At 41.8% G+C, this 106,470-nt stretch overlaps 6 protein-coding genes across 8 annotated transcripts; 1 reads left to right on the top strand and 5 right to left on the bottom strand.

The window, feature by feature from the left end:
- Window positions 1-7,780: 7,780 nt before the first annotated feature.
- On the bottom strand, window positions 7,781-17,146 carry lin28aa (lin-28 homolog Aa). Of its 2 annotated transcripts, none has more exons than XM_061081949.1 (4): window positions 17,137-17,146; window positions 16,104-16,276; window positions 11,653-11,837; window positions 7,781-8,000 (listed from the first exon to the last, which is right to left on the bottom strand). In XM_061081949.1, the coding sequence occupies exons 1-4, from the start codon at window positions 17,144-17,146 to the stop codon at window positions 7,781-7,783; spliced, it is 588 nt and encodes a 195-aa protein (XP_060937932.1). The 2 variants fall into 2 exon arrangements, with proteins under 2 accessions (XP_060937932.1, XP_060937931.1); XM_061081948.1 differs by lacking the exon at window positions 17,137-17,146 and adding an exon at window positions 16,732-16,762.
- Window positions 17,147-20,552: 3,406 nt separating this feature from the next.
- On the top strand, window positions 20,553-30,547 carry LOC133014723 (glycoprotein endo-alpha-1,2-mannosidase-like protein). The gene is made up of 4 exons (XM_061081987.1): window positions 20,553-21,066; window positions 23,159-23,268; window positions 29,041-29,117; window positions 29,911-30,547. Exons 1-4 carry the CDS (start codon window positions 20,553-20,555, stop codon window positions 30,545-30,547), a joined length of 1,338 nt encoding a protein of 445 aa, XP_060937970.1.
- A 1,966-nt stretch (window positions 30,548-32,513) lies between these two features.
- On the bottom strand, window positions 32,514-36,856 carry yrdc (yrdC N(6)-threonylcarbamoyltransferase domain containing). Its single transcript, XM_061081372.1, has 6 exons — window positions 36,623-36,856; window positions 35,420-35,615; window positions 34,407-34,521; window positions 34,208-34,327; window positions 33,908-34,038; window positions 32,514-32,899 (listed from the first exon to the last, which is right to left on the bottom strand). Exons 1-6 carry the CDS (start codon window positions 36,768-36,770, stop codon window positions 32,833-32,835), a joined length of 777 nt encoding a protein of 258 aa, XP_060937355.1. The 5' UTR covers window positions 36,771-36,856; the 3' UTR covers window positions 32,514-32,832.
- Window positions 36,857-37,996: 1,140 nt separating this feature from the next.
- Window positions 37,997-51,998, bottom strand: mtf1 (metal-regulatory transcription factor 1). Its single transcript, XM_061081973.1, has 11 exons — window positions 51,933-51,998; window positions 50,042-50,540; window positions 47,038-47,276; window positions 45,680-45,811; window positions 44,829-44,902; window positions 44,064-44,185; window positions 43,579-43,656; window positions 43,268-43,370; window positions 42,553-43,187; window positions 42,177-42,246; window positions 37,997-41,580 (listed from the first exon to the last, which is right to left on the bottom strand). Exons 2-11 carry the CDS (start codon window positions 50,480-50,482, stop codon window positions 41,120-41,122), a joined length of 2,355 nt encoding a protein of 784 aa, XP_060937956.1. The 5' UTR covers window positions 50,483-50,540; window positions 51,933-51,998; the 3' UTR covers window positions 37,997-41,119.
- A 527-nt stretch (window positions 51,999-52,525) lies between these two features.
- Window positions 52,526-70,479, bottom strand: inpp5b (inositol polyphosphate-5-phosphatase B). Of its 2 annotated transcripts, XM_061081329.1 has the most exons (23): window positions 70,293-70,479; window positions 69,499-69,578; window positions 69,164-69,261; window positions 68,892-68,921; window positions 68,667-68,777; window positions 67,351-67,485; window positions 62,408-62,495; window positions 61,041-61,199; window positions 59,295-59,396; window positions 58,905-59,019; window positions 57,919-58,035; window positions 57,113-57,300; window positions 56,893-57,004; window positions 56,699-56,808; window positions 56,141-56,276; window positions 55,835-55,945; window positions 55,417-55,582; window positions 54,931-55,166; window positions 54,670-54,777; window positions 54,143-54,227; window positions 53,643-53,770; window positions 53,421-53,532; window positions 52,526-52,988 (listed from the first exon to the last, which is right to left on the bottom strand). In XM_061081329.1, the coding sequence occupies exons 1-23, from the start codon at window positions 70,347-70,349 to the stop codon at window positions 52,879-52,881; spliced, it is 2,694 nt and encodes an 897-aa protein (XP_060937312.1). In that variant the 5' UTR covers window positions 70,350-70,479; the 3' UTR covers window positions 52,526-52,878. The 2 variants fall into 2 exon arrangements, with proteins under 2 accessions (XP_060937312.1, XP_060937311.1); XM_061081328.1 differs by lacking the exons at window positions 67,351-67,485; window positions 68,667-68,777; window positions 68,892-68,921; ... (1 more) ...; window positions 69,499-69,578; window positions 70,293-70,479 and adding an exon at window positions 65,730-65,803 and having other exon boundaries at window positions 52,527-52,988.
- Window positions 70,480-89,195: 18,716 nt separating this feature from the next.
- On the bottom strand, window positions 89,196-94,515 carry LOC133014046 (endoribonuclease ZC3H12A). Its single transcript, XM_061081167.1, has 5 exons — window positions 94,005-94,515; window positions 93,313-93,452; window positions 91,410-91,644; window positions 91,186-91,292; window positions 89,196-91,056 (listed from the first exon to the last, which is right to left on the bottom strand). Exons 1-5 carry the CDS (start codon window positions 94,376-94,378, stop codon window positions 90,095-90,097), a joined length of 1,818 nt encoding a protein of 605 aa, XP_060937150.1. The 5' UTR covers window positions 94,379-94,515; the 3' UTR covers window positions 89,196-90,094.
- Between the last annotated feature and the right edge of the window lie 11,955 nt (window positions 94,516-106,470).

Genomic DNA, 106,470 nt, shown 5'->3' with positions numbered 1-106,470 from the left:
TTGGTTGGCCGTGTCTACTTAGTCTAAACGTCCACGTAAACAAAACAAACAGATTTAAAACAAGTCGAGATGGAAAAACAAACAACACAACCAATTATATAAGCAAACGCAAAAACAACTTTCAGCCAACACAACCAAAAACAAACACTGTGTCATGGACTACTACTACTGCATATTTACGCACACAATTCAGGTTTTTTAATGGACCTCGCCAAATGGAACCCTGGGTAATCAGGCCCAGTTTTCCACTCACTATAATGCCAATATAATTTTTGCAAAGATATTATATTATATCTATATATTGCCAATTCCAATCCTTAGTCGCCCTTTGTGCTGACTCAACACAACTTAGAAGCTGTTGAGTCTTTATATATATATTGTACAAACTGGCTAATGTGTACAGCTTCAAGCAGGGTTGTGTCTTCACTTTGTCGTCCCTACAGGCAAGATACCCTACAGGTGTATTGTCACCCTGCTGGAAACAAATGCAAACACAACCGCAGGCCCATTCAGTGAAGATAGTCTAATGATAAATAAACAGGCTTACATGTAGATCTGTGGACAAGCTGGCGGGCAGGATTACAGGCAGGTAAACATCCAGGCAGTACAGCTAATAGACACAAAAGGTTAATTTGGTCTATTAGTGGCAGGTCTAGTGTTCTTAGGTAGAATCAAGAGGTACTTGTTTATTCTGTTGTGTTGATTCTTTGTTGTTTCTAGAAGTTCAGATGCACTTGTCCAATACTTTTTTAACCTCAACATCTCGGGTTCAAAATTTGTAAAATTATACAATATATATATAGTGTTATATTTTTTCAGTCAATTGAAATAAATCCTGAACTGAACAATTTTGGGTTGTTTTGTGTCTGTATAGGCCTACTATAAAAAGCACTTAGCATTTTTAATTTTGGTACTTGTACTTTTACTTTTGATACTTAAGTACATTTCAACACCAGATACTTTTGATACTTAAGTACATTTAATATGAGCAACTCTAAGACTTTTACTCAAGTCATTTTCTGACAGGTGACTTTTACTTTTACCGGAGTCACTTTCAAGTAAGATATCTGTACTTTTACTCAAGTATGGCTTTCAAGTACTTTATACACCACTGTTTGTTTGATACAAACGTCCTGAATAACAGAGTTGCACAGATCACCTTTTAATATTATTAATAATATATGTGAAGAGACTGTCTGATCAAGTTAATGTTAATTATTCCTCGAAATAATTATTAACAATGATTTCCACAACAATGATTGTAGGAAACAGATATATTAATACATGCAACATTTATTTCTGTTAAACTGTTCCAACTTTGCTTAAATTCAACTTAATTGAAGTACTTTTGGTGACATTTATCACTACATGCCTCCATCAGTCTGTTCTTTTTCAAAAGTAGATAAAAAATAACCAAATAACCACTTTTAAGCACTTTGTTACAAGATGATAAAGCTCAACCAAAAATAACACATTCATATGACTGGGGTGTAATGTTTCTAAGTGTCTTCTTCATTTTTTGGGTCTCATACTGTCAGCTGCCAGAGTTTTCAGACCTAAAATCCACACAAGTCTCTCCTCATGTTCTCCTTCATTCACTGTGAACCCAAGAGCAAGACAGGCTTCATCTTACTTTCTTTTCAACTTGGTGACATTTATCACTACATTCCTCCATCAGTCTGTACTTTTTAAAAAATAGAGAAAAAATTAATTCAATAAAAATCACTTTGTCACAAAGATGATAAAGCTCAACCAAAAAGAACGCAGGCATGTAACAGGGTGTAATGTTTCTTAGTGTCTTCTTAATTTGTTTGGTCTCATAGAGTTTTCAGACATTAAATACACACTGGTCTCTCCTCATGTCATACCACATTTACTGTGAACCCAAGAGCAAGACAGGTTTCATCGTACTTTCTTTTCAACTTGGTTTTTGAACACTGTCTCTTATTTGTCCCTGACCGGCTGCTTCACGTGAGCGATGCTCTCCACTGTGTGTGTCTCTGAGCGAGTGGGTGGGGGCGGGGCGGAGCCCCGGGGCCTGAGTGTGTGCGCGACGTGCACGTCACTGCACAGGGAGCCGCTGACGAGGGGCTGAAGCCGCGGGCTGCCGACCACTGGCTCCGGCGAAAGAGCGATTTGTTTACTGCTCCGCCGTTAAAGAGATGCAGACGTCAAAACATGAGTTCATCTCTAATATTAGTTCCGCCTCGCATTTCCTCCTAACGTCGCGCGCCCCACACAGTTTGAGAATCACTGCTCTGAGCGAATGATTAGGGGCGGAGCCCCGGGGCCTGTGTGTGTGTGTGCTGTCTGGACACACACACACACACACGTGTCCCCCTCCCGGTCGCGCGCCCTAGCTGTTTGAGTATCACTGGCATAGAGTGAGATGGCGGTTTGACTATTTTTTTAATTTCAAATGTAATTAGTTTTTCGTTTTTTTTAAATTATTTTTTTTATTTATTTATTTATTTTTTTAATTTAGAGCATGCCTTGCGGGCGACTCGCGGGGTCCCTGCGGGCGACCAGGTGCCCGCGGGCACCGTGTTGGTGACCCCTGAGCTATAGTAATACAGGATGATTTTTGTAAAGCGCGTATCGAGGCTTGTGTTGATGACGTATGTGATGACGTTCAACTTGCGGTATCTTTTCTTTGTACCCCAGCTTCATCTGTGTCCTGTGAAGGGATCTTTTCTAAAGCAGGCGAAATTATTTCAAAAAAAGAAACCGCCTGAAACCCAGCACTGTTGAGAAGCTGTTTTTAAATAAAAATAAATAAACTGTTATCTCTATTGTACGTGTTACATTTTGTCCCCCCACACACATAAGTACAGTCACAAACCCAGTAACACAAGCACATTCACATAACAACCCACTCACTAATTTGTTTCCACTTTCACTTTTGACCACGCCATTGTATCATAAAGACAGACCCCATATTAATAATAATCGTTTATGTATTGGCATCACAAATATCATTCATTCATTTATTCAATTCAAAGCTTCACACACCAAATCCATGGTGTCATTATAATTACATTTACATTTAATGTCCACTTGATGGCGCAGTAGAGCAAATGAAGCCCCGTGAGCGAACCAATTGGATGGAAAGCTTCAACGCTTCATGAAGCTTCATCTCGCCATCACTAAGAAACGGGGTACTGCACCACTATGAGCTTTTGGCTGTAAACGGGTGAAAAAAAAAAAGGAATTGATTTTATCTTTCACATCATGTTATGAATATTTGTGTCATGTTCACATTTCTGTTTGAGTCAAATGGAAACAGAAACAGAAAATAAACATACAGTTAATATGTATTGAGACTAAAATATAGAAAAAGAATCCACTTTGTTGGCCAAAAAAGTTTGACAAAGACTTTACTTTACTCGCTCCCGGTGTCCTGACACAAGAACACAACAATAAAAATATGAAGTGCATCAATGAACATCATCATTACTTTCTTAATAAAGATAATTTCTTTTTTGAATGCCAAGCACGAATATAAATAGTCTTAACAATGCTGGGATAATTGCTACATATACATAAAGTGGGTGTGAAGTCACATTCACTCATCTATTTATGTTCACATACAGTTTACTTAAATGTATATTTTTGTCATATCTTTGTGAATGTATATCCCACTGTGTATTTAAGCTGTAAAATGTATATTTTTTTCTCTGGTAGGTGCAACTAACACTAAATGACCATTTCCATGCATCAACAGAGTGATTGTGTGTACATATACTGAAGTACTACATATGTAATGTAAAATAAATTTAGCTTATAATACCTCTGTGCTTGTACTTCGGCAAAACATTTGAATGCAAGTGTCTTACTTGGTGGAGTATTTACCTGTTTTTGTGTTATTGTAAGTTAAAGATCCCCAAGTATTTCTTCAATGACGAGATGTAATAGTCAGTGGGATGTAAACAAAAATGAACCATGACACACATACGTGGTTATTGACCTTTATTAGGAAATGGAGCAGATCTTTACACATAGAAACATGTTCACAGTAAATACTTTGAAAAGCCTACATGCTGCTCATCATTGAAAAACTAGCCATTTAATTGCCTGAGGTCAAGGTCATTGTAGGTTTTATGGCAGTAAACATTGATACATTCATCCGTAATAAATGCACGTTTTTTTTGGAAGTAGCTCAAGCCACTTTACTGATAAAATACAACACCACAAATTAAATGGCTGATGGTCACAAACAAGATGTACTACGAAAATCATGATGTACTGCAAACGATACCCTGAGCAGTCTTAGTTTTTTTTTTTTTTTTTTAAAAGGTATATCTAACCCATCTAACACCCGACAATCAAATCACAATAACACACCAATGAGGGGTCAAACAGGCTTGTAGCAATCAGAGCGTCTTTCGTGGACTTTCGTTTTCAAATGATACATTGAAAACATCTACGTACGGCAGAATATTGCAAACATTACAATTAAACACTTTCAGTCGATCTTAATCTAAATAGTGAGTTTTGTGATCACCGATTAAGAGTTTGAGGAATAAGGTATTGAGTAGATTTTAAAAGGAAAAATTTAAATCAAAAACGGATAAAGGAAGTCATCTGTTTTTACCCATAATGCAGAGAAAAGAAGGTACAATGTAAAATTGCAGGAAAATTGGACTATTCCAAACAATAGAAACACTTGATTTAACAATCTTTCTGTCCTTTTATATCCTGAGTAGAATTATCAAAACCATGTTTCCTTATGCAACCTTCTAAAAATTGGAAAACATATATAAACACAAACTAGAAGCGGAGTATGAAACAAGATCTGAGTGTTAATTTGTCCATGACACATTCTTTTTGTCGAAAGCACTGATAGTCTGAAACACCAAGTATCGGCCGTGTGTTGAGATGAGACAAACCCGGGTTATATACTACTAGCCCCAATCCCTTTAACAATATTCTACTACATCCCCATCTACGACGATTATAGAGGAAAAAATACTAATAGTGGAACATTTTCTTCATATCATATATCATATCATGGCATGTCAAAGAGGAGAAAATATAAAGATCATCATCATCATGTCTCGTTCAGAAAAGGTGAGTCTAAATAGTTTTCTAGATCTCAATCTGAACTGTTTTCCTTTTGTTTGTTAACTTTTTGTGGATAAAAAGAGAAGCGGTGGCTCCTTTGTCCTGTGTTTCACATCATGAGCAATAAATCGTGATTCTGTCTTTAATAAACACACCGACTCTTTCTAAGCAATCTGAAGCATTCCCTGAGTTTTCAGATCGGCATTTCCTGAGATAAAACAAAGAGCGGAGGATATATTTTTCCCAACCAGCAACGGACTGTGTGAGGTATATAAAAAAATCTAAATAATAAAGTCAAAAAAATGTATATATATATATATATATATATTCAAAAGACTTTTTACTGAATATATATAAAAAATGAAAAATGCATCTTACACATGATTAGTGCAGAGTAACATTGCATTGGCTTTGGCATAGATAGGAGTAACAACGCGTCTCTCTTCTGAAAGACTCACAAAAATAAAAATAATAAAATCATACAAGGCAAAGGAAATAAAAGAAACTCACAGTTTAAGTCAGCCCTCATAATAATATGTACCTGTACAGTGTGCTGCATATTGTAACTCTTGTATTGCAATATTACTGTTTCACTGTGTTCATACTGCATTGGATAATTAAGGACATTGATTTATTAGCACACGTGTACAAAATAATACGAGTACCATGATGTTAAAAAGATATTTGAAGCTTTGACATTTGGCAGTTTTCTGATGTCTAATCAAACATTCATTGCTGAGAGGCTTCGATAGGAGGAGGAGAAGCTACAGCACTCATGGATGAAAATAAATTAGTATGGTTTTTTTTTCTTAAAAAAAAAGCTTTAGAATAATTTTACATATATATTAATTGGGTGTAAAAGTCTCTTCAGCTTCTCCTGTAAAATTGGAGTAAAATGCTGATTAGCTAGCTATCTCTACATGCTCCTCCACGCAGGCTCTGTGTTCCTGAACTATCACCCTACTAAGGGTCATAGGGAGGTAAGGTCTTAAATAACTACCTAGAAATGGATCACATAGGATATAAACAAAAACACCAGCCATCCCACTGGCAACGTCATGTCTGATTCTGCCTCATTTTATTCAAGTATCAAGAGGAGAGCTAGTTCGACATCTCACTAACTCAGTCCAGGTCAGGTATCTTATTAGAAGTTATGTTGTGCATGTATGGATTTTAGTGTACAGGTGGAATTCTATCAAATCCAAATTGAGGTAATAAATCAGCAGCCCTTAACACAGAAGCCATTAATTCAGAATATACTATTTTTAGAAAGTTCATCATCGTAATGCTTCCAGCTCCCTGAAAGGTTGAAGAGCCATTTAACACCAGATTGAAAAGCAGCATTTGCCTTCTCTGGTTGGAACTTCAACTGCACCCAGTCTAATAATCTTGCTTGCTCAACAAAAAAGTGTCGACAACATGTTTTCCTACGATGTAGCATGGAGCTATAGCACCACACAACATCATGCTCCCCAGGACAACAGACAACACCCAACCACACTTTTAAGTGGTCAGTATACTCTGTCCAAACGGCCTGTTGGATTGTCGAAAACACCCGTATCTGCACACCTTTCCAACGTCAGAGTTGGATGTCCGTGTTTGACAACAGAGCAGCGGAACTACATGATAAAGTTCGCTACAATTGGGTCTGGACTTTCTTCCGACTTTCTTTTTGTCTCAGACATTTGCAGAGAATATCCTGAGTTCAGAACATGTCCGACCACTAGATTTCCGCAAGAGCAAGGTTTTCAGGAAGTTCTAAATCACTCTAAAATGAGATATATTACAACCAATGACAATCCTGTGTAAATACTGTAGTGCAAAAGGATTTGATTTAATTCCAATTCACATCTCAAACATCCCAAGCTGTGTACTGAGGATATTTGGTTTGCCATCAGTGGTTAGGAGGACACTTTTAGTAGCAGACCAAATATGCGTCAATGAGGTAGACAGTGCACCTTTTAGACAGCCAGCAGAACGCTGGACTCAAATAATGAAATGACAAAACAAAAGTGACCAGGAGCTGAAATCCACTTCTGGTCCGACATTCATTTGGCCCCAGCAAAACTGGATGGTCAACTGCAATATTGGCAGATGCCAATACATTGCCTGTAGCTAAACCCTAAAACCCATCCCATGTGTTTTCACAAACCCTCCCCGTTTCCCATGCGATATGCAAGCTAACATTCATTACAGAGGTACCATCTGTCACGTCTCTGCCTTGTCGGATAGTGAGGTGTAACAGCCAGGAAGAAGACTAAAGGGTAAGGCAGCAAAAGTGTAGCTCCATAGCTAACACACTGACTGAGTATTACGCAAAAAACAAGGAGGTATAATGCCCACAGGAGAGGCACAATATAACATAAAACAATGAAGGTTCTACAAAAACTCAGTAAGATAGTCTGTTATATGGCATAACTCACTACAATCTCAAAGCCCTAAAAAAACAAAAACAAAAACAGCAATGATTCATACATTTAGAAAGCGTCCTGAGTGCAATAATACAGCAGTATTCCTGAGTGTTACACCAAATGAAATAAAAAACAAAACAAAAAAACTTCAGCAACATTTTCCATGAGTATTTTTTTTAACCTGAGGTAGTTCCCAAAAGCAGCCTCGACAGGTGGAAAGGGGGTCATGTGATTCCCTGTCCCTCCATCAAGGCAGTTTGATTGGCCTCTGTGCTTCCCCGGCGTCAGTGATGCCCGCCCGCCCTTTAATCGGAGGTCTCCGGGGGCAGTGGCGAGTGGCTGTGCTCCTCCTCGTCTCCTTGCAAGGAGGAGGGTTTTCCCTGAGAACCTGGCGAGGACTGTTGTGCTTTGATTGGGCAGTTGGCAACCATGTGGTCGATGCTCTGGCAGAAATGGCACTTCTTGGGCTGCGGTGGCAGCTTGCACTCTTTGGCATGGTGGTCCAGGCCTCCGCAGTTGTAGCACCTACAGGGGCAGATAGAATTTAGTCAGATATCATGTGTGCCTTAACCTTCAATTATATTTTAAGCACTTGGGGAAAGTAAGCTTCAATCACCACTATGTCATATCATCAACATTTGAGTGGATATGAAACCAACAGTTTCTACTTGCAAGTCTAGTACTTTAAAATAAACTTTAGCATTCATTTGGAGAACTCTCCGTTAAACGTTCTCTGTTTTTGGTCTCCTCTTAAACCTGAGGGAGATATCTGGCTACAACCAAACCACAGTGTCACAGAGTTAAGATTGAACCAAAAAAGTAAATGTTCTGGTCAGAAAACCGAACTAATGAGCTGAAAGACCCAATAAATATCAAAGAGCTGAGCTATCACTGACTGCCTCGTGATAAATGTGAAAAATTAGCCTTCTGGTGTCAAACTTAACTTTTACTTCATCCTCATGTTCAGCAAAGCTATGATATCTAAATGAAGTAAACATTAAGTTGCACTTCTTTGCCACTAGATGGCGTCCTTCCATACAGGAATTACTTGAGTTTACATATGGTCATAAATCTTGTGAGGGCATTCCAGGTCACACCACATCAGTCTATGAGCAGCATTCCAGGTTGAACTTCCACAAACTGTCATTATTTTATTAAATGGTCAAAAATCTAAAGCAAAAGTTACTTTATTTTCCTATTAGCAGCCTTTAGGGAAAGAAGGAGATTTTGAAAGGGTCGAATATTTAAGCAAACTACAGACTTAAAAGAATTAAGTGGCAGCATTCTGTTTCTTTCCATGCACCTGGTATGGTTACCATGGCACGTTATCTAAGATATTGTGAACAGCTTGTCCTATTTGTCAGTTTGTCACTGCCAAAAGCTTCCCATTGGACTCTATTGTGAAGGACATCCGTTTCATCAGCATTGAACTTTAGAAATCAACGCAATGAGGGGTCAGCGGGAGCCATCGGGGGTGCCTTGGCCACCTCTGTTCGGACATATTCTATAGAATGGCCACGCGTGCAGGGGCGGGAGACAGATGGGTGGTGGGCGTTGGATGGTCAGTGTGTGCCACCGATTGAGGACCCCCCCACCCCCCGCAGACCCTACCACCGTTTCCTCAGCAGATGAGGTTTGGACGGGGAGGGAGTCGAGCACCTCTGTAGCTGCAGCCTACGGGCTGGTGTCAAGGTCCGTGCTGTTCACAGAAGCTCCAAACATCAGCATCCATCAGGAGGCAAGTGGAGGTAAAGGGAAGTGGCCCCTTTGTCTAAAAAAGCTGCAGTAATGACCTCTGAACCCTGACCCCCCTGCCTTCCTCAATACACACACACACACTCCTCAGTCCTCTAACCCCCAATCCCATCCCAGCCCCCAGCCCTCTTGCATTTACTCATACACTGTTGCCATGACAACAGTGACCTTTCACCCCCTCGCCCAGGCTCTTGCATCTGTTATCAATTAAATGGACAGGAGGTTTCTTTCCCCTCCCTCCGTCATATAACTGACTCCAGTGGACAAACCTGAGTTCAAAACCAAGAACTGGATTCAAACATGAAAATCTTCTCTCCTATCGCCAATATATCCAACTATAAACAAACGTGATTGACCAATCGAACATTAAACACACGAAACACCATCCTGTGTTGCGTAATGAAAAATTGCTGGAGGGGGAACGACATCTTATCCATGGATCAGTGTGGTCTTGAGAGAGTTATTGAACCACAGCGGGCCTCCCAGGACTCTTTGAGGCAGTAGTGATCTCTGTTCTCACACTGACTACTCTCTGGCTCTAATCACAACTGACAGGGGGGTGAAGTTGATACACCTCTAACCCCGTGCTATACTGATATTCAAAGAATGAACCCCCCTCCCAAAAAATCAAGGCCCCCGTAGTTCTCCCCCCCCCCACCCTTTAACCCAGAGGTACATTTTGTCTTTGCACGAATCCTTTTTGGGAGACATGCATGCAGATTATAGATACTATATATCTGCAGATGTTTTGCTTTTGCAACTTTCACGGCACCTGGACCCGGGAAGTTATTTCCTAATTTTAAAGAACCTTGGAAATGTCTTCTTTCAATAAAAAAATCACGGCCTAAAATATCAATGTTTTTTATTAACAAACTATCAAAGTGGCATGGATTCAAGTTTTGCTGGACTCAGATAAATCATTAGTTTTGGAGTTACAAATCACATTGCTAGAAGAGGTTTAGGAAAAGAGAGAGTGTCGTTGGGTGTGAATTCACTTGGGGCCCAGCAGATTTAAACAGTTATTGATCCAGGTCACACATCAAGCCTGCTGGTGTGACCCTTGCTGGGGTTGGGGATGGGGGTTGAGGAAGAGGAAGGAAAATGGGGAGAAATGAAAACACCATTGTATATCTGATCCAAAATGGGAACAACAATGGCTGTTTGTTGACTGTTGAGCTTTAAGAAAAGGTCCATAATGTAAAGGTGCATGATTTGTTGCTGTCCAATGAAAACAGTGCATCTTCGAATTTGGTGAATTTGGAAATAAATTCCCTATACCGAACAGTAGCTATTTATAATATATATAATATTAGCCTTGCCTAGTTTACGATTAATGCATTTATACACTGGTCAGCCACAACATCAAAATAAAACATTGTAATTCAACAGAAGGTTGTAAATTCCAGAGGGAACCTGGAGGGAAGTGTTTAATTAACCAATATTATGAAAAGCAACCTTGAGTTTTGGATAACAATATTTCAGAGATCTCCTTTATTTTTCACAAATGGCTTTTGGTGATTCGTCTGGATTTAAACACAATTGTTTATATTCATGGTAGTTCCTACTCTAGCAATTTTAAACTTGCCTGCAAAAGGGGGGGAAATCAAAACAAAGTTCAATTCAATAAATGAGTCAAACCGGACACAGTTTTTTAGGTTAAAGTTTAAAACAATGAAGACTGTGGTTTTAACACATAGCTTTTTGTTAGATAACTCAAATTAGGTTTTCTTCATTTAGTTGTGGGATACATTTAAAAAGGTAAAACAAAGTTACATAGTTTTGCTGCATATTTAGCAATAATCATTGTTTGTTGCTTCTTCAGTGCAATGCACAAACCACTGTCAGATGATGGATCCAGTCCTGTCTTTGGAACCAATTGATCCACCTCTGTCTTCTACTACCAATCTGAGTTAAACACAACTTGGAGCTTTTTATCTGTAGTAAGGGGGAGCCGTATGAGAGAGGAGGAGATGCAAATCGCAAAAGCAAGTCTCATGTTTCTATTCATGATGCAGTCTTTGCTATGTCCCAAACAGAACAAGCCAGAATACATTTACGAGTATTTGAGGTGTCGCCTACATCTCGTCTAAACGAGCGTATAAAAAGATATCCTCTCATTGTGTGTGACCCATGTGTGACACATTCTAACAAACTCTCCCATAGTTGTTGACTTGGGTTTAGGTCATGAACGAAGGATGGATAAAGCCTTGTTGAAGCTTTGACACCTTCAAGCTGACTATGATGAAGATCTTCAGTTATGCTAAATATATACATGGTCTCCACAAGCTCTTCCATAACTGACATGAACATAAAAATTGAAATATTTCCATTCTGAAGGAGACAAGAATGGCTCCGTCCAATAAGTCAACAAGCAGAAATAAAGAGGCCCTTTCCTATTTTCTACCAGTTCATCATGGCTTACCTGTCTCCCTTTGAACGTCGCTTCTGGAGCTTCTTGCCCTTGGGTCGCCGTTCGCTGCCCACACAGTGGATACCTTCTGGTCCCGTGACCTGCTGAGACTCCAGGCCCTTGGATGACTTCTTGAAGGTAAACTCCACGTCCTCGCCCTCCTTCAGGCTGCGGAAGCCTTCCATGTGCAACTTGCTCTGAAAGAGAAAACAGGACCAGGGTTCAGCATTGAAGTAATCTTCCGGGAAACATGTGAAAGCCCGTACTTAATGATAGGTGAGACCGAAAATTGTCTTATCACAAATGGGTGAATGGCTATTTGAATAGTGTTCATACTGCAGATATACCCCATATAGTGATGAGTATATTATCAGTGAGGAAATCACCTCCACATTGAGCCAGTGGAGACTTTGACCCTAGAGAACAAACCCTCACCCATTCTTCACTGTCTGATAGCTCTTATCAGGTGCCTGGTATTTAAGGTGATGAATAGACAAACACTACAAAGCTTGCTGTTCCCAGCTTGAGTTCACTCAGCCCTGTGCCATCGCCTTAATGCTGCTTTGTCTTTTTTTTTTGCTGTGTTTGAGAGGTAAAGCTGATGAGGATAACCTTCAACCCATCCCCCCCTCCGGAGGAACAGCATTCCACACGGCCTCCCCCACCCCCATCCCTCTTCCCACCCGCATCACATAGCTCGACTAACACACTGACCATCGCCACTAACCCTAAACTGCAGGATGCAGGGGTTAGCGGCGGGGGTTGGGGGTGGGGTGAGAAGGCAGCAGGGCTTCTCTGGGAGGTTGGAGGGGGTCAGGGAGACATTCCTTGGATAGTTGTTTGGCAAAGAGACATTAAAGGTAAAAGTGGAGGGAAAAAACAGAATGATTGATGCTCCCCTGTGATAAGAGTGTGTTTGGATAAGCATCATCTTCTTTTTAAATAAACTGGTTTTGAGACAGAATGCAACAACAATGGAAGTGGTGGTTGGAACAAATTGAGAGCAGACGATAACCTAGCCTCCTGCTTATTCATTCAATGTTCACCTGAAGTTACCTTTCAAAGGGTTCCACTCGACACATGCATCTTTTCTGATTTCCAAAGAAAGGGAAGGGCGGTGATGGAAATGAGGGTGAGGTGTGGTTTTGAGGATAAACTAGCTGAACATGGGAAATCCCTCTCTAAAATCCCCTTGGTGGGGCGGAGATTAAATTATCACAGCCATAGCAGGTTTGTTTCGATAGAAATGAATCCCTGTTCTTAACTGTCTGCCAAAACCACCAGGAATCAAACGCAGGTTCTCAAAGCACATGGTGCGTTGTGAGGAGAGTCTGTGATCTGTTTAAACCAAAGGCAAACAGGTGAAGCGTTAAGGACAGCTTGCCATTTAGAAATATAATAGACTTCAATCTCCCAAGATTCAAATTCGGATTAATCAAATAATAAGAAGACGTCAGAACTCAACGTTTATCTTGGAATCATTACACACAAAGCTTCTCCTGGAGAATTAAAACCCTAACAACGCCTTCTGCAATGAAACCAAAATGCATATACTCCATCACTCTCTGGAGCAACATTCACTCAAGCTGCTTTTAGTCATTCATGCACTCCAGCCCTGAACTTTTCTTCACACCAGCAGAGGAGCTTTACGTGAGAACGCAAATTACCGAACCAGTTCGACCTGACTTTGCTTTACTAGCCGTCTGGTAAGAGCCCATGTGTGATTAAAGCCGGTCATTGTCTTGGAAATTTACACTGAACGAGCGAGTGGATGATCATTTCTCCTGAACTTGTTCTAACCAGGCACCGACCCTTGCCTAAACCTAACTGAGTGCTTCCAGTTCGGGGGAAAGCGTCGCACACGAGATATCTCTGGTTGTGTGATGGTGGAACTCCAGTGAATGATGTGATCACTGTCAGGCCTCATATCTGAAAACCGATTCATAGTTCCTGCTTCTCCTGATCACTGAGGGAAAACAACTGGTGAGCCGTGACATTAGAGTGGCAGCATGGACATCCACAGAGCACCAGTACAATCAGGCCTCTCTGCCCTGATGACCGTTAACCCACTTCCTCTCCCATGTGTGACCTTTCCCCACCCCCATAACGGACTCTCACTAGCCACATGCCCACATTAGGTTATAGCACACACACACACACACGCAGGTACTGGATCAGAGTGAGGCTTTTCAACTCGGGCATACAACATGATGTTGAGACGTTGTTAGTGGGGTCTACTGTAACCTCTGTCCAGAAAGTGTTGGGGAAGCACAGCGAGGCAAAGAAAGACATCAAATCAGGGGGGGACAATAGCAGGGGTGCTGCCTCCACAAAGAGGGGCTCGGTCACGGCCGAGGGGGGCTTCATTTGGATGCGTGGCTCCATTGTCCACCTGCACAAAGGCTGGCGGACCTTGGGAGTTAATTTTCCCTGACACGCGGCCACTAATTTCAGGGTTGAGGCCTCTTACGTTGCCATAACCTCTTTACATCCATCATTGACACGCGCGTCTAACGTTTCCAGTGACAGAGAGGGAAGTTAAGTTGTTGGTTACCTCGAGAACAATCGCGGTGAGGCTGTTGCTTAAGCAAAGCAGTGATGCAACTTTTCCTGGAGCAGTAATCATTTTGTTTACATGACACGCACGGTTTTGCACACTTGATTTGAGTTTTTAAGCAGCACGTGATTAAACCTCAAGTTACACCAAACAATTCATCTCTAATTGCCACCAAACTAAGTTTCCAACCCCAGGTGCAGTAATATTTAAGTTGGCAAAACGACTAATCAAGGGTGTTTAGTAACAACTGTTCCTCGGAGCAATGAAGTCTCTAAAAGAAAACACATGGGATGTGTGGGAACATGCAAACCAATGGGACTAAACTCATCAGTCTAAAAGAGCTTCTTTAAGTGGATATTTAGCAACTAAAGTTAAATCTATAAAAAGTAAAATGTCCCCACAGTCGGTGGTCTGGGAGGGCGTTGACATGCTGGTGAGTGGACATGGAAATTCACCTCAAGTCAAAGCCTGAGATCCCCCCCCCTGTGCTCTTTCAAGCTTTTATAACACGCAACCACACACAGCAAAGAGCCCTTAATCACTTTATGACAGGAACCTTGAGGTGAATGAGCAGCTAGTGGAGTCTCCTCTCATTCACATGCAAAGCCTTTATCTTATCAGACAGCGATGGAGGCGCTCACACACATGGGAAGGAGGGGGGGGGGGCTCTAAACACCTCCCTCTCCACCATCACTGTTCTAAAAAGAAAATCTGGTGGAGGTTTTTAGTTTAAATCTTGAAGAAGTGAGGGGAATAAAAACTCAAGAAGTTTGCTGACTCTACAGCTACATTTTTTTTTACAAGCCCTCAATAAAAACAGACTTGTATAAATATCGTTGGTCAATTGTTTTGTTTTAGGCCCAAAGCATTGATTATGAGATCAAGTTGTGTAAGATGAATATTTTCACTTAAAAAATGAGCTCAATTGCCCTAATTATGTTGTAAAATCTGCATTAAGGCAAATCTATAAACCCCAACTAATGAGAAGATTTAAATATTGTTTATCAGAAGATAGCAGACTCTTGCTACATATCAAGTAATTTATCCAAAAGCATGACATTTTTCTTTTTTTTACAGCCCCTTAGTAAAAGCAGATCAATACATGTAAAGCCCTTGTTTTTTATTAAGCCTAAATAACACATAAAGCATTGATTATGAAATGTGGCTGTGTTTAAAATGCATATTCTAACCTTTTAAATGCTGGAATTACACTGGTTATATGATGAACTTTTCACTGAGGTGAATCTATAAGTCCCAAATATTTCAATTATGAACTTAGATTGAATTTTAAAAGGCTTTTTGTGCAACACCCATATTGATAAGTGACTGAATCCACTCATCACACTCTACAGTGAGTATTGACGGGTCCCATCTTCAGTACAGGATCAATCTCACGGCTCCTCTGGTTTAAAGGAGCAGATTCCATGCAGCTCACACAGGACGCGCTAGGATCCATCTGATCCATGGACGCATCGATTCCGCTTGTGAAAGTGTGCGAGCTCTCACATGCACAATCCGCAATTCACTGCATTGCACGAAAACCCACGAGGGAGGCACGCTGCCCCCCCCTGAGGGGAAAAACACCCACATTGCACGCTGCTGCATCTGAAACCCCCAATCTCAAACTGTTAAATACAGGTATCGATTATTGTCTTAACTTTAAAAGGACGCATATCAAAACTCCTGGGTGCATTTTTTATTGTCTAGTGTTTATGCTCAGGTCAATGAGTCTCTGCAGCTTGTTGGGAAAAATGGAATAAATTCAGCTGCATTGGAAACAGGTGATGATGATCACATGCTGGGAAGGAATTTATTTCACCTGCAGCGACACGTTTTTAGCAGTGTTGGTTTGTAGCTGGGTTTAATGTCGGGAAACAACTTCCAGCCCAGATCCGGCTCAACCTACCTGATGGACGAAGACATCGACCGGCTCCTCCAGGGGCTCTCCCTCCCGGGCGGTCATGGACAGGAACCCGAAGCCCATGCGGACATTGAACCACTTGCACACGCCGACGCCGTGGAAGGACTGTGAGTCTTCCTCGGTGCTCGGTCCCTCATCTTCCTCGGTCTTACAAACTCCTGCAGAGGGAAAGTGAGCGTAAAGTTACACCGATTCAACTGTGAAGGAGAGGATGCGTGAAAAGCATGTGGTCTGTAACAGAAACCGAACTCTTTGAGTTTCAAAAGGCCAGAAAAGTTCCCTGTGATTTTTTTTTTTCCCGTTGTTGCATCACTGATCGATACAGATCGATTGAATTAAGAAACATATAAGAATCGAACCGGGCTTAAATTCGATTAAAGTGGTTCAGAAAAGCAGCAACAGAGCAAATATCCCCTTTTCAAGTTTGTGGAAAATAAGACATCTTGATTTTTACATGATGCCAGATTCCCATAAAGAGCATTTTAAGCTTTGACCGTGAATTGCAGATCACGCGTGTGAACAAAACGAGAGGAGAGAAAGAAACTGTAGCATCAAAGAAAACAGCTGAATTAACTTCTTTCTCTTTTTAAAGCAGCTTCTTTCGTTACTCCACCTGGGAATTCCTGGTTCGAAACGGAGCCCATGTCTTCACCTCGGCCTCGAGTCAGAATTAGCACCCGAGAGACAGTATCCTTTTTCTTTCTTTTTTTTTTTAAATCGGACCCCGGAGCTGGGTAATCCTCACAGTTGCCACTTTCATGCAAAATGCGGTGGAGAGCAGAAGCTGCGCCGGGAGAGGGAAAGCGGGAGAGGGGGTAAACAAAAGAGGGCTGGCAACCTATTCCCCCTAAACAATGAGGGGTGGGGGGTCAGATTTTTTTTTTCTTTTTTTCCTGAAGATCCCCCCCTTCCAAAAAAAAAAAGATCTTAAAGACAATGCAAGGAAACCCAGCCCCTCACAGAAACCACTTCAACCATTCCCCCCCTCCCCAAAAATAAAAGAAGGCTCCCAGCATACCTTCTGCCATGTTGCAGGGCCAGTCTGCTCCCAGTGTGCACCGCTGCTGGTTCCCTCTTCGTGGACTGATTCTCTCTCCTGCAGTGGTCAAGAGCTGCTGGTCAGTAAAAATGACCATTTCCAATCCAACAAACCCCCCACACCCGATCCCCTCGGTCACGTCCACGTGATTCACAATTACACAGTCCCCAAGGGAATCGGATTGCATCACGGAAAGGGCCTCGAATGCGAGAAGTCACCAATCACCTCCGAGGAAATCTCCTCAAAGATACGTAGAATCACGTTTAAAGCAGGAAATTTGTTAAAATAAAATGAAAACGTGTGTCTGTATATGATGTAATGTGTGTGGGGTGTGAGGTGTTTTACCTGCAGGACTGGACACTGAGGTTATTCCTGCATAAAACACGATAAACCTGCTTTTTCTGTTTTCCTCAAACCACCAGTGACCTGATCAAATATTTAGTTTTACCTTGTGAATGATCCAGTAGATCTAATGTAAATCAAGGTAGGTGGGGTCATGATAGATCATATATTAGAGTAAGAGGGCCTGGTTTAAAACATCAAATTCAGCCATTTATTTTATAAACTGGAATTCGATTGATGATTATATATTTTAAGAGGCTGCATGTTATTTTTATTTGTTCTTGTGGTGGGTGCCTTCTTCTCCTTGTGGTCAGTGTGTTGGTTAGCTGCTGTCCTAACACGCCAGAGAAAGGTTTGTAATGGTAATCCACGTGAAGCACAGAGGGGGAAGGGTATTTTAGTCTTCTTCTTCTTTCCAGAGAAGGGAAGAGCAGCTAAACTCCGACTCATACCAACATGGTGATGAGCTGAAAATAGTTAAGGAGGAAAACAACACAGAAAAACCACTGGAGCTAAACTATGACGAGAAAGATGTTTAGAGAAGAGAGAAGAGAGAAAAACAATATGGCAGCATGAAAACAAGCCTGGTCAAACGAATTCACGGATCGATAGTGATTGATTACGTCATGTTAAAATGTGGACTCGTGTCCTTGTGGGATGATGGATGGATCGAAGACACAGGAAAGTGATCTTATAACCGTCTACTTCAAAAGTATAAAAAAATATTATATAATAGTCCAATTAATTTAATAATAATGATACTGCAGAATTTAAGAAACATAGCAGCATAAAACAACAAATCTGAAAACAAAGCAAAGCCTGAATATCAAATAGTCTTTATATATATTTATAAATATTTTTGATATGCACGTTTAACAAATTATAGAAAAGTTAAAGGTTGTATAGGCCATAGGCAGCAGAATAACTTGGAAATGATCTGAACGATTTACTGGTTTGTGCGAGTGGAGGCTGCAGCTCCACCTCCTCCAACTGATGTCAGAGGTGACCTGTCGATTCTTGCCCCACTTCTACAACGACCCCTTGTGGACCCCAGACCTGACAGACCCAGAGAAATAATTACATCACACATTAGAGAAAGACACAAAGAGAAAGTGCTTCACATTGGTACGTTCAAGAAATAAAACAAAAACCTGCACCCAAACAGATGTTGTTTCTAAATAGTTTTGACTTGGTTATGATTTCTTTTATTGATTTGATTGGAAAATTAGAAATAATGATGAGATGCAGATATGGATGATGAAATTACAGATTGGAGAATATTTTTGGCCCCTGTTATATTGATCTAAAAGTAATATTCCTGTTTATTTGGGGATTTTTTTAAGCTTTAAAATAAGTATATCCTTAATTTATTTAGATTAGAATTCCTTCATGAAATTATCTAACGTTCGTTGAAAGAAAGTACGAAAGAAAGAAGGAAATAAAGAAATCAGAATAGTCGACATGGATAGTTCCTTAAACACATCTTTTTATTTATGTCCCACATGTCCTTGTTCTTTTTATTGGAAAATAAAAGAAGTTCTCATTTAGTTTCAATATGGCCATAAAAATGTGCCAGATTTTCTTTGGCTGAGACAAGACTAAATCAGTTTTGCTGTAATAAGAAAGTACATTTTCTTGAACTAATAAACAAAAAACTGAGATGTTGTAGATGAATTCAAAACAGGATGGTGACAGTTTAGAACCCAGGCTGCAACGGGCAGGTGGCCACCAGTCCTCTGCTCAGAAACAAACCTGTTATTGGAAGAAGAAAAAATCTAGTGAGGTGTAAGCAGTCACATCGTTTCCTGTGGAGAAGGTCAGAGCCTCAAGGGCTGCCTCATATTATCTTGGCCGGAAGCCAAGGTGTTTGGATATCAAAATGGCTTACAATGATGTCCGCCTCTTATTCTGACTTTACTGAAAAGTGCAATGTGTCAAACGTGACTTGTGCTGAAACGGTTGTGGTGAACTGTTGCTCTCAAACTAAACCTGTAGCTCATGCACTTTATTCAAAGTTGGAAGTAATAAATAGCCTGAAATTTTAATCAGATTTTTGGATCAAAAATTAATAATCAACAAATTATTATCGATACAAGTCATAGTTACCAGTAAAGACTACTAGTACTACTACACCTGCTGGTACTCAACTGCTGCTTTTGGTTCCCAGGGGACAACAGAAGGTGATTGAGCTTTTGCTGTGAGGGCTCCATGTGGGATCAGCTTCCACTGGGAATCAAACAGGATACCTCTGTGTCCTCTTTGAAAGACCAAGTTCTATAAAATGGCTTTTACCGAGATTTCTTATTTATTTGCGTATTCAGTTTTTCTGTTTGTGAAACACTTTGTCATTTCCGGCAGTACCTGAAAGCAGCAAGTAAAGTTGCCGTGTGTTCTATAAGTTAACCACTAGATGTCAGTATATCACTGAATTCATCGCTCAAAGCGACTCAGACGGTGGAGTTCAGCTTTACAAAACATTCTTACCTAAATGGGAATATTAGATAATGATGTGACTTCTGGTATAAATACATAATGATATCCTACAGCCCAAATCAATGTTTGTTGTTGTATTTTGTTGATTGAAAGTTACTCTTGTTTTTTGGGTCACGATATTGCAGCCACTCTGAAATCCAAAATACGTTTTGAGAAGGAGAAAGAACCATCCAACTAACGGAGGCTGTAAAACCCTTCACTCTGCATGTGGACGCCGGTCATGTGCCCAGTAGGTGGATGGATCAGATCCTGGGCGGGACAAGCAACCAGCTGAAGGAGCAGGACACTCCGGAGAGTCGGTGCAGATCAGTGCTGGATCAGGACATTTCCAGCTGAGCAGAGGACGCACAGAGCTCATGTTCCACAATGAGGCTGCAGAGCAAAGTTAAAAACCCCACTGCGAACTGCGTCAAGTAGTCCGCTGCTCCACGACTGTAACCATGTAGGCACCTTGTGTCGAACTCAGAGGGACGTGCGTGTGAGGAGAAGCTCGCAGGGTTGCCTGGTGAACTCCCGGTGCAGGACAAACTCAGAGGTCTATTTGTGCTCTTGGAACGAACATGGCTCGACTCCGGAGGAAAGCGTGCATCGCTCTGTTCCTCTTCACGCTTTTCATCTTTGGCACCATGATGGGACTGAGGACCCTGAAGCCGCCCAGCGACGGGTTCTCGGATCTGGCTCCGGGCTTGGAGCTCCTGCCGATGTTCGCTGGAAAGGTGGACCGGCGCTCCGTGTCCCGTGGCACCACCGCGTCCCCGGGACAAGCCCGCCCGGCCGGCAGCATCTCCAAAGCGGTTCTGTCCAACTCCGGCCCCGAGGGAACTATATTCTACGATGTTCACATTTTCTACTACAGCTGGTACGGCAACCCGCAAATGGACGGCAAGTACATCCACTGGGACCACCTCCTGGTTCCGCACTGGGACCCCAAAATCGCATCCAGCTACCCGAGAGGGAGACACATGCCGCCCGAAGACATCGGCGCCAGCTTCTACCCCGATATCAACCCGTACAGCTCCAGGGACCCGGACGTGCTGGAGTCCCACATGGAGCAGATCGGAGCGTCTGCGGCAGGTACAGCTCACAGATGCACGTAGGGACAAGCTGACCATGCAGAGAGGAGATCCGAGTGTTTCGGCTCTCCTCTCTGTGCTTTTCCCTGTTCAGCAGCTGCACAGAAATCTGGATCCTAAATAAGTTGCCTCTTGTCAGCCGGAGAGGAAACCTTTTCAGCACCACACATTCAGTGGACAGCTCCTGAAACACAGACTGAGAATCTGAGCAGAAACACAGCACTGACTTTATCCCTATGACAGAAGATCATATAGTGAGTCTCAAATCAAGTGTTGGTATGAATTAAGATGGGTTATTAATAAAGGTTCAGATACCATACGATTAGAGATAATACTTTATAATGCCAAAGGACATTGTTGTGGCAGCTTGCTCTAAGATTACAATACAAAAGTGATTAAAGAGTTCAGAGAATAAAACAGTAGAGTGTCACGTCTTAAAATAAAACTGTATTCGCTTATAAGTGAAAGCAAGCATGGAAAGTGTAGATGGAGTTAATGCAGAATCAGGACCTTATTGAAATAACAATAGAAATGGATGACAGTGAAATAAGTAAGTTAGGTGAAACAGTAAACTACTAAAGTAATGGGGAAGTAAGTAGGAATGATAATGGTAAGTAGGAATGATAATGGTAATATAGACATTTATAGTATTTCATTTATAAAGCTTTAATATTTCTAAGGCGAATGGAAGTCATTTTAAGTACATATAATAAATTAGATGCTGTTTGCAAGGTCAGCCAGACTTAATGTTCCACATCTCAATTCCAGGCTTAGATCAGTTATTAGTATGTATCATGAAATCTTAATAGGTACAGTGTGTTCTTAGGGTTTTTTTAAGTAAAAAAGACACTTGTGGCTTCCCTCAAAGACTCAGAGTCCTGTGGTCTGGTGTCGAGTGACAGCCGTGTGTGTCCAGCCATCAGCATCCAACACTTGATAGGCCCTGATGTTTCTGTCCAGCAGCGCAGTAGGATATTGTATACACCATCCGGAACAATGACCAGATCAGCCAGCCCTCTGAAAACCTTACCCGCCCCTGACAGATGGACCATGGAAGGACTCACAATGCTTAGTTAAAGTAATCCATTTAATTAGAAACCACAGCTGGCCCCAGGTTTAATGGCACCTCTTCCACTTCAGAAGCACGTAAACAAAATGAACCGCAGCGGACATTTTTTTATTATATAATTCAGCATCGTAATCTAATTGTCTCCACAGCTCCAGAGCAAGCAGATGTGTTTAATGAGTTAACTCTGAGTGTATGGCCAATGTGCCAGATCTCCTCTGGAGCCCGGAACCCCTGTGGCCGATATGAAGTCATTTCTGAACCTGCATGAACAAGCATTTTCCCTGCTGGAATTTATGAGCTGTCACAAACTCGAGCTGTGCAGAGAGATCGCAACTAACACATTGATTAATCAATCAAATGCAGTATATGGGTGATGGGCGGGTCAGCATTCAAACAACCAACTCTCCTCCGCACAGCCATGGTTGAGTTAATTAAGAGATGAAGCACTTCAAAGAAACACATAATGATGATTAAATGTACAGAATAACCACAAAGTGATGCCAAATAACCCTGAATAGAAGCGTAAATCGGAAATAAAGAGGCACAAATCAACACAAAGATGCAAAACGTCAAGAGATGCAAAACGTTGTTTAAAGTAGTTTTTATGTGTCTCATCCAGTAATGATCAGGGGCCCTTTCTCTTATCTGTGCCAAAGGACCCATTGTCTCTTGCCGCAAACCTAATCAGTATCAGTCTCAGTCCAATAAAATTACCCTAATTGATAAGAGCTTTAAATAAAAGCAAAACTAACTGTGTTCGTAAACTGCTCTCAACTGAGTTTGTAAAACCGTGTGAAAGGCTGCGTGGAAATCTCACTGCAGATTAATGGAGGCGAAAGTTTTTCACCGTGCTCTTCTCCCTGCAGGATTGTCAGCATTTCTTGGAAACTGCACCAAATCTTTACATCACAGCAACAATGCATGAGCTAACATTTTGGATTTAGTTTCTCAGCAGATAACAGAGCTCTCTGAGGTATTCACCAGTGGTTTTGGCCTCTGAGTCGTGTTTTTTGTGCATCTCCAGGGGTTCTGGTCCTGTCCTGGTATCCTCCCGGCCTGGCTGACGACAATGGGGAGCCCGCTGAGGATTTGGTACCAGCTCTACTGGATGCTGCATATAGACACAACCTCAAGGTAAAAAGGCATCAATGCACTTTGTGTGAGTGTGTGAGACCAGAAACAATGCGGGGAAAGAGTTCAGGGCTAAGAGCAATGAATCTCCTCTGAGGCGTGATCCTCAGCTCACTTTTCACTGCATCCACAAAGCTGTCAGTGGAAACTGAGTGATGATTCTTCAATGACCTGTCCGTTTTAATGTCAGCAGCTGATGGAAGAGTTGGTTTTCAATAGTGCTGATATAAACTTTTATTTATTGATTTAACCTTTATTCAACCAAGTAAATTCCAGTAAACAAGCCACCTATACGAGACATATACACGGCCACGACAGCAGCATAAGAGGTTGCAGACAAAACAATACAAAATCTCACAGCAGATGAACAAACAGATAGAACATAACTAAAACACAATACAACTAAAATAACTAAGTGAAAGACTAAAAGTCAGCTAAGGACACATACATTTTAGATTTTAGCATCACATTTACTTTTGGAGACTGTTCTAAATAGAAATTATGACTAAGTTTGTAATGGGTAAGTGCAGGACAATATCATCTGCATAGCATCACATTTGATCCACTTAAAATGTTCACACAAAGAGAAAATAAATGCGGGGCCTAGCACAGAACCTTGAGGTACTCCAATAACATATTAAATATGCATGGTCCCATCTGTTGGATGCTTTGGCCTCAGTACTTTCAGATATACACGTGTTTTGGTCCAAACTGGGCTCAATTTCCAGGCAACTAAACAAATATTATATATAAATTATTTTAAATATCTAAGGCTCTCAATTCTATCTGTACGAGGCATTTAGGATCCCTACATCCCTGCAACAGCTTTTTCTTGGTTGTTCCACTGTTTCTATTGTCTCCTGAACACTACTGAATCTACAGAGACGCTACAACACGGCTGACATATAGACAAATATTTAAGTTGCCTATTTGTGTAAAACATCCAGTTTGTTGACCTCAAATGTCTAAGCCTGCAGAGATACCGATTATTTTATTTCTGAATGGTTGCCAGAATGTGAATGAGGCTGAGGGTCAATGAGTAAATGTCTGTCCATTTTCCCTCCATCCATTTATCTCATTATAAAGTATTTCAATGCTTCACACAGCTGAGGATGTTAGTTTGAAAGCTGGAGTTTCCTTTTGCCACCGGAGAGTAAGAGCGAGAGCTGCTGAAGCTCAGCTGGTTCTGCTCTGTCTCATATGAAGCTCTCTCTGTCACTCGTGGATTTGACTCTTGATGTTTGTGGTGATGTCCCCTAAACTAAACATGGGGCAAAGAGCTGCTGCTGCAGCTGGATCAGTGGTTCTGAGAGGGCTGACTGAGCTCAGGAGCACATCAGCGGGGTGGAGAGGTGGGGGAGTAGCAGTACCACATGACCACATGACCTATTGCCAATTAGGTCGGAAAATGGTGCTATGGAGAAAACAACTATGTCGGTCCTTCTGCCTCCTGTCACTGTATCGCAGGCTTATTAAACTTGTACGGGTGATGCCTGCTCGTAATGCGATACAATTCATGTCGGATGGTCTTCAGATACAGATGGAGTAAGGGAAGACAGTGTCCAGGTCCTTTTGAAAGACGTCCCCTGCAAAATGTCTCTAAAAGTTGAAGGGAGATTGGTCATGTGAGCATGTGCTGACACAGCTGCCATTCTTCTGTATGAATGCGTTTGAAATTACATGGTGTATAACAGAGGCTGGCTTGTAAGAGGTTTCTTGTGTCAAAGCATGTTATTAATAATGCACCAACAGTGTCGGCACAGCACACTACACATTTGAAGTAAAGAAATGTAAGGCAGACAAGATGCTAAGGACCAGGAACAGGATAAACCCTTTAGCAGTCCTCGATGAAACGTAAAAAAACATCACAGAGTTTGTATGAATTTTTTAAAGCGGAAGCAATCGATTAGTTGATTAAGCGGAAAAGTCATTTAAAATGCCAAACATTCTTCAGTTTCTCTCTAAATTTGAGGATTGACGTTGTTTTAAGTAGAGCCCCACCATTATATTGGTCAATAATATGGGCCGATATGAGTCTTTTGCAGATATATCATTTTTTTCCCCTGTTATAAAAATGTTTACCTCATAGAATAAACAATGCAGAGAATATTTGCTGGGTTTTCGTTTGAAGATGTCATTTGGGAATAAAATGGCACTAAACTATTTTAAAGAAATTGAAGAGACAGATTATAATTGTCGTGAAAAAAATAAAATAGTAAACTTGAAGGAAAAAGCACCTGCCTGTGTTTTCCACAGCTACTTTTTATTTATTATAAAGAATAATAACTCTTTCGTCACTTCTGTATCTGTGCTTAAATTAGCATAATAGCTCCACTGAGGCATATGTATGGAACCGAAAATACCTACAAAGCCTTTAAAGAAACATGTAGACTTTACATCTGCCTAAATTTATCACCAAGAGTCAATTTCAGATAAAGTAATTTAAAGGATCCTCATCGTAACATTTTCCTTATCATTCCTGCGTTTGTATCCAGATGAAGATGATTAATTCTCCAGCAGCAACGTGACACATATTGACCTCTCGCTCTCTGAACCAATGGGACGACAGGCAGTAGGTTTGTTAGGCCAGCTTGTCAGATTTGATATCACATTTTTTTTCACTCTGTTGTTCGGCTCCAGGCAAAGAAATAATGTATCTGTGCAAGGGCACGACAAGAAGGACCGGATTAGACACACAACGCTGAGCTGACGAGGTTTTACACATGGTGCTTTCGGGGGGGAGACGCTAATAGATTGAGCTTAATGCAACGATTTACTGTCTTCGCTGACCCAGCTCGCGTGACATCATTATATAAAAAGCATATTTGTATATATTCTACAAATCCACTGTAAATGTTTGCAATGAGAAGAAGCTTCATGCCTTTGTGTCTTTAGAGCAGCTTTTGAACTACAGTGCATGAACAGCATCCTGTTTGTGTGGAGCTCCTCCCACTGCACAGAGGGACATTTATCTTAGAACTGCTTCTTCTTGCCTAATTTCAGCAAAAAACGCTGACAAGGTAAGGAGCTTTGGCTCCGATCATTTGCAACTACTTATGCAAATTTTAAAATGGTCTGTATTAATATAGCGTACTTTTATAAGTACATGTTCCAAAAAAAATCTGATAGTGGGCTTCTGTCATTTGTGGTTGTTCTTATCACACTTTCTGTACAGTCTGTTCTTTGAACCTTGAGTCTTGACTCTATCCAAATACAAGAATTTGCTGCTTGGCATCGAGTGACCTCAGATATTATTAGAAGTATATATACATAGGCGTTATGTTGTAAAATCTTCATGTTTGTTTGATTTTCTTTACAAATAGTTACAAAGATATTAGAACCAGGGGACATCTGGTGCTTTTAACGTTGTCTTTGCTTGAAATACAACTGGAAGGATTAATGGAAACAAGAGCGGAGCTAAAAACAAACCCAACACACTGTCGATCCCTGAGCTCACTGCTGAAAACACACAGATCCCTCTCTGTGCACCACCACAAAATAAAGCGATGTACTTTTTTGGATCATTATATAAGTTGAGCAGGTTTTCAGCAACACCCACACACGGCTCGTGGATGGTGCGGCGTGTACGACTGTTGGGATGGAGAGCAGATCACATGGAGCCTCCACAGCGGTGCCGCTGCTCGACCTCAACTTGAAGAGCAGCTGAAATAGTCTTTCTACCCAGGGGAGGGTGGGGGCGGTTTGATGGGGACAGAGGGGGGGTTGGAAGCTAGGTGCAGGAGGGAAGGAGCAGAGGGGAAATGTGCATCACGAGTCCCATGACTCTGTTTGTGCCTCTGAACAATCTGCCCCCCGAGGGGCTGTAGAGTTTCCATCTAGTAAGTAGGCCATGTAGTGGCATGTTCACGGGGAAATATGGCCTGTGGGTTCCCAGTGATGGCATCAGCGATACTTCCTTGTTTCCAGAAGCACCGAGTTCAGTCCTTTGTGACCTTACATTGTTTTTTGCATCCACGGGCCAAAGAGTGAAACTGACAATCTGGAATTAAAAAACGCTCAGTTGAAATTGATCTAATTGTCTGGACCTTTTTTTTCAGCGATGGCTCACATCCCCTGCTTCAGAGCTTTCTGCATGACATGGCATTAAATTCCATTGTGCTCAGCATAAATCATGCTGGGCTGGTTCCAGGCTCCTGCTGTCAATGTTTATGAGGTATTAAAATACGATTCCTGTCTCATTTACCTCAAAATTACCGCAGAGTAATGAGCCGAGTTTTCTGGTAGCCGACCCTCTGCTGCAATGAACAGGAGAGCAGAACGTCAGCCACCATGCGAACATCAAGAGGATTTTGGGAGCTGTCATGTCTTTATCTTTAAACACAGTTTAGGATTTTACCTGACACCACAGCTTACAAAGATTAAATACATATCATAAAAAAGTTGCCTTTTCGTTTATCAATTGCTGTATAATGTTTAAAGCTAAATATCGGACTATATGCAGGTTTACATCAGGTTTGAAACAGGAGTTATATGTCCTAGGCTCAGTCAACCCTGTGTCAGTTCTGCTGATGACAACTCACATCCATTTACTTGCTGTCGGCCTCCATTATATTAAAAAAGCCATTTTCCTTCACATTGTTCCCCCTGGGTGTCCGCTGCTGGAGAGGGAAAGTGTTTCGCTTCGATCATACATTATTCAAAGTCACTGAATTCTCAGGGTGTGCCCTTAAAATATGCAACTTCCCTTGTACATGTCACTCTGGGTCCCTTGTTCTTCTGCTGCTTTTGTTCATCAATCGCATTAATGGTTTCTTACAGATACAGATTCTGAACATACAGAAGTTTCCACTTAGGGAGAAAAACACAGTTTGACGTTATTAGGAAAATGGGGAAGATGTGGTTCTTTGCAGCCAGATCCTATAGGAAAGGTTCTGTGTAGGAGGACGACTGCAACTAAATCTCCACTAAGACGGCACTAAACTGAATTCATTGGACAAACATAAAGAACCTCGGCCATGATACATACTTGTGTTGCGACATTGGAGCTTTCTTGAATTACAGTATTACCTTTTAATAGCTGATGCAGATACTACAGATTTTGAAAGGGGTAAAATGTTTCTGATATCGATATATATACATTTTTGAGATGTCATTATCAAACCCTTACAAAAAATGAATTTAAATATACATTAGGATTGATAGTTTATATCGGTATATTTATATGTACACTTCATATAAACTTCTTATAAATACTATCAATAGAAAGGAAACAAACTCAACCAATTATCTACAACATAAATAAAAAATAAAAGACTGTAAATATGAATGCACATCTTTTCTGCATCGTTCATTGCAAAAGTTTTCGTGTCAGCAAACATAAGCGCAGATACAGATGTGTCAGAGAAAAGCTCAAATCGACCGATTCTATTGATCAACCAAAACATGTCGGGCTGTGGCCTGGTGTCATTTTTCGCTTCAGGGGCAAATTGGTGAATTGGTAACTTGTTTATCAGAATTAAAATGGTATGTAAGTTTTATTTTTAATTTTCTGTGTGCTATGAGGAGCAAGTGATCCAAGCAGCTATATTTATTATTATTATTATTTATTCAAGGAACCATAATAAACATATTGAGCTGTCGTCTCTCTGCCTCCTTGGATTTTCAACCTGCCACGAGGCCTCATCTCCTGTTGACTTGTTGTCAATACTTACAAAGGTCATGTGTAAGTGCTGACTGCAGCATTATTGTTTTCTAATGACACTAATATGATGAATGGAAACCAACAAGCTGTCTCTGTCTGCGTCTTTTACCCAGGTCGCATTTCACCTCCAGCCGTACCGAGGCCGGAACGACCAGAGCGTGCACGACAACATCAAGTATATCATTGACAGGTAGGTGCTCGCCTGGATGCACTTCTCCATCATCATGTCAGCTCAAATAGGAGAACATTAAGATTTCATGCAAGAGAAATACCTGAAGTCAGCTTTTCTGATGATATAAGACCAGACTCATGACTTATGAATGAGTTGTTTGAAGCCAAAGCTATTTTCTAACCTTTAGTTCCGGGGCTACTTTGAAAAGTAACAAAACAAATTAATAAATGTGAAAAAAAAGTAAAAAGTAAAAAAGGTAATTTAACAAGCAAAATCTTTATATTTTGCCTCGATAATGAACCTTTGAGCAAGCTAACCAGTCACTGAGTCAGTCTATCTAACCCTAGGTCTACATTATGTTACACCCATGTTTTATAAGACATGTTACATTTCTTCCATTATGTTAAACACACTTCCTCAAAATTTGGTCATGAAAATTTGGTATCTTTACAAATGTTTGTATCTCCAGGAACATTTATTATGAAGCTCTGGGGTTTTGAATGATATGTTTGTTATAACTGGTGAATGCTGGCCAATGGTTTGTTACGAGTTTTTAACGTGCAATCAGGCCAGAATATAAACTTGTTCCCCAAAAAATATCTAGAAAATTGTCAAGAAAGAAACGATTTGTGCTCCTCTGAGGATAAACCATCATCTCTTGTGTCGCCTCATGTCCCACTGTCAGCTTGATACACACCATGTCTAACAAGTGAATGTCTAACAGTACTGGTCTTCAGTGGAAAACAAATCTATTTAACTCATTTTAATTACCCTTAGATTTGATTAACTGACTGTGTTTCTGTCTTTACAGGTACGGTGACCACGGAGCCTTCTACAAGTTCACCACCAGCACCGGGAAGAGTCTTCCTCTGTTTTACGTCTACGACTCCTACCTAACGCCTCCAGAGGCCTGGTCTGAGTTCCTGACTCCCACCGGCTCCCACAGCGTCCGCGACTCGGCCTACGACTCCATCTTCATCGCCCTGATCGTGGAGGAGCGCCACAAGCACGACATTCTCGCCAGTGGCTTCGACGGCATGTACACGTACTTCGCCTCCAATGGCTTCTCGTTCGGCTCCTCCCACCAGAACTGGAAAGCGGTCAAATCCTTCTGTGACGGCAACAACCTCCTCTTCATCCCCAGCGTGGGGCCCGGCTACATCGACACTAGCATCCGGCCGTGGAACAATCACAACACGCGCAACAGGGTGAACGGTCGCTACTACGAGACGGCCCTGCAGGCGGCGCTCAACGTGCGGCCGGAGATCGTCACCATCACGTCTTTTAACGAGTGGCACGAGGGGACGCAGATAGAGAGAGCGATGCCCAAAAAAACAGTGACCCGCGTGTACTTGGACTACCAGCCACATGGACCCGACCACTACCTGGAGCTGACGCGCCGCTGGGCGGAGCAGTTCAACAAAGAGAAGGAGCAGTGGCTCATGTGAGCTCATGTGAAACAGCATCTTCCAGTGGAGGGGAAAAAAATGAGATGAGACAGAATGTAAAGACTGATTCGTAAGTAAAGATGGACGACGTGACAGCTCCCAAAAACTGAAGCCAAATTACCTGGATCTCCCCCTAGTGGCTGATTGCAGTACAGGTCATAAACCTGCCTCAGATGGTGTTCAACATGTTCTCACACTAATAAGATGTGTTCATTTTTCAGGTAACTTTGGTTTTAATGAGTTATTTGATGCTTTAAAAGCAGAGTGAAACGTCATGATTGACAGCTGACACTGACTCAGGATTGGTTTGGCAAGATTATGGGTTGGACCCTGGTAACCGTGGCTCCACTCCATGATCGCTACTGAGGGAGGAGGGGGAGACACGTCCGCCATCTTTATTTACAGTCTACAGTGTGAATGTAGAGATTGATCAGTATACATGAGTTTTAAAGGTCATGCTTTTAATTTTGAATTAAACCGGGTATGAGAGTTCTTGTTAATGTATTTTGTGGTCACTTGCTGATCCTCAAGAACAAGACGGGTTAAAGCTCCATTAAAGAGTCAGTCGGGGGTTTGTTCTACGAGAATGTAAAACTGTCTGATGTTTTTACAGATTTCAAAATGAGCTCAAACACTCCAACTGTCAAAACTACTGCCTGAAATACTACGTGTCACCATGCAACGTCCTCATTTTCCCTCTCTAGAGTTAAATGGATCACATTAGCAATAGTGGGACACTTATGGTTTAAACCGGAATGAGACCTTAACGTTGATCTTTCCTTTACTCGGGTTCAGAGAACTTGTTTAAATGATGAGTACATGGTGTTTTAAAAGCAGTGGGCGGGGGTTAAGTATGAAAGAGAAGAGTTTTATTCGCATTAAAACTAGGAACATGAAAAAGCTGTTACCGTGATTCTGTCCAGCTGCTACTCAGTCTACCCACCAACACCTCTAAAGACGAATAAATGAACTATTGATATCTTGTTTGTTCAATCCACATATAAGCTGAAATATAAAAATGACAAGTCAGAGTTGAAAAATGTGTAATGTACTGGAATATTTCTCTCCCAGGTAAAGTGACCCCCAAAAAACTGATTTTTAATTAATGACAAAGACTGAGTTTGTAAAAACTGAGAATTTATTGTGGCACTTTCATCCAAAAAGTCAACACGAGGATGAATTTAAAAGATCTTTGTTTTTAAACATGCACGTGGGCGGATGAATCTCCTACTGTACATTCACCGGCTCTGTGTGTTCAACAGCACAACTGATGTGTTTACAGCAGCAGTTTCAGACTTGTATTCTAAGCTACAACATGAAAACAGTTACTGTGACCGTAGCTGGCGACCAACTGTAAACATGGGATTCATAACTTATTTAAAAAACAGTTCTGGACTCATTAAACTTTGATGCATAGTCAGTGCATTTTAAATAACCATCTGTTTATCTTGTCAACAAGATTCATCCCGGCCACATGTTGGGCGCCCGTCACATCCATACACTGTAAATGAAGATGGATGACATGACAGCTCCCAAAAGTGAAGCCGAAGCACCTTCATCGCCCCCTGGTGGCTGGCTGCAATATAGGTCCTAAACCACACCTCCTCCATTTTAGTGGATGGGCCGAAATATTATAATTAAAACAAATTTTTCTTTAAGAAGGATTCTGTCCTTTTCGGCTCTTATCACACTGATGTAAATAAAAACAAAATGATATGTGATGCTGTAAAACTGGGGTCAACATTTGATTGACAGCTGAGACTTGATATCACTACTGCTCAGACTCCAAATGATGTATAGTGTGAGATGGCAGCTTCAGCTCCAGGATATTTTGGCTTCATTTCTCGACAGTGGGAGGAAGCGGAGACGTGTCAAACATCTTTAAATACAATCGAAGATCACACTTCTGACCGTTATCAAAATAAATATATAATATTGATTCAAACCACTGTATTCTAAGCGTTGCCACGACAGTACAAAAAGATGACATTGTATATTTATGCATAGAAATTCCCAAACGTAGCTGACCTGCATTCTTCTAAATAAATGATTGATAACTTAGACACATAATGTGATAGTCGGCACATGGTAAAGCATCAAAAGAAAAACCCCAGACCTTAAATCCGCCACCAGAACAACTTCGGCCGTCCGTCTTTTAAGACTCGACTCGTTCCTGAGTATTAGTCTCTCGTTCTTCTGTGTGAACACAAAAATACAAGGAAGCCCCGAGGTCAGAGCTAATTGTGCGTCTCAGCCCGTGTTGTGGAGTGTTGAGAGTTCAGAGGTCATTTGTCCGAGTCCGCTGACAGTCCGTGTTTGCGCTCCAGCACATCAAGCGTAGACGAAAGGGCGCTGAAAAACACAATTAGACATGTCCTGTTTAATGTAGCGAGGCTCCCTCCGATTAAGTGAGGGGGGATTTTAAGGGAAAGCTGAGTCACGACATAGAGAACAAACACGAAACGTTACACTGACTCCCTGTGACACTTCATCACTCATTTGTGTCGTAAACTGCAGCCACGTTTTAATAAATCATCCCCGGGGGAACCTTCAGTGGTCAGAGAATTTACATCTTCTGTCTCTGCTCAGACTCTTGAAAACAATGTTTTGTTTGCAAGTTTCCAGGAGATTCATGGGAGGCTCGTCCTCATTGTGATGATTTATAGACAGTTTCTTCTAAGTCTCTATTCAGGAGAATAAGCTTCCACCTTGAGAGCGACGGTAATCATGCAAAGCAACCAGAGTGAATTTAACAGCCAGTGAACTGACGATGAAGAGGTTTGTTGGCCATTTTTGCTTTGACGTAAATTAAATCCCACTTTTAATACACACTTGAATTTTCTTCCCGAGGGGTTTGAAACCTTTTTGTGATGGAAAAAAATTCACCCTGTAAATAAAACTGCACCATCAGCCAATAGTAACGCAGCCGCTGTGAGTGTGTAAATGGAGAACTCCCTCTACTGATGAGCCATCACATACAGTATGCATCATTGGTCTGGTGCACTTTTAAATTTAGCAATCGCTCTGCTGTTTTTCAAAACTGAAATCTGAATCTTCACATCACATCCTCATGTGCAATTTAGCTGCAGCGGAATGTAACTTGACCGTTTAGTTTTCACGTTAAATCCATTTACTTTGCATTAAGGGTCACCTGGTTGCAGAGGTCAAACTATTAAAGGGAAAGTGTGTAATAATTAATACGTAATTAAGTGGTTTTCCTTTGCTCAACTTTTACTTATGTTTAAATAATCTTGTGGGTATCGTCACTTGGTTGGATATGATTCTGAGATGTGAAAATTAAAGTCTTGTGTCACTGCAGGTTGTGAAAACTTGACATGTAGGGTGGCAGCATGAACTCACCAGCCAGGCCTGATGATGTGATATTTGCCGAGCACCGACAGGTCGACCACCGTTGATCCCAGGCGGCTCTGGTCTGTGATTGGTCCACCATCCACCACAACTGCGAGTTTGGGCCAAAGCTCCTGGAACTCCTTCAGAAGCAAAACATGGCAGCAGTCAAGATAAAGACAGAATAAAACTGAAGAGAAGCGTACTTCCAACCTGAAGTTTGATGCTGGGAAACATTGAAACTTGTTATGAACGTAAAAGCATCTCCCTTCTTACTTACTAATGTTTCCTTCCTGCATCGGTTCCACTTACTTGTACTTCCAGAGTGCTGCTGTGTGCGCTGATGTTGGCACTGGTGAGCGCCAGTGGTTCCCCACACATCTGGCAGAGACGCCTCATGAAGGAGTGGTCTGGGATACGCACGCCAACAAGCTGAGGGATAATAGATATTTATTAATTCATAATTTGGTGACTTATTTTCCCAAGGATCCACTTCGGGGAGTGAACCTACTGAGGTGAAGGGGTTGAGATCCGTGTTGAGTAGGTCCGACCTTTCGAACACCAGAGTGACGGGACCGGGCAGCAGGTCACCTAACAGCTCCTCCTTCACGTTCACCTTACAGTACCTGATAACACATGAAAACACGATCACGCTGAGCTGTGGATTCAACTCTTGTGATGCTCTGAGTCAGGAGCTGAAATAACCTCCACTGATTTTTGGAATAGCAAAGACAGATCTCAGTGTTGACTAGTGGTGGGGGAAAAAAATCGATTCTGTTCAGTATCGTGATAATTTGCGCCCGCGATTATATCGATACTGTAGCACAAAGTATTGCAATATTTAAAAAAAATAAATATTTTTTAATATTTATTTACAATTATATACGTAACAGCCCCTGGCTGGCAAAGCATGACGAGGAGAGTTTCAGAGTTTAAAAGATACCTAGTGTGTATGCGGAAAGGATGTTCTCCACTGCAGGAGATATAGTAACGGCCCAGAGGAACTTTAACATCTGAGCATGTTGACCAACTCCTTTTTCTGAACAAAAATGCCGATATTCCCAAATTAATTTAACATTTTGGGTCATGACATTGAAGCTCTAGGTTACTCTTATTTATATGATTGAGCTCAGTGTTCATGTGAGAGGTCTCCTATTCAGAAAATAATTACAAAGGTCCTGTGTCCTGAATGTTCAAGGACAAAGTTTTTGCACTTCAGCTAATGTGTAGAAGACAATGTTGTTCACAGAATTAAATGTGACATTTGAAGTGAGTTGAGCAGTCTTATTTTCCTCATTTTTTGTAATGCCTTTGAATAATATGGGGGACATGAATCGCAATATATCTCAGAATCGAATCGCAATACTTGCAGTATCTCAGAATCACAATACTATTGAATCGTGGCCCAAATATCGCAATACTATTGAATTGTCACATTTTTGCCAATTCCCACCCCTAGTGTTGACTCTCCCCCATCCATCAAACAACACAATGGACCCAGACCAGCGTCTTCCTCTCACTCACTTGTAGATGTCCTGGATTTCTCCCACGCAGATGGCCAGCGGCTTGTGTCCGTTCCTCCCCTTCACGTCGTACGTTTTCCGGACAGCGTCGGAGTTTTGAGCCAGACACGCCAGGCCATAGATGGTGTCTGTGGGCACGCCGACAACGTGACCCTCCTTCAGGGCCTCCGCCGTGCACCTCAGGATGTCGGCACCATCTGCAGGTCAGAGGTAACGAGGGTCAACGAGGCCCCACCCACAGCGGAGAGAAGTATGATGACGCAGAGTGGAACTGGAAACACAGCACTGCAGTTGTAAACCTCCCCCAGTCAGTACAGTGTCTGGAAACATGATTTAATTTCCAGATTCATATGAGATCACCGCGACCTTCAGCCACCGGAATCTAATCAGTGCATCCTTGAGACCGAGTGGATGTTTGTACCAAACGTGAAGAGAGAGAACAGGATGGACGGTCCCTTAATGGCTCCATCCACCGGCTAGAATAAAGAGGCAGTTACTGATGTTTGTTCATATATTAAACATCTAAATATAAGTTGGTCTGTAATGACACACGAGTCCCTTATCTGGCCATGACAAACTGTTTGGAAAAGTATAATCAACCCTAAATCTGGTTTATTAATCCACTTTATTCTTTTTCTCTTAACCGAAATACACTTATTAAAGATCAACTGTGGATGAATCTAATTACTGAACACTGAACATAAAGTGACACCTAATACTATAAATCCAGTGTAGTAACCTTGATGCCCATAGTGTCAGCTGTGTTTACCAAGTATACATATTCTGATAACCTCTATTTTAATCATCTTACCTATGTTTTATCTTATCTTGTTTTGGGACTTCTCTCACCTGTAAATTGTTTCCATTTGTGTCTGAGCTCTTTTGCTGTGTGATGCTTTCACATAGTTTCTTATTGTTTGTCTTTCATTGTCATTTTTAACTTGTAAAGTCCCTTGTGACTAATCTAAAATGTATCACGTTGATTGTTGTAATTATTATGATGTGACCTTTACTGTCATAATAGACTCTGACGTTATATGAGTGGATGACACTTTTAAATGAACACTGGGCAGGTCCACATCACAACAGGAAAAGCAGGAATCTGATGCAACACCCTGTAATGCTGACTCCAGCAGATGTACACACAGAGGGAGCCACGTGTTCTCTATGGTTCTCCAAGGTTCTCCAGCTGTGACCCACTCACCTGCCTGGTCCTGGTGGACCGTGGGCCCGCTGGGGGTCGGCGGAAGGAACCGCAGCACTTTGGTCCTCAGCTCTTTGCACATGTCCGCTCCGAGGCGACGAGCTCCGGGTCCGATCAGATCCACAGCGACGCTACACACACTCTTCATGAAACACACACTTCATGAAACACACTCTTCATAACACACACACACACCTACAGGGAGGATGAGTCGCTTCATGCACCAGCAGCGTGTTGACCGATCAAATGACGAAGACTTCCGGGTTACGCCCCCAAAGTAATGACGACACGTTTCTTAAAGGGCCAGCAGCACACCGGGGAAAAGAGCGAAAAATCAATTAATTAATTATGACAAATGATAAATACTAACAATAATAGAAGACGAAGAAGACTTCTGCTACTAATACGAATACTACAAGTTATTATAATAACAATACGAATTATACTCAGACTACTGCTACTTCTGCTAATACGACCACTATTAACAATAACAATAATATGAATTAAAAACTATTTTAGATCAACTCCAGAAGAATCTATAAGCCTTGTCACCTTCAGTCTCTTGGATATATTCAAACAGTTTTCTTGGATTTCATTGATGGAGTAATCTGAACCAGAGATCTCTGTGTTTAATAAAGGTGTGGGACTTAAATATACTCTCCTTAGCGACTCTGTGTTGTTCTTGAAAGATGATGTATTATCTCTAAAAGCATGCTCTGATATTCGTTCAACACCTCCTGTAGACATTTTGTGCACATTGACATAAATGTAGTGACCCGCCCTCATTCATTAGACAGACTGACTTCACCTGTGAGCGCCTGCTTAAAGACACACACAGTGAGGAAACGTGTTTACTGAACCAACATGTCTGTTGTCATGGTGTCTGACACAGGTAACAAATAATACATTTATCAGTATACTTCTGACATTTTTCAACGTTACTGGAAGTGTCTGTGTGAAACATTTACAGACTCTGGAGGAGAGAAACCCACTGTGAGGCCTGAAGATGACGAATCAACTGTCAAACAGGTCAGTTTCACTCTGAAGCTTTAATCTTTGCATTGATGACCAAAGTAACTGGTGACTTCTCCTCTTCAGCAGCGGGAGGAGGTCAACAACAGACTGGGGGCTTTGTCTGAGGGGATAACCATGTGTGAGAGGGTCCTGAACGACCTGAAGGATCTCAGTGAGGTTCTCGTGGTGAGGGCTTGTTTTTCACCCTGAAAACCACTTTACTCACACATCATGCAGATTTTGTATATTAACCAGTTATTTCCCACAGAGGAAATCTCTCCAGGATGTGACCTTGCCATCGCAGAAGTGACCAGAAGAGGAAAAGCATGCTTCTGATGTAATTATAATAAACTGAAAAAGTACAGTGACAAGGATAAGGTTTTATTAGTATTATATTGCTCTCAATTCAGAAAGTTATCATATTACTTTATACGAAACAAGCATAAGCAAACATTTTCACATTATACATTCTTTTAAAAAAATACAAATCCTTCCCGATTCTTCACTCTTTGGGTGTCAAGACATTCCTTTGGAAGCATATCGTTTCCTCTCTCCCGTTTTGTAAATATTGCCATTTGTTAAGTTGGATCAGTTTCCAAAAAAAGAAAAACGACAAACATACTGGCTTTACATTTGTGAACAAACTATCTGCTTCCAAACAAATGTCATCATCAGCGGTTTGCTGACATCAACCTCGTCTACAGCTGCAAGTTTGACTTTTCTCTGTGAGGATGAGCCAACAGTCAACGTTGAAACGTGTGAAAGGCTGAGATGATTCCATAAAAATGGAGTGAGCCTGAAAGAAACATGTACCCATAAAGTGTGAAAGTAAAACGAGGAAAAGCTGCTTACATTTGACCCCCAAAAAACCAAAACAATTCTTAAAACAGAATCATTCCTACACGAGGAGCTCCATCAAACAAATCCAGTTTGGTTTTTAAACCAGATACATAAGAGGAAAAAACGGCACAAGAAGGTTTTAACTGTGTCAACTTGAACTACACAAGTTACAAAGTCCATATTCATACCACTCCAAAGGTGAAATGAAGTATAATGGAGTAGCATGCGTCAATATGTCAACATTGGAAAGACAACTTTTGCCACTGAATTCTTCATATCAGGTTTGAGCCGAATATGCCGTGGTGGGGGGAATATATCAACTTTAGGAGTCGGTGATTAAACTTGCGAATGCCACTTAGTTTGCATAGTTGTGTTCACTGACAGTATGCATGGTTAAGGATGTGTTGATGGTATGAGCTGAACTCTTGGCAGTAATGTCATTAAGTGCCTTGACGGGGAGAATGGTGTGTAAACTATAACATTTCATTATCTAACGGAGCAAACTTCAGATTTTGACGCTCCTGATATCAAATACTGCATATTTGGAATGGTTCAGAGCACATGATCTTTTAAGAAACACATTTAACAGATGAATCAGGGGAAAGCTCCTCTCCTGCAAATTACAGGGAAGCAACAAAAAAGCCAGGTATAAATAACATGTCGGTTTTGATCTTACAACCTGGAACTAAAACGTAGAATCACATCACCTGCACCTGTTGTGTAGCCGTGTGTGTGTGTATATAATCTTTTTTAAATGCTGCATATCCACAACATTACAACTGGAACACGATACGAATCACAAGTTTTCTGTCTCAGGGTTTTTGCCTTCGTGGAATCTCCCGGTGGATGCAAGGCCCCTGAGACCTGGTGAAGATGAGCGTGTCTTATCAATGTCAGACTGTCAAGGCAAAGAGAACGGTTAATGTTGTAAGGCCAAGTAGCTCTACACTCAGTATACAGGGCACAATGCCTTTGCTCTATCATCATTGCATTATGTCCCATGTGAAGCAATACTGTTAAATTATACTCTAAGCAGGGGGCTGTGTTACATATATAGTCTTGTTACAATGGGGACTGTACAGAAACCCAGCTGCTTGTAAAACTACAGCAAACACAATGTTCTGCGTGAATGTGAATGAGGGGGGATTGGGGGGGCAACGTTAGAGGGAATACATTAGTAATTCAAAAGTCTATACAAAAATACAAATTCTAGAATAATCTACAAGTTTCTCAAAGATGTTTACACTAAAATGTACCATATATACACTGTCGCCAGGACACCATCTTTTCAAATGCTACTTTACAGCAGCTGTGTACAAAAAAAGTCTGTAGTGGTGCTGCACCTCAGCTCACGAGAGCTGTCGGATAACTCACTTTACAAGTCAGTGTGCAATAAACAGGGAAGAGTGCAGCAAAAAACGTTGGGCCACTGCAAGCGTGTGTGTGTGTGTGTGTGTGTGGTGGGGGGGGCATCAGGTAAAGAGAAACGCACGTTTGAGCGACAAATCAAGGGAACTAGGATCAGTTATGACTTGATGCATCCCTGAGAGGGCCACAGCCCTTTAAAACACGGGATGTCGACAGTAGACTGTTACTGTTTTCATTGTGGACAACTTCTGCAAACAAGCAGATCCTAGAGGATTCATTTGCTTCGCTCTGCATCGACCGTCGCTGCCTCTTTCCTCGACAACTTGCTTTTAGCGAAACCCATTACGTTCATCAAAAGGAAAAGACAATTCAGTAACAAACATTTTCAACTTAAAAACACAACAAATGATTGAAATAAATTAATAGATTTTTCTGCTATCTTGAAAACAATGGTATTACATGTATCATGAAAGAATCAAGCATTTAAATAAATTAACATGTACAAATTTAAATTAATTTTAAGTTATAGGCGACTTATTGACGTGTTGATTTCACTCAAAGAGACTGATCACAGGTTCTTACCTCAGTTAGTGAACATCTGTCAGAACAAGAAGGAAAGAATCAACACATTTTTCTGGACTACACTGGTCTGCCTAGAAAACCAAAATACTGAGGAAATCACTTCATCTCGTTTGACGGCCATATGTGGGACCGCGTGGGCGACCCCTTCAAATTCCTGCTGGGAGCAATGCTTGATAAAATTATAGCAATCTCTTCTAACATACAGTGCATTCTGGTCAGTTGCAAACCAGCTTTAAGCGTTTGTTAGGGACCTGTAGTACAGTACAAGGATATACAGACACGTTTGTTTTCCTGCTCAGGCGTGAGACCTTGGAGCCAGAAAACTGGAACTCTTCAGTTATCAGTGCTTGGACAACACTCAGGGTTATTATATACAGTTTGATTATGTCTTTTAAACAAAGGATCTACTGCTTTTTCCCTGCATTAATTAGCAATAACGTTGCTAAATCTCAATAAGCAAACTAATCCTGTTTCTAAAAACGCAACTACTGCAATGTCTCAGGTCGTCAGAGTTTGTGTATACATGTTGCACAATGCCACACAGAACAGAATGCACTGCAGGTACAGGGGCTCCAAGCACACGCTGTATCAGGAGAACGACAAGGCGTCACCGAGGTGTGGGTGGAATCGGTGGCTGTGGATAAGTGGGTGAAACAGACAAACACATGGTGCCAGACTCAGAAGGCAGCTCTTTTAAGGATTGCCCTCAGTGGCCATGTTGAATTCATCCGTGACCAGCAGCAGAGCCTCAATGTTGGCAGTTGTCCCAGGGCTCTGCAGGGAGAGGAAGTCCGAGACGTCCATGCTGCTCAGACCTTCAGCCGAGGGAGGGTTGGACGTGGAGAAAGTCTGAGCTGAGGACGACGGAGAAGAAGAAGAAGGGGCGGCCTCCAGGCTCAGCTCACCTGCCGTGGAGGAAGACGTGGGGAGACAGGACGACGGAGATGGAAGGCTGGGAGGCTCTGGGGGCTGTGGTAGTGGGGGAGGAGGGGGCTCTGGTGCTTGCTGCGGCGCTGGGGCTGAAACGATGGAGGAGGCACTCTTTGAACTCTTCTCTTTAGCAGCGTCCCTGCAGGCACATTGGCACTGGCAGGATTCCTCCTGTTTGATGATGATGACGGGCAGGCTGAGGCCGATCTGTTGGACTGAGTTACCTGAGACAGATGAAGAGAAACGTTCACAGATGGTTGATGACAATTCATTTACCTTCCAAATCTACTGCAAAAGAAAATATTTAGATTCATAAAAAGTTTAGGTCAAAATCCGGAGGTGATAACTGATTAGTAGGAGAAATCAGTTGTTGGCTAATTGCCACATGTACTCTGACAGTTGGTCACTTTTTGTGAAGATACACTTCTCATGCATAACTCTTTATGAAGAAGACATTAAGGACAAAAAAACAAAACAATAAGTTGATTAATTGATTTGTTGATCAGTCGGAATTACATTTAGTTAATCAGTTAGAAAATTTCAAACATTCTCAGAGTTCAACTTTTTCTGATGTGTGAGCTTTTTTATATTTTAAAATTTTTAAATTTAATATTACTGGATGTTTGACAACATTGAAAGACTCTTGACATGTGGGAAATTCAGATTCCTCCTGATCATTTATGATTTTTTTTTTAAATAAATCATTAATAGAAAATATTCACTAACCAATCATTAACCTAAATGCTAAAACAAATGTTAGATTTAGCTTGTATGAAAGTTATACATAAAAGTCAGTATCTTAATAGTTCACTGCACTTACCAGCACTTCCTCCAACTGGTATGGCTGTAGTGAAGAAAACCTTTTCCACTTTTGGAGCTCCTTTTTGTGACTGTGAACAAACATAAATTCAAGCAGATTAAAAAAAGCTGGGGAAACATTACAGATTCATGAAGTTGTTTCCGGCTGTATCAAAGGAATGTGACTAGGAATATTATGCTAAATTAATCATTTGCTTAATTACTGACGGTAGTTTGGTAATCCTCAAACAAATTTAGATCAGAAATCAGATTTCAAAATATCTGTAATATTCACTCCAATGCAAAAAAGAGTGTTTCTTAACTGGATAATGCATCACAAAATGAAGACTTGGACAGATCAAGTCACCACACGTAAACAGTGTGGGAGCATTACTCACAGATTCTGGGTTCTGCTGGCTACTGGCAGCACTGCTCAGGATCCACTGGAGGTTCTCGTCAGACATGACCAAGCTGGGCTGCAGCAGGTTCTGCGTGGGTGCTATGGTGATGGTGGCTGGGGCGGGAGCGAGACTAGGGACCGAGCTGGGGACAGGGTTGTTGGCCAAAGGCACAGGTTGAGCCACAGGTGCTAAAGCGTCTGTTGTGGTGGCTGCAACAACAGACGCAGCAGCAGTGCCTGGTATAGTGGTGGTGGTCAGTGCTGGAGCTGCTGCAGGCGGAGCAGGGTCGGGCGGTGGTTGGGGAGTGGTCTGGGTGGCGCTGTCCGTCTGCAGGAATGTGGGTTGCAGTGTCATGAAGTGCTGCGAGGGGGCCGGGCTTGGTGCTGGGCCAGAAGCCTGAGCGGGCACGTCTGAGACCTGCTGAGGCCCGGTTAGTTGCATGAAAGGTTTGGTGGAGGCGACAGAAGCGGTGACAGATGCAGAGGTGGAGGCGTGAGAGAAAGTGCTCTTGCTGAGCAGGGAAAAAGCGTCCATGTCACAAGCTGTGTGGGAACAGGACGATGAGGACGTAGGAGTGATAGTGAAAGAGATGAGAGTGGAGGCATCGTTCCCTCCCGTTTCGCCAAGGCTCTCTGAGGAAGGAAATAAAAACTCCATCAGAACAAGCACCTTTGATGTCATTTTAACTGACAGGATTTTTAAATGCTCTTACCATTGTGATGGGCATCGTCTTGGCTGACACTATTTTCAGGACTCTGGAACATGAGCTCAAAGATTTTCACGGGTGTCACATTGTTAAGGTCCAAATTTTGAGCCTGTAAAAACATTAAAATTAGGAAAAGATTGAATAAATACATTAAAAAACTACAGAGTATTATAACAGCCAGAAACTTGTTTTTCTAATTGCACAAAATGAAAGCTGAGTTAAGATGACAAAAAACATTCACACAATTGACATCTGTGAACATCTCTATCTTGACAGTTGCTGTACATCTTCAATCCTGAAGCAAAGGCCACACTTACATTATGGATGTTCTCTCGTAGATCAGAGTCTGTAGAGATGAGGCTCAAGTCACTGAGGCACAGCGAGTGATTTGCATCCTGTAATTAAAGAGATGAAAAGTTCCTAATTAAAGTTGCCACTGCTGCACTCAAGTGCTGAGTCATGCAAACAAGCCAGGAGTGAAACTGCAACACTTACTGTAAGTCGCTATAAAAGACTAGATTAAAAATCACCAGTTTAGCAAACAAGGTAAACTATTTGATTAATGACGACAAAAGAAACCGATAAGGATAATAACTTAATCCAGTGTAGTGCGAACCCCTCTAACTTTTGACTGACATGCTCCATGTCATGTGAATGAGAGCTCATGTGACTGAGAGCTAAATATTATTCAAGAATGATAGTGTCATGTTGCTCTCAGGCTGCAAACGGAGAACAAGAGCAATGTGGCAAAATCAAGAGATGAAATTGTGCGATGATGACAAGTTGCGGTGCAGTGACTCACTTCAGAGAGGGTGACGCTGAAGGTCTGTCCTTTGTCGTGGACCCGGACGTGACTCTTCAGGCTGTACTGGCTGCTAAAAGTCTTCTCACAGCCGTCGGTGGGACAGTTGAATGGCTTCTCCCCTACAGAGACAGCGGGGAGGAATGCACAATGAGAAGGAAACGTACACGCTGATCTTCACTGTCAGGCAGAAAAAATGAGCCAGGGGTAAAACTTGAGACACTTTCTCTGCATCAGTCAATCGATATCCATTGACTAGTTTATGACTTGTTTCTTTGTAATTTTATTGATTTACGGCATCTACATGACTGAGCACGGGATCTATTGTTTCACTTTTGTTTTGACATGAGTTTCCATTTCATGTGTAGTATTTAAAACAAAGGTCAACTCTCCCTCATTTGAACATAACAAACAAAACACATATTTGACACCGCCCTAACAGATATGAGAAGCCGGTTATCTGCTCCGTAGGACATTGAGACGGCCGCTCCTGTCCCTGAACAAGCACTTGAGCAAAGAACTGGACCTCAGCTGTAACAAACTTTTGGGGAAGTCATTTGTCCAAGTACACATGAACACACCCTTTTATGTTTCTGCTCTTTTATCTACATGTATAAACAGACTAGTGAATAGAATACCAAAAATCTATTTGCTTAGCAACTTTAACTCTGTGTTGGTGACGATTCAAAACAAGAATAGCTTAAAAATAAACTGTTCAATCTACTTAAGACAAACCAAGATTACATAATAAACCCTGAACTGTACCTGTGTGAGTCCGTACATGAGTTCTTAGGTGATGACTTGCAGCAAAAGCTTTGCCACAACCGTCATGGTCACACCTGAGGACACAAATGGTAAAAACACACATTAAGACCTAAGGCAAAGAGCCAGTGATGATTTAAAAGACAGAGAATTTGATTCTTCATTTACACTGAAGCCATGCTCCTATTAGAACAGTGACTCATCACATACATACAGATTAATAAATATTTTAATCGAAGATGGGACAAATTGGCTCATCTCTTAAGTTTTAATATGTAAAAAAACTGTATTCATGTGGACAAACAAGTTACATTAGGGCTGGGCGATATGGAAAAGGATCTTATCACGATATTGTTGTGGTGTCTCCTTAGGTAATGCTGTCTCTTGAGTTTTCATGAACCTTTCCTGTTGTAATTTTCTCTTTTATCTCGCTCCCACTCCTGACGTACTTGTGTGCACGGCTGCAGTTTCCCAAACATTAGTATGTGTGCTGCTGCCGGCTGCTACTCCTACGCTCTGTGCGGTGTGCGTCCACCTAACCTAACGTGGCTGTATCTCTATTCCAGCCACATGATTGGTTTGGTGCGAGGCAATTCTCCTCATCATTGGCTGTTTGTGTTGTCTATCAAACATTGAAGGAATGAGTTCTATTGATGTTGTATCGACCATGTCTTATATTCCCATCGAGGAAATGTTATCATGCAAAAATTATCTTTATGGTTTTATCGCCAAGCCCCACTTACAACTACAAACAACTGAGCTGCCTGTGAACATTTACTACATTATAAAAATCACTGCTTCGTCATCTTCCACTCGGAGTGAGTTAATCCTGTTGTGATAATGGAAATACTCACCGGAATGGCTTCTCCCCAGTGTGCGTTCGAATGTGCTTCCTCAGGTCGCTGAGTGTGGTAAAGTACTTTGTGCATCCCTCTGAATCACAGTTGAAAGTCTTGCCTGTGTGAAGTCTCTGGTGTGCTTTTAGTCTGCGGAGACAATCAAGGTTGTTTCATTTAGCCACGATGCGAAAACACAGTGGATTTAAGCAGCATGTGTTTATTGCTGCTGTACTTAATTTAATATGTCGACAAGGCATAAAAAAAAGAGATAGTTGAGTGCACATTAAGATGACGACGGAATCAATTCAGACGGGGGAGACGCCTGGGCAAAGAACACACTCTCTAGGTGGTGGTTGTATAAGAGGATCTGTGGGCATGGAGGGGGCACGGGGAAAGTAATGTTATTGAAAAGACAATCCACCCATGTGTGCCACTGCTCTGCTGACCTAAGTAACAACCTTTGACAAGGACTTGATGCCAGTGGCACGGCTCTGCCAAGCCCCAGACATGTCGTCATGGCAACGGACCACAGGGCACTGACGTGAACTCGGAGCAAAATCTAAAAAGGTGAAGATCCTCTGTACGGAGAACAGATCTGGCACTGAGCAAAAGAGAGATACAGCAAAATGATCGTTTTTGTTTTGACGATGGCGACAGCTTTGAGGGGGCTATCAGAGTCAACGTGGTCATTGTTTGCTGCTGTCATACTCCATCAAGAAATCAACTGTGTCACATGTTGCCTTTTCTCTGTCTCTTGAGCCTAGTGTAGTCCAGAACATGTTTTATACTCATTATCCGCTGCACGAATGTCACATCATTCAGCCAGTAGATTTAACAGATTTTTAAATAAGATATAGAATGTATTAGATGACCAAACAAATCCCTTTGACAAAAAAAAAAAATTAAACCTGATTGCAATGTAAAATAAAAAATGCAGCATTTAGAGAAATGCAGAGTGACTTGTGCAATGTTCTCACACTGTTTGTAGATCACATGGATGATTAGAGAGCAGTTTCCTGAAATAATTCTGTTTGTTCTTCGTATTGTTCTTTTGACTCATAGTTTGTATTCTACTTTTGTGCTATGACTCTGTGTATCTTGCACCTCTGACCAAATAGATTTCCTTCTTATAATAACATGAGGGATTTTAAGCTGATCGAAAACAGTGCCTGGGGTCTGAATAAACCTTCCACCACATAAAACTATCATATATAAAACTGTGAAATACAATGAGAAATGGATATTTCTGTCTAGCAGCATAACTTGTTGTGGCACCCACTTTATGGCGGAGCTTTAAAGTGTTGTGACTTTATATCGCCATAAAAACAACACCAAGAGGAGAAATAAAACAACAAAGCTGCAGGTAGACTCACCTGTACAGTGTGTTGAAGGCTTTCTCACAGCCTTGCACGTCACACTCAAAGGGCTTCTCCTTGGTGTGAACGCGGACGTGGATCTTGAGACTGTAAGAGGTGAGGAAGGCCTTTCCACAGCCCTGTTGATTACACACAAATGTGTACTCGCCCCTGTGAGTCTTCTGGTGTGTCCGCAGGTTTCCCGCCGTACTGTACGTCCTTGTGCAGCCCTCAAACATGCACTGGTAGCGCTTCACCTGAAGGAAGAGGTCAAGGTCATTATTTAAACAATGTGAACTGAATGCAGTGGTACTGTAAGAGATCACAATAAAGATAAGGAAGTAAACTAGTGCCTCATTTTGAAAAGCCAAGAAGAAAGTCATTTGATAATTCAGCTCAGCAAAACCCAACATCGCCATACAATGAAGTGACAGTCTGAGTGGATGTGACCTTTCAGAGGGGACCTCAACTCAATGACTCAGCCACCCGTCAGCACATGAAGCGGGTGAGCACAAAGGACAGCGATGATGCCTAACCCCCAGTGCAATACATCCCGGCCAATTGTGTTTCACAGCACCGATCTCATCTGCAGTATGGCAGTCTCCTGCTCTCCTCTCACACTGAACCCCCGGGGCAACGTGAATAAATGCAGTCCATTCTGTTCTTCGAAAACGCAACTCAGTGCTGAACACAAAGCAAGAGGGAGAGAGCTTGTCGACAGGACAAGCTACATTCTCAGCTGACACTACTCCTGTGACTCAATGTCTTAATCTTCTTATCAATCAATCAATCAAGTTTTATTTGTATAGCCCACAATCACTTAGGTCTTAGGTATAATAATAATTACAATTTCCAACTGTAACATTTCCCATTCAGATGACTTCCATATTAAAAGACCACAGTTTAGACCGAGACAAACTTTGGCAGCATAGTTTACTTAAGAAAGGCATAGAGACCACCAAAACAAAAGATCTTTTGATAATTTATTTGATAACTTTATTCTCTGTGGTTTAATTTACTCCATTTGTAGCATTTTATTATTTTATCTTTAGAATATATTGATCATTTTCACATCTTTTTGGCATTTTATCTAATGCTCAACGCTTTCTATTTATAATGGAAAACAGCATCCTAATCTGCCACAATTTACTACATATTACGAATTTATATGAATGTACCACAAAAAGCAAATAATATGTACGTGCGACTTCAAAATTTGTCAAAATCACAAGATGGACTTTAACTTTGCTTATGTGTTTTCTAGTTTCTAGGGTGTGCACTTCTGAGTAGAAATACTACAATATCTGGTCTACTTTATTGACCCCATGGAAATTCCTAAAGCATTACCAACCAGTAATGCAGGCACAATAACAGTGATCCAGACAATCCAACAGAACGTACCAAGACGAAGCAAACACAGTGTTTGATGTTCAGCAGTAGCACTAAAAACCGGCATTTTACTTTTTAGTGATACTTTGGCTGGTGGGTTAAGACCCAGGCACAATACTCTACTAAGACCGAACACTGTGACCTCAATCTCAAGTAAACAAATCATGTTCACTCAAAAGAAGGAATATGACACATCACGATGAATCTGGCCCTTTCCTTATGACTCAGAACCAACTGAGCAGTGTTGGGCAATTTCGTCGATGATGCAGTCTTGATGAAAATATAAACCATTTGTGAAGGTTGTTATTGGCGACAGATAAGAAAAGGGACTGCAAACGTTGGCACCCTGCCTCATATTTGGCTTTACCAGTGCACACTTACTGTGAGATGGTTTTGCTGACCATTTCTGCTAATAAGGCTAGGATAGGTTTCATAATATGGCAAATTCACCACAGAAAGATCACTGTGGGTTGTGAGTAGGGCAAATGCAGTTCACCGTCTACCAAGCAAAAATAATAATACTAACCATCTACAGTTCCATTGAGCTGTAATGACTAAACAATCTTACACATATCACACAAAACATAGCCTGAGGATGTGTCAGAGTAGCACAGGGTTATGGAGAGAACCACCTCCAGCTCAACATCAGCAAAACAAAGGAAGTGTTGTGGGAATTCAGGAGATCCAGGACTCCCACTACTCCTCTTTCCACGAAGGGAAATGAGGGAGAATGTGCAGGAGTAGTAATATCCGGGTTGTGTACTTTAACAGCAAACTGGACTGAACCAAGGACTCAAGAGTTCTAAGCAGGAAGGGTAACAGTTGCATCTTTTTTCTGAACAGGCTCCAGTACACCAACATCTGTGACACCATGCAGGCAACAATGTTTTATTAGTCTATGGTGGCCAGCACTTTCTTCAATGCTGTGGTCTGCTGGGGCATTATCCTGAGGGTGACAGACATTAACAGTCTCAACAAAATGATTCAGAGGGCTGGCTCAGTCCTGGGGGTGGGAGCTGGACCCTTTGCATTTACGAGCTAAGAGGAGGATGTTGTCAAATCTCCTCTCCATCATGGACAACATCTTCCATCCTTCACACAGTGTTCTGGTTAGCCAGAGGAACAAGTTCAGCCAGAGGCTCAAACCTACTGAGTTTTCCAGTGCAGGCCACAGGGGGAACTTCTGTGACTGTACAATTCCTCCCTTCACTGCCCAGCGCCATCAGTGCTCTAAGGTTAATTTACTGTGGAGCCATTTAACACATTTCATCAGGTTACCTTCATACATCATGGCTCATTTTATTGCTAGATTACTCTTTATCTACTTAGTTTGCACATGTCCATACTCGAAATCTCTTAAATTGTTCACATTTCTCTACTCACTTCCTGTTAATTATCATATTGATTTCTATGTAAAAGCAGTTTAGATTTTTTCACTTATTTACCTCCTTTTTCCAGACTGTGTTGAGCAATCCTAACGGAACAGTGTCCCTGTGCAGATCGTTCAATTCATGCACATCTTACTATGCATTCAAGGAGTAAGGTATCTTGTCAATGGAACACTCAAATGTCATCAATATGAGGGAGTTCCACATATTTTACATTTGGAATAGAGGTACTTATTTAGTCTTACCTCTCTCTGCTTTGTCTCTGGGCACTCAGAGTGCAGGGTGAGAGTGGCCCCCTCTATATTGCGTGGCATGGGCGTCGAGCCGGGATTTATCGTGAACTGGATCTGGTCGGCAGAAATGGTGTGGTGCACATAACCCTGTGACATGGCATCAGGGTCCGTCATGAATACCATAGAGCCATCCTCGTCAGCTTCCCCCTCTGTTAAGAAGATGACATTATCTTCATCCCCTGCACAGTGAAGCTCCTCTTCCCCCTCTTCATCCAGCCGGATGGGGTCCCGCTCTATGAGCACTGTGGTGCGGTCGTACACGCGTCCAGATGACGACGAAGGCTCAGCGATCTTGTCGTCTTCTTCTTCTTCGTCGTCGTCGTCCCGCTCCAGGTGATCCACCTCCACCTCAAAGTACATGGACGCCCCCGTTTGAGGGCCATTCTCACTCATGGTCCTTGGTGCCTCTCCTTCCTGGGCGAGGAGGACTGCACACTTAAAAGGTTACAGCCTGAAGGAAAAGAAAAATCAATGATTAAAAGGACTTTTTTTGTTCTTAATTTGGATTAGCTATATTTTGTTTATTCTAATTAAGATAGGCTTTTTGTGGAGCGCTTTTCAAGGACAAACCAATTCACATCAGACATAAAAAGGCAGAGAGATGGGATATAATATGCATATGAACATATTCAGAGTATTTATGTATTTAGGGCTGGGCAACATAATATAAATTACTATCGCAATAAAATTGTCATCAATGGCGATATATAACCAAGATTCAATGTATATATTGATACATTGCTTTCGCATTGTGCAAACACAGGGAGGTGTCGCACATGACTGATCAAGTGTTTGTCATTCTCTGCACATAAAGAAATATCCTACACACAGGAGCAGAAGTCACATGACATGTATTGCTGATAATCATCTGCATCGACTGATGTGAACAATTTGATCTTGAAATCATTTGAAGCCAGTGTGTTTCTATATCTTCAAACCTATCTGGAGCAAATCTGTGAGTTTATCATAACACAACACCTGACATGTTTCTACAACAAGCTGTCATCTCACTAATGACTGGAAGTAAATGCATGTACATTCCTCCAGTCTACTCGTTAACAACCCTAATAATTGTCAAGCACTTAAAAACACAATGCTTCTTCTCGATGAACCACACTAGTCTCGTTCGGAGGGGAAACAAAATCCGGAGCTAGAAGTTTCTGAATCCAGTGTCAGAAAGTCATGGGTCAGCGGCGGCGGCTACAGTCTGTGAAACAAAAATCACCACGATCGATGATTTCCTGTTGATTAAATCTCCTCGTATCACGAAATCCAACATGAGCAACTTGTGAAAGATGTCACATTACATGGAGGACAACGTCAGACAACTTCTCTGTACCTGTCCCTGCTCGTTAACAGCAGGACAAACACACACACAGACACACACAGACACACACACAGAACCGGGCAACTTTACCGGAACCGTCTGACTCAATGTTACTGTTAGCTGAGCTCGTTATTTCACAGAATACATCTTGGTTACCCACAGCTAGCTAGCGGCTAATAGCACATACACCAACCCGGTCGCTGTACCTCGTCTGTTAAACAACACGTCCTCCGTTATTCGCATTTTAAAAAAGCTACTGAGGAGCTCACGTATCAGTCACGTTTCTGTCGTTAGCCCCGGATAGATAAGCTCAATACACGTTAGCATGCCGGCTAACTCGACTAGCAGCGGTTGTAGCTCAACGTTAGCTTTACGCTAGGGGAAGCTAGCCCCGTTAGCCGGGCTCCCAGTCGACAGCTGATGATGGTGTGACCCGGTCTCCTCTGCGGAGGCACCGAGTTATCCCGGGTTAAGGAGTCGTGCTAGCAGGAGGAGCAGACGTGGAGGAACGTTTACCTGAGCTGGGATGTAAAGCTCGTCCCTGTGCGGAGGATGTTTCGCTCACTCTCGTATCCCCCTCCCTGTTCCACCTCTCCGCGGCAGGAACTCACAGCGATTCCAGATGAATTATGGGAAATTAAATATCAAGCATTTTCTACACATTGTTTGTACATTTCAATGAAACGCATGGGAGTTCAGTGATGCAGATAAACTTAACATATTCATTTATCGTGGAGGTGCTATACGCTGCAGTTCAGGCAGATCGTGAAGTGGAGAGATTTTGTTCGAATAGAAAGAAGTGTATTTGAACGCATCTGGAAGTTGAGTCGCAGGGCAGATGGGGACAGATGTTCAAGTTCACCTCCTCCGACTTAAAGATGGCAGCACACACACACATGTGAAGACTAAACATTAAAGACATTCCTGCCATCAGCAAGTTAAACCTGTTCATGTCAATTTGTGTCATGATATGAGATCTTTGTTATTGGATTCACCGTTAAATAAATTGCATCATTTCCATCTGGAAATAAAAACCATGTCTTTGTTTGCCATCCAACACACTTTGAGTGAGAAAAGTTTGACTTCACCAGTGACACACTTTCGTTTCCAACTGTTTTTATACATAAAAAAAACAATGTGCTGTTGAGATCAGAAACATCAAAATACAAATTATCTTTTTTTTTTTTTTTTAAATAAAATATAGATACATTAAAAATTATTAGGTCTCTACAGATGCTCCACGGAATACAATAAACTCTTTCCATCAACAGACCACAAACAAACTAATATCAGGTAAGAACTGTGGCTTTAAAGTGATTCTACTATATCTACACAAAGAGCCATCCGCGAAGATAATAATTCATTAGTTCATTTCATGTACGGTTCATTACAAATACTAAACTGTACATTGTATTTTAGTGTTGCGCATCAGCATGAAGGACAAGATGAAGGAGTCCTCCCTCTACGAGGAGCCCTGGGTCAGGAAGTGCTGAAAGAACTCCTGGGTCTTCCTCTTTTCGGCCAGATCCTGTTTCTTAGGCGACTTCAGGAGCAAGGATGCAAAAATGGTGGCTATACAGGGATAAAATTAATTATTCATATTGCAAAGTATAACAAAGGGTTCCCTTTCTTAGGCCTAATGTCCTATCTTTATCAGCTGTTTCAGTTATTGAAATGTTTTAAGTAATGATAGACACGACGAGCAAATCAATGTCAAGAACAAAGAATTTTCATATTGCAATAATAATTTAGTCTCTATTCAAACTTTATTCAAACGGGGCAAGTTGGGTAAGCATACTTTTTTTTTACACAGAGCCAGACTGCTCCGAGTAATGGAAAAATTACTGAAAACAATCACAGTCATAAACAGAGCTGAATAATAAAACATGAATTTCATTTTGATTTTTCCTGGCTTGATTCCTTACTTTCTCTTCTCTTATTCAACATGTTGACTAAATCAAAAAAGCAAAATTCACAAATGAGCAAACTGCTTGGTTTTCTTACCGAGGATGCTGACATCTAATCGATTGTTGGCAGAATTCTTCATCAGCTCACGCAGAAAGGCAGATAAATAGTTGAACACATTTTGATGGCACCGAGGTAGCATGGAAATAACCTGCAGAGTAAATAAATTAACATTGTATGAAAAAACAAACAAACAGAGATTGTCTTTTATAATTCAAGAAATCTTGGAGAGGATAAATCGTGATTCTCTGTCTCGCTCACTTTCTCACACTGACTGGCATTGGAACAGCTTTCTAGGCACAGCTGGTAAAAGGAGTAGGGGACCACAGGCTGGGGGAGGGCATCCAGAAAGAGAAGCAAGGCCTCTGCCACTGAGTGGTTGCTGCCCGCTGGAGGTCAACACAGAGTTAAGGTGGTAATCGGAGAGGACTCGCCACGTATTGAAATGAAGTGGGAGCAAAATAAACAAATCACGAAAGGAATCATTCAAAATCAAGCTGCACCATACTTTCACACACTCATAGATATCAGTCATCATCAAGATTCCTGAATTATTCCTTTGGAAAACCGTGAAAATTCCCAGACCCCCAATATCCTTCCAACAAGTTTCCTGAAATCCATTCAGTTGATTTTGTGTATTTTCTAAAAAATTAACCAACCAACAAAATACTGACAGGGGCAAAAACATAACCTCCTTTGCGGAGGTAACTAAACTGTGATGCTTTCTGAATAATTCTGATGAGAATTGTTTTGAAGGATACGAAGAGAATCCGGCATGCCAGTGTCGAGGCAATCCCTTATTTCTGCAAATTCACTCCGGAGACCAGGTTGCTGAAATATGTCTTCCTGCAAATGGAAGATATAACACATGAGTCTTGGTGTTTTTAGAAGCAAATTAGAAACTTATAAACAGGTTGCGGAACTGAAATAGACTTTGTTTAGAATGAGATTTAGCATACAATCCCATGTTTACGCTACCTAAATCAAGTAAATAAATCACTGCTAATTCCCTTCAGCGAATCAATGCAGAGACTCCACAAAGCTACTTGGCTGGCAGGAAAAACTAATAACACATACTTTGTGTCCAGAGTAAAACTCTAGCTTAATTCCTTTGTCCTTTAAAATATACAACACAAAAAACAGGAAGGAGGCCAAGAGTCACATAAATCACCCTAACATTACAAATCTGTCCAGAAGAAATGTGCCAAACATAAACTAAGTAGAAGTACAGTGTTCTTTTATTTTATTACAGCAGCAAAACAGAAACATTGGCATCTGATTGTCTGACCTGTTTGATTGCATTACGGAACAAGTGATCCACCATCATCCAGAGCTCCTTAGGAATGTCTAGAGGCTTTTCAGGGGTTACTGCATTCTCATCTCCAGACCTCTCTGCCTAATGTTAGGAACAAACACAGCAAAGAAAAGTTAAGATATAACAGACAAATCTGTGCGAAATTGTAAATCTGCAAAGTTATGAAAAAGATATTCTGTGTCTTGTGAGGTCTTTCAAGGACACTGTACTTGTTCTGCACATGGGAGCACTCACAAGATCACGAAGCGTCTCTTGCGGCATGTCCTGGATGGGCTCCCTCAGCTGACACAACGAACGGATGGAGGAGCCGTAGCAGCTGGGCAGGTAGTTTCCTGTCAGAGGGATGAAGTAGTCCTTGCCACGCTCCAGGTGAAGCACCAGGATGTCTTCGATCTGCTCCTTGCCAGAGTTTAGTTCAGGCGCCGTCGAGCGGTTTACAAAAACCTCAAGGTCAATGTCCACAGAGCCACCTGGACGTTGAGAGGTGCACAAATAAAGTAACGTGTGACTCAACTATTTTTGAATTATGTCGTACAGGGGTTTCTACAAATGCTGAGGTAGTGCTCTTTGAGGATTTATAAAGCAACATGACGTCCATAATCTGCAACAATATGTCGTCTTGCACTATAAAAAAGGAAAATGCACCTCAAGGGACGACATTGATGCTTTATTAAAATGAAATGTGGCTCCTGGAGGAAACGGGGACTATGTGTAACTCACCCTGAGCGATGAAGCCTTTGGGGGGGTTTGCTGTGAGCCAGGGCTTGCAGTATGTAGACTCATTCGGCTTCTGGATAAACTCAAATTGACACGGGACCTGCCCATCATTCAAGAGGCTCAACGTCTCCGCCTGGTGCTGCATGAACTTCACGTCCTTAAAGTGGAACTGAAGGAAGAGAGAAGGATTCATGTGGTGAGATTAAAATAATAAGTCGACTCTATGGTTTGCAACTGTATCCTTAAATACCTGCAATAGGCCCCAAGCCTGAGATCAATACACGGCTTCATTAGTTGTGGTTTACTTACTGAAGTCATTAAAGGGTATAATGAGAAGGCATTTTGTTTTACTAAGTGCATCAGAGAGATAAAACTGCTCCCATTACACTATAATAGGACTGAAAGTGATTGGAACTTTTACCTCCTGCTTGGACAGGGTTACAGACGGAATGCACTCATTCTCCATTTTGTCGATATTGCGCACAATCTCTTCAAATGTCTTCTTATAGGCTTCACTATTTACTCTCTTGATCTGTAGGAACATATAGGAGGAGGTCACAGGCAAATAAACAATCAGTTATACTGCAGTGACATATGCAGATAAGCAGATAAAGTCAAATATTAATGTAATTTTCACTGATTTACCATTTGGTTATGTATTTTCTAATTTATGTGTATGTTTTTTACCACATGGAAAAGAAAAATGGATAAAATCTGAGTCACTTACCCCAATTTCAAGCATGGAACTGACTGGTTTGTGGTCACTGGCCTTCAGAGCCATGTGACTCTGGTAATGTTGTTGCTTGATGTTTTTCCCTCTCCACAGGACACGGTCACACCAGGCAGGCACGCGACATTTTTCACTAAATGCAGAAGTAATAAAATGTTAATTATCAAGCACGTTTGTTACATCTCTAATTAGATTAAGTATTGAAGGCAGAAATGACAACTGTATGACAGTGTATATGCACAGGGTAGACTAGAAGGTTGGCAGCTCGAAACTGAACCTATGCCAAAGTGTCCTTGGGCAGAATGATGAACCCCAAAAATGTCCCCTTATAGATATTAAATGCAGTGTGTGTGTCATTTTGATAAAAGTGTCAACTAAATGACATGTAATGTACAGTAATGTAATGGATGGGACTGAAGTATCTTAACAGTGAAACATATCCGGGAGGAGCTGGAATACGACAAACTTCTTTCTTGTTGCAATTATGTTAATTTTAATCGTGTTACTGAAGAATGATCTCCTTACTAACTGCTATTTGCAGCTATACAAGATTACCTTGTGTCCCATTTGTCAGAGCCGGTGTCATATTTGTAGGTGGGCTGGAAATCAATCTCGCCCTCCACAAAACCAACAAACACAGCCTCCTCATCGATCTGCCTCTTGAGCTGAGGACAAAATGCAGCTCGTAAGAATCAGCTCTCACAAAGACAATACAAAGACAGAAAAGAGATTAAGACCATTCCAAATACCTGATCATAACTGTGCAGAGTTTCAAAGTCCTTCTTGCTGATTAGCTCCTTCACATTGGAAACATCAAGCTCACTGATTCTGTAGTTGAGGTCTCCAATCCATAAAACCACACTAATGAATCAAAGAGAAAATTTCAAATGAGAATTTGCAATACACAGCAAATACTATGGTTTTTATATGAATCATATTATAACTTTTAACTGTATTAATGGTCCGTACTCATGCTTCATGATCGTGAGTGGAGTCTGTGTAGGCTCAAGCTGCCGAAACTGGAGACGGCTGCAAATATCCTTATAGTCTTGATTGCGTCTCTCATATTCTTCTATGTGGGCAGCTAAGTGAGAGTTGACCACACAGATGCTGGAGTTGTGGAAGTGAAATCGGATTGCCACAGCACCCTTGTTTCCCTGTGAGCCAGTGAGAGATTGAAAAAGACGAGAGAAAGTCAGTCAAGATTAATGCCAATCGAGCATCTACAAAGATTCAAAAGATAAATGAGGTTATATGCAGTTATACAAGCTCCCTCTGTTTGAAAGTGATCCAGTGTGGCGCAGAGAATAAGATACTTGGCAGGTTTCAGTTGTTTCTGGGTGCAGACTATTAGCCAGCGTCTCATTACTGCAGGAGAGGAGCCCCTACTGGTCACCCGCCTGCCATCTGCTCGACACTGCAGAGGCTGCTAAGTCAGCATATCTGCATACGAGACGAGAATAATCTATTCTGCAACAGTGTGTGAGGAACAAAGTTGGAGGTGCTGGATGAACAAGCTCTCAAGTGAAGAGTTATAAACAGAGAGGGTTGGAGGGACAACACTGGTTTCACTTGTTAAAGTATTTGTCTATCCCACAGTTTCTATCACATTCATTCACTGGTGGCAGCACATCTGGATTTTCATCATCACAGATAAACCAATGAACAGTCATTGCATGAGATTTCTGCTTCGAAAATGGAACAACTTAACATAAAACCAGCAAACCTACAGGATGCACATCTATAATAAAATAAGCCTGTAAAACCAGTCTTACCATTCTTCCCATGATGCCAGTGCCCACAGACTCTGCCTCCACTTCAGATATGAACTCTGCATGCTCTTTCTTCACATAGAAGATCAGCATGATGCCCACCAGACGCACCAACTTCACCTGGAGCAGAGCACGAATAAAAAAAGAAACATCAGTTAATACAGTAAAGGAAGAATAATTTAAAATGCGAATTTCCTGCATATTTTAAATTCATGGGTAGTTTGACTCTGTAGCCCTGAGATACAGCCTAACACGTTTTTGCTGCTCAGAGTTTTTTCACTTGCAGCTGCTTAGAACAAAAACAATGTGTATTTCAGAACATTAAGTAGAACCCACTGTCTTATCTGAAGGAAAACAGATGTGACCACCCCAGAATATTAAGCAGGGGGAAGCAAAACAGTTTGATAAGCCTCCTCTGTCAATCCTACAGGAAACAACATTCAGATACTAATGTAAAAACTTTTATTTTTCAAGCTGCCAGGCTTTTAAAGTGTCGGTTACAGAACAGTAAGTGTGCTTTAGTCACAGCACTGACACTTGATGAGGAAATGTCATTATTCAAGGTCTGTCGCTGACAGACTTCCTGTACACCCTATGAGGTCTCAAGGAAAGCAGCCAAGCAGATAAAAAAAAAGTAACATGATAAGCAAAAGTCAGCACTCTGAGAAAAGAGAAGTCGATGATAGTGAATAAGAGGAAGAGGAAGAGAAAGATAGAAGATATCTTCAAACATTAAAGTCTGAAAAATCTTACCTAACTGGTAGGGTTATCATAACTATTCTTTATGATATGGTAAAAATCCATTGACCACACTTACCATTCCATAAAACACAGGAAACTCAGAATAACAGTGAATCTGCTACTAGTTTCTATGTAAAAAAAAAAGAAAAGAAGCTTAACCCTGTAAAGACAGAATACAATTGGCCGGGCTTTAACATATACAGGTCCAGGAAGACAACTTTAAAGAAGAAAAAAATGGATTTTCTTACTAAGGCATACTTGGCATCTGGATGCAAGCCCTTGGACACAGCCTTCGTCCACTCCAGCTCTTTGGGGGTGTCATTAAAGAAGAAAGCCTCTTTGCTGAGATCCAGCTCCTGGAAACTATAAGGAAGAACAAAGGGGAGTTTGAGTTTTGATTCCCACATCACCCACAGCTTGTGAGGTCTTTACCAAACTTTTTTCTAGTCTTTCAATCAAAGTAGTGAAGTGAAACGTAGGCAGTATCAGTGGGCGCACGCTGCCGAATCTGTGGGACAGCATGTTCTCCTACTGAAAACGTGATCAATGCCTGCATGTATATGTCAGAGGTTTGAGGACTGCATGTCTGTATGTGTGATAGGATTAAGTGGAGAATTGCACTGCTGTTCTTGACTTACCCCACGCAGTACATGTCAGGAGGGTCCAGAGTGCAGCTCAGCCAAGGACTGAGGCTTTCCTTCGGCGTCTGTCCATTCACATTGTATGTGCCGAGGAAAAGGCTGCGACAGAATGGGGGAGAGATGAGGAGAATACAGAGTTTACTTAAAAAAAGCATTTCGTCTTGCTTTTAACCTGCTGACAAGCTTATTCAGAGTCGCTTCTGTGATTTGCAGTTTAAATCAGGGGACATTAATCTACCTCGATGTATATTAAGCTGATTTACTACAGCACTCTCTCATCTTGAAATTGTGTTTTATGTAATTTATAAAATCAGCCATCCTGGAACTTCAGTGCCTTGCTGAAGGAAACCTACTGTGAGAAACGGTGAGGGCGCAAACCCTTCACAACCCCACTGAAATTTATCTTGCAGGTCCAGATCAAAATACCAACATCCTTCTATTCAACCGGCCTCCTCTCTTGACCTTCAGGCAGCAGCCACTCCACTCACGCACAGGAAAAGCACAGAACTCTTTATTTTGTGCTGACCACCATCACACCTTACTGCACAAAACTCTCTGTCCTAATGGCCCCAGTCTCAGCTACCTGGAAAAATGCTGAAGCTGTTTTTATACAAAAATCATGGACTGCTGCTTTCTTAAGCTTTTTTTTCTTCTTAACTGTACATTCTCAGTACTGTGGAGAGTAACATGAAAATGAAGCAGACAATTCAGGTCTCCGAGCACAATGCAAAATGTTCTGTATGATTGCTGTTTCTCATCAAGACAATAATTAAGGCACACATCTACCAACAGGAGGCAGTGTAGTTAAAGTGAAGTCAATAAAGGAAATGCTTTTTTTTCATTTATTTCTCAGAAAGCCCCAAACCTAAAAATGTCTCGGTGTTTACCGGTATATCAACATCCACAATCAATGAGATTAGACTAAAGTGCAGTTACCTTCTACACTGGTGCAATTCTAGAAAGCATCTGAGACAGTAGTGCTTAAAATAGCAAAAAGCTAAGTACACAGAACTACAAAACCACAGATGTTGACTCAATGCTTTTACATAATACTTATTGGTTCCAAGCTGTTCTCACAGCTAAACTGTGTGCTCAACACAAGTGTAACATTATGTGTATAAAATATCTTGACATGCGTCCAAAATTCAAACCTGCAAAATATTAATTCTGCAAGTTTGCATAATTATGTAGAAGTAGGACTTTAGGTAACAGCTACTGTACATCAGATTAAATAGTGTATGAAACCCCCGTAGCACTCTCACTCTCCTGCCAGAACAAGATCAGGACCTCCTAGATTGGGACAGGCACATGTCTAATTGGACCCAGCACCTCCTTTATCACAATCAAATCTTTAAATCAATTTTGTGAAATATTTAATGTTATCTGTTGTGACATTTTTATTTCCCTTTGAAGTTATATTAAATCTGGTTTGGAGTCACTTTAAACCTAATTAAAAAAAACTGAGAGAGAGTCATTAATCCCTTCCTCCTAATTCAATTTTCCACCATTTGTAGCAAACCAAACAAAGAGAGGGATTCAGCTCTAAGCCGTAAACAGCTGTTTCTATCTACCTCCCTGATAACTCAGAGTCTATGACTAAGATTATTGAATGTAATTTACATACAATGTTCTTTTTTGTGATGTTCAATTTTCTCCAGACACTCGAGTCAGACTGATCAACGGAACAGATCCCCTCTCTGGCCTCCTATTGTATAAATGAAGCACTGGTCGACAGCAACATACCTGAAGTTCTCCAGGTAAGTGTAAATGTCTTCATTCTTCAGCAGCTCACATCTGATGAGGTTGTCACGCAGGTTGAACTGAGGCATGGTCAGTATCTGAGCTTTGTTTGACGTGGTGTGGCTGGAGGCGTAAACCAGGTCATCCCTGGAGATGGCTTGACTGCACAACGAGAGGAGAAGTAAGAGTTAGACGCTGAGGTGAGTAGAGACAGACCAAAATAGAAACAAGATCATTCTGTCACTCTGGTGTGAGGTCAGAGGGGCAACAAGTGTCTGGATGATCGTAAACTGGGTGTTTGGTCTAAGTTGTTTGACTTTTCTGTTCACCGACCAAAGTGCAGTTATCAGTTTGCACCAACAATACCATTCGACCTACTTGCATCAGTTAATACCGCTTCTAAAAGCTAGAAATTAAATGACATAACACTCTGCTCCAGACCAACAGTGAGATAAACAGTAGATCAACACATGCTCAGTAGAAACCAAGACTATGGGGCAACACGTCATTTCCCTGGTAACAATACACAATGAGACAAAGAAAAGAGGAAGAAATGTGATATGCCGGTCTCTCAGAAATCTTTCAGAAACAAACCATAACTAAACACCATCTTAGAAAATACAGTTGGTTCATTCAAGGCAGCCGTCACTTTCAGGTAAAACAAATGAACATAGCAAATTAGCATTGTTTTATTTAACAACTTTAGTAAATTAAGAGGTTTGAATTTAAATGATACATGCCTCATAGGCTGCTGTCGGGTATGTAAACAGTACCTGTACAATTCTCAAGTTATATGCTTTTTATACTTTTAAATATTACTATTTTTTTAGGTCACGCTGCAGCAAGTAGGCAATCTGGTTTTTCTGTTTCAGCTCTCAAATGTATTGCATTTAACATTGTGTTAAGTGAACCTATTTATTAATGTGATGTAACTTTCAAGCGATACAGTAAAGTCATTGGTGCCTTGTTGTTTGAATATCTTCCTTAAACACTTGGGTTACAGCTACAATTAGCTCTTTACAGTTGTACTTATCCATCAAACAGTCAAGTTAGAAATATAGTCGAGGCAGCAATGAACCACAGACACGGAAAAGAGAAGACGACCACACGCGAGCAAACATGAAAAAAAATAAAGAAAAAAGGAAGGCTCTGTAAAAGGAAGGAAATGTATTCTACATGTTAAGTCAGCGTAAAGAAAACAAAACAGTCTTTACATTGAGTGACACACACTGAATATTAGCATAAACTCACAAAACGCCGCATCACACTTTTATGTAAGTAGTTATAGTTTACTGTATGGAATCTTTCTACACCTGTATAAGAACACAAAGTTTGAAAGCTTCCACGTGTGAATAATAAAAAGGCCTCACCTCTCCGGGCCTGGACACACTCTGGACTTCTGTGCGCCGCTGTTGGAAACGATTTCCTTTTCTGAACTTCCCTTTTGGTCCGATTTCTCTGTTTGGAGAAGGCAGATTAAAGGAAGGTTATACAAAACAGTCTTTGTTCACTTGACAAAACATAAGATCATGAAGGTAAATACTAACATTATAGTACAAATCCAAAATGCCTAAGTAAATATATTCTCAGTTAAGACTGTGTGGTGCAAGCTACTTAAGCTTATCTCCTGGTGGAAAAATTGGTGTCATATACCCAGAAGACACTGATGAAAATGTCGAGAGTTTGTGGTGATAAGAGCTGATAGTAGTGTCTGTGTGTTGTCAAGAAAACCACTTTATCTCTGCAGCAGAATTGTTGCTGTTGTGAAAGCGTCTGTGCAGAAAACCTCACGATGTGTTGTGCATGTGTGAAAGGCAAACTCTGGGTAAACTCCGTAGACAATTCGCCACATTTTACCCGCAGGTCACGTCTGAAAACGGTTTTAGTGTTGTTCCCAGCAACATTATCTTAAAATGCCCTAAGTATCATATGAGAAAGAACCCAGCCCTGTGCAAACCCATTTCAACACTTTAATAATGACTAGGTTGAATAAATTAAAGCTACCATGCCCAAGAACAAAAACAAACTCCCACAGTAACATGGAAGTCAATCATAAAAAAAGTGCCAAGTAAGGGTTCGGCTGTGGTCAATCGACAGAGCCGGTCTTTTGCAGTCGGTAGCAGTTAGTGCATCCCAAGTAGCTGGCTTTCACTGAAGTGTGAGGTATGAGACAGCATGGCCCCTGTCTCCTGCAGCTTGGCAGGGAACACAGCTGGCTGCTCTGAAAGGGAAGGCCAGGTTCTTTGAGCAGGAAATTAAACTCTACTAAAGTTTCGGTATAGGCTACTTTTAAGAATGCACCTGACCAACATGGCAGTGCCAGCACACAAAAGTTTTTTCTACTGCATTTGTTTTCTGATCTCTGCTGTTTTTTGGTTTCAGCATTCAACACAAGAACGTTGTGGCCAGAATGCACTTCTAGACATGGATATCAAGAGTGCTGTGACTATAACATCATACAACTAAAACATTGTCACAGGGGTAAGAAAGTTGTCAATATATGCCTAAAGAAAAGTGATCACAAAAATCCCAACAATGCAGTGACAAAGTGTATGATTTTAGTTACATCTGTGGCTAATGCAGAACATTTGAGACAGCGTTAAAACCACAGTTGTCATACAACATAACTTTTTCTGCATCTTTGTTGTAAAGAAATGTTCTCATCTCTCAGACTTTCTAAGAAAACAGGTTGTGACATGTGCAACTCCAAGAAAAGGTCATCATATCAGAAATGTTTGTGCCAGTTGTCTCATTTTGTATATTTAGTACAATAATCTACAATGTAACAAACACAATCTGAACTGTCCCCATGTAAGTTATGACTGAAAAAGAGTGGCGTTTGTGTGAAATGGAAAATAAGAAGATGGGCCATTATGTGTCTGAGAAAACTTCCAGCAAACTGTGAAATTACATTAGAAGGGTGTAACTTAATAAACGCTCAGGGTTAAGACGTTGCAAATCTTGTGCACACAAAGAAAAACCACATGTAACTGTGAAATTGATGAAGTGCTTCATGAGTTGCAGAAACCTAACCCCAAGATTTCAAGGACATGCATGTTAGACTTTAGCCCTTTAGAGACTGGTTCATCCCCATTTCATTTGTTGGATTGTTTACCAATGGTAAGAGTTTGTTCTCGCTTTGAACACCAGTTTCTCTCGGTGAAATAAACCATGTCATGGTAAAAGCTGAACAATAAAGAAGGTATAAAGACGACAGTGCACAAAAAGGTAGTTAGTTACTATCACAAAATGTTAACCTTCAAATCCTCAACTATTCTGAAAACTGAATAATAAATTAGGACAAATTTTAAGCATATACAATATTAGTCATCCTCACATTACAGCTGCTAAAATGCATTAACATCTACTTTACCTCTCCTTGTATGATAGTGACCTCGATGTTATCAGGTTTTGGACGTCTGATCAGTCAAATTTAAGCAAATACAGGGCATGGATGTGGACAATGGGGACTTGTTAATGAGGTGATTAACCTATAATAATCGTTAGCAGCTCATCAACATGAGACAAAGTGTTAGTCTCAGTGGAAACTGCTGCAGAGAGCTTCTTCTTCCTGGGAGAGGATCCCTCACATGCGTCTCTCTCTGAGGTTTCTACGTGGTTTTTAGTGGGTATTCCTTACTCTTGTTGAGGGTGAATAACAGAGGATGTCGCGTGAATATTGGCAATGCACGAATAAAATGTTATTGCTTCATTCATTCATTTTAATAAGCTATTAAACACTTTGTCGACTAAAACCAACAACGCTGCTGCTGCTTATTTGACAACCAGCCCCCCCAGTGAGGCCCTGACCCCATGAGGGTCCTGTGTGTGACCACCAGCTCAGCATGTTTCACATTCCTGCTCATTGCTTGAGTATCATTAACCAGCTAATGAGCTTAATAACCATGGAGGCTGAACTACACACGTCTGCGCCTCTTTATCTGCAGCTGACCACAAGTCAGTCTCTTCCGTATTAATGCACCCGCAGCTTTTTATCTGCAGCTGCACAAAGTTCACTGTTTCATAACTTCCTTTTCATTTTGTCAGCTCCAAGTAATCAGCTGCAAGAGGAATGAATCTAAAGCTGCAGATAAACACGACATCGCTTCTTCCTGCTTTAACAACACACACTTGGATCACACTTGCATTGATTTAGAGAAACTCTCTCCTCCCAAGTCGGTGCAGAGCAGCTTCATCTCTGGGAAAGTTTGCAGAGTAGTGATTTGAAGCTAACAGGCTAAGCTAGCTGAGAGGATGAGCTAGCGAGAGTGTCTCTTTGGAAACAGACGACGGTGTGACACAATGTGTGTGACACAAATCTGTGTGTGTGTGTGTCAAAACACTGACTCTTACCACAGCGGGTGTGTCACGGTCTGTCACACAGCGACGACCACTAACTTCATGTAGCCCCGTTAGCCTTTAGCATCGCTCGGCTACACAGGCTAACCTGACGTACACCTTCACATTCTGAGCCATAACAACCACTGAGATTCAACACAAACAAATTGTTTCACCCAGCGAACCCTGGCCCCTGCAAGCTAACCTGGCTAAAGATAGCCTCGATGAACCAACTACTTCTACTACTGGCTAGCTGGAGTTAGCTGGGGAGCTAGCCAGCTAAACGGGACACACTTTTTTGGTTGTTACAGCACCTGAAGACAAGACAGTAAATGTTTTGAATATTTGTCATACCCGAGTCTTTCACCGGCTGAGACATCTCCCCGCACCGCTGCCACTCATTCTGTGCAGGAGGAGACGAGCTCCAGTGAGACCTGCCCATGCAAAGTGAGGTGGGAGGAGTTAACCTGCTGCTGCTGCAGAGACACACGAGCTGAACCACACACTGTTCACACACTGTTTACATGCTGCACACAATGTTACACCGGTGCAACATGAAGTTAGGCTCATGCATTTCAAGAGGATAAAATAAAATAAAATATCAGCAGGGTTTCCCAGCAGTCCCCTAAAGAAACCACATTTAAATCAACTAGATTCAGGTTTTCATTTGGATCTGCAGCAAGTTGCAAACACTCATAAATATCAGACCCTTAAAATATGCCTTCAAATTTAAGATCCTCGAATTATTCTGTGTGAAATCAAGAAAAAAAAATCCTAAATCCGACCCCTGATCCGCACCGTAAATCTTCCTTGGGTCAGGTCCCACCCCTCCACAGAATAGAATAGAAATCAGTCGGGTAGTTTAGTGTTATTCTACTAACAAACATACAAAGACAGTGGAAAACACACAAAGTGCACAGTAGAGTGTTTCCTTCCGCCAAGGCACCAAAACCTAAGTCTGTCATAAACATAGACTGTATATAAGGATAAATATGTGTATTTTTATACAGTCTACAGTCATGAGCAGCTTGGCTCCCAGCATGCACAAACATAATGTGTGAAATCTTTAAGGGAACATATCCTGTCATGTGACTGCAACTACACAAACATTTGTTTCTTCATAAACAAAGTAAATGTTTCATTGTGACCTTCAAAGATCACACATGGATTATTGTATTGAAATACTAAATATATAGTAGGTCTCTTGATTGTCAACCCCTTCATTGTTAAGTCCACTGAGGAGTTTATGTTTTCACTCGTGTTTGTTGGTGTATTTGTTCAGGAGGATTCAAAAACCTCTGGGAAAGAAGATGCTGACACAGGATTCCCCCCCCTCCCTTCACTTTCTTTCTCTATATTCAAAGACAAATAAATCAATAACGTTATCAGACAACTCCCTTTACTTTTATATTTGTACTATAAACAGTCACGTGTAGGACTGTTCGGCCTAGGCATAGGAACGCTCTCTACTGAGGGCTGTTCTCATTTGGCTCTGTTTTATGCTTTTGAAAACCCGTCAGAGTCAGATCAGCCAGGACATTTAAAAAAAAAAAGCTTTTTGAATTAACTCTCTATTTTTGACTAATCCCTGTCGTCAAGCCGACTGGTGAGCATGTTTTAAGGTGCTGTAGAGATAAAGTCTGGACAGTCATTTCCACATCACAGCAGGAAAAGTGGTGTTATTCATGATAATGAAATTAATAACGACTGTCCTTCCTGTAGCTCTGGCAGGACTATGGCTCTGTTTTAATGCTGGCTCAGCTTCCTGGCTCACTGGGACACTGGTATTAGAAATATTCCAACATTTACTGCTTCAATCATACACATGCCGGGACATTTGCATTCGTCCCCTGTTCTTCCAGCGACCTGTCACCAACTGCATGAATGAACCTATCATGGTTGTCATCTAGAGTGTTACTAGACGGAAGCACAGGCTGGGAACAAATACAAAGAAAACAGATATTAGACGACAAACCTGTTTTCCGGTGCTGGTTGAGTTTAGTGAAAGTTGTGCCGAGAGCCTGTTTGACAACTCCTGGCCCTTTACTGGCTTTCTGGTACTTGTTGATCCACTCGAAAGTTGGCACGTGCGTGGGAGACTTACAAGCATCTGAAGAGAAACCGGAGAGAGAGAGGAAGAGGATCAGAATAAGTTTGGACGATAACAATTACGTGTGACTGAGGAATACGGAAACAGCTTGAATTTGTTATCAGGCACCTGTGGAGGAGGTAAGATTCATGGTGTAAATACAGTGTTGAAGAAGAAGTGATCTAATTTCCGAAGCATTTTTAAGCCTCAGGTTTCGATTTCTGGGACACCACCTTCAAATTTGCCCTTCTTGAAATGTATATTTAGGAAATCGAATTGAGGATCTCATTAAATTTCGCTTACCTTTACCATTTTTAAAATTCCTCCTTGTAACAACTACCGGAGCCGGGTCCTTTAATCTTTCCATCTCCAGGTTAAAAGTCCCAGCGGCTCATTGAGCGTACAACGAAAAATGTAACACACGCGACACACAGGTCCTCGTCCATGCTGACAACTGGCTTCCACTGTGAAGAATAGAGAGCCAGTGGCGAGAGTGACACATCCCTGAAAAATGTCTGTCACCCCATCAACCGAGCTGCTCTATTCAGATGACAAGTTAAAAAGAAGTTCTGGAGAAACATCGAGGAGGAAGTGACACGTCCTTTTTGAACCGTTTGAGTCTCGTCCTTTTGTAAAAGCTGGTGACAGAAATAAACTAAACACACAGTACAGACTCCTCCCCTTGTCTCTGTCTGTCTGTCTGTCTGAGTAACTCCTCTTTTTTTGTCCTCAGTGGAAGCTGTGGAACATCTCACAAATGCATTTGTGTTTTCATTTCAGATTTTTGAATATGTATTTAACAGTAATCTCTTATCAAAATATGATAATATAATGAATTTTAGGCTGCAGACATAATTTAACCCCACGGCAATTGAAGACTGGTTCGGCAGGTTTTATCAAAACATGCGTTAGAGAAGGTTATTTGTACTTAACACAAAGTGACTCCAACTTTGCTCAAAAATATATATATATATATAAATATGAACTTCTGAAGCAAAAAATGATCAGTTGTCTACAACAGATGTTTGTAGTTTTCACACTTGTTGCCTTTCATCACTGCCAATGTCATGTACGTCAAACAGGAAACTACTCTTTTACTACTTTTCAGGGTTTTTCAGAGGCTGCAGAAGCCCTGAACAAAAAGGGATGACTTGCTGGATGTTACGTAAAGGCTTGGCCTCAGTGTGTGAGTGCTGACCTACCACTCCACGCTCTGTTGACCTCACTGAGAAAGAGGCGCGAGTGAGACCCGAAAGGAAGTCTGAGCTCCAGCGCTTCCTCCTGGAAGCTTACTCTCACTCTGGTATCAGCACCTTGAATCAGATGAAGAACATTGTGAGCAAAGAAAACATGTGATATTCAGTTTTACTTGGTATTTGTAATGTATTTGAGAATATTTGTAATTAAGAAAAAAAGGGCAAACACACCCACAACTGCCAGCTCCTCTGGCGAGGAAACTAAAAAAAGTGCAGAATGAAAGACAACAGTAGCATCAGGACATTTTTCACAAGCAACAAGTTATTCTCCTCTATCTAATTTTATTTGTATCGCCCATGTTCACAATGCTCTATTTGCCTCAAAGCTTAACAAAGTGCAGCAGCCTCTTAACCCTGGACAAGGGTGAGGACAAACTACCAGAAAAGAGAAGATTAACAGAATAATAACTCATTATGATGGTAAACATATTGAAGCTGCTCACTCTCCACAACAGCAAAGTCAAGGGAGACGGGTACGATGTCCTCCAGGGACACGTCATCAGCGGTGATGGCCATCCTTCGATGAGTATAAATAAAGATTCTACAAAGGAAAAAAGATTCAAATCAGATGGGTAACAGGGTGTGGTTGAACTCAAACTACTGTAGATCTCCTGCACAACACAGTGAAATCTAGCATTTCAGTTTGTGGTGCTGCTATCGGTTATGCAACTAAGTAAATTCCTCTTCTGAACGAATGACATGTGAACCTTTGAATACAAGCATAATGTTCCGCAACACACAGAAGTCATGTTTTTGCCAATTATTGTTAAAAACTCACGCATGTTCTTTGGAAGACTCCACCAGTCCCAGCAGTATGCTCTCTGTGATGCTGTGAGAGACGACCTCACACTGGACGGCATGTTCACAGTTAAGGGTATAATGAAAATTATTAAGTATTTCTTAATTATTATATGACTTGAAGAGCTGGGCAATAAAACAATATGATCACAACTTAATTTTCATCAGTAGCAATATAACCAAAAGAACAATGTATATCTGTTTATATGTGAATCCTTGAGTTCAATTAATCCAATATAACAACAAAATAAAACCCATTGGTGAAACTCTGCTGCATCAGAACTACTTTTGTTTTCAGACTTCCTGTCACATCAACATCCTCACTTTCTGACAAATACAGGACATCTGCTTGTAATGGAGCATTTTTTACAATCCTGTCATTTGTGACACATCTTCAGGCCAAGTCTCTTCACGCTGCCTGTAACTTCAAACGTCAGCTGGTGACACAAAGCTGCCCCCGTGTGGACGAAAGCTCCAACTACAGGACTTGGACTGGATCCGTGGGAAGTTCCACCCAAACCAAACCTGCTCGTGAAAACAACAACGTGTCAAATACATTGATCTGATATAACCCACAGAAACAGATTTTTTTCATTCTGAGACACGTAAACCACGTAACAGAGCTTTAATCCAAGCTCTATAATCTATTTAATCTATATAATCTGTGGACTGTGATACACTCCAACTCGAGTGGTGCTGGTTTGAACTTAGCTTGAGTCGTGGTATCTCCCATGTAAAGCCCATGAGGAAGCTCAGGCAGGGTGTGAAGGATACTATGAGGCAGTTCTCCTCCCTCTCCAAAGTTTCCTGAATAGCGACGGACTGATCCATAGCGACGCGTCTCTCTCTCCAGCTCGTAAACACAATCCTCAGGGATCCTCCGAGTGAATCTCGATCAGACTTTGATTTCTTTCCCTCTCACACATCTGCAGCAGAGACACGCGAGCAGCGACATTACTCCCTCTTCTGATCCAGATGTTTCCCCCCCCCACACACCCCACTCCTTCCTTCCTTCTTCCTTGGCCCCGCCCGACCCACTCGGGCCTGTCTCTGCCACGCACTGACTCAGAACCCACAGTGACGTCACAGCCGGGGGGTGTCATTAGCTCGGTTTGGATCGGTTTGGATTAACAGGCCTCTTTGGCAGCAGCGCGACTGAGCCAAAGAGGATGATGTCCCACAATAGATCTGGATCCCTTCTTTTACTGAGTTGTACCGAGGAGTTCTGATGATCCACCAGGTCAATGGACCTCCTGGGGTGTTTGGTTAGAGGGGGAACAAACCAGTTAAAGCCCATAGCCCCCAGTACCTCAGCTAACGGTCCCCTAATAAATAGATAGATAGAAAGAAAGATAGATAGATGGATAGATGGATAGATGGATAGATAGATAGATAGATAGATAGATAGATAGATAGATAGATAGATAGATAGATAGATAGATAGATAGATAGATAGATAGATAGATAGATAGATAGATAGATAGATAGATAGATAGATAGATAGACAGACAGACAGACAGACAGACAGACAGACAGACAGACAGACAGACAGACAGACAGACAGACAGACAGACAGACAGACAGACAGACAGACAGACAGACAGACAGACAGACAGACAGACAGACAGACAGACAGACAGACAGACAGACAGACAGACAGACAGACAGACAGACAGACAGACAGATAGATGGATGTGTACTCTATTGAACCCACAGGGAACAGATTGTGTTACAGCAGCATGTCAAGGTCTCTGCACATACAGCGAAAACAAGAGACTAAATACAAGAGCTGACAAATAAGGGACAGGCGTGAAGAATTTCAGTAGTTGTTTGCAAAGGTAAAGGTCGGAATACGACTAAAATAAATGTGAATATAACATGAGCAAAGTTATTGCTGGAGTAAGTTTTGCTCTGGACAGAAACTCTCGGGCTCAGGGTTTTGAGAGTTCACCTTTTGACAGAGGTGAGGAGTTGAACAGTGTTATTGCTGTGGGCAGGAAAATTAAACCGCCTTTACTTTTACCAGAACCACATTTTTATGATCTGCAGATTCTGCACCAAATTGCACACCCTCATAAATACCAGTTCCCCAAATCTGTCTGATTTTGTTTTATTAAGGGCCATGAATTATTCGGAGAAATCAATGAAAATGTCAATAACGCTCTCAATGTTAAATCCGCCCAAATTTGGAATGGGCTCCAGCCTGACCCCAAACTCCTTCCACCAAGTTTCATTGTTATCCGTCCTGCAGTCCTGTGTGATTCTGCTAGAACTCCTCACTTCGGTCAAAAGGTGAACTCTCAGTTTCTGTCCAAACCCTCTGCTTCCTCCTGCAATAGCTGGGAATTTGAACATCTTATATACATATTATATTTCATGTCATATTCCTACATACCTCATTACATTGTCTTTAAATGCTAACAACTACTGCAACTTTCCAAACTTGTCTTTTGTTTGTAGTTTGTCTTCTTTTGTATTTACTCTCATCCTATAGGCTTAATTATTGTTCTCTTATATTTAGTACTTTACTGTGTACTGTAGTACTTTATTGTGTATCATTTACATCGGGAGAATGTACAGTTTTAAAATCTATGTTTATTACATTCTATTTTGAGCAATTGTAGTTCTTCTTATATGCTTTATTGCTGCTTTGCTCTATGTGCAATGCCCTGTAACACGATAGCTTCTCAATTTGAGATCAATAAAGTACATCTATCTATCTATCTATCTATCTATCTATCTATCTATCTATCTATCTATCTATCTATCTATCTATCTATCTATCTATCTATCTATCTATCTATCTATCTATCTATCTATCTATCTATCTATCTATCTATCTATCTATCTATCTATCTATCTATCTATCTATCTATCTATCTATCTATCTATCTATCTATCTATCTATCTATCTATCTATGAAAACCTCCCTGATGAGAGAAAAAGTCCTAATAGAATTGATGTGGGCCCATTGCATCTGTGAGCCCCAAGAAATATCTTCCCCTTTCAACCCATTGGAGGATGTCGTCAAATCAAGATTCACCAATCATATAGTTTATTAGATATATTTCTTCAGGCACTATCATCATACTGTGCAGAAACACAAAACTAGAATAACCTGACACCATTCTGATTTCATTGAGCATTTACATGACACTATTATACCAAAAAATATATACTTTGTAAACCACGTATACATCACAGTCACGATTCACCACAAAACATTTCTTTGACAAGAAGTAGCCAAAATGTCCTGAATTGCACATTTCATTGAGATTACATTGACAGCCGTTGTTCAGCGAACCTTCACAACACCCTGTGACAGCTCAGAGTTTGAGTTTCATAAAGTGCATAACTCTTGCAATGGCTTCAAAAGTTGATCATCTGAAGGGAAATTGTTTTGTAATGACATGATAAAAAATTGCTCACAACCACTAAAACCTAGTGTTTTTGGCTCACTCACCCATCAAAATATCTGTTTATAATCAGTTGAAAGTGGAAATCGTTTTTTAAAAAGGACATGAATTTAATCATGGGCAAGGTCAATGCTAAAACAAGGAGTCTAGATTCAAAATGCTTTCTTTAATCTAAACTTCACTCCAATAAAATGTTTTTGATTTTTTTTAAATGTGTTATTTTGTTTATTTATAAAGATGATAAAGATTTGTTATTTATTTCCTGAAGTTGAATCTTCGCATTTAGAAATACTGTTCAAAGCCATTTGCTACTGGTCTTGAAACAGAGATAAAAATGTGATCGTGAATCTTCAATAAAAAAAGAAAGAAAATCAACATTATAGCTTTACATTTATATTATCCCACATTTATATATACAGCACAATCACATATGAATATCACTGAGATATATGAAGTAGTGTAAACCGTAACCTGCTTTATTTCTGGAAGGACTGGGAGTTATACAAAGCTCTGGATACCTAACATGACCCTACACAACAGCTGAGGCTGCTCACAGGCACTCACAGCATCAGGGTGATGGCGAGCAGGCAGAGTAGGCCGGTCATCAGTTCTGTGTGAAGAGACGGGCCTCTTGTGGCGAACGAGAAGACATTCATGGTGCCGTTCAGCCATAGGCAGGAGGTGGTGGTGGCGTTGCAGCACTCCAGATGACAGGGAGGTGGAGTGGAGGCCTCACACGTGGTTTTGGCAGAACAGTTGGAAGAGCAACCTGCCGTCCACTTAGGTGAGGAGGCCACCGTCTCCTTCATCAGCTGCAAACACGACAGTGAGTGAATAGAACTGTCCAGGATATGAGAGGTCAAAGGTCTCAATGTGAGGCCGAGATATTTCGGTATTGCTCAGAACCCTCTGGAGTTTGCGTGTAAAAGCACTGTGAAGTTTTCATTTACACTGATATAACTTTAGTCATAGTCATGTAAAGATAAGCTGATGAAGGCAGTTGAAGATGTTAATGTTAATGTGAATAGCTAAGTTTTGGAAAAATACTTCAGTTGGTAGCATACAAACGAATTAAGTTTTTTCCAATCAAAGTTCTCAATTGTGTTAATATAACTTAATTCATTCACATGTTATCATTCATGTTATTCATTTGTGTGTTAAAGTACTTTCCTAAGTTGGTAAACTATTTTTCATTTTTGACATTCTGTTGAATCTTACATGTAGAAATTAAGTATTTAACATTCCTGGAGCTTCATTATATTAACATTATGGTTGTGGGTGAAGTACACTGTTACATGTTCTCTGCATATTCTCACCTGACAGTGTGGCTGTGAGGACGAGCAGGTTTTGACATCTTTAAAAGCTTTGTAGCAATCCGCGCCACTACACACACCTTGATTACACTTGTTTCCCTGAAAAAATAGAGAAACACAAACACATTTAGATTGTTCGACTTTAGCATATCAAATTACTGGGTAATGTAAATGTAATATAATGGGGTAAAAAGTCAAGAAGTCAAGCTAAGCTTTCTGCTCACACACACACACACACACACACGCATGCACGCACACATCCACACACACACACGCACGCACGCACGCATCCACACACACACACACACACACACACACACACACTCTCACACACACACACGCACGCACGCACACACACAGACACACACACACGCTGTACCCAGCATACACTCACACATGCAGCAGTCAGTCCCTTACCTTGATTACTGGACTGGTTGTAGTAGGTGTAGTGACTGTTGTGGAGGTCGGTGTCATTGTTGTTGTGTTTCCACTTCCTACAACAATGTAAAGAACAGAGTCAAAACTGTTTGAATATGAAATAAAGACTTAAAGTGCACATCTATAAACACGCAAACGGTTCTCACGAGATGTAATAAATAGAATAATTTATCATGTGAAGAAGATAAAGACAGATGTAACAATTCTGAGTTGTGGATTAGGAAGAGTAAAGGTGGGAGGGTTACCTGTGGTCATGTTCATCATGGAAGCAAAAGTGCTGTTGAGGCAGCCAGTAGAGTTGCAGCAGTTCTCATTGCAGTCGATCTGAGAGGCGTTGACGCAGCTGTTGGCACATGAGGCAGTGCAGCTAACGGTGTAGCACATGTTCATCTGCCTCATCAGCTGAGACAACACAGAACGACACACAAGTAGAGATTACTTACTTTGCCTTTTCTTTTTTATATGAATGACACTGACCATTATAATTGCACGAACCCTAGAGCCAGACCCAAATATAGGTTGGTCGATAACAATCGGTAAAAGACATTAGCCTTTCACAGAAATACTGAATCAGTATCTGTGTTTTCTGATGTGTGCCAATAACAAAACTTTTATTTTACAAAATAAATATGCAGAAAATGAATTATTCAAGTCCAATACATCTGGTTGTATTTCAGTTTTTCTTTATGGGTATTGAAAATAAAGGTTACGGTTAAACTGTAAAAAATTCAAGCCTCAAATACATTTCTTTGTCTTAAGGGTTTGATAACTACATCCTAAGAATCCTCACAAAGTGTTTTTTAATACATATAATTATATTAAAGTTTAAGTCAATGCAATGTAGCAGTTTGTGAGATGGTTCAAAAGAGTCATTTGCCTCCGTACCTGACAAACGGACTCAGCAGGACACCAGGTGGCATTCTGACTGCTGTACATACTGTAGCACTCCGACTTGTTACAGCTGAATGAGGGACATTCGAACTGCGTTTGAGAGAGATGAGAGATTCACGATGAAGGTGAGACAGACAGAATCAATGATGAAGAAGAAGGCATGACAAAGGAGAGACACAATTACGAAAAAACACTTCTCTCTCAAGAGGTGGACTTGCCCTACTCACAGTGGTTCCATTGGTACCATTCATTCCACCTGAGGCAAAAAGATGGATGTCAATAATAGTTAAAAACAGCAAATAAGAAAAGATTTTCTTTTCTTTGAATGGGAAAACAAATACTGCAAAGTTAATTGAGCTTGGTGACTGGTTGGTGGAAATTCTTGAGGTTAGAGAAGCAACACCAGAAGTTACAGAGATAATTAAACTGGTCCCACCTGAGGCCATCGTGGTGAGGTTGGACTGGTTCATAGCTGTCGTAGAAGCAAAAGAAAAAGAAGAGAATTAGAAGTGATATTGAAGGTGCAGAATTGGCAGTGATTGTTGAGTTGGTGGATGTGGGGGACTGGTTAGTAGCAGTCAGCCTCTGGGGGTGCTAGTGGTGATGGGATGTCAGGTGGTGGTGGCTGCAATACCTCCAGATGGGTTAGATGTTGTGATGGACTGAGTGCTGGTGATTGCGGTACTTCCAGAGGTGGCAGTGGTAGTGGGTGACTGGGTGTTGGTTGTTGTCTTGCCTCCACGTGTGGTAGAAGCTGTGGAGGACTGAGCTGTGTTGGATGCTAAGCCTCCTGAGGCGGCTGTAGTTGTGAGAGACTGGGTGGTCGTGATGGATGCTCCTGGTGAGGTGTTGGAGGGTGTCTGAGTGTTGGTGGTGCTGACTGCAGTGCCTCCTGAGGCGACTGTAGTTGTGAGAGACTGGGATGTCGTGATGGATGCTCCTGGTGAGGTGTTGGAGGGTGTCTGAGTGTTGGTGGTGCTGACTGCAGTGCCTCCTGAGGCGACTGTAGTTGTGAGAGACTGGGATGTCGTGATGGATGCTCCTGGTGAGGTGTTGGAGGGTGTCTGAGTGTTGGTGGTGCTGACTGCAGTGCCTCCTGAGGCGGCTGTAGTTGTGAGAGACTGGGTGGTCGTGATGGATGCTCCTGGTGCGGTGCTGGAGGGTGTCTGAGTGTTGGTGGTGCTGACTGCAGTGCCTGCTGAGGCGGCTGTAGTTGTGAGAGACTGGGTGGTCGTGATGGATGCTCCTGGTGTGGTGCTGGAGGGTGTCTGAGTGTTGGTGGTGGTGCTGACTGCAGTGCCTCCTGAGGCGGCTGTAGTTGTGAGAGACTGGGTGGTCGTGATGGATGCTCCTGGTGAGGTGTTGGAGGTTGTCTGAGTGTCGGTGGTGCTGACTGCAGTGCCTCCTGAGGCGGCTGTAGTTGTGGGAGACTGGGTGGTCGTGATGGATGCTCCTGGTGAGGTGTTGGAGGATGTCTGAGTGTTGGTGGTGGTGCTGACTGCAGTGCCTCCTGAAGCGGCTGTAGTTGTGGGAGACTGGGTGGTCGTGATGGATGCTCCTGGTGCGGTGCTGGAGGGTGTCTGAATGTTGGTGGTGGTGACTGCAGTGCCTCCTGAGGCGGCTGTAGTAGTGAGAGACTGGGTGGTCGTGATGGATGCTCCTGGTGCGGTGCTGGAGGGTGCCTGAGTGTTGGTGGTGCTGACTGCAGTGCCTCCTGAGGCGGCTGTAGTTGTGGGAGACTGGGTGGTCGTGATGGATGCTCCTGGTGCGGTGCTGGAGGGTGTCTGAGTGTTGGTGGTGGTGCTGACTGCAGTGCCTCCTGAGGCGGCTGTAGTTGTGGGAGACTGGGTGGTCGTGATGGATGCTCCTGGTGCGGTGCTGGAGGGTGTCTGAGTGTTGGAGGTGGTGACTGCAGTGCCTCCTGAGGCGGCTGTAGTAGTGAGAGACTGGGTGGTTGTGATGGATGCTCCTGGTGAGGTGTTGGAGGGTGTCTGAGTGTCGGTGGTGCTGACTGCAGTGCCTCCTGAGGCGGCTGTAGTTGTGGGAGACTGGGTGGTCGTGATGGATGCTCCTGGTGAGGTGTTGGAGGATGTCTGAGTGTTGGTGGTGGTGCTGACTGCAGTGCCTCCTGAGGCGGCTGTAGTTGTGAGAGACTGGGTGGTCGTGATGGATGCTCCTGATGAGGTGTCTGAGGATGTCTGAGTGTTGGTGGTGGTGCTGACTGCAGTGCCTCCTGAGGCGGCTGTAGTTGTGGGAGACTGGGTGGTTGTGATGGATGCTCCTGGTGAGGTGTTGGAGGATGTCTGAGTGTTGGTGGTGGTGCTGACTGCAGTGCCTCCTGAGCCGGCCGTAGTTGTGAGAGACTGGGTGGTCGTGATGGATGCTCCTGGTGCGGTGCTGGAGGGTGTCTGAGTGTTGGTGGTGCTGACTGCAGTGCCTCCTGAGGCGACTGTAGTTGTGAGAGACTGGGTGGTTGTGATGGATGCTCCTGGTGAGGTGTTGGAGGGTGTCTGAGTGTTGGTGGTGGTGACTGCAGTGCCTCCTGAGGCGGCTGTAGTAGTGAGAGACTGGGTGGTTGTGATGGATGCTCCTGGTGCGGTGTTGGAGGGTGTCTGAGTGTTGGTGGTGGTGCTGACTGCAGTGCCTCCTGAGGCGGCTGTAGTTGTGAGAGACTGGGTGGTCGTGATGGATGCTCCTGGTGAGGTGTTGGAGGTTGTCTGAGTGTCGGTGGTGCTGACTGCAGTGCCTCCTGAGGCGGCTGTAGTTGTGAGAGTCTGGGTTGTTGTGTTGGATGCTGAGCCGCCTCCTGGTGCGGTGTTGGAGAATGTCTGAGTGTTGGTGGTGGTGACTGCAAGAAAAATGAGTTGAAACAAATATCAAAAAAAATTGCTTTAAGAAGTGTACCCTCAAGTTCGGCTTGTATCATTGTATCATTGTATCATTAATTACATGGCAAAAACCCCTGATGACGCTAAGGAGCAAAGGGAATTTATGACACATGAAACACGGAGCTTCTCTTTCCAGTTTCTCCTTCCTCTTCTCCATCCTTATCACATCAAAGTAATTCTTATCTCATCAGTACATGTTACTAACTTGACCCCTTCCCCGGAGTTTCTGTGCCTTATCGCCCGCAGATGCAGGGCCACAGCTGTGGCTGCACCATGGAGTACGATTTGTGGATCGCTCATCAGAGGTCGCAATGGTGGATCCAGTATGGCGGATTCTATATCGTGCGGGCTGATCGTAGTGGTAATGGAGGGTCCTTTGTCTTGTTGGCATCGGAAGGTGATGGTGGACCACGACCGAGGCAGCGGCTGATGATGGATCCTAACTGGCGGCAGTGGACAATGACTGTGGACTATAGTGGCATCCGATCTTGATGCTGGATCATGACCTTGCTGGCTGCTGACCAGAGAAGTTGAAGTTTGAAGTTATCCTTTAAATGTTGACCCTCATCAATGCTGCTAAAAACTTTAATCCCGATGATGTTTTCCTACACTTGACATCTATTGAACTTCTGTCCGTCCTGGGAGAGGGATCCCTCACATGTGTCTCTCTGAGGTTTCTACGTATTTTTACTTGTTAAAAGGGTTTTTAGTAGTTTTTCCTTGCTCTTGCTGAGGGTTAAGGACAGAGGATGTCACACCATGTTAAAGCCCTATGAGACGAATTGTGATTTGTGAATATGGGCTATACAAATAAAATTTGATTGATTGATTGATTGATTGATTGATTGATTGATTGATTGATTGCAGTGCCTCCTGAGGCGGCTCTAGTTGTGAGAGACTGGGTGGTTGTGTTGGATGCAGAGCCTGTAGACGTGTTGTTGATGGAGGATGAATGGGTGGTGGAGTTATGTGCTGTGCCCCCAGAGGCTGCTGTGGCTGTGGATGGTTGGGTGGTGGTGTTGAATGCTATACCTCCTGAAGTGGTGGAGTTTGCAGACTGGCTGGTGCTGATGATGTTGGTCGTAGCGGACTGTGTGGTCATTGTTGTGGCCCCAGAGGTGGTGCTTGGGGACTGGGAGGTGGTGGCTCCTGTGGTGGTGGTGGTCGGAGTTGTGGTTGTAGAGGTGGGGGCCTGGGTGGTGCTGCTGGTTGAACCCGATGTAGTGCTTGTCGGCTGGGAGGTTGCGCTGTTCGTTGTCATGCTTGCAGTGGTGGTAGGTGTGGTACTTTGACCCGACACTAATACTGCTGGCAGGAGTAGTCCTAACAGGAGGAGGTGCATGGCACCTGTGAAACCTGGCAAATTGGGAGACATTGTAGCAAAATACATATTTATTTTCAGTATACATTTTTTCATAATGTCAGGGGAAATGCATTGGTAAGACCATCATTTCTCAAAATGGCTTATTAGAGATCTTTGCTAACAGGGTGTCTCATGGTACATGTTCATTGGTCAAGGCTTAGATCAGCTGCCACGGCATTATGCACCAATATTTATTGTCCCACTTGTGAACCTTTCCTGGTGGACAAATCTAGTTTTTGGTTCAATGGATTGTCATCATACTTGATGCAGATTATTATGGTGCCCAGAGGAAGAACCTCCAATACGTTGGAGCTTATATCCAGTAAAATATATCAACAACTGTAGTTTATTTCCAGGATTTATTTCAGTCTTTACTTTATTTTCAAAATTTGGGTTACGACATGCAGTGAAATGCTTTTTTTACGACTCTCCTTGACATAAATATAAGATAAAAAATGATTAACTATTTTACGGAGAAAATAAAGCATGAGGAAGGAAGGAAGTATAGAAATTTATTTAAAATGCAGGAATGTGTAGTCAGACTGAGGTAGTTATGTTAGTTTAGCCATGTGAGCAATGTGTACCTCAGCATTGGAGTTTCATCTGTCACAGACTTAAATAGTTCAGAAACTACCATTAAGTGACCAAACTAACTTTGGTGAAAGTTTGTCTCTTTAGCAGCAGAGCAGGTAATTTTTAGCTTCACTTTAACTTCTTGAAAAGGACAAATGAGAAGAGAGAAAAATCTGAAGACGTCCAAATTGTAGCATGGCCGCCAGGGCCGAGCTGCAGATGTTAGCCACCAGACATGCTAAAGTCAATTTACATCTGCTTAAAAACATAATTGACACAGTGAAATGAATTGATTTGGATATTCCTTTACTTTGGGCAAATTATTACTGATATATTTTTGTTTTTTGGAGGGGAGATTTTCCATATATAAATTTTGGGTCTGAGGTCATGAATTTGGTTTATTGCACATATTTCAATATACTTTTGAGACATATTCATGATACACAAACAAAACTGATGTAACTTGACAGACAAGGTTTGTGCAGATTAGGTAACGTGTGTGTGACCACTGTCAATGATTTTAAAAGCCTGAGCAAACACACACTCATACCTGAGTCTTTAGCAGGAGTGGAGGCCATTGTCACACGGAGAGAAAACGAGGGAGCGCTTTGTTCAGCCTGTAATAAAATCATATTAGAATCCTGGTGAATGGAGAGGTAAGACACACAATGAACATGAATGGACAGCTGCAGGATGCTCTTCTATTAAAGTACACAAGGTTTTTGTTGCAGACGCAATGACAAATCTCTGCTTGCAGAACAAACTGAAGGACAATAAATTTAATTTGTGCGCAGACAATGGATCTTTATGATTAATGGTAATGTGGGCACAATTCAAACTGTTTACCCAGGCTAATTGGACTCACTGAATTACTGTCGCGCTCAGTGGGCAGCTCTTTAGATCTGTGGGAGTCACCTGTGGTCTCTTCCCTTCACAATCCTCTAATTGTTCGGCTGAAACTGATCCTGTAATTGTTTGGCTGAGCCGAAACTGCTAAATGTGAGATTTAATGCTTCATTTTTCTATTCCCGAACATCAGTAGCTCCTGGAATACAACATTTTAGGTTTAAGCCCGATGAGCAGTTTTTAGTAATATTCACCCGCTCATGAGGTCATGCAGTCACCGGCAATTATATGATATAAGTGTCTCTGTTCGCAAATCAGCGAACACAATTAAAATGTGTTTGTTCCTCAATCAGTTCCCTCGGGAGAAACGTCAGGCGGCTTGTTTTTTCCCCTCTCCCTTGGATCCCAGCATGGCCTCCTCAGGGCTCTACACCCTGGAAACTGAGCGACAACACAAGCCATCGTCCAGGTCGAAATGCTGAGTTTAATTGGGAACAGTGTTCTGTGCACGATGAAGTGTGCAGGTGCTGAATAGTTCATGTTTTAAACCGCCTCCTAATGGTTGTCCTGACTTGAACTTACATTTTCATCATGCTCCATCGGTGAAACATGAAGTGTACTCCAAGGACCAGTTCAAATGACAGTATCACCAGTTTCAGGAAAGGGATTAACTTCATAAGAATACACATTTTTACTGACTATGATGTGAATAAATGACGTCTGTGTGAGGAGACGCTACAAACACAAAAACTGAACATGTTTTTGTTGTGAGTAATTTCATTATCGACCAAAATCAGTTCATTTTAAGGTATTTAAAACAACTAAATTACAAGCTGGAGTTATTCGGAAACATATACTCTCAATTTAGTATATATATATGAATCCATATATATTTAAATACTTGCTTGTCATTAACAAACTTCACACATCAAATATATGGTTTCTAACAGAAATGTCACATCATAAGAGATCGAACAACCTCCCCCTGCTGCGTCATCCACATTGGCAACACCACCTTGGAATTCCCCGTACACAAATATCTAAACTGCATTTAGTTACATTTAAAACACACAAAAACCATCATTTAAAATCGTTGGAGGCGACTCACCTGGGGCGCACTGTGCAGGTTTTGGTGTCAGCTGTGGTTGAAGTGAATGAGCTCTCTCTCTCTCTCTTTCTCTCTCTCACTGGTGTTCCTTCTCTCTCACCTCCCCCTTTCGCTTCCTGCTGACAGCACTGGAGTGGGAATATAAGAAGTGGAAACTCTCACCTGCACGTCTATACCAGTGTGAGAGGAGGAGACTACCAGCCTCCTGTTGCTGGGCGGGTCTGAAGATGCCTGAGAATCGACGGGGTGATGAACTTTTGGAGGTGGGGAAAAAAATTGGGATAGTTTGATATTGATCAATTTGAGAAATGTATTTAAAAACAGAAACTGCTTATTTCATAACTTTCCCCCAAATGGATGCTTTAATTACCCTGTTTACCTCCAGCTTTCCCGTAAATGTCTTTAAATCCACTGTTCCTGTGTGTCGATTCAACATAAAAGACGATATTACATTACAATGCCCTGTAGTGTACGGTTGCTTTGATAAAGTTTAATTAAAACTGTGCACCCTGCAATTAAAGATTTACTAAAATAACTCAGTGGCTTAAGCCTTTGCTGGCCTATAAGAGTCCAGGTGAGATTGCAGTGCCCTGTGGGCTGTTGTATAGGGAACCCTCTGGTTTCTGTTCAACACAATGTGAAATCAGACCCTGCTCCCTGCCCACCAGCCCCCTCACACCACAATTACCTCTTTGTGGCCCAAAGAACGTTGAATTCTTGGACACGACACAAAAGGCACTTGCACAATTCGGGTGACAGAAATCCTTCCCTTCTTCATCACAGCTGCAGGAAACACACAAAATGTGTCTGTGGTGTTTGGATGATTATTAGAAGGATAAGGGTGATAGTTTGAAATATTCCCAATCCGTGAATAACATTAATTTGAGCTTTGAATTTTATTATAAAATCGTTTTCTGCTGATTAATTGACTTATCCAGAGGCAGGGAGTGGCTGTTAATACCACACACTGTATTACAGTCAATGAAATAATGACTCTGTATCCTAAAGGCTCAGTCACCTTCATCTGGGTTCATTAAAGGGTAGTTTCACATTTTCAAAGTCCGTCTTAAATAGTTCAGACTCATCCACATGTACATCGACAGAGTTAGGTGTAAATTTTCCTTTTGTCCTGGCTGCGAAACGTTCCCTTCATTACAAACTCTACAAAAATATCAGACTCACAATGGACGGTAAAATCGATGCAGCAGAACAGGAAGTATCATCTTTATTATTTTTCTTTCTCGTCAAAACCAGGTGTCTTCATTAGCCTCACTGTAACCTGACATGTCTTAGATTCTGGAGTGTGATGCTTTTAGTTGCTAATGTGGCCTCCAGCTTTACAAAGAAGCCTCAGAGGTCTAATGAGCTCACATCTTACTCCATCCACATTTATTTTTCTCTATAGCTCTGACCCACGCTGCCCCCAATGGTTGTTACATGACGTCATCATTAATGAGTTAACAGAGGGGGAAATAACCTGCAGTCACTCAGCTTTGCTATCTTTTTTCCCCCTATGGGTCACTCCCGGTACTGCAGCAAATAAAACATCTCTGTGGCCTAAAAAGTGTATAGTTTATACTGACAGAAAAGTAGTATCTTAGTTTATTTTGCGGATAATTTCCCTAAGTTCAGATATACCTACATCTAAATATAAAAAATCTAAAGGATTCCAAGAATTACATTGCAAAATATTGCAGGATGCCAAACCAATTACCAAACGACAGAAAAAAATATGACATAGCTGATGAAACGGTGTGAATCGAGCTTCCCTGTTTGGTTGTTTGATTACACGTGTGAACGATGCGTGTGCTTGTGTAAGGACGTGAACCTGGATGTGTGTTTTTCTTACTTTCGTAGAAGCAAAACAGCAACAAAGAAGGTGTTTGGACTAATTTCACACCACACAGATGGAAACTGTGGGCTCACGTTTCATTTGAACGCCCAGTTTTCACTCTGAAACCCAAAACTCTTTGTACTGTGAGTAATCGACTGGGAACAAATACTGCCCCTTGATTTCCTAACAGTGACAAACAACATATTTTTAACACTGTCGCTGAACAGCACCCTCCACTGAAGAGCAATGAGCACTGATCTCTGGAGAGGAAATCATATTATTCTGGGACATAATCGCACACTGTAATTGTATTATAAATTGTAGAAATAGTGGGAATAGAATTTTTGTTTTGTTTCAGTTGCTTTGAGCTTTCTGTCGATGTCCACGTCATGAAAAATACAGATTTGCATCCCCATGAGGAAAACTTGATAAGATGGAAATAAATGGAGAAATCTCTCTCTGTCCATCGACAACCGCTCATCAAAAAACGTCCAGATCTCTGGGTCTTTGGATCATAAAGTTCAAGTTCTCAATGAAAATGTGATATTGTCACATTGGGAATTCAATCGTCAGAAAGTGTCACTTTAAACTTGTAATCATTGTTCCATTTTAAAAATAAATGTAGTCTTTGTGGGAGTCTGTTAAAAAATAAATGAAAACACATTTTGGCTTTACGTGTGTTAAATTCTTCCTCAGTTCTTCCGATTCACTTTATCAGAAGGCAGTCTGATTCCAACAGGATAACATGTGGACTCTTATTGTTTACAGCTGAGGCTCAGCAGACCAAATTAGGCAGCCTGGATACAACTACACTCTGTAACTGCATGCCTAAGAAGATTAGAGAAGATTTACCTTCCCAGCAGTCGTCAGCAGCAGCGTTCACACAGACCTGATATGTAGCAACCGGCCTCTGAGCTCTGTGCGCGCCACATTAGCAGGACTACACACACTGAGATCCATTGAGCAGAAATGGGAGCCACTACTTTCATATGACCTCACATGGGACGGTTTCCTCCCAGTCCACAGGTGAGATTCTGGCCAAGGTCAGTGTCCACCTCTGTCTCTGTCTGTGTTTTGTGTTTGTGTGAGTTTGCAGCATCTGCCCACAGGAGTTACTTTCTTTAGCAGCCTACACCTGATCCTCTGGACTCAGTAGACCCCAGTGTAGTAAAACCACAGTCATGAGTACACGTCAATGTAGAGATGGAATACTATTTCACCCCAGGTACGTTCATATCATTGGTTCTCCAGTCAGAAAATGCTCCAACATGACGGCTTATATCCTGAGGACTGTGTTTACATGGACATTTAAAGGGATACTGTGCACCTGCAGGTTCCTGTGGGTGAGTGCATGAGTCATTTGTGTTGTTGCATAAGTGTAGATGGGGTTGTTATTTATTTATAGTTATTTAATCTTGCAGATTTGCCCATATAATGCAATCAAATTCTTGCCAAGGGAACAACACGTTACAGAGGAGACGAGACGACAGATGAAACAACTTGTGGGTAAGAGTCAGCGATAAAACATAATGAATAAAATTGTAAATTTTGATTATAACAGATTTTATTTTACTGGTTTCATTCTATTCAGAGTAGCTGATAATAAGAATAAGAATAAGAATAAGAAGACAACTTTTTGTTCTATGATTATAAACTCATTAAATGAAACAATATCTTATCTGCTTCATAAAAAAAAAAATCTTATCTGCATCCTGCTGTAAATAAACTTTTCTCCTCACACGTGCAACTGCACATGTGTCACGTTGACCATTCGACTCCTGTTGTCAGGTTTTGAAAGTAAAGGGATCGCAGCCATACCGGGGAGCCCTGACCGAACCACTGGCCTGAACCAGAGACTGACCAAGGCTGAGAGAGACATCCTGTCCCTGAAGACCAGGGTCGCCTGTGAGAGGGTGTCCTGGGAGAGGAGGTTTTCAGAGCTGCAGAGGAAACAGGAAGAGCTGCGTGGTCAGGTGTGTTTGTGAACATGTGAGTGAGTGTGTTTGTGTGTGTGTGTGTGTGTGTGAGTGTGTGTGCGTGCGTGTTTATGACTCGGTTAATGATAAGTCCCCTCTGTCTCCTCAGCTGCACTCTGAGGCTGAGGTGTTGGTGAGAGTGGCCACTTGTGATGATCAGGCAGAGTCAGGAGAGGACAATGGACAAGTGTTTGAGGAGAGCTCAAGTAAAATGAAAGAAATATGAGTGAAGAGTTTTTCATACATGCAAGAGTTTAAAGTTGACCAAAGACTTAAAGTGCTGTTTTCTAATGTACAGGTCTCTCAAGACACATGTTTTTACACAGAGGAAGTGAGATGTCATCAATAAATGACGGCTGCAGAAGCAGCTTGTCAGACAGTCGCTTATCTTCATCAACAGCGCTGAGCTCCAGACTCGCGTCCTCCTCATCCTCAGTCACCAGGTACAGGACGTCTGTGTGGCAAATGTGAAACTACAATCACAAACTTCACTGAATATATAGACAGGAGACAGGGAACAAATGTCAGTCTGGCTCTGTCCAGATTATATCTCATTATATTCCTACCAAATAAAATAGTTTTATTTTGCATAAATTAACTTGCTTTAAACATAAAATATAAAAGATATTGTGTGTATTAGTGAGAAAAACCTTAGAGCAGAGCAGCTGCCACCCCCTGTCAAAGAAAAGTAGGTCATATTTATAACTGACATGACATTGAGATGTGGGGGTTGCAAGATAGAAATCAAATATAATTAAAAAACAATTAAGAATAGTGCTTTTTAGCCCTCATTTTTACAGAGGCATTTTTTTTATTTGTTTACTTTATAAAAACATGAAAATAAACACAAATCCTCAGCAATCAGATTTTAATTTTGCCCAACTGTAATATATAATATGCAATATTTTCCCCTCAGGTGCTGATGACAGACAAGCGACAGCATCAGTTGCATTAGTTTAATTTATGACATAATTCATTGCAACATGTAGGTAATTTTTTTGGGGAAACTAAATCAAATCGATATCATGCATATGCTTCAATCATGCACCACAGAGGAGGGCATGGGTCACAAGTCTCTGGAATCTTTATTTTACGAGCTGGGACCTGATAGTTTTGGGAAACACTGAATTAACGTCCTGCAGATTTGACTTTCACCATGTGGGGCTTTGTTACTGACTGAACCTTCCTGCTCCTTCAGTGTGAGATCATGGAGGACGTCCTATGGGCCCCACCGGGCTTTTGTCCCCCACTCCCCCATGGACCTGCAGCTGGGCCACCGGGTCAGGGTCATGCTTCCTTCGGGGCGGGTCAGCACAGGAACGGTCCGTTACCTGGGCCACCTGCAGGGGGAGTCAGATCTCCACCTCGGCGTGGAGCTGCAGACACCTGATCACGGGCTGCATGACGGCAGCCACAGGGGACACAGCTACTTTGAATGGTAACTGACCTCATTTCCTCACTGTTTGATCACAGAAACATGCAGCTTCTCGAACGTATACACCTCGTCTGGGAATTCACTCGGACACTTTACTGAGATAAACAAACCCTACTTGATTTTTTTTAAATGTCTTCAGAACTTTGCTATTGTTCCATTCTTGAATCCCTCCAAATACTACATCAACACTTCTGGCCATCTGTTATCAAACTGTGATTCCTGAAGCATGAGTCAAATATGCAGAAATCTCACAGGAGGATTTTTGTGACTGTGACACAACACGATTGACAGCAGGCATTAAGCTGTCAAACGTTGGGCCCGGACATACCTGAGCATACCGTGTGCAGTTAGTGACAGAGCTGAATATGCAAATCTCAGTTTGAGGTCAAGTTGAGAAGCTCATAAAACAGCTCGGAAGTCCTGAACAGACTAATCTGCCCTTTTGAGGTTGGAAACTGGGCTTAAGTCTTGTTCTCTGTTAAAAGTGCAATTAATTATTTACCCGCAACTTAAAAATGTTGAACGTGGGAAGGTTTGAATGCAAATGTCATGGTTTGTTTTCTCTGTTATTTTACCTATAGCTGATTTATTCAGTTTCATTGTGACTGTACTTTTTGCCCCTTGCAGTAAACCTGGATTTGGTGCCTTTGTACCATTCCACAAACTACTGATGGCCTGGGAATGACGCGAATACACCACACCAAGCTGCACCATAGAGAACCAACTGAGCAGAGAACAGTAGTCACAGTCATGGATCTGATACATTATTGTAATGAGGTATTTTTGTATCATAGTACACATGTAAAAACATGAGCTTTGTGTTGTCATGTCTCTGAAGAATCACACAAATAAATACTATTTCAACCTTGCGTGAAGCTCGGGCAGAGAGAAATGTTACGGTTACAATGTGTAACTGTTCTTTATGAGCGAGTTGTTGAGCAGGTCTTTAAATAAAACAAGCATCACTTCAGGCTCTACTGAAAAACCAACAAAACTCAAGGCATGATAACAGGAGGTGTTACAATCCTGTTGAGTGCAAACATTTTTGTGTGAATGACTCTCAAGTAGTGGTCTGAAGGGCCTCTCGCTTTGAGCAAATAGAGAACGACTCAACTCCAAGTCCGTTTGTGTGTGTGTGTGTGTGTGTGTGTGTGTGTGTGTGTGTGTGTGTGTGTGTGTGTGTGTGTGTGCGTGTGCGATGTTGCAAAATGCGGCGAAAACTCCAATAGATCGCAAGACTTATACCTGTCTACATACTGTGACTAATATTAGAATACTACACGGCACGCTTTGGTTTGATTATTGCTTATTCTGAGTATGATCCCGTTCAGGTTGATGTCATCTGAATATGCTGTGTGTTTTAAACTGTTGTCTTAATCTGGTTAATACCGGAATAGTGCGTGTAAAGTCATTGAATCATGTTTATATCACAGCTAGAAAAACAGAAGTGAAATGAAGTGCTCTTGTGAAATTCAGGAGGAAATGTAGGCAATAAGTCATGATGTTAGAACGAGTGAGTCCGACACTTGGTTCCTCTGTTACGGGAAAATAAACTTTAGAACAACTGGTACAAGTAACTCCACCAGGAAAACATAATATCTGACACATTTGTTTATTAACAGCGACATGTTTTTTTCCTGTATACATACAGAATGATTGTTTATCTCACAATGTACTTTCACAGAACGTGATTAAGAGAACATTATTTCCGTACTTGTGTTGTTTTTTTATCACATCCTCAATCAGACTTTAGTCTAAACATGTGTGTCGCGTTTCAGCAACTGCCTTCTACGAGTGTTCCATGAAACTGATTTACAGGAAACGGCTGATGACACGCTAAACAAATTCCTTTCACCGGCATCAAAGTCTTTTTCTCAGTTTCCTTATTGGATTACAGTTTACTGTCAACGCTGTATGCAAGCCTGGAACCTTTGATTAACTGAATCAACACAATGATCAGCCACAGTGTGTGGAAATACACACCTCACAGAGATAACACTAAACAGCAGAGTGTTCTGGAGAGCAACAGCCGGACAAAAGCATAACTAATACTTTATTCAGTGATTTCCCGTCGCATGAGAACTTTAAATAAATCACATTTGACACAATATGCATCAACAATCAAAACTAAGGAAACTCAGTCATAACTATTTTTGGTCTAGAGGCACTTTTTTTTTATCCAAATCATGGATTACAAGGTCACATTTGACATTTCTGCGGAGGATGTGTGTTCTCACATCGGCTCCTTCTGAGACTTTGCTGACTTTATACTTTGGGCGAGGCGGAGAAAATCCGCAGGCAGGTCGAGGCTCTCACTGAGATATTTGATATAAATGTTTATAAATATTAAGGCAAATTTCACTTTCATTTCACAGAACTAAACATATTTGCATTCAGCTTTAATCATTCATCTGAAGAAACACCAGAAAGTATTTAGGATGCACCTGAGGTCAAGTACCATGTCAGGTCTGGGGGGCGCGCAGAGAGGACGATCATCAGAATGCTCCTCTCTGAGTCGAGTTGAGAATCTCTGCAGCCAGTTTCTCTGCATTCATCAGATGTGGGAACATTTCCATCACCTTATCCACCTGATGTGGGTTGAAGATGGCGTGCAGTCTCTTGCGGAGCTCCATCCTCTGAGGGTCAAACGCGGCAGGAGACGGCTGCTGTTGGCCCCAGGACTGATACTCGTTGCCTTCGTAGGAGCAGCAAGAGTTTTGTGAGTGTGACGATGGGACGGAGGAGGGGAGACTGCCTGATGTGCTGGTTTGGTGAAGCCCCTGAAAGGGATCTGACCAGTAACTGTGCTGATGTTGGGGGGCACCGCCGTAATGGAGCGGGCTGGGGAGGCTGTGTTGATGTGGCGCACCTGCTGGGAACATGTGAGGGTAGCTGGGCTGACAATGGGAGTCCAGGCTCCTGTGGTGTTGCTGGTGCGCTGCTGAGGGCCCAGTGGGAGGACAGCACCTGCAGGAGGGGCCACTTTGCTGCTGGGACCTGGGCCTGTGGGAGCTGCTGTGGGAATGCAGGTTATCAGAGTACTGGCTGTCGAAAGAGCCCAGGCCTGAATCCAGGTACTCGTGGGAGACGTTGGTATAGTAATGATTGGGCGCCGAGTGCAGCCCAGGCCAATCCTTCTGACTCTGGGGCAAATGGTTTAAACTCTTCATAGGATCCTCCCGGTACAACAGTTTGTTTTCACTGGTGAGACTTGGATATGAGAAGCTTTGCCCGTCTCTCACAAGCTCCGTGTTCGGGTCTCGAGGATGAGAAGTTGCTTTATGTGCAGTTCCTGTTTCAGGCTGCAGCTGTCTGTGTGGTAATGAGACATTTTTCTCTTCTTTTGGAGAGGAAATCTGGGCTTTCTCTCTCAGCTCATCAGCCAAAGAGAGGTAGGACCGGTTGGCTCGCTCCGGATGGTAATACTTGCACTTGATGCCATAAGTGCACTTTTTGTCTGAGAAAAACAAAAATGAACACAAACAAAAAAAGCTTAAGGTCATTTCAATTAGGAGCCACATTTGTGTGCATCTACGTTGCAGCTAAAATGATTCTCGACTTGATGCATGTACTGATAGTATCTCACCATAAGGACAGAGGAGTCTCTTTGTCTCTGTCGGCAGAGGCTTCTTCCTCAGCAGGTTGTTAAGACTGGGGCCACGGCGACCCAGAGGGTCATCAGGGGGCATGAACCTGCAGGAAAACAAAATAATTAACTTACTAATGAGAAATCAGGTAGACGAGGCTGTACTTTTCAGTGCAGCTGCATTAGACCTCACAGCCTCAGGAAGAGAAACACTCGGTGCTTACTTGTCATTCACAAAGGAGAACATGAGGAGCCTCTCCTCGATGCATTTCTTCCACTCGGGCCTTTCTCCTTGGAGGTCACGGTAGGTGTCGTTGGATACGATCACTCCCTCCGACTCGTACGCCAACTTCACGATGAAGCGGTCGTCATAGCAGACCACTCTCTTGCCCCCAACTCGTCTCGACGGCGTGAAGACAACTATTTTACGTCTCTCGAGATCCATCAGGACGTGTTGATCTGGGAAAACAAACATCATATCTGAGTCATAACCCTTTAACACTGTATTTAACTGTGGTGTATCGTTATCACAGCTGCAATAAGCTGAATACCTTTGTTATGAAACATGACAAACATTGATCAATATCCTCAACTGCACAGTCAAGTAGCAAAAACCACACAATTAAATAAAAAATAAAGAATAATCATCCGACAAAGCTCCAGCGATCAATTCCCAGAACACAAAGAAGGTATTACATCACCTGAACTACCTCTATGTACATTATATCATATTACTCTTCCTGCAAGAGTGAATGGAAACACAATATGTGCATTGTTAGAGCTTATTGCAAATTAAAATGAAATGAAAGGAACCATCCAAGAGGCCTGAAGGTGACATGAAACCCACCATTTTCTCAGCCACCTCAGTAAATAAGTGTTTGTGTGTTTCAGGCTGACTGTCTTCACTCAACCACTTACTGTAGATGATTGTCAGCACTTATCTGCAGCCTGAGCAACCCATTCAACAAGGTGTGGGAGTAAAAACACAGCTGTACTTCCTGATGGGGCTTTCCCTGGAATGACTGCGGGCTGATTTTTACTTCCTTGTTCACAAAATGAAAATAGATCCCTTGGATTACTCCACCCAGGCGAACACCGGTTACTAAATCCTGAGAGTCACGAGGTGATGATGCATCAGTTTGAAAAGGCCGGCAGTTTCTTCATTATCCGTGGGTAGAAAAGCTTGACCCGGTTGAAAAAACAAGATTTATTGAGATGGAATAAAAGGCATAATAAAAGTCAGATGACGTGACAAAGACGTGATAGTGATCTGTGATTTGTCAGATACACCCAGGAACATGAGTGACTCAGACATCAAACACGCAGAGCGCTTTATTGTGTCCTGCTGCCACACGACTTTCATGCCGTCATGCTGTGCCCTCATGGAAAGAGCCCCAGGATATCAGCCAAGTTTCCCACACTGGCTGCTATCATGGGTTCGTGTTAGAACATAACTGGGCAGCTCTCTTTCGTAATCTTGATGTGTTGCCACATGCATCTGGCTCAAGTTCAGCAGTTCAGCCTCGGACAACGTTGAATCATTATCAGAAGACTGCTGAGTGGACAGAGGAATACGCATGTACCTACAGATACACAGATATACAAGGTTTTACTTTTTACTGTCAAACAACTGATTCTAATAAACGGACGATTTCTGAGTCAATGAAATGAGAATGACGATTGTTCTTACACGATTGATTGTTCCTTCGATTGAAGCAGAACAACAACTGATTAATTTTTAACTTAATGTCAACTATGCAGATTGGCCTCAAGCCCAACTCCACAACGCTGGTGTCTCCTCTCCGGTAAGGTGCAGAGACATTCCTTCTTCTCCTCCTCAAGAGAGAAAGTTAACCAGTGGCAAACTCCTGTACTAGTAATAGAAAAAGAGTCAATCCCCTTTATTTGAACGGTTTAGCCACATTTAAAAAACTGTATAAAACTGTCTAAAACCGTAAAACTGAAGATTTTGGTGGAAAAGAGGTTTAAGAAAAGAGTTCAATGTTATTTCTGTTTGGACCAGACTTTGCTAAACTTTAGGTAGAAATGATGGTGTTTGATTCTGCTTGCTTCAGGGTTTTTGTTGTTACCATCTGTGTGCTGGGTCATTCATTCTGGTATTGTTACCTGTGATGGGGGCATCAGGTCTGGGCTGCTCCCTTCGCCAACTGGGAACAAACACAGTGACGGAGCTGTGGCCTCTATCCAGGAAAAAATTCACTGCCAGCTGGATGCCTCGGCAGGAGAACACTTCCTTGTTGCCGTGGCTGTAAAAGACAGAGGTGAGGGAACAAGTACAAATAAATGAATACAGGTAATTTAACTAAATCGATCTGTCAAAAAAAGACGAAAACTGTTAAAACCTGAGCCTTCTCAATGACTTCCCTCAGGTCATAACTCATGTATCACACTAATTATCTATTGTGAGGCGGTTACCTTAAGGTGTGTCTCTAGAATTTGCATATTGTAGCAGCTGCAAAAACATGCACAGGCAGGGTGGTGAACACCTTTTAAAAGAAAACATCTTCCATCACCGCCGAGGAGGAAGATACATGTTGTTTTTATGTTTAAGGGTCAGAGTTGAATGACAACGTGGCACTTAGCCAAGGTAGTTTGAAACATGTTACTTTGCAGGTATTTTACTGTCCCCAGCTCCACGAGCTTTGGGTCGCTGGGTGCAGTAAATCACGTGCACGTGTATGCAGCAGCTCTGCAGTTCAAAGCAGCAAATATAACAACCACGAAAAGGACAAATAATGATTTAAGTTACTGATCAACTGGTCCCATAAAAGAGAGGAAACCCTTGCTCTCAGGATTACCTCATGGCCACATTGCTGCCGTCAATGACAATAGGCCTCAATTCTGTCTCTGTATTCTTCTGGTGCCCCAGTTGTGTCTGGATTTTGGATCCAAGGGCCCAGCTGGGAGGCAGCAGAGGGTCCTTAAGTCTGGTTCTTCTCTCATCTCCGTCAGTACTGGAGGGTGCGGAGCTGGTCCTGATCCTGACCAGCTCCCCGAGCACCGAGTTGGTGTCTGTGCTGAGCCCCAGCTTCCTCAGAGCGGACCGGACCTCATCTGAGGAGTAACCCAGCTTCCTGAAGGAGTCCACCCGCAGCTGGAGTTCCTCGCTGTCTGGTTCCAGCAGACCTGCAGCTGAGCTCTGGTGGGGAGGTAGCTGATCCATATGGAGCATCTGGGCCTCTTTTCAGCTGCATAGAAGACGTGTTAAATCCTCCGCTGGATGATATTCATCAACTCACTGAAGAAAAATAACATCTTATTAGGAATACATGTTGAATTAACTCAAATTTAATATCTCACATTCTGTTGTTTCTTTTCTGCGTCTTATTCCATACAAACGCATATATTCATGAAAACTCTTTGAAGTTGTAAGAATCTTTGTTTTCTGAACCGTTCCATCAAACAGAACCAATCTCACTATTTCCCCAATATATTGGGTATCTTTGGATTTCTCATCAGGAATTTACAAAATGATGTGAGTCAGTCTTCTCTTGAAAGATTATATTTAAGGTACAGTAGTCTAAATATCACAGAAAAGGGAAAACAATTGAGCAACAAAGAGTTAATCAATAACACAACTGACTAAATCATCACCTTTTAATAACGGACTAACTGTGTTAGCCATTTTGAGCCAAACTGCAGTGTAGCTATTTATCTTCCTCTTACACTGTTTCCTTGGGATCTACTCGGGAACTGTGATGGATTTTTGATGTTTTATAAACGAAACACAAATTATAGGAACCCGAAATTGTAGTTGCTGCTTTCATTTCCCTTACTCTAAACATTTTCGTACATTTGATTCTTCCTAATAGGATGTCTTCCATTTTCCATGTAACTATCTCCATAACTCATAATTACTATTACTGTTATTAATAATATAATAACAAACGACATCAGAGAAGTTTCAAAGTTGGTTATTGTACGTTAGCTGTAAGATTTGATCACCAGGAGACAAAAGCAACCATCAGGTACAAGAGGCCTGTTCGTCTCACTTACTGTAAAGTGGAATCAGTCTGTCGTGTTAAGACAGAGACAGGGACAAAGGCTGTGGAGTTTAACCCCAGTTCTACGCACAGTTTTACGCACCACACAGTATTCTAACAGTTTGAAAGGTACAACAGACGAACCGACTGTAAGAATACAGCTGTTCTTGACAGAGGTGACAGGTAGGACATGTCTGCAGTAGCCGGTAGGTGAGGAGGGATCAGGTTACAGACTCCTTTTCCCTTTCATCGGCAACAAATCTCACTGCAGATGGCGACGACTTGCCTGCTGGTGTCTCCTGGTGTCTCCTGATGTCCCCCTTCTCTCCTGGTGTCCCCGTGTGAGCAGAGGTCCCTGAGAAGTCCTCTTCATGTGTGGACGTTCAGCAGCTTTGAAAATGTTCAGACTTCTTGGCACCTCCCTCCTGAAAAGCCTCTTCCACACGGAGACGCGCGGAGTCATAAAACATTTGCATACGTCAGATAAGGTTGTGTTCCTTTTCCTTGTGGCTCAGTCACATTGAGCAGCATGTGAGACAACGTGTGTTTACAATGAGCAGACACTGTAAACAATGTAATCCAGTTGTACAGGCTTTGTGTGTTAATTGTTCCTGTAAGAAAAGTACAGAATGTGTTGGCACTTACATAAATACAATTATACCTGTGAGTTTAAACCATAATAATAATACAATAGTACCCTAACCCTAACCATCATAATAATATTAATAATTATTATCATTAGTAAAATTTGTTATTATTATGTAACTTGTGTATTAACACCGTTCTCCACAAAGTTATTGAGTCATTCAAAAAATATTAAAACAACAATATTACCACATTTAAATTCACATTATAGACATTTAATTTATTTACTGTACAACAAATATTGACAAATGAAATTTAAAAAAAGGTGGGAAGGTGTGATGGGATGTTTTATAATTATATGAGAGTAAAATGGGGGAAGTAAAATGTTTTTAAATTAGTTTCGTTCTTTGTCAACCGTGAAATCCCTTCATTCATTTGATGGTATGAAAAGTAGAAAGTTATAGGGATTTCTTTGAGTAAAGTTTTTTTTCTTTCGAGTGACTTTTTTATGTCCTTAATCTGAGAGAATCTCCTGTTAAATATATTTTTTGAAAAGGAAATGAAAAAGGAAATTATATGTTGGGAAACACCGCCCCCTGGTGAGAAGGGAGCAATCCAACAGCCTCCTCAGCAACTGTGTGTTTTTCCATTAAGTCTGATTATTGTTGACGTATGAAACAAATACACACTGAATGTATGACGTATCAAAGAATATGAAAACATGCTTAAAAGTTAAATTATGTTCGTATTACGCGTTAATGAAACAGGATATTAGATATAACACAAATCTCTGAAACGACCAGTTTGTATATTGTATCTTATGTTAATATTGTTTATGTACATTTAGGTTTGATTAACATGATTGACTTTAGGACTCTTTCTCATAACAGAGTAATTCTACACTTTGGGATTTCTAATTTAAAGATATGAGTACCTCTAAAAATTTAAATTAGCCTGAACCTCTTTAAAGTTGCACACGCAAATGAATGTGGTCTCTCAATGACTCAGTCTATTAAAAATACATCTAATTGATTTTAATAAGTGTTTATTTCTTTGATTACCTCTAATGTTGTTGTCCTCTTCGACAGGTCACAACTCAATGACATGTTTCAAACGTCTTGCTCCAATTTCTTCTATGGTAAAATACATATACCAATACATATATATGAATACATACAGTATATGCTGTGTATCTGTCACTGGGGTTGGTTTTGGATACATATTAAATATCATTTTTTAAATTTAATTTAATTTCATCACATCATGTTTATATTTTGTTATCTATTTAGAAGAAAAAACAATAGTTCCATTTTGAATTTAGGATAATAAATTTAATACATATTGAAATGTGGTGTGTGAGACCAATGTTGAAACACACAGGACCTAAGGCTCCACCAAACTGGGTTGGTGTATGAAAGATAATATCACCTATAGTGAGAACACATTTAAACTCATATCATGTCGTGCTCCAAGTTGGCCACTAGATGTCACTCTCGTTTCATGTAAGCCAGCTGCACAGGCTCTGCTCACATGATGCTGGTGGTCGAAGCCTAGTGGTTAAGACGAGTTCTGTGTCGTGCGTGTGTTTGGTGTGTGTGTGTGGCGTGTGGCGTGTAGTGTGTGTGTGTGTGTGTGTGTGTGTGTGTGTGTGTGTGTGTGTGTGTGTGTGTGTGTGTGTGTGTGTGTGTGTGTGTGTGTGTGTGTGTGTGTGTGTGTGTGTGTGTGTGTGTGTGTGTATACGTTTGTAAACAACCCTTTGTGTACAGGGTTAATGGCACGGTCGAGTTGGGATCACACTGCATGGAGCTGGTTAATGGCATATACAGAGTTGAGTTCCAGAGAGTGGAGAAAGTAATCAGGGCCAGTTGCCAGGCGGTTGCCTCCTCTGAGGGTCCACACCACTGGTCCCAGGTGTCTGCAAGGCCCGATATTACTGCAGGGCAATGAGCTGCAGCCGGCAACGATGAGTTGGGGTGAACACACACACACACACACACACACACACACACACACACACACACACACACACACACACACACACACTCACACACACACGCACACACACATAGTCCAGGTCAGCCTCAAAGACAGAAAGATATAGGGAGCACATGAACTTACACCTCTGTCCTAGTGTGTTATCCTCGGCCTCACTGTGTCTGGGAGATTTTCCAAGTGCACCATGAATTAAGATCCCTCGTTTCATTGGTATGAAGGACATTTATATAGTATTGAATTCATTCTGTAAAAGCTCTATTTAGTCGACAGTAGTGCGAGTTGAGTGTACTGGTTTGTAATTTATAGATGGATCATGCTTGAAGGCGATGTTGGTCTCCAGGCGGCCATTGTTCAGTCCTGCAAAAGTTTGCACGTTGCTGAGAATCCAAGTGCTGGAGATTGGATGAGATTAGTGGCGACTGGGTATTGTTAACATCAAACGCTTATTTCCTTAACATCTTGAGGGAGGCAGTGCCCTGCTCAAAGGCATATCTTTTCCCTCCAGCAGGTGTAGTTTGGCAAGCCTTGTTAAACTGACAGTTGATCAAATATTCCGCCAGGCTCATTGTGCTGCCGAGAGCTTTCTGGATGTGCTCGGGATAGTGCGGCGCTGATAAGACCCGCTTTGTAGTGCCTCAGTCCTTTGCCTCCTTTTGCTGTTCCTTTCATTGACTGCCCAGGTCGGCCGTCTGTCAGAAAAATTAATTTTTGTATGATTTCTTTAAAAAAAGGACCAAAGTAAAGAAAAGGCAGCCTTTAACTGGAGTAATCCATCTTGCGCCAACAGTGTCAGAGTGATTCACGATTTCCAATTTAGCCACGGTTTGAATCTAAAGCAAATCAGGCAGGACGGCTCCACCCTTTGTGCAGCCAGACGACAAACCCTCAGTGACAAGAGCTTTCAAATGAACATATCCCCCACATTCATCTTGTTCATTTATTACTTCAGACACCCCACTGCTTGTCCTACATAGATCAGCAAGCAAAGACCTCCTGGTGTTGTGTGTGTGTTTGAGTGAGAGCGTGTGTGAAGTGGAGGAAAGAAGTCGAAGCCGGCTAGGTGGCTCCAGCATTGACAGAAGATTGGACAAAAGAGCAACAGAATGGAAAGCGCCCGGGTTTTTAGTCTGTGTTTAATTTGATTTACTGTGATTAGTGACAACTGAATTCCCAAAGCAGGATGTGAGCACAGAATTGTAATGTAAGCGACGGCTCCAGTCTGCTGTTTGTGAATATACCTGCTGAGATGGAAACACTGACTGCATTTCTTATTATCCAGATATCATGCATGCTAATTTTTGGATTGTCCTAATTAGAGTAATTTTCCAGCCTTCCAACTGACCAGCTGTTAACAATGTGTTTCTCTTGCCTCCTTAAAAACCTATTTACTCCCACTGCCAAATTAAGATATGATAATTCATAACCAACAATGAGGAATTGTGACATATTCTTGTGGAAGGCTAAAGGTTCACTCCCACAGAAATATATTGTTTTATTCTATTTTTTATTTTGGTTTCACAGCCTGCAGCTTTACTGCTTTTGTTTTGTAGCTTTTCATTTTGAAGCATTTTTAGACACAGCAGTTCATCGAATACCCACAGGTTTTTCCTACCGGCAGAAATATATCTCCATTATTTTCAGTGCACATTCAGCAGCTGAATATCCAGACACCATCCTCAGAAGGTGGTGGAGACCAAAACAGAGCAAACAGGGAATAAATATAGGACTTGCACTGAATAAATGAATAGTCTCTGAAATGAATTGCTTCTTTATTTGAAATAAATGCGGTCCAGCCAGCCATAGATCATTTAAAGATCACTGTGTGCTGGTGCTCTGGGTCCCAGTGCAGCTCCAGCACTTGCAGGTGTAACCTCAGCGTGACGCCCCAGTCTCGTCCGAGAGCACCAACAACGTTCTGATTAATTGCTCCTGTCAGACCAGGTCATTTGGGCCTTCCTGTTATTCTGCATATTACTCACATCTGCACAGTGAAAGGCAGCAACGCACAGGGACGTTCAGGTGCACAGAGGAGTGTAGACTGCATTGGTCACACGCACAGACCCACAGGCACCAGCTCATACAAAGATACTCAAACAATAACTGCCTCCATTGCCCGGCATCATGTGTGATAGCAGTTCATGCTCGGGCAGGCGGGCAACGCTCCAAGGTGTTCATTACTACTGATGTCAGAATCCACAACAAGAAGCGATGGCTGAACCTCCTGCACTCTGTACTGTTTAAAGCCGAGCTCCTCTCCCCCAGCTGTTGCTCTCTGTCTTCACTTAGGAGGGGCAACTGTGGTGATTAATGCAATCTCTGCCTGGATCTCAGGGAGAAGAGTTTCTGCCCTAATGCTTCGCTCCTGTTTGCCGTAGTTCAGTCGCACGTGTATCCCCACGCTGTGGAGCAATGTTGAAAAATGATTGCATCAAATTTTAGAATCATGACGGTCTCTCGTTGGGGCCATGTGTGCTACTCTGCAGCTCCATAAGGATTAAGCTGATGCCTGTTTGATCTGAGAATCGTCTGGAACGAGCTGCTGTTCTTCAGCTCCAAGTTTCTGGAGTCGTCTCCGTCAATGTGGAAGGTTACAGCCGGTAAAACGCTAAGCATGAGAAATCACAGGATTGTTTTTTAATTGTGTTTATCGCAGAGTAAATCTTGGTGTTTGTTGGAACATTATTGAAGAGATTTGTCCTTTTCCTTCGAGTAAAGACGATACGAGTTTTCTGGTGCGACAGCTTCTCCCTGTTCTTACATTTAGTGGTTGATTACTTTGATGTCTGATCCCCTCGGGGCTCCTGCTCTTTGCTGACGCTGCTCGGTGTTGTGGTTCAACCTGTCTGCTGATAAGACAAACTTGGTCCAGCTTGGTGGTGAAGCTGAACGCTCGAGATACTGCTCATCTGGAGAAGCGCTGCTGTTCAGCGATTTCTTCAATCTACTCGACGCACATCTCGTAACAGCCTGCAGGGTTTGGCCGGGGAGGCTTTTGTAACATTGCTTTTGAATATAGGCTTTTAATAACTTTTATTTTCTTCTGTTCGTCAACAGCAAAATACATGGTTATTTGTCGAGTTTACTTTACATAGAAAAGTAATTTATTCCATCGGAAGTGGTGCTCTCCCTCCACCAGATCCTAAATTTCCCACAATGCAGCCAATAGCATTATTTCTTTTGACCCACCTGGTATGGTAAATACCTGCTTCTTCCAAACTCCATTGTGATAGAAACTCCATGAGTTTCTATCACAAAGTTTGTGGTTCGACTTCACCAACTTTGTTTTCTTGGACATTTGGGAAATCTCCCTGCAGAGTCTCAATACCCCTTAAAAAACACAGGGAGCTAGAACAGCACAAAGTAGAGCACCTATCTCCGGCTAGTTCTTATGGAGGGAAACTATAGAAAAGAGGAAGTGGTCTGATAAACTAAATCATAAATTTTTCTCATAAATCTAAAATCCTGGATCTGCACCATAATCCACATCCACACAGAAATGTAATAGGTTATTGGATTCTTCTTTGGTCCAGACCCACCAAGTTTGACGGAAATCAGCTCAGTATAGTTTTTGCGTAATCCTGCAATTCAAGCATTTATAAAATGAATCACAAGTTGAGAAGTGATTGAAGGATAATGATTGAATTTCCATAATTTAATTGGGACTTAAAAAACTGTTGTTGTTTGATCTAAACACAGATATTCATACTGACAACTTCTGCCAAACCTATGATGAGAGGACAATTTAAAGATATTCAAAAAATAGGAAATATAATAACTGCAGATGGGTCCAAATGAAGAAGGACACAAGTGGTCAAAATGACAACAATATGAGTCTTGTGCTCTAAAACCATTTCAGTATCCAGATCTTAACACAGCTCAGCCCCTATAGGAGATTTTGATCAGTTTTACACAACATCTTCTGTTCACTCCTCTCGACTTTATCTCTTGTTTGTCTTGTTGGCTTCTATTTTAATTTTCCTCTTGCACATCGACAGGTGACAGCTTTAAATAAATGCTTTTATAGATCTGACACTGTTTTTTCTTGACCTCTTCCCTCCTCCACTTTGAAATGTGACTCAACATTTTGATTATTATGACAAACACCGAAAAAGAATATTCACCTTTTGTGGTAAAGTGTGTTTAAGAGATAGCAGCCATCAGTTTCTACTTCCTCTTTCTATTCTCTTTCTTTCTTCTTTGCCAGTTTATACCCACAGGGTCATGATGGGGTGTTGACAGCTCATGTGCTCCACTCTGTGTGTGTGGGCATTAGTTTGCTGTCAGTAGCGCTTCCATGGGGCGACTGTTGCCATTAGCTGTTAGATTTCTGATTCGAACCCAATGGGAGCAAGCCCTCTGGAGCCGAGCTGCCAAATGGCTGTGCTAACGTCAAGTAGCCTTGTTCCCCTTCGCTCGCTGCATCTATGCTTCTCTTCTGGCTTTTGTGTATTTGTCTTATGACTATTTTATGTCTTGTTTTATCTGATCAATAGTTCAAGAACCAAAGATTTACTTCAATTTACAGTAAAAATCACTAAATACAACATAACAGGAAAAGCAAATTTTTGGAATCAGAATCCAGACTTCCTATAATATTTATTTCTGCATATACACTGGAGATCAATGAGATCAACAAACTTTTCCTGGTTTAATATGAAGCAGCCATCCACCAGGTGGTGACCAAGATAATTCGGCGTCTCTTTTTCGTAGCTGTCCTATCATCCATCTTTATATATAGTCTCTGACACTGTATAAATACTGATCATTATATAGTTCTCTCACTTCATTCTCATGACAATCTCACTTACTCTCCTAACATGTAATGTAATCTAAGATGTCAGATGGATGGATGTGTGGATGGATGGACAGACGGATGGACGGACGGACGAGGTGACGGCTTGGTGAGAATCTGTACAAAGAGTTTGAAGTGGTGAATTTGATGTTCCAGACTGTGGATGTGAAGGTTTTACTGTTTAATGAGCAGGAGTTATCCCTCCTGTGGTGATTAATGAAGTTCTTTGGAGATGACAGCTGACTCTGTAATGGCTCCATTAGGAACGCCCTCTGAAGACTGATACAGCGCCACACCTGCCCTGCGGACCTCTATCATGCCTTTTACTATGTGTGCTTTGGGGGCCATACTGTGTGATTTTGATGAGCCTTGAATCACTTACATCTCCCACTGTGGAAAAGGTTTAAACCACCAAGAGAGAATTTTGTTTAATTTATTTTTCCACTGGGTTATTTCCCAACAGTTTATAGCACTTTTAACCGCCTGCCAGGCTTTGTCTTCCTCCCCTCAGTGATGTGCAAAAGTGTAATTCTTCCTTATCATGACCCAAACATGCAGCCGTTCATCCAGCGGCTGCCAGGTTTTATTTGCTCGGCTTCAGTTCGCTTGTCAGCTTCATGCCATGAATACCTGAAATGGAATTTTGAGTAGTTAAACACAGGTAGCAATTCGTTCCTTTTTCCCCCTCTAATGAAAATGATTACAATACCATACTGTGCACATTATGTTGGGTTTTAGCGACGGGGCTTAATAGGGTGATCATTTGTTGTCATTTATTTTCGAAGAACGTTAATAGAATTTCTGGATGATTGCGAAAATGCTAATGGAAATCAGAGCTTTGGTGAGGGAAAATTGTACAAGACAAATATTACAATAGAGGCACGAGTATTGTTGATATATACAGTATGGCTGGTTTTGGTTGAGGTTTGGAGAAGTGGGGTCCAGACTTTCTCTGCAGGTTTCCGTTCACACATGTACAACGCAGCAGAGAGATTCTCTGCTCAGACCCATTCACAACAACACACAAATCTCTGCAGCGTCCACGTGAGGGTGGTGCAGCAGGCGGAGGATGATACGTATAAATGTTGCTGCAGGGATCACGTGTTTTTGTTTATCGACACCGGCGTCTCACCTTATCGTCAAAAGCTCTCCTGACATCGTCGTCAGGGTCTTTCTTGGTTTATCTTTTTCATCCTGAGGTATTTCTATTCCAGATTTTTTTCATTTGTTCGGTTGCGTGTTAGAAACCTCATTGACACACCCACTCGCCCACGGTCGGTCCTGCGGGGGATGACCTGCTGTCAGAGAAAGAGGCTGGAGGCTCTCAGTCGGACATTCAGCTCTCCAGGGGCTGTATGTCTGAAAGCAGCTTATATTGAGCAATCAAAGATGGTTTTCACATTAAGATGCATCTACACCAGACGAATTGATGAGTAATTCACATGAATATTAGTAGGATAAACATCAAATTGAATGGCCGTGTTGATGTGATGCTCAGTAAAGCAGACTCGACAAAAAGCAACAACGCAGGCTGTGCAGATTTACCCAACATAAGCAGCCTCAATCTTCTGTATAGGGAGACAGTGACGGGGGGAATAGGGAACGTTTCAATTACAGTATACATGGAAAGGGCATCTCTGCTGCACGATTGATATGTCATTCTAACAATGTCCAATTAAAAAGGGAGAATGCTTCCATTATTCTTTTATTAGAATACCCGCGCCTGAAACTGCATCCGAAGACATGCACCTCCCGGTTAAAGGTGAGACTCCATCAGGCGTGAAATGAGTACAGCACACATGAAATACTTCATATTTCTCCATGGGCACCTTCATTTAGTTTCGCAATTATGTTGAATGTGTGCACATGAGTGTGTGTGTTTATGCGTATGTGTTGATATCTGGTGAAACATGGCATTTTTATGATGAGTTTTATTTTCATGATGTGGATTTATCATTTTTTAGTCTCTAAATTAAAAAGCTTTCAGCAATGAGTTGGACAAATTAGCTGATGAAAGTGTTATGTGTTATACCCCAGGCTTGAGTGACCCTGTACGTATACCCGATTTATATAAACACAAAGAGCAGGAACACATGCCGCTATAACAACAACAACAACAACAACAACAACAACAACAACAACAACATAGATTTCTGTAATTCAGATGTTCAATTCCAAAGGTATTGGACTGATTTTAAAATTTTGCACACTGCACCTTCACTCGAATGTATATAAGAAATGCATTTACACTTACATTTTCTTTATATTCAAGTATCTAATTGTAAGGTTTCATTGTTCTTATATCTATTTTATTTTTATTCTATTCCTTATTTTTACCTGTAATTAGTTTGTGCCTGGGCTGCTGTAATGAACAAAATTCCCCATGGGGTTAAATAAATGATCACTTTATCTTATATTATAATTTTACAGCTACATTTCTTTTCTTTTCTGATTTGTGCAAATCCAGTCCCGTCCAAACAAACCAATTTCACAAGGACTTACTTATTTGAGCAGTGCTCACCTGCAGGTCGCCAGCGGCATCATCAGGTTCCAATGTTTCGTCATTTGCAGATGGCAGAGAAATGAGGGAGCCCTGCTTCCTCTCACACGGTTATGCATCGAGAAAACCTTCCAAAATAAACCGTAGGGGGGATTATTTGAATGCTGCATGAAAGTCGATGGCCGACAGTCTCTTCTCAATCTTCAGCAGAACATATATCACAGAGCTTCAGGATTAATTCATTGATTAGTTGATCAAATGGATGAATAATCATCTTGAGTCATTTCTTAAACAGATAATATGTTAACATTCTCGGGCTCCAGCTTCTCTGAAACTCAATTTCTGCTCAGTTTTATATCATCATAAACTGAATATCTTTGCTTCATGTGGTTGAATTAAAAGACATTTGAAGACGTCACGTTTGTCTCTATGGACATTTTTTTTATGGAGTAAATGATTCATCTATTAAACATGGACACAAACTTTTAATTAACAATGAAAAATGATCAGTTGTTCCAGCACCAACATCTGACACATAAGATATTTTATAAAACAAATTCAGGCAGCAGCTACTGTATGAAACAGAAAATAACTGGAAGCGCTACGTTCAGAGCTGCACGTCCGTAAACGTTGGTGCTGCAGGTTTGCAACTGAATGACGGAAACATAAACTGGTATCTTCACTGACGCCGCCTGTCCTTGTTGACCGATCGTTGAATGTGCTCTTTTCTGATTAGGGGTCAAGATTTTACATGAAAATAAACTTAACTTTTTACTGCTGTGTTACTGGCGTGGCATAAAAGGAGGATTTATGCAAAAAGAAATGACCTGTGGGGTCTTTACCACGACCCGGTTCAAACTTTGCAGGAGGCGGAGAGGCTCCTCATGGCTTCTCGAGAACAGTGGGAATGATGGAATACATTAATGCCAATGGAGCGATACCATCCGACACATAAATCAGTGGAAATGAATATTTCCCTGACAAATGTGGAAAAAAAAGTAGGTAAAGCCTTGTGTTAGTTCCCCTGTGACATGACTGGGGAATAACTCAAGTACTTAACAATACTGTAAAAAGTACAGGAAGATTGAATGTGTGCACTCCCACTCCAGCAGCTTCCTCCCCCAGCTACAACGTTGGACCTAATTATCCTGTGTAAGCGGCAGCCTGGGGATAAGCTGCATCTGAATGCTCCAAACTGTCTGTTATACCTCACAATTTAAACCTGCGGAACGCTGCTTATCAGCACTTTCTCCTTCCCCTTCCCTTTCTTTAGAGCTTTAATTGTCTTGATATGCTCGTCACGTACGGCGTGAAATGTTGATTCCACCTTAATTATTTTCCCCAGGGGTCATCGCTGTGACTTCTGCAGAGTAAATAAAGCTGAATCCAAGCAGACGAGCCTCCCGGTG

This window comes from Limanda limanda, chromosome 11 (genome assembly GCF_963576545.1).
Source record: "Limanda limanda chromosome 11, fLimLim1.1, whole genome shotgun sequence".
NCBI classification, from domain to species: Eukaryota; Metazoa; Chordata; class Actinopteri; order Pleuronectiformes; family Pleuronectidae; genus Limanda; species Limanda limanda.
Note: the sequence above shows the minus strand (reverse complement) of the source record. Positions and strands in the feature narration are given on the sequence as shown.

What these genes read in the sequence shown, in the direction of transcription:
- lin28aa (XM_061081948.1), bottom strand. Translation starts at nt 16,762, where the DNA reads ATGGGCTCCGTTTCGAACCAGGAATTCCCAG. An exon ending in TCGATGTCTTCGTCCATCAG is followed by an intron (nt 11,838 to 16,103) that starts GTAGGTTGAGCC and finishes TTTCTCTTTCAG; the next exon opens with AGCAAGTTGCACATGGAAGG. An exon ending in CGACGTTCAAAGGGAGACAG is followed by an intron (nt 8,001 to 11,652) that starts GTAAGCCATGAT and finishes CTGCCCCTGTAG; the next exon opens with GTGCTACAACTGCGGAGGCC.
- LOC133014723 (XM_061081987.1), top strand. Translation starts at nt 20,553, where the DNA reads ATGGCTCGACTCCGGAGGAAAGCGTGCATCGCTCTGTTCCTCTTCACG. An exon ending in CATATAGACACAACCTCAAG is followed by an intron (nt 23,269 to 29,040) that starts GTAAAAAGGCAT and finishes TCTTTTACCCAG; the next exon opens with GTCGCATTTCACCTCCAGCC. An exon ending in ATCAAGTATATCATTGACAG is followed by an intron (nt 29,118 to 29,910) that starts GTAGGTGCTCGC and finishes CTGTCTTTACAG; the next exon opens with GTACGGTGACCACGGAGCCT.
- yrdc (XM_061081372.1), bottom strand. Translation starts at nt 36,770, where the DNA reads ATGAAGAGTGTGTGTAGCGTCGCTGTGGATCTGATCGGACCCGGAGCT. An exon ending in ATCTCAACCCCTTCACCTCA is followed by an intron (nt 34,328 to 34,406) that starts GTAGGTTCACTC and finishes ATTATCCCTCAG; the next exon opens with CTTGTTGGCGTGCGTATCCC. An exon ending in GCAGCACTCTGGAAGTACAA is followed by an intron (nt 34,039 to 34,207) that starts GTAAGTGGAACC and finishes TTGCTTCTGAAG; the next exon opens with GAGTTCCAGGAGCTTTGGCC.
- mtf1 (XM_061081973.1), bottom strand. Translation starts at nt 50,482, where the DNA reads ATGAGTGAGAATGGCCCTCAAACGGGGGCGTCCATGTACTTTGAGGTG. An exon ending in ACTGGGGAGAAGCCATTCCG is followed by an intron (nt 44,903 to 45,679) that starts GTGAGTATTTCC and finishes TTGTGTCCTCAG; the next exon opens with GTGTGACCATGACGGTTGTG. An exon ending in ACCAGTTGGAGGAAGTGCTG is followed by an intron (nt 41,581 to 42,176) that starts GTAAGTGCAGTG and finishes CATCTGTCTCAG; the next exon opens with GTAACTCAGTCCAACAGATC.
- inpp5b (XM_061081329.1), bottom strand. Translation starts at nt 70,349, where the DNA reads ATGGATCAGTCCGTCGCTATTCAGGAAACTTTGGAGAGGGAGGAGAAC. An exon ending in ACTTACCTGGAGAACTTCAG is followed by an intron (nt 59,397 to 61,040) that starts GTATGTTGCTGT and finishes ATTCTGTCGCAG; the next exon opens with CCTTTTCCTCGGCACATACA. An exon ending in CTCACGATCATGAAGCATGA is followed by an intron (nt 57,005 to 57,112) that starts GTACGGACCATT and finishes TTGATTCATTAG; the next exon opens with TGTGGTTTTATGGATTGGAG.
- LOC133014046 (XM_061081167.1), bottom strand. Translation starts at nt 94,378, where the DNA reads ATGCTCCATATGGATCAGCTACCTCCCCACCAGAGCTCAGCTGCAGGT. An exon ending in GGCAGCAATGTGGCCATGAG is followed by an intron (nt 93,453 to 94,004) that starts GTAATCCTGAGA and finishes TGTCTTTTACAG; the next exon opens with CCACGGCAACAAGGAAGTGT. An exon ending in GAGACTCCTCTGTCCTTATG is followed by an intron (nt 91,057 to 91,185) that starts GTGAGATACTAT and finishes TGTTTTTCTCAG; the next exon opens with ACAAAAAGTGCACTTATGGC.